The sequence below is a fragment of the Macaca mulatta genome, chromosome 13, assembly GCF_049350105.2.
Source record: "Macaca mulatta isolate MMU2019108-1 chromosome 13, T2T-MMU8v2.0, whole genome shotgun sequence".
Taxonomy (NCBI): Eukaryota; Metazoa; Chordata; class Mammalia; order Primates; family Cercopithecidae; genus Macaca; species Macaca mulatta.
The window spans coordinates 63985721-64129899 of NC_133418.1; the positions used below are offsets into that span (position 1 = coordinate 63985721).

At 43.0% G+C, this 144179-nt stretch overlaps 1 protein-coding gene, 1 non-coding gene and 4 pseudogenes across 4 annotated transcripts; 2 read left to right on the forward strand and 4 right to left on the reverse strand.

Moving 5' to 3' along the window:
* Positions 1 to 232: 232 nt before the first annotated feature.
* Positions 233 to 42929, reverse strand: PAPOLG (poly(A) polymerase gamma). Of its 2 annotated transcripts, XM_077959534.1 has the most exons (23): positions 42702 to 42929; positions 38600 to 38761; positions 36819 to 36885; positions 31018 to 31130; positions 30074 to 30155; positions 29733 to 29842; positions 28185 to 28238; positions 27057 to 27168; positions 23340 to 23429; positions 18850 to 18988; positions 17829 to 17901; positions 16595 to 16715; positions 15825 to 15909; positions 15386 to 15439; positions 11536 to 11655; positions 10984 to 11093; positions 7052 to 7173; positions 6628 to 6788; positions 5206 to 5294; positions 4727 to 4947; positions 4158 to 4223; positions 3615 to 3671; positions 233 to 1647 (listed from the first exon to the last, which is right to left on the reverse strand). In XM_077959534.1, the coding sequence occupies exons 4-23, from the start codon at positions 31126 to 31128 to the stop codon at positions 1549 to 1551; spliced, it is 2076 nt and encodes a 691-aa protein (XP_077815660.1). In that variant the 5' UTR covers positions 31129 to 31130; positions 36819 to 36885; positions 38600 to 38761; positions 42702 to 42929; the 3' UTR covers positions 233 to 1548. The 2 variants fall into 2 exon arrangements, with proteins under 2 accessions (XP_077815660.1, XP_001115228.2); XM_001115228.5 differs by lacking the exon at positions 31018 to 31130.
* A 19076-nt stretch (positions 42930 to 62005) lies between these two features.
* Positions 62006 to 62289, forward strand: LOC717763 (small ribosomal subunit protein eS28 pseudogene; annotated as a pseudogene). Its single transcript, XR_003722161.2, has one exon. The product of XR_003722161.2 is annotated as a small ribosomal subunit protein eS28 pseudogene (transcript).
* Positions 62290 to 63050: 761 nt separating this feature from the next.
* On the forward strand, positions 63051 to 65067 carry LOC114669795 (sodium/potassium-transporting ATPase subunit beta-3 pseudogene; annotated as a pseudogene).
* Positions 65068 to 81576: 16509 nt separating this feature from the next.
* On the reverse strand, positions 81577 to 81679 carry LOC114671983 (U6 spliceosomal RNA). Its single transcript, XR_003722188.1, has one exon. It is a non-coding gene; the product is annotated as a U6 spliceosomal RNA (small nuclear RNA).
* Positions 81680 to 87996: 6317 nt separating this feature from the next.
* On the reverse strand, positions 87997 to 90995 carry LOC719438 (activated RNA polymerase II transcriptional coactivator p15 pseudogene; annotated as a pseudogene).
* Positions 90996 to 95864: 4869 nt separating this feature from the next.
* LOC717694 (large ribosomal subunit protein uL24 pseudogene) lies at positions 95865 to 96304 on the reverse strand (annotated as a pseudogene).
* Positions 96305 to 144179: the final 47875 nt, after the last annotated feature.

The following is a 144179-nucleotide window of genomic DNA, read 5'->3' on the forward strand; positions in this document are numbered from 1 at the left end:
TCCACTTGCTAGATGGCATCCCGTGAGTCCTATAACACACGAAGTATCTTCCCCACACTACTCAATGTACCATTTTGGGTTCTTCCTACTGGACCTACTAAATGCTGAGTGAAATCTGAAGGTGGTGGTAGATACTAGCATTCCTGGCTGTGTAATCTTACACATTTTCATTTTAAATATAATAATTCAAGCATAATCCATATTTAAAAAATTAGACTAAGGAGAGACAATAAAGGTTTTAAACGTTTCTCTTTGAAAAGATGGTATCTTACAGTACATACAAAAATACTCTGAAAATACATACGACTTCATTTACAAAACACTGAATCAACATATTACAAGAATTACATGGTTATGGATTTTAATAAACTGAGCATGCATTCATGAAACTTAAAAAATATTAAGAAATGCATTGAAAAAAGCAGCGTAAAAAAAGACAACTCATATAGTTAAATAAAAATTACAAAGGTCCTGAGCCAATTAATGGTTGGTAACAATGTCATTCAAAATGCCTTTAGGTTTCAATAAAATCCACTGCTTATTTCTGCATGCCTAGTCCGTGAAGAAACTATTTGAAGTTGTGGCATAAATAATGGTCAGGAATTATCATGCCAAGTTAATTTTACACCTCAAAAATACAAGTTTGCCATACTTAAAGGTATCTTATTGTTGATGCTGGAATGAGTTGCTCCTCAGTAAAAAATACCAGTCAACTAACAAGAATGGCATGAAACAGGATATGTAACAATTTTACCATTCATATACTGACTTTCAGTATCCTGGTTATATTTTGATTTTTAATAAAGATGCATTTCAAAGGCCTCCATGGGAGGCAATATATAAAGAATTTATGGTGCCCAACTCTTCTGTAATCACTGGACTAATCTTCCCTGCTAACTATGCAACATTTGGATAGAAAGGCACACAAAAAAGTTTAAATATTTCATGTGCCAATCTGGAAAAAAATAATTTAAATCAACAGAACAGACAGTACATCTACACAAATGAGGAAAGCAGAAAAGATACCTCACATTCATTTATCTCAGGTTTCACAAAGTGGCTTCAATGCTAAAGTAAATGTATTAACATTTGGAAAATACAAGATAATTTTTTTGTTTGTTTTCAATTTTTTTAGCTCTATACAATGATCACAACATAAGACAAAAAAAACAAAAAAAAACCAAAAAAACAAAAAACAAAAAAAGGAGTTCAGGACTTGTTATCAGTGTCCAAGTGGCTAAGAACTGGTTCCCATAACAAGCATTGAAAGTTAAGGCAGTAAAACCCCCAAATGCAAAGCTGTAATACTGTAGATGGCAATTTGACAGCAGGTGATCCTCAGAGAAGTGTATGTAGCAATCAGTGAGAGAATGCTACAGCATCTGCAGGTCAAAGTGTGATAGTTCAAAAACCACTTCAAGGTTATTAGGCTGAAGGCTGTAACGTTCACCTTATTTCACGTATGACAGCCACTTCTATTTGAAAACAAGTGGCTGCATCTATGCCACTAAATGACTGCTTGTTCACTTAAGTGAGGAGGCACTGCTTTTACCGATTAAGGGTCAGTCGAATGGAATTTTTGATGACACGGATGTTATTTGCTGGAACTGGAGATGATGAATCTGGTAGTTCTTTACTGGGTAGTCTCTGTTAGAAAGAAAGAGGAAACAAAAAAGGAAAAGCACATCATATATATTATAAAGGCCCAGCTAGAAAGTCAGTCACAAACTTTTTCTCCCAATCCCTCTAGCTCTTAAACACTCAAGTATGCAATGAATATTTCCTTCCAGTGTTCATAGGGAACTCTTGCTTTCAGAACTACTACTTCTTTTTACAGTCAGGGGTGAAAAGCAGAGGGATAAGAGAAAGGGCAGAAGTGGCAGGAGTGTGAATATGTACAGGAAAAGAGGAACTGCCATGCCTGGATCGAGAAATGCATAAAGAATACAGTCCTTAAGGTCAAGCAAAGAAAAAAAAAAAGGAAGTGTATGGTGACTAAACAGGAAGCTCTTGGGGTGTGAAGTGAAAAATGAGTGTGTGTAGTACAGAAAAATTTAATATCTGAGAGTAGAGTTCCTCAATTTGTTTCTGTAATACATTCATGGAGAAGAACAGACTCAATCTCTGAGATACTTAAGTTCTCAGGAAAACCAAACTTTGTACTTAGGCTAGATAACTTTGATGGTTATGAAATTCAGGGACATCAGTTTGAGGGACTCTGAGGACACTAAAGATTATTACATAAAGAAGGCAAAATCTAGGACCATGGTGGTTTCACGCCTGTAATCCCAGCACTTTGGGAGGCCGAGGCGGGAGACTCACTTGAGGTCAGGAGTTCGAAAGCACTCCACTACAAATACAAAAATTAGCCACTACAAATACAAAAAGATCGCGCCACCGCACTCCAACCTGGGCAACAACAGTGAGACTCTAATGTCAAAAAAAAAAAAAAAAAAAAAAAAAAAAAAAAAAGGAAGGCAAAATCTAGACTTGTGTAATGAGGATAGTTTCTTGTCAAGAGATGACTGTTTAATTCTCCTGTTTTACCTTGGCTAAGCCAGTATCTGTATCGGATCCATATGCATTAAAACAATTATGAACAATTTCAGATATACAAAGAAGTAGAGAACAGGGCAATAAGGACTTAAATGCCAAAACCAAGTCTCAGACATTATTAAAATTTTGTTGCAATTGTTTGGTGTACCCACTTTCCCTTTAGACTTGATATATTAAAAAGTCCAGATATGTCATTTCACTCTTTTGTACTTTAATATCCATCTCAAAATTTGTTCTTCCACCATCACACATAATTATATATTCATGTTTTTTGTAATTTAATCTTATGTTAAAGGCTCAAATTCTACAAATAATAGCCTGTGAGTATACTATTTTGCTTTAGAATAGTTAATACATCCTGGAGAACCGGGCAGGGTAACAGTTGATGATGAGAAGCACTTTACCATTTAATGGCGGGGGTGGGGGTGGTAAGAGGGGGGTGAAAATAAGCCATTCTGTTCACTATAAACTCTCAGAGAAGGGCTTTCTCTAGTTACACAAGGCTGGTTTTTGAGTACTTGCTTTTTAGCATACCACACTTAATACTACATATTGTTAGCTATAAAAGTAATTCTTCAAATAATAAACATTTAAATTACAATTCAGGGGCGTTTAGCTCATGTTTTAAAGGTACTTACTATATATACCACTACATTTGGTTCCTCTAAAATATTAACACATATGGTTCCTAATTATCAAATCTATCTTTTGACAGTAAGCAATAGTACACAACAGAGATATACCTCCAGGTGCTTGGTAAGAAATTAATGTGCTGAGCATCCAACTGCTTCTTTAAAGATAAAAAACAAAGGGTGAACATAATCTAAATAGATAATAAAGTTGTCTTAAACTACTGACTCTTTTTTAGACTTCTGAGGTACCTACATTCACAACGATATACTTTGCTATATCCAACCCCAACTATACTGCTAGTCCTTGAGGACAGGGACAAAATCTTACTTTTTCCCAGTGCTAGGCTCTTGATAAGCCTTTTGTACTTGTAGATTACCTATGAGTTTTTACCTATGTACTGTACTTATGAACAAGACTATTGTTACCTTTTTGCGTGATGTATCAATAGTTGGAATAGGCATAGATTCTCCTCCAATGGCATCCTAAAAACAGAAGAATCAACACAAGTGAAAACTAACTTTCCTATATGCAAACACTTATTTCTAATTAAAATAAAACCTAACTAAAATCTGACAGTAGATCTAATCTGACCTACTTTCTAACATGGCACTTTTTCTTTTTTTTTTTTTTTTTTGGAGACGGAGTCTCGCTCTGTCCCCCAGGCTGGAGTGCAGGGGCCGGATCTCAGCTCACTGCAAGTTCCGCCTCCCGGATTCACGCCATTCTCCTGCCTCAGCCTCCCGAGTAGCTGGGACTACAGGCGCCTGCCACCACGCCCGGCTAATTTTTTGTATTTTTAGTAGAGACGGGGTTTCACCGTGTTAGCCAGGATGGTCTCGATCTCCTGACCTCGTGATCCACCCGCCTTGGCCTCCCAAAGTGCTGGGATTACAGGCTTGAGCCACCGCGCCCGGCGATACATGGCACTTTACAGTAAATATTCTGAAGCACACTATTAATATATTTACCACTGATTTTCTTTTTCTTTCTTCAGCAGCACGGGGGTCCTTAAATGTTGATTCAAGTCGAATAAACTAAAATATAAACATTGAAATAAATTGCTATTATGTACCTACAAAAAACCATACAAATCTATATAAACTGGAAGACTAATTATCAGTTACGCTATTATAAAAATTACTATAAATATGGGTTGGTAAGAGAAGATAATTTAAATTAGATTGAATTCAACTGCCACCGTTAATTTCTACAGTTTGGGTCATCTTTTTGGTTAAATCAATTCAGATTCTAACAAATACAGTTTTACTACCACCTACTGGAAGTAGGGCATATCAACACACAAGAAATGAGATTTTGTTATCAGTAATGACTTCTGTAAGTCAAGGAACTCAGACCAATCATTCAAATTTTCAGACACATTAGTAATTTCAATTTAGGATGAGCAATTAATATTGTTCCTTTAATATTTGGGTAAATATTCTTTTCAGCCAACTCCTAACAGAACACCAACAGCTATGGAAAATTGTTTCTTTAGTATTAACTATAAGAAATATCAACACGAAAGTTGTAACTTTACCTTTTCTATGTCTTTCAACCTCTTAGGAGTTCCATCTATGGATGGGGAATGGGCTCTCTTGGGTGTAACAGTCTTAGTTATATTTGACATTCCATTCAGATGCGGTTGTCCCTGGGCAGGGTTGTGAGGTGTTGTGATTCTAGGAATGACATTTCGTCCTACTACAGTAGGAATGGTACACACAGCGGGGGGTGATACAGCTTTTACTGTAGAGTCAACTTCTGAAAATGAAAAAAAGGATTTTAATAATTAAACATTTATGTAATTTTTTTTTTCTTCTTGAGACAGGATCTCTCATTCCCATCACCCAGGCTGCACTGCAGTGGCTTGATCACGGCTCACTGCAGCCTCGACTTACTAGGCTCAGGTGATCCTCCCACCTTAGCCTCCCAAGTAGCTAGGACTACAGGCGTGTGCCACCATGCCTGGCTAATTTTTTGTATACAGAATTATTAATATATACAAGTTTAGATACCTACTTGCACCAATGACCGGAATGGAAAGTCCTTGGGCTGGTGGTACACTCAGTGGCTTCTCCACAATTACAGCAGCAGGCTCAGCACTATTCCTAATGAAAGTGTTAAATTATCATCAATAAATGATTTAAATATTACTTTTTTTCTCCTTTTTTGAGGAAAGGCCTCACTCTACTGCCCAAGTTGGAGTGCAGTGGCACAATCACAGCTCACTGCAGCCTCAACCTCCTGGACTCAAGTAACTCTGCCACCTCAGCCTCCCAGGTAGCTAGCAATATAGGTGTGTGCCATCATGTCTGGCTAATTTTTTAAATTTTCATTTTTGTGGAGACAGGATCTCACTATGTTGCCCAGGCTGGTCTTGAACTCCTGAGGCTCAAGCAATCCTCCTGCCTCAACCTCCCAAAGTGCTGAAATTATAGATGTGACCCACCATGCCTGGCCCCATTAGTTATTTAAAACACTCTTTTTTGCAACATTTACCACTGCCGTCTTTTTTTTTTTTTAGACATGGTATTGTTCTGTCGCCTAGGCTGGAGTGCAGTGGCATGAACACATGGCTCAATGCAGCCTCAACCTTCCGGGCTCAAGCAATTCTCCCACCTTGGCCTCCCGAGTAGCTGGGACTACAGGTGTGTACTACCACGCCAAGCTAATTGTTTGTTTTTGTTTTGTTTGAGACGGAGTCTCGCTCTTGTTGCCCAGGCTGGAGTGCAATGGCACGATCTCGGCTCACTGCAACATCCACCTCTTGGGCTCAAGCGATTCTCCTGCCTCAGCCTCCCAAGTAGCTGGGATTACAGGCACATGCCACCACACCCTGCTAATTTTTGTATTTTTAGTAGAGATGTGGTTCTGCCATGTTGGCCAGGCTGGTCTCAAACTCCTGACCTTAGGTGATCTGCCCGCCTCAGCCTCCCAAAGTGTTGGGATTACAGGCGTGAGCCACTGTGCCTGGCCAATTAATTTTTGTATTTTTTTGTATAGACAGGGTTTCGCCATGGTGTCCCGGCTGGTCTTGGAACTCCTGGGCTCCAGCAATCCGCCTGCCTTAACCTCTCAAAGTGCTAGGATTACAGGCCTGAGCCAGCATGCCTGATCACAACTGTTGGCTCAGGCCTGTACTTTAACATTTCATTGAAATAAAAGGGGGGAAAAAGGCAGAGGAGCCAGTAAGAAGAAAAAAATTTAAGCAAAAAATGTGTACGTTTCTGTGTAGCTATCTAGTCCCATATGCTCATAAGCCTATACCATCTCCCACAGGATTACCGCGAGTTATTTTTAAACAAGAAATTGACCAGCAGCCTGTAAAATAAAATATTCTAACAATTTAAAAAGGCAGTAGCAGGGGTATAGAAAAGTTCAGATTACCTTCAAATAAACTGAACAGAAAACCAAAAGGACACATTTGAAATAAAGACAGACCTTTCTGTTTCTCCTACAGACGGGCTATCAGACTTGGACGCTGGAGAATTAAAAGGTGTTCCATTATCAGTGTCTCTGGAGCTATCCAGACAACTGCTATCCAGAGATGATCTTTTGGACTGAAGTCCGCTCGAGCTTCGACTGACATCAGAGAGACTTTGCTGAAAGAAGGGAATGATTTTAGGATTTCAAAATGCAAATGAGAATATAAAGACTGGTTTCAATTCTGACGGTCACTTAAGCAAATTATCTCTTGTGATTAATGAAAATGAGATTTTAGTCCTAGATTAAACTGCCTATATCTTCCTTATTTTTCTCAATAGGTTTGGGAGCGGTTAAGAATGCAAATTTGGTCCTAGATCATTTGTCTGAGTAAAGTCATACTAGAGGGTTAAGATTACAAACTCAAACTACTCAAACTCACCTTTTTCTTCTTTTGAAGAATTTCTGCAGGAAGGTAGTGGTGAAGTTGTTTTTTCTTTACATGAGTTGCTTCAATTTTCATTCCCTCCTTTAGCATATTTATATTGTTTGCCTGTCTGTATACTGTAACAATGTTAATATGTTAAATGGGAAACTTCTTTCTGAACCAAGAGTTCTGCCTAATTTTTCTGAAATGCATATACCTTTACCCTGCTATCACCACCAGCCACCCATGCACAACCCTCTCACAAAACAAGTATTTTTAATACATTTCCATCACATCACAATCCTATTCATGAATCCACTAGTTTTTCTTTTTTTGAGATGGAGTTTTGCTCTTGTTGCCTGGGCTGGAGTGCAATGGCGCAATCTCGGCTCACCACAACCTCTGCCTCCTGGGTTCAAGTGATTGTCCTGCCTCAGCCTCCCGAGTAGCTGGGATTACAGGCATACGCCACCACGCCCAGCTAACTTTTTGGATTTTTCATAGAGACAGGGTTTCTCCATGTTGGTCAGGCTGGTCTAGAACTCCCGACTTCAGGTGATCCGCCCACCTCGGCCTCCAAAAGTGCTGGGATTACAGGCGTAAGCCACTGTACCTAGCCGTGAATCCATTAGTTTTTTCATGTCTACCTTCTAAGACTTTCTCATAATCAAACCTTATTAACAGAATAAGTATATTTAAAAAAAGGTATTTTCCAGATTTTATTTTCTGATATTTTCCCAAAAGGCAATCTCTCCTTATAATTACTTGCCCAAGTCTAAGCTAATTCTTTTTTTATTTTTTGACACAGAGTCTCACTCTGTCACCCAGGCTTGAGTGTAGTAGCACAATCTTAACTCACTGCATCCTCTGCCTCCTGGGTTCAAGTTATTCTCCTGCCTCAGCCTCCCCAGTAGCTAGGACTAGAGGTGCATGCCACCACACCCAGCTACTTTTTGGATTTTTTGTAGAGACAGGGTTTCACTATGTTGGCCAGGCTGGTCTCAAACTCCTGACCTCAAGTGATCCACCCGCTTTGGCCTCCCAAAGCGCTGGGATTACAGGTGTGAGCCACCGCACCTGGCCTTCTAAGCTAATTCTTAGGCCAAATATCCAAGATGCAATTCAAGCTGTCCTCCTCCTCCATGAGAATTTACTACTGCAGCTACCACACCAACCACAGAATGACAGACTTCAGGAACCATCTTACAAATACATCCTTATTGTACAGTTGAGAAAAGGAGGCTAAACAGCCCTGAAAGCCTTGCCAGGATCAGAATCCACACAGCCCTAGATTCCCATTCTAGTGCTTTTCACACCTTTTAAGAAAATGGGTTTTATTAACACACAAATTTCTTAAAATGTTTTAATTGTAAATATACCCAAAGGGAAAACAGGTTTTATTAACTACCACACAAATTTCTTAGTATGTTTTAATTGTAAATATACTCAGTGAGACACTGAAGACAGGGATGGGAGGCTTGTTTTACACAGCAAGTACTGTGAGATGTGGTAAATTATTTAATCTCTTGGGGCCTCAAGTTTCTTCATCTGAAAAATAGTATCTTATAAATTTATAATAAACTATGTCCCAATCTTCTTTTTAAAAAATGTAAGCCCAAATTAGAATGGAAAAATTTATGGCGAATGTTTTTATTCCAGATTGCTTATAAAAGAGTTACCAAGAACACTTGTTCAAGTTGTAGATTCTCTGGCTGACCCTCCCCAGAGTATGATTTAGTGGTTCTAAGGTGAAACACAGGAATCTGCATTTTCTTTTTTCTGAGATGGAGTCTCGCTCTTGTTGCCCAGGCTGGAGTGCAATGGTGAGATCTCAGCTGACTGCAACCTCTGCTTCCCAGGTTCAAGTGATTCTTCTGCCTTAGCCTCTGGAATAGCTGGGATTACAGGCGCCCACCACCACACCTGGCTTATTTTTGTATATTTAGTACAGATGGGGTTTCACCATGTTGGCCAGGCTGGTCTCGAACTCCTGACCTCAGGTGATCCGCCTGCCTTGGCCTCCCAAAGTGCTGGGATTACAGGCGTCAGCCCCTGCGCCCAGCCAGGAATCTGCATTTTCATGATAAATATGAGGGCTCTTTCAAAAGAATTCAGAAAACCCAGATGAGCCAAACCAATACTTTTAATTGTATGAATGTATTCCAGATTCTTCAAGATAAATAACCCCAAATTTATAACAGATACATTAAGATATTCCAGAGTTGTGACGAGAGGGCTGGATGTGAAAGACATACTTTTCACTGATCCTGAAATATATTCAGCAATTCTGTACTTACTGATATTTATATCATATCAAAAACATAAAAGTCTGGCCAGGTGCAGTGGCTGACATCTGTAATCCCAGCACTTGAAGAGGCCAAGATGGGCAAATTGCTTGAGCCTAGGAGTTTGAGACCAGCCTGGGCAACATGGCAAAATCCTGCCTCTATTTAAAACAAACAAACAAAAAACCCATAAAAATCAAGTTTTTATTTTTTGAGACAGGGTCTCACTTTGTCACCCAGGCTGGAGAGCAATGGCGCAATCTCAGCTCACTGCAGCCTTGACCTTCTGGGTTCAAGCAATTCTCCCACCTCAGCCTCCCAGATAGCTGGGACCATAGGCACAATACCTGACAAACTTTTTTTTGTATCTTTTGTCGAGATGGGGTTTCACCATGTTGCCCAGATTGGTCTCGAACTCTTGAGTTCAAGAGATTCACCAATCCCAGTCTCCCAAAGTATTAAGATTACAGGCGCTTGTGAGCCACCGCGCCTGGCAAAAATCAAGTCATCTTTATTAAAAATTTATGGCAAATGTTTTTATTCCAGATTGCTTATAAAAGAGTTTATTATTGTGATCACAAACCCTGGTTGTACATACAAAGAGCTTTCCTTTCTTTGTGTTTTAAAACAGATAACATTCAGCCAGGCGAGGTGGCTCACGCCTATAATCCCAGCACTTTTGGGAGGCTGAGGCAGGTGGATCAGTTGAGGTCAGGTGTTCGAGACGAGCCTGGCCAACATGGTGAAACTCTGTCTCTACTAAAAATACAAAATTAGCCAGGCCTAGTAGTACGTACCCGTTAAGTCCAGCTACTCGGGAGGCTGGGGCATGAGAATTACTTGAACCCCAGAGGCGGAGGTTGCAGTGAGCTGAGATCGCACCACTGCAGTCCGGCCTGGGTGACAGAGTGAGACTCTGTCTCAAAAAATAAAGACTTGATTTTTATGGGTTGATTTTTATTTTATTTCATAAATAACATTCACAAGCTACAAAACTCAAAGCGTTGAAGAGTATTCAGTGATGTCTCCTTATCCTGCACCCTGACCTAGAAGCAACCAGTCTTGCCATTTTTTTTAAACTAAGTATCCTTCCAGAGATATTCTATGCATTTGTAAGCAAATGTGTATTTATCTTTTCTTTTTATATAAATAGCACAGTGTACACAGTGTTCTGTAATTTTACCCCCCACTTAATATACCTTGGAAATTGCTTCATAATGCTTTTTTTTTTTTTTTTTTTTTTGAGACAGTCTCACTCTGTGGGCCAGGCTGGAGTGCAGTGGGGAGATCTCAGCTCACTGCAACCTCCTCCTCCCAGGTTCACGCAATTTTCCTGCCTCAGCCTCCCAAGCAGCTGGCATCCACCACCACACCCCACTAACTTTGTATATTTAGTAGAGACAGGGTTTCACCATATTAGCCAGGCTGGTCTCGAACTCCTGACCTCAGGTAATCTGCCCACCTCCGCCTCCCAAAGTGCTGGGATTACAGGCGTGAGCCACTGCACCCGGCTCCTTTCCTGTTTTAACAGCAGTATGGATATGCCATGTTCGCTTAACCAATTGTGGAACTTTAATAAGTACAGCCAGCCAGATCGTAGGCAGATGACACTGAGTAACAGCCAGGTTTGAGAATCACAGCTCTATGATGATGAAGTCTTACCTGTATCAGTAAATGACTGTATATCATATGTCAAGTCTATGTTGACACTTTCTGCATTTTCTACTCTCCGAAAAATTATCCCAAGGAACCACATTGATACGTAATTGTTGCTATAAAGTAAAATTTAAGAATTTCCATTAATTATTATTATTTTACAATTTTACAGATGCTATTTCATAATTAAAACTTGGTCTCTATGTCTCTATCTCACAAATACAGATTTCAGTGGTCTGGCCAGATTCTTAAAAGTGACATCCAGAACTGGTAAGTTATCCCCTGTTGTTCTAAGAAGGATTAAGTGGCTATGAAAATGACTTACTAAATATATTCTTAAAGATGCTCCAAATATTGTGATGGTGTTTTGCTGGGGTTTGTGGGCTACCAAAGTAGTTGCGTACTTATTTTTAATGCCTAGACACTCAAACTCAAATATATAATGTGTCATACTCCCATCAATGCCTGTTAAACAAAAATCTCATAATTACTCTGAAATGATGCATATGCCAAATAACATTATTTAAGAAACATAGTATTAAAAAACAATTAACTTACTCTTTATGATGTTCCTTATTCCCTGGGAATGACTGGGGATTCACATGGGCAAGAGTAATAAATTCATTCCGTTCTAAGTTTCCAACAAGTACACGGATTTTAGATTCTACTAATCCAACCCTAAAATAAACAACACAATTTATCTTACATCCACTTTAAATTTGAAAGTTACACTCAAGTAAACCAAACAGTATATTAACTATGAAGCTTTACATGTTCATTAAAAAATTCCAGGCTGGGTGCTGTGGCTCACATCTGTAATCCCAGCACTTTGGGAGGCAAGAGCGGGCAGATAGCCTGAGGTCAGGAGTTTAAAACCAGTTTTGGCCAACATGGCAAAAACCCATCTCCACTAAAAATACAAAAAAATTAGCTGGGCCGTGGTGGTGGGTGCCTGTAATCCCAGCCACTTGGGAGGCTGAGGCAGGAGAATCACTTGAACCTGGGAGGTGGAGGCTGCAGTGAGCTGAGATCACGCCATTGCACTCCAGCTGGGGCAACAGAGCAAGACTCCATTTCAAAAAAAAAAAAATCAGGCCAGGTGCAGTGGCTCATGCTTGTAATCCCAGCACTTTGGAAGGCTGAGGTAGGTGGATCACCTGAGGTCAGGAGTTCGAGACCAGCCTGGCCAACATGGTAAAACCTTGTTTTACTAAAAATACAAAAAAAAAAAAAAAATTAGCTGAGTATGGTGGCGCACACCTACATTCCCAGCTACTCCGGAGGCTGAGGCAGGAGAACTGCTTGAAGCTGGGAGGTGGAGGTTGCAGTGAGCTAAGATCACCCCACTGCACTCCAGCCTGGGTGACAGAGTGAGGTTCCATCTCTAAATAAATAAATAAATAAATAAATAAATTAAATAAAAATTTCAGCTCAATATATTAGGAACCCCATTTTAAATGCCATTGTAAACACTATGTCAACTTTAAATATGAAAGCTATACTCAAGTAAACCAAACAGCATATTAGCTATGAATCTTTACAAGTTCATTTAAAAATTTCAGCCTAATATATCAGGAACCCCATTTAAAATGCCATTGTAGTAAATGACAAGTTAGTAGATTTCTGTGTGTTCTTTTTTTTAATAGAAGAACTAATCTATTTAATGCATTACTGAATCTAAAATACCTTGCTTTAGTTAAGACTATAAAACAGTCATGGCTTAGGGCATGAACAAAAACTACTGGTTAATCTAGTCCTGAATCTTTTTCTACCTTCAAATCTTATGTCTCAAACCTAAGGCTAGGCTAGGCCCATGCTTGTTAATCCCAGCACTTTGGGAAGCTGAGGCAGGAGGATCACATGAAGCTAGGAGTTCGAGATCACCTGGGGCAACAAAGTGAGACTCCATCCATATAAGATTAAAAAAAAAAAAAAAATCAGCCAGGCATGGTGGCATGGGCCTGCAGGCCCCAGCTACTTGGGGAGCTGAGGCAGGAGGCATTGCTTGAACCCAGGAGTTTGAGGCTGCAGTATGATCACACCACTATACTCCAGACTAGGTGACACTGAGACTCATCTCTAAAAAAAAAATAAATAAATCCTCAGACTAAGATAAGTTTAAACAATGAAACTAATATTGTCACATAATATGTGAAACAATCAGCTAGACTTTGCATTTAAAACAGAATTCACGGGCTGGGTGCGGTGGCCAACGCCTGTAATCCCAGCACTTTGGGAGGCCGAGGCGGGTGGATCACGAGGTCAGGAGATCGAGACCATCCTGGCTAACACGGTGAAACCCCGTCTCTACCAGAAATACAAAAAATTAGCCGGGCAAGGTGGCGGGCACCTGTAGTCTCAGCTACTCAGGAGGCTGAGGCAGGAGAATAGCATGAACCCGGGAGGCGGAGCTTGCAGCGAGCTGAGATCGCGCCACTGCACTCCAGTCTGGGCGACAGAGCAAGACTCCATCTCAAAGAAAAAAAAAAAAAAAGAATTCACTAAATTTGTATCAGATACTATCAAAATACAGTAAGTTACATCAGATTTCTGCAATTGCATTTCTATCTCACTTAAGAAATGTGACCAATGGCAGCTTACTTATTAATGACTTATGAATTAGAATAATTACAAGAACATTTTAAGTTTTTTAAAAACATCAGCAAAAGCTTATACATTATAATTGTGTGTGTTTTAACAGTGAATCTACAAAAATCTGTGTTATTCCAGTGTCATCTAAACGACAGGTTGGCAAACTTTTTCTGTAAAGGAGTAAATAGTAAATTTTAGGGTTTCTGGGCCATACAGTCTTTGTTACACCTATTCAACTTTGCTGTCAAGCACAGAAGCAACCATAGGTAATACGTAAATGAAGAAACATGGCTGTGTTCCAATAAAACTTTATAAACATAGGTGGCAGACTGAATTTGGCCTAGACCCTATTTTCTGACTCCTGATCTATACAAACAAAATACTGTTTCAGTGTCAGGACTATTTTCAGAGTCCCTTTAATTATCAATGAAATAAGGATTAAACTCTTGAAGCAAAAATAAAACAGTATTGCTGTTTTGCTTTTCCAGAAGTCAGACCCAAGGAAAGTACAACCATCTCTGGTGGTCTAATAGCTTCCGTCTGATAGAGCCAAGGATGTGAATATACGGGAGGCAGAAGGGATAAATTTAGATGCACTAGAAAGAACACACTACTTCTTGGCCACAAACATCTCCTACCTATTGACAGAAGCTTAATCTGAACGATTTAAGCCATTATCTCCTAAATTAAAAGGATATACAAAATGTCTTTTCTATTGAGTTTTGTTGGAGGTAAACATGATGGCAAAAATGAAAAACTTAGGCCAGGTGTGGTAGCTCACGCCTGTAATCTCAGCACTTTAAGAGGCTGAGGTGGGTGGATCATGAGGTCAGGAGTTCAAGAACAGCCTGGCCAAGATGGTGAAACCCCATCTCTACTAAAAATAGCCGGGTGTGGTGGTGGGTGCTTGTAATCCCAGCTACTCTGGAGGCTGAGGCAGAGAATTGCTTGAACCCAGGAGGTAGAGGCTGCAGTAAGCCAAGATCGCGCCACTGCATTCCAGCTTGAGTGACACAGCGAGACTCTGTCTCAAAAAAAAAAAAAAAAAGAAAAGAAAGAGAAAAGAAAAACTTAGACGGTGCTATCAGAATCATCCAAACTAGCTCAAAATTTTGCTTAAATCTGACTCCGAGAAGCAACAAGAAGCAAAATCTATACATGTATCTTTCGCTCATGTCCCTCCTGATTCTGAAACATTAATTTGATGGCATATTTTAAACACTGAAGCTCCACGGTTATGCACAACAATCACCAGTAAGATATAATAATTTTACAGATCACTTGAGGTCAGGAGTTCGAGACCAGCCTGGCCAACACGGTGAAACCCCGTCTCTACTAAAAATACAAAATTAGGCACAGGGCATGGTAGTGCGCACCTGCAGTCCCAGCTACTCAGGAGGCTAAGGCAGGAGAATCACTTGAACCCAGGAGGCGGACGTTGCAGTGAGCCGAGATTATGCCACTACACTCCAGTCTGGGTGACAGAGGGAGACTCCTTCTCAAAAAAAAAAAAAAAAGAAAAAAAGAAAAAAAAAGGCCCGGAGAGGTGGCTAAGGCCTATAATCCCAGCACTTTGGGAGGCTGAGGTGGGCAGATCACCTGAGGTCAGGAGCTCGAGACCAGCCTGACTAACATGGCAAAACTGAGATCGCGACACTGCACTCCAGCCTGGACAACCGAGACTCTGTCTCAGAAAAAAAAAAGATATAATAATTTTGAAAATCAAGCAAGTAAGTACTTTATAAATGGTAAAGCACCATATAAATAAGTTACTATCACCACACAGTAGGTAGAAAACTTGAAATAGAAGTCTTACCACTCTAGATGGTTTTCTTCTGTTGATGCGCTGGCAGTCAATACTATATAATGTCTGAAGAATTTTCAGCAACAATCAGAAAAAAAAGCCAGAAAAATTGTTACGGCCTGCTTTTTAATCATCCCCTTTTCTCCCTCCCTCTCATTGAACAAATGAGCTAATAAAGGCACACAGTTTATGAAAATTAAATGTGCTCTGATTTTCACAAAATTAATTCTAGGTCCCACAAGTAAAAAACAATTCACTTTAAAAAGTCACTAATACTGGATTAGATACTACTAGAATAAAGAAACACTCTTATCTCTTAGGATTTTTGTTCATCTATTCTGTCTTGCTTAAGAAATAAAAGAGCTGTCACCTACCATATATTAACTATGTTTAACATTCTTCTTAAAAAAAAAAAAAATCACATACACACAAAATACAAAATTTCACATACCTATACTTTTGAAAGAAATTTGGTGGCTCAAGTAGTTTGGACCAATCTGATTTGCCTTGGAGAATTTCATCTGTGACTGCAAGACCTAAATTAAAAAAAAAAAAAAAAAAAGAAGGATTTTGAAAAGGGACCAGCTCTTAAATCACCCTACTACTGCAAAATCTCAAACTCCACCACACCAAATTATTATTATTTTTTTTCTTTTTTTGAGACAGAGTCTCACTCTGTCACCCAGGCTAGAGTGTGGTGGCTCTATCTTGGCTCACTGCAACCTCTACCTCCCAGGTTCAAGCGATTCTCCTGCCTCAGCCTCCTGAGTAGCTGGAATTACAGGTGCCCACCACCATGTCGGCTAATTTTCGTATTTTTAGTAGAGACAGGGTTTCACCATGTTGGCCAGGCTGGTCTTAAACTCCTGACCTTGGGTGATCTGCTCTCCTCAGCCTCCCAAAGTGCTGGGATTATAGGCGTGAGCCACCACGCCCGGCCCACCCAATTCTTAACAAAATATAAACATATATTATGTTGTTTCTTAGAACACAAAAAATTAGGTTCAACCAGATTGGGCTGGCTCCATTTTTGGCCTTAATATTATCATATACTTTTGAAAACTCATTACTAAAACACAAAATAACCATACTTGAAAGAGTTTCTAATTTAGAAAGAATAGGTACAACTCTAACTGTCAATCCATAGCTGCAACAGAGAATAAAAACTGTCAACCTAAAACTTGTGGGAATATGTAAAGGGCAACAGGGCCACATGTTTACCTTGTTTAAATTCTTCTACCATTACTGTTCGAGTTGATGTGGACACATTATACGTAGAATTCTGTTGTGGGTAGGCAGGGGTGATTATGGGCATGAGATGATACCTATCTGATGGATTTACCTGTGAAATTAGAAGCAGAATAACTGATCTATTCTCCTATTTCAGTTGTCCTCACTTCATTTCCCCAAAAGTCTGAAGAATATGAAATATAAATTTAATACTACATTTCCTCAAGTTTAAGAAGTACATTTTCCCTCCCCAACTACATTTATTTTTGAAGTTGGATATGTCTGATAGTCAAAGTCAAAGGAAATACTGCAGAAGTGTATTTTTCCTCAGAAAAGCTGTTAAATTGATGTGCATCTTATAAACAATGATCTCTTATAATCAAGGAAGTACAGTATTATAACTACAAAAGCATTATCTGGTTTCATGGTTCTCAATCCTTTTTCACCACCCACTCAATGGATGACTTCCCCTTGGTTACCTAGAGGAATGAGCACTCACTCTAAAAGCAAATTAAAATGCAAGATATGTGAGAATTATGCTATCTTGGAACAATGAATCTGCTTTAAATTGTATCTCAAAGTAAATCTTTTATTATACTTTAGTACTTTATTATTAGTAACCAATTACTTTTTTTTCTGAGACGAAGTCTTAACTCACCCAGGCTGGAGTGCAGTGGCACAATCTTGGCTCACTGCAACCTCTGCCTCTGGGGTTCAGGCGATTCTCGTGCCTCAGCCTCCAGAGTAGCTGGGACTACAGGTGTGCACCACCATGCCCGGCTAATATTTTGTATTTTCAGTAGAGAGGGGGTTTCACCACGTTGGCCAGGTTGGTCTCGAACTCCTGATCTCAGGTGACCCACCCACCTGGGCCTCCCAAAATGCTGGGATTACAGGCGTGAACCATTGCGCCCAGCCAAGTAACCAATTATTTTTGAGACAGTTTTTCCACAATGGATTATGACACTGCCCTTGAGACACCCACTCATCTTACATGGGCGATTTTTAATGACATAACATTTGGATCAGCATCAGTGATCCAAATCATCTGCACAAAAAACAAAAAACAAAACAAAACAAAAACCACAGCAGAAGGAGCAAGAGGACAATAGTCATACAGAAGATAAGAACAGAGACAAGAGGAACTATCTTTAACTAGACTGTAATTTAGAGAAATGTCCTTTTCCTTAAAAGGTTTACAGAAACTCCATAATAAATCACATACCCGAGGATCCCAGACAGGCAAATTCAAATTGCTTTCTTCTGGTTGCTTCAGCAGCACAGGATTTGGCCATTCCCTGACATGAATAAGGCAAATTAACTTACACATGATCTCACTTCAGGTACCACATGAAACCTCATAATTATTAGATTGTTCTAACCTTCTAGAGCGAATGTTCTGGGTATTTGGTATTAAGGGGGAAAAAAAGGCCGAGCGTGGTGGCTCACACCTGTAATCCCAGCACTGTGGGAAGCTGAGGTGGGCAGATCACTTGAGCTCAGGAGTTTGAGACCACCCTGGGCATCATGGAGAAACCCTGTCTCTACTAAAAATCCAAAAATTAGCCATGCCTACCGGCGCATGCTTATAGTCCCAGCTTCTCACGAGGCTGAGGTGGGAGGATCACTTGAGCCCAGGAGGCAGAGGCTGCAGTGAGCTGAGATGCATGCACTCTAGCCTGGGCAACAGAGTGAGACCCTGTCTCAATTAAAAAAAAAAAAAAAGAAGAAGAAATGGGCTAAGGAAGAAGGTAAGAAGGTATACAAAGGAAAGGCTGCTCATTTTAATGCAGTGTTCTCTGAAAGGGTAAACATTACTTTTCATTAACTGTAACTAATTTGCACCTGAATCTTTCACTTCCTTCTCATTTGCTTTCATGGATTTAATTCTGATAATTCAGTAACAGCAACGGCTAACATTTACTGAAAATACTAATAAATCAATGTGATTATCATCTCTGTTTTACAAATGAGGAAAGCTTAAACAACTTCTACATAACTAGTAATCTGCAAAGCCAAACTTATTTTAACTGCTCTCCCTAGTTAAGGGCCCACATTTACAAATCCCTGAAGAAGGTGACAACTGGATGTCCCATCATTGCCTCAAATTTGATGTTTTATATTTTTGCCTTTACAAAGGAATGTAAAACAACAGAAAAGGTCTATGTATAGTTCTTATATGTCCAAACAAACTTACATATAGGTAGAGGTTAGTAAACAGTCAAAGAACACATATAAATACTTACCACTTGGAAAAAACTAAAAAGAACTTATGAACTAAAGTAGATGCTGCTGCATTTGGATACAATTGGCAAGTTCTTGCAACTAGCATTGCCCAGGAGACACCACCAAGGAATCCTAGCATGTTGGAATAAATACCACGTCCTAGAAAATCAACATATTTGCTAATTACTATTAGGACCTACTATCTGTGACATTCTTTTTATTTTTTCTGCTCTTTACAAGGTGAATGAATATCCGTGACATTCAACAAGGTAACTGTATTCATAAGACGGTTGGTTGGAAATTTTCCCCTATAAACAAAACATTAAAACTGATAAGCAGACCTTCACATAAGGCCTATAGTCTAATTAGTAAACCGTAAGTTGCTAATCTTACCCTCCTTACTTTCCCTTCTAATATAGACACCTCCGTTCTTTGCCTCAGTTCCAACTGCTCAACTGGGCTCCACTGGTATTACATTGAAATTCCCCATTTTTCAGTATTTATGATTGAGAGAAAAATGAAAGGAAGGAGACATGTGAAGAGACAATGGGGAAGAATGACTATTTAATTAATAATCACATTCATGGGTATTTTAAAATCAAGTGTAAAGCTGAAGACTTCAGTATTTCACAGAATTTGGATACCTCTCCATAAAGTAGAATACACCACTGATATTACTCATTTCTATGATTTTTTTTTCTTAAGAGATGGCCTCTCACTCTGTCACCCAGACTGAACTGGCACAATCATAACTCACTGTAGCCTCAAACTCCCGGGCTCAACTGATCCTCCACCTCAGCCTCTCGAGCAGCTATAACTACAGGGGTGCACCACCATGGCTGTCATGACCGATTCTCATATAGCTATCTGTATTACGTCCCGCCAAGCGAGCAAAAGAAGAACACCTACAAAATACCAATTTCAGACATGGTAAACATGAAAAATATGCATCTAATGGACAAAACATGGCATTTAATCTTTAAGGAAGGGCAAATTGTTCATGTTATCCCATCAGTGCAAATTTTAACTATACAAGACACTTGAGCCCAAGGACAAATTCTACTTGCTTAATATCTTGTTAGACCTGCACTGTCCAATATGGTAGCCACAAGCCATGTGTTGCTATTTTTTAACTTGTAACAGCTTTATTGAGATGTAATTCACATAACATAAGATTCGTCCATTTAAAGTACACAATTCAATGGTTTTTAGTATAGAGTTGTGCAATCATCAACATGATCAATTCTAGAATGTCTTCAGCACCCCAAAAAGAAACTTTTAACTGTCATACTCAGCCAGGCACTGTGGCTCACACCTGTAATCCCATTACTTTGGGAGGCCAAGGCAGGACTGGTTGAGCTCAGGAGCTTGAGACTAGCCTAGGTAACATAGCAACACCTCGTCTCTGCTTAAAAAAAAAAAAAAATTAGCCAGGCGTGGTAGCTCACGCCTGTAATCCCAGCACTTCGGGAGGCCAAGGTGGGCGGATCACGAGGTCAGGAGATTGAGACCATCCTGGCTAACACAGTGAAACCCGTCTCTACTAAAAATACAAAAAATTAGCCGGGCATGGTGGCGGGCGCCTGTAGTCCTAGCTACTCGGGAGGCTGAGGCAGGAGAATGGCGTGAACCCGGGAGGTGGAGCTTGCAGTGAGCCAAGATCGTGCCACTGCACTCCAGCCTGGGCAACAGAGCAGGACTCTGTCTCAAAAAAAAAAAACAAAAACAAAAATAAAAGCAAACAAACAAAAAAATTCGCCGGGCATGGTGGCATATGCCTGTAGTCCCAGCTACTCAGGAGGCTACAGTGGAAGTATTGCTTGGGCCCAGCAGGTCGAGGCTGTGGTAAGCTATGATTACACCACTGCATTCTGGCCTATGAGACAGAGCAAGTCCCTGTCTAAAAAAATAAAATGAAATAAAACAAATATAAAGGCATACCTCGTTTTATTGTGTTTTGCTTTATTACACTTCACAGATACTGAGTTTTTTACAAATTGAAGGGTTGCGGCAACCCTGAGTTGAGCAAATCTGTAAGCAACATTTTTCTAACAGCATAAGCTCTCACTTCATGTCTCTGTGTCACATTTTAGTAATTCTCACAATATTTCAAACTTTTTCATTATTATTATATCTGTTATGGTGACTTGTGAGCAGTGATCGTTGATGTTACTATTGTAATTGTTTTGGGGCACCACAGACTGAGCCCATATAAGACGGTGAACTTAGTTGGTTAATGTGTATGTTCTGAATGCTCCACCAACTGGTCATTACCCATCTCTCTCCCTCTCCTCAGGTCTCCCTATTCCTTGAGACACAATACTTAAATTAGGCCAATTAAGAACCCTTAACGGCCTCTAAGTGTTCAAGGAAGAGTCACATGTCTCTCACTTTAAATCAAAAGCTAGAAAAGATTAAGCTCAATGAAAAACACATTTTGAAAGCTATGATAGTCTGAAAGTTATGCTCCTTGTGCCAATCAGTTAACCAAGTTGTGAATGCCAAGGAAAAGTTACTGACAGAAATTACAAGTGCTACTCTCCAGTGAATACAGGAACGACAAAAAAGTAAAACTGCCTTATTGCTGATAGAAAAAATTTTTTTGTTGTTGAGACGGAGTCTTGCTGTCGCCCAGGCTGGAGTGCAGTGGTGCGATCTCAGCTCACCACAACCTCCACCTCCCAGGTTCAAGTGATTCTCCTGCCTCAGCTTCCTGAGTAGCTGGGATTACAGGCGCACGCCACCACGCCCAGCTAAATTTTGTATTTTTAGTAGAGATGGGGTTTCACTATGTTGGTCAGGCTGATCTCGAACTCCTGACCTCATGATCCGCTTGCTCTGGCCTCCCAAAGTGCTGGGATTACAGGTGTGAGCCACTCCACCCGGCTGCTAATAGAAAATTTTAATAGTCTGGATGAAAGATAAACAAGACACAAAGTTTCCTTACGCCAAAGTCTAATCCAGAGCAAAGTCCTAACCTCTCTTCAATTGTATGAAGGCTGAGAGAGGTGAGGAAGGTGCACAAGAAAAGTCTGAAGCTAGTAAAGATTGGTTCATAAGGTTTAAGGAAAGAAGCCATCTCCACAACATAAAAGTGCAACAAGTGCTGAGGCAGAAGCTGCGGGAAGTTATTCAGAAGATCTAGCTAAAATCATTGATGAAGGTGGCTACACTAAACAACAAATTATCAATGTAGATGAAACAGCCTTATACTGGAAGAAGATGCAATCTAGGACTTTCACAGCTAGAGAGGAGAAGCTTGGTTTCAAAGCTTCAAAGGGTAGGTGATTCTCTTGTTAGATGACAGCACAGCTGTTTACATCATGGTTTAATGAGTATTTTAAAGCCCATTGGTGAGATCTACTGCTCAGAAAAAAAAAAGATTCCTTTCTAAGTAAGACTGCTCTTTGACAATGCACCTAGTCACGCAAGAGCTCTAGTGGACATATACTAGGAGATTAAAGTTATTTTCATATCTGCTAATACAGCATCTATTCTGTAGCCCATGGATCAAGGAGTTATCTTCTTGTTTTACCATTTAAGAAACACATTTTGGAGCCGGGCTTGATGGCTCACGCCTGTAATCCCAGCACTTTGGGAGGCCGAGGCCAGCGGATCACAAGGTCAGGAGTTCCAGCCCAGCCTGACAAACATGGTGACATCCCACCTCTACTAAAAATACAAAAAATTACCGAGGTATGGTGGTGCGTGCCTGTAGTCCCAGCTACTTGGGAGGCTGAGGCAGAAGAATCACTTGAACCCAGGAGGTGGAGGTTGCTGTGAGCTGAGATTGCACCACTGCACTTCAGCCTGGGCGACAGAGCGAGACTCTGTCTCAAAAAAAAAAAAAAAAAAGACTACAGTATAATGTAAATGTAACTTTTATATGCACTGGGAAACAAAACAAAAAAATTGTAATTTGCTTTACTGCAGTTGTCTGGAACCAAACCTACAATATCTCAGAGGTGTGCTTAAATAATAATACAGAATGTGCTATGCTAGCTCAGTGGTAAGCAAAGGGATTTTTATGAACCTAAATATATGAACTATATATATACACACACATATATAAAAACTAGTAACAGTTCCAGGCTTTATTAGAAAAGTGTTATAAGGTAAAAACAAGTGAAAGTTATCACTGTGGGCTCTTCACTTAATGAACACCTACTACAGTGAAAACCAGACTCTGCGGGTGGGAATACAAAGATATATAAGGTGGTGCTACCCACAGGGAGGGTGTCAGTCTTCAACTTCTGAATTATTCTGACTGCCTGACTGAACTAAGACGAAAAATCAGGGGCTTTTAGTTTTTACCCAAGTTAGGAAGAGGTACACTACTTTTCAAAACACCATAACCATTGTACCCGAAAAACAAATAGCTACTCCAGAGTTTATTGGCCCTCAACCTCCAACAATATCATTAGATTCAAAGTTTCTATATGTGCTTCTATCACTGGCAAGAGAAAATTAGAATTTTATAATGCAAACATAGAAGACTAGGGATACTTACGTTTTGCCCATAATTTGACAGCTCTTAGGGTGAGTCTAAAAGTTTCTTTATTTGGCACTAAATGCAAAATTTCATCAGTAACTCTACATCCTGAAAAAGACAAAGCATTCATTTTCAATATGCAGCAAATAGTTAATTCAAATGCCCTCCTAACTTCCAGACTCTCGAATACTAAAAATATGAAAGATAATAAAACATCAGGGTTTATTTTATGTATATGAAATTTAGCACTTAGGAGAAATCAGTTTGTTTTAGAATAATTAAAAAATACATGGGTAATGCAATCCAAAATGTGATGTGTCTGAGTATTTTTTAGTTTTCTTCCATATTTGACTGTTAATCAAATACCTCCCAATTACAACACTGTAATTACTTCAATGTAAACCTTTTCCACAAATACTGTAATTTACTGTTACAATCTGGAAATACACCAAAGTCCAATAGTGATTTGGTTAAACAAAAGACACTATAAAACAGTGGTTCTCAATCCCAGCCCTTTGGGAGGCCGAGGTGGGTGGATCACCTGAGGTCAGGAGCTCGACACCAGTCTGGCCAAAATGGTGAAACCCTGTATGTTTCACCAAAATGGTGAAACATACAAAAATTAGCTGGGTGTGGTGGTGGGCATCTATAATCCCAGCTACTCAAAGGGCTGAGGCAGGAGAATCGCTTAGAACCCAGGAGGCGGTGGTTGTAGTGAGCCGAGATTGCGCCACTGCACTCCAGCCTTGGCAACAGAGTGAGACTCCGTCTCAAAAAAAAAAAACAAAAAAAACCGAAAAACAATGGTTCTCAAAGTATGGTCTGGGTACCCCTGGGAATCTGTGAGGTCAAACTTTTTTTATAATAATACTAAGGCTTTCTTTGCTTTTTTCACCGTGTTAACATTTGCACTGATGGTGCAAAAGAAACGGTGGATAAAACTGCAGGTACCTTTGCAGTCAATCAAGATGGGGCAACAAACTGTACTAGCAGAAAAAAATATCTTCACTACCAAACATTTGCAGTTAAAAATAAAGGTGGGGAAAGAACACGTGAGACTGTGTGAGTTGTAAGCTGAACCACCTGCTTTTTTCAAGGAACACCAGTTTTACCTGAAAAAGTAACTGGCAGATGAACTATAGTTATTCAGTGAGGTATTTCTTTTAAAATGAACAAAAGGAACCCCTCCATTCAAGTAAAATGACAAAATTTGTTGCCAACAATAAAATTTAACCTTTCAAGTCAAACATGAATTTTAGACAACTTTTATCTGTTACTATGAACTTGACACCTTTCCATACTTTTCTGTTGAGACTGGTGGTGATATTAATGAATGCTAGTTTTTTTTTTTCACATTTTATAGTGAAATGTGTATTAACATTTGGAAGATCCAAGTAACTTTGTGACCCAATATTTTCCAAATGACCAAGGCATGATAGTACAGAATCATGCATGAATAAAGGGACCACTCAAAGAACAAGACAGATCAGTGGATTGTTATGTAACAGAATACAAAAAGTCTGATATGATGTTAGACTCCATACTCTAACCTTTAAGAAACTATCATTTTTATTCAGCAACAAAACAGAATATGGATGAACCTCACAAACATGCCAAATGAAAGAACCCTTATGCAAAAGACCACATAGGATTCTTTTTATATGAAATGTCTTTAAGAGGCAAATCTACAAAGAAAGCAAGCACATTAGTGGTTGCCTGGGACTGGGGACTGGAAGGGGAAATGACTGCAAATGTGTACAAAGCATCTTTCGAGAGTGATAAAATATTCTAACATTGGATTGTAGTGTACTAAAGACCAGTGAAGGCCAGGTGAGGTGGTTCACATCTGTAATCCCAGCACTTTGGGAGGCCAAGGTGGGCGGATCACCTGATATCAAGAGTCGGAGGCCAGTGTGACCTACATGGAGAAACCCTGTCTCTAATAAAAATACAAAAAAATCAGCCGGGCGTGGTGGCACATGGCTGTAATCTCAGCTACTCAGGAGGCTGAGGCAGGAGAGTCGCTTGAACCCAGGAGGCGGAGGTTGCAGTGAGCTGAGATCGCGCCATCGCACTTCAGCCTGGGCAACAGTGTGAGACTCCGTCTCCAAAAAAAAAAACGAAAGAAAAGAAAAAGACCAGTGAGGTGCACACCTGAAAAGGATAAATTTAACGGTATGTAATTATACCTCAATAAAACTGTTAAAAAGAAAAAAAAGTCACTGGTCAAGAAGAACATCTATAATTATCTGAAAAGGCTATGAAAACACTCCTCCCTTTTCCAATTAATTTTTTTTTTTTTTGAGGTGGAGTCTTCACTCTGTCGCCCAGGCTGGAGTGCAGTGGCACGATCTCGGCTCACTGCAAGCTCCGCCTCCCGGGTCCGCGCCATTCTCCTGCCTCAGCCTCCCAAGTAGCTGGGACTACAGGCGCCCGCCACCACGCCCGGCTAATTTTTTGTATTTTAGTAGAGACGGGGTTTCACCGTGTTAGCCAGGATGGTCTCGATCTCCTGACCTCGTGATCCACCCGCCTCGACCTCCCAAAGTGCAGGGATTACAGGCGTGAGCCACCGCGCCCGGCCCCTTTTCCAATTAAGAGGACAGATTTTTTTTCTTTCTTTTTTGAGATGGAGACTCGCTCTGTCACCCTGGCTGGAGTGTGGTGGCATGATCTTAGCTCACTGTAACCTCTGCCTTCTGGGTTCAAGCGATATTCCTGCCTCTGTCTCCCGAGTAGCTGGGATTGCAGGCAAGCACCACCTCGCTTGGCTAATTTTTTATTTTTAATAGAAACGGGGTTTGCCATGTTGTACAGGCTGGTCTCAAACTCCTGACCTCAGGTGATCCACCTGCCTCGGCCTCCCAAAGTGCTGGCATTAGACGCATAAGCCACCGCACCCGGCCTCTTTTTTTTTTTTTTTTCTAGACAGGGTCTCGCTCTGTCACCTAGGCTAGAGTGCAGTGGTGCAATCACGGCTCACTGCAGCCTCCACCTCCTGAGCTCAGGTGATCCTCCCACCTCAGCCTCCTGAGTAGCTGGAACTACAGGCGAGTGCCACTACATCCAACTAAATTTTTTGTATTTTTTATAGGGATGGGGTTTCAACATGTTATCCCAGCTGGTCTGGAACTCCCAGGCTCAAGTAATCCATTCACCTTGGCCTCCCAAAGTGCTGGTATTATAGGCGTGAGCCACCACGCCCAGCCAGATTTTCTTCTTATATGTTAACCAAAACAAAATATTACAATTGACTGTAGACACAAATAAGAATCTAGCTGTCTTCTATCAGGTCAAATATTAAAGAGATTTGCAAAATGCAAAAAAAAAAAAAAAAAAGTCATTCTTCACACACAAGTTTATATTAATTTAAAATGGGTTTATTATTTATAAATGACTAAGTATTTTTTTAATTTCTCAGTTTTTATTTCTAACATGGTAAATATTGAAAGATATAACCCACATAAACAAAAGCTTTTTGGGGTCCTCCATAAATCTTAAGAGTGTAAAGAAGTCTTGAGACCAGTAAGTTTGAGAACCACTACTATATATATACACAGTCTTTCAAATAAATTCGTGGTTTTTAGGATTCTTAAATGTGGTCACATTATCTGTATAAACAAAATTACATTTTAAACTGAGTCCAATCTCCAAAATTGAATTATTAGTCAATTCTGCCAAAATGTATCTAATTGTTTTGAAGCAGGTATCTGAGATTTCTTTTTAGAAGCTTACCATTTAAGCTGCGAATACACCTTATATCAAGGCTTCTCAGGCGAGAGTCGTCTCTTAGATCTAAATTATCTGATATGGTTTGTATTGCCAGTCTTGCAAAGACTAGATCAATCTTTGGAAAGATGCGAAAAAAGAGAAAAAAATTACATTTTCTCCTTTCAATCCATCCTCTCCCATCCCACCATAAAAATGTGAAAACCTCTGATTATTAGTTTGGGAAGTTCTACCAAAGCTTCAATAGGCCTATATAGGCAATCTCACATGGGAAAATAACTGTAAAGTTTTGTTAAGGTAATTAAACTTTCGAATTAATGAAAGCATTTAAATTTTAGCATATATGCCAAGCATAAAAAAAAAAAAAAAAAAATCAAAGCCTTATGAGCAAATTTCTAGATAAAGATAGAAGATCCAACACACATTTACATTCGCTCCCTCTTGAAACCTCACTAAAATACCAGGAAAATTTAATTTAGTTTTTTTGTTTAGTATTATTTTTATTTTAAATGCAAAATTCACTAGGACAAAGAACAGAAAGTGACAACAGCAAAAGCTATGAAAGCTGGAAAGCAGATGGACAAGTGGTAACAGACCCAGTAGACCTAAGAAAGCAGGTAAAAATGTTGTATCTAGGAAATAAGGTCAGGAGGCTGTAAATAAATACAGACATAAATAAAAAGGCACATTTAAAGAATAAAATAGTATTCTTAGAAATTAAAAATATGGGCTGGGCGCAGTGGCTCACACCTGTAATCCCACCATTTTGGGAGGCTGAGGTGGGTGGATCACGAGGTCAGGAGATCCTGGCTAACATGGTGAAACCCCATTTCTACTAAAAATACAAAAAATTAAGCCAGGTGTGGTGGTGTGTGCCTGGAATCCCAGCCACTCAGGAGGCTGAGGTGGAAGGATCACTTGAACTCAGGTGCTCAAAGGTGCAGTGAGTTATGATTGTGTCACTATACTCCAGCCTGGGCCACAGAGTTAGACCCCATCTCTTTATATAAAAAAAAAAAAAAAAAAAGAGATCTGATTTTTTAAAATATGCACTTATGTTAAGCCTGTTTTCAGAAAACAAACTTATGAGTTAAACAGTTCAATTGTAAAGTCACAAAAATATTAAACACTTACTTCAATACCATCAAATTCAAATTTTATAACAGGTACAAAGGCATCTTCTACAGCCTACAAAAAAGGAAAACAATTTTAACATATAGGTGTAATCCCTTCTTTATCCTTCCTAATATCTCCAATAATGTGAATATCTTTGCTCCCAATTTGTATTTTAACTCAACAGACAAAGTGAAAATGCTTTTGGTCTTACATTCCAGGTATTTCTACTTTGTGACCTGTATTATGTAAGAAACACAAGATGCTTATAATGGTATCTAATTTATTATCCCTCTAAAAATATTCCTCAGAACTGGAAAGCAAAACTGCTATCGTCTGCAGCCATAAAAAAGAATGAGTTCATGTCCTTTGTAGGGACATGGATGAAACTGGAAGCCATCATTCTCAGCAAACATAGGAACAGAAAACCAAACACTGCATGTTCTCACTTATAAGTGAGAGTTGAACAATGAGAACACATGGACATAGGGAGAGGAACGTCACACATTGGGGCCTGTCTGGGGGTGGGGAACAAGGGGAGGGAGAACATTAGGACAAATACCTAATGCATGCAGGGCTTAAAATCTAGATGACAGGTTGATGGGTACAGCAAACCACCGTGGCACAAGTATACCTATGTAACAAACCTGCACCTTCTGCACATGTATCTTAGAACTTAAAGTAAAATTAAAAAACAAACAAACAAACAAAAAAACAAAAAGCTGCTATTATCTGGGTACTTATAATTTCTTGAGTCTAAACTGAAAACTGATTATTTAGAAAGGCTACTAGGGTTAGAAATTTTAAAATAATGAGAGCTCATGATTTATATATTAAAAATTTAATTAATACAGTTGAGATTAGTAGAAATAATGGTTTTCTGAGTCTTCCTTAACTCCCCAACCTAATAAATTCTTAACTTCCTTGTCTAAAAACATTCCCAGATTCCCCAAATATCACAGATTCTTTGACCTTCACCTTATTCTAGTACTTCAGAATGCATTAACACTGTTTTGTTTATTTAGTTCACATAACCCCCTCTTCAACAAACAATGTCAGGTTTACTACTGTATCTGTAAGACTAATGACAGCATCTAACAAATTACTGGTGCTGAAATTTTATTTGCTGAATGAATGGCTAGATATACACATATAAAGAGTTACTAACTGAACTTTACACATAATAGCACTCATCATTTGATATGTATCAATCATTATTGGCTATTACAGTAAATGGTTTATGTAAATATCTCATCAATACTCAAAAACCTTATAAAAAAGTTACTACCACATTTCCATTTTACAGATTGGGAAACAGGCTCAGAGGATTAGGTTACCTGACCAAGATCTAGGAGCTATTATGTAGTAGATTCTAGATGCCAACCCAAGTCTGTATAACTCTAAGGCCCATGTTCTTAATCATAATTTAATCATCACGTATTAAAGTTACTCTTATTAAATATCTCCTAATAGTAACTTAGGAGGTATTTCAATAGTCTTAAGCCCTAGCTTTTATAGATATTTGTTACTAATCTAAATTCAAAATATTAAATGCCAGAGGATACTTACTCTTAAGTTTCTAATGCCATCTTGATGTTTCAATTTTTCAAAAAAAGACTGAAAAAAATCAGATCTCTCCACGTGTCTTGGAGCTACACAAAGTGCATCAATGTCAGCTCCTGTAAATTAAAGTAGTTCTTAAGAAGAATATATTATGTGTTATATTTTTTGTTAAAGTACACTCAAACATATGCACAGAAGAAAGTATGGAAGCTAGGTACAAGAAAATGTTAACAATGATTAGCTGTAAGTAGTGGAATAATGGGAACTTTGTTCTCCTGTATTTTCTAATTATGAACAAGAGTTTGTCATTGAATGTTCTTAGCACTAGAACACAGAAAAGCAGTTACCTTTGGTGTGTACTCCAAGCCTATAGGATCCAAATGTGAAAATTTTACCACCAACAGTAGCCACAACAGAAGGTGGGAGGTTCTAAAATAAAATTAAGCAGAAGATATTCAATTATTCAAATTATTTAGCACAAAAGTCACCTCAACATTGGCTGCGCGTGGTGGCTTACACCTGTAATCCCAGCACTTTGGGAGGTTGAGGCCAGCAGATCACCTGAGGTCAGGAGTTTGAGACCAGCCTGGCCAACATGGCAAAACCCCTTCTCTACTAGAAATACAAAAGTTAGCTGGGCCTGGTGGTGGGTGCCTGTAATTCTAGCTACTTGGTAGGCTGAGGCAGGAGAATCACTTGAACCTGGGAAGTGGAGGTTGCAGTGAGCCGAGATCGTGCCATTGTACTCCAGCCTGGGGAACAAGAGCGAAACTCCACCTCAAAAATTAAAAAAAAAAAAAAATCACCATAATGTCTACTGGCCTTTATTGAGCAAATGATCAGACTTGTCAACTTTGTCAAGATTAGACTTGTAAAAGTACTTCACAGATCCTCTGACTGTGATTTGAAGTAGTAAGGGTATTACCAGAGGGAAGACAAAACAAATTCACCCCCACTACACATGCATACATCTCTATCTAAAGAAAAGCTTTTCTTTTTAATCACTTGACCATACATGTCCCCTCCAATTGCCTGTCTTTTGCTTCATCACTCTTTTGGTAGTCACCAAGGAACTCTCACCAAACTAATGTGCTTTCAGCTCTCTAAAACATAATACTCTTGGCCAATCCATATCCCCTTTAGTTTTTGTGACAGGTATGTTTAATTTCTTGATTCTAGCTGTACAACCTTTCTGTAAGAACGGGGTCATTCCTGACATGATCTCCTTATGAGAGCTATTCCAACAAGCTTAATTAACATTTCTTGGTTTATAACATAATTAAAATGCTACCTTTTGGCTGGGCATGGTCATGTCTGCAATCCCAGCACTTTGGGAGACTGAGGCAAGAGGACCACTTGTGTCCAGTTCAAGACCAGCCTGGGCAACACAATGAGACTCCATCTCTACAAAAAATAAAAAATTAGCTGGGCATGGTGGTGTGTGCCTCTAGTCCAGCTACTCGGGAGGTTGTGATGGGAGGACTGCTTGAGCCCAGGAGGTTGAGCCTCAGCAAGAGTGAAATCCTACCTCAAAAAAAAAAAAGAAAAGAAAAGAAAAAAAGCTAATTTTCGCCTCTCTTCAGAGCCAATTCCAAAAGCCCATCAGATATTCACTCAAGTAACCTGATCCACTTCAATATCCAGCCTCAAGCAAGCAAAAAAAATTATTCCAATGCTAACAGATATTGCTTCTGAGTTCTCTATTTTTGTTCCTCATTTTCCTCACTGCCCAAACCTTTTCCTTCTTCTTGGCTTACAAATTCTTAGCTTATATCCCTCAAATTTGTGGCCTCCTTTCTATTCAACGAATACTCCCCTAATTCTAGGCTATTTAATGGCATCCTAAACTACCCTCTAATTAATCTTCCTTTTCTCTTTCACTATCTTGTATAAAATTCACTGGCTGATGTTCTTAAATTACTCTATTAAATATAGCTGTTCTACTCAAAAGTTGCCAATGCCTTTTTCTCTAACTACTGAGGTAAGGATCCTTGGGCCTGTTGTTGAAAATCTCCACATGTTCCTAGGGATCCTTCTTGCCTTCTTATCTTCCTTTCTGAAGCTCCAACTACCAACCAACCAACCAACCAACCAACCAACCAACATGGTTACAGAATCCAGCCTCCTTTCCACTGCATTTGCCATTGTCCCTGCCTCAAGTGCTTGCCCATCCTCTCTGGGCATCTTTTGTTTTTTGGGTTTTTTTTTTTTTAAAAAACAGATGGAGATGGGGTCTCACTGTGTTGCCTAGGCTGAAGTAAGCACAGCAGTGTGATCTTAGCTCACCGCAGCCTCAAACTACTGAGCACAAAATATTCCTCCTGCCTTGGCTTCCAGAGTATCTGAGACTACAGGCATGTACCACCACGCCTGGATAATTTTAAAATAATTTTTGTAAAGATGGGGTCTTGCTTTGTTGCCCAGGCTGGTCTCAAGTTCCTGTTTTTAAGCAATCCCCCTGTGTCGGCCTCCCAAAGTGTTGAGATCACGGGCATGAGCCACAATGTCCAGCTTCTGGCTATCAGTATCATCCACTTTTGGAAGTTCACTTCAAGTTCCACCTCTTCCATGAAGCCTTCCCTGGTTATCCTTACTCCCTAACAAGCTTTTTTTTCCTCTGTGCTCTCTGCCCTTAAAATTCTTAAATTCTTTTTTGCTATATTTACTGACTTTTTTGGTATGTAAAATCATATTTAATCTTTAATATTTAAATTTCTCAAAGTTAAGAACTTTGTCTACTACTTCTCTGTATTTTCTCACAATGCCCAGTACAAGTTCTGAAGAATATGTGCTGATTAACTTCACCTTGAATAAAAGTATCTATATAATAGGATATTATGCTTAACGCCTCTGTGTAATGAATATTAATGTTCAGAGTATCACAAATAATTTTATAGCTAAAAAGAAGTCAGTAAATTTATTAATCAGATTTTTTAAAGAGACAGAGTCTCGTTATGCTGCCAGGCTGGCCTTGAACTCTTGGGCTCAAGATCTTCCTGCTTCAGCCTCCTGAGTAGCTGGGACTACAGGCATGCACCACTATGCCCAGGAATCTATAAATTTATTCATAATTAACATGAATGAAATGGATAGAGAAGCCAGGACCTTAAAAAAATCTTTTAGTTCACATTTCTACTTTGAGAAGTCTGATTCTTGGATGATTTATGAGAAAGTGATACACTAAATCACAGTTTGCCACGGCCATAGTATCTAACTAAAATTATTTGATCTGGGGTTCTATACTATTTAAAGTTTAAATATCCCAATTGTGTATGGAGTCAAATCATCTTTGATTGAACCCAAATCCTTCAGTTACTTTCCAAAGTAAAACATACATAAAGAGAATTATAGGCTGTGAGTGGTGGCTCTTGCCTGCAATCCCAACACTGCGGGAGGCTGAGGTGGAAGGTTCACTTGAGCTCAAGAGTTCAAGATCAGCCTGGACAACACAGTGAGACCTCATGACTTTTTTTTTTAATTTGAAAAAAAAGAGAGAATTATAGGTTGGGCATGGTTGCGACTCACGCCTGTAATCTCAACACTTTGGGAAGCCAAGGCAGGAGGATCACTTGAGTACAAGAGTTTGAGGCCAACCTGGGCGACATGGCAAGACCCTATCTCTACAAAAAAAAAAAAAAAGTAGCTGGGCATCAGGATGTGTACCTGCAGTCTCTGCTACTTGGGGGGCTTGGGTGGGAGGATTGCTTGAGCCCAGGAGTTTGAGGCTGTAGTGAGCCATGATTATGCATGCCACTGCACTACAGCTTGGGAGACAGAGATCCTTCCCGCATTCCCCCACATGAAAGAGACAATTATAATTCACATAGAAAAATGACCTCATCTACTCAATGGAAGATGTTAACTTTTTTTTTTTTTTAATTACTTGTGACTAGAATTTCACCTGCTCAGAATTTGACTCATCCAATAACTTTAACTATTGATAACCCTGTTGAGTTCAGAAATGAGACAGACGGCCTTTTGGCAACAAAAGTAAACAGCATAAAGACCATGTTAAACTCAATGACTATAGTCCTTAGGAGACTCAACTTTATTCTGAGCCCACTGTTTAAAGCTGTAAAAGAAAAATTCTAGACCAGGTGTGGTGGCTCACGCTTATAATCCTAGCACTTTGGGAGGCCAAGGCGGGTGGATTGCTTGAACTCAGGAGTTTGAGATCAGCCTGGCCAACATGGCAAAACCCTGTCTCTAACAAAAATACAAAAATTATCCAGGCATGGTGGCGCATGCCTGTGGTCCCAACTATGTCGGAGGACTGCTGGAGCCTGGGAGGCGGAGGTTGCAGTGAGCTGAGATCGCGCCACTGTATTCCAGCCTGGGTGACGGAATGAGACTCTCATCTCCAAAACAAAAAAAAAAAAAAAAATTCTGCAGGTGTTTACCTAATTTCCAAATCCGTGCAGATTAAGGGACAGAAAGGGACTTTACAGGTAGACACACTGACAACTGTGAGACGTTACCTTTCAACTGACTGCTGTTAGGGCAAAGATGGGAAAACTATGAAAATCAAAAACCTTAAAATGTAACAGTATTGTCTACCTAGTGATGAGGCAAATGGTATCACCCAGTTGAACATTCTCTCCCTCATTCTGGTACAGCCAGTAAAATAATCTTCACAGTGGTGATTCTCAGACAACAATAAAAATTCAATTGTGAGGCTGGGCACGGTGGCTCATGCCTGTAAGTCAAGAGCTGAGGTGAGATCGTGCCACTGCACTACAGCCTGGGTGACACAGCGAGACTCTGCTTCCAAAAAAAAAAATAATAATAAATAAAATTTAGGCTGGGCACGGTGGCTCACACCTGTAATCCCAGCACTGTGGGAAGCCGAGGCAGGCGGATCACTTTGGGAGGCCGAAGAGAACGGATCACTTGAGGTCAGGAGTTCGAGACCAGCCTGGCCAACATGGTGAAACCCCATCTCTACTAAAAATACAAAAATTAGCTGATGGCATGGTGGCATGCACCTGTAATCCCAGCTACTCGGGAGGCTGAGGCAAGTGAACTGTTTGAACCCAGGGGCAGAGGCTGCAGTGAGCCAAGATTATGCCACTGCACTGCAGCCTGGGCAACAGAGACAGACCATGTCTCAAACAAAAACAAAACCAAGGCCAGGTGTGCTGGCTCACACCTGTAATCCCAGCACTTTGGGAGGCTGAGATGGATAGATCACCTGAGGTCAGGAGTTCGAGACCAGCCTGACCATTACAGTGAAACCCCGTCTCTACTAAAACTACAAAAATTAGCCGGGTATGGTGGGAAGTATCCCAGCTACTTGGGAGGCTAAGACAGGAGAATCGCTTGAACCTGGGAGGTAGAGATTGCTGTGAGCTGAGATCTCACCACTGCACTCCAGCCAGGGCAACAGAGCAAGATTATGTCTCAAAACAAAAACAAAAACAAAAACAATTATATTCAAAATATAGTTGGCCTTCCATATCTGCAGATTCAACCAATCGTGCACGGATAAAAAATATTGGGGGGGAAAAAGCCATAAAAAATAAAGCAAATTTTAGGCAAGGCGCAGTGGCTCATGCCTGTAATTCCAGCACTTTGGAAGGCTGAGGTCAGAGGACTGCTGGAAACCAGGAGTTTGAGACCAGCCTGGGTAATATAGTGAGACTCTTGTCTCTACAAAAAATAATGAAGAAAATAAGCCAAGCACAATTGTGCATTCCTACAGTTACAGCTATTCACGAGGCTAAGGTGGGAGGATCACTTGAGCCCAGGAGTTTGAGACTGCAGTGAGCTATATAACTGTGCCACTGTACTGCAGCCTGGGTGACAGAGGGAGAGTCTATCTATAAAAAAAAATAAAATAAAATTTATGGCCAGGCATGGTGGCTCACGCCTGTAATGCCAGCACTTGGGGAGGCTGAGGTGAGATCGTGCCACTGCACTACAGCCTGGGCGACAGAGCGAGACTCTGTCTCCAAAAAAAATAATAATAATAAATAAAATTTAGGCTGAGCGTGGTGGCGCACGCCTGTAATCGCAGCACTGTGGGAGGCTGAAGCAGGTAGATCACCTGAGATCAGGAGTTCGAGACCAGCCTGGTCAACATGATGAAACCACGTCTCTATTAAAAATACAAAAATTAGTCCAGAGTGGTGGTACACGCCTGTAGTCCCAGCTACTCAGGAGGCTGAGGCAAGATAATCGCTTGAACTGGGAGGAGTAGGTTGCAGTGAGCCAAGATTGCGCCACTGTACTCCAGCCTGGGTGAAAGAGTGAGATTCCGTCTCAAAAAAAAAAAAAAAAATTAAACATGCTAATAAAAAAAAATTACAGTGACAACTATTTACATAGCATTAACATTGTATTAGATATTTTAAGTAATCTAGAAATGATTGAAAGTATGCAAAAGGATATGAAAGGGTAACATGCAAATATGTACTATATTACTTTATATAAGGAACCTGAGCATCCACAGATTTTAGTATCTTTGGAGGTCACAGAACCAATCCCCCGGAGGATACCAAGGGAGGACTGCACTACACAAAGCAGGAAAATGTAATCAATTTCAGGGGAAAAATAGTTAAGCTACAGGAGGGGAAAAGAGCTCTGTAGTTATAAATTAGTTTGCAAATTCCTATGTCTTAGGAACCAAGCAGGTAGGCAAATAAGGGAATCCCACATGAGAAACATAGTAACTGCTCAACTAATCACCTTGCAAAGAAAACAAGGAGTGGTGGGGGCCATGAGGCAATGGAAGATAGGAGCCCAATCCCCTTCAAGCCTCTTCCTGCTGTGCACAAAGGCAGGCCCAGCATTGCCAGATCTAACACTTTATAAAAACAGTTGAAATGTGATTTTTAAGTAAAATCTGATATTTGGCCTACTACATACGAGTCAAACAAGACAATTATGTGGACTCACAGCTATATATTGGCTACTTCTGGGTAAATCCTCATCTACTTAGAAATTCAACCGTCTAGACCAGTTCATTCCTATGTATACCAGAGAGCCAAGCTTTGATGTATTTCAGCTACTTCTCAACACCTGCATCTCATTGCCAGGATGAATGACCAAGATATAATAAAAACAAGAATTCCACATAGTTTAAAGTCTTACCTTACTCTCACTGACATCAGAAATCCATTCTTTTACTAAATTGTTCAATTTACCAAGAACCACTAGCCTATTAAAAAAAAAAAAAAGCTTCAGATTAAAATGAACAAACAGTATTTTTAAAAACCCATATAGGCAATACCCTTTGTGTTGATGTTAGGGTAAAACCAAAACATACATGCAATAATGCTATCACATCTATTGACACAGGGCCATCTCTTTGGCATTCTTAGATCCTTAATAGTGTCAAAGAGGTGATAAATCTGATTACAATATTTTAGTTTTTGAGCTATGTTCAAAATTCAAAAAGCCTAATAAAAACCATAAAATTGCCTTCAATGAGGCTCTAAAGGCCTAGTGAATTGTCAACTTTCTTGGCTTTACTATGGAATTCAATTCAATGTGGTAATAGAAGCTAGAATTGCTAGTAATAGGTCTTTGACTAATTAAAATGGGCAAACTAATTACTGGCTAATTTCTGTCTAATAGTATTAAAGAAGTTTAGTATTATTAAAACAAACTTATAACCAATGGCATAAATGAATCCACATTTAGAAGAGAAAAGCAGGGTTTAAGACATCCCAAAGAAGGCCAGGTGTGGTGGCTCACGCCTTTAATCCCAGCACTTTGGGAGGCTGAGGTGGGCAGATCATGAGGTCAGGAGATCGAGACCTGGCTAACACGGTGAAATCCCATCTCTACTAAAAATACAAAAAAAATTAGCTGGCCATGGCGGCATGCGCCTGTAGTCTCAGCTGCTGGGGAGGCTGAGGCAGCAGAATGGTGTGAATCTGGGAGGCGGAGCTTGCAGTGAGCCAAGATCATGCCACTGCACTTCAGCCTGGGTGACACAGCAAGACTCTGTCTACAAAAAAAAAAAAAAAAAAAAAAAAAAAGACATCCCAAAGATAACATGCAAAACTGAACTTCTGTCCAAACTTACTCCTTCAAGGTGCCGAGACCAAAAATCTTGGCCATCATCCTTGACCTCTCTCTCACACACATTCCAGTCATTAAACTCTAAGAACCCTACCTTTAAAATATATCCAGATTTCTACTTTTTATTACCTCTATGACCATCCTCCAGGTTCTAGCCAGCATTATTTCCTCCTGGGGCTATTATAATTGCTAGATAACTGGTTTCTCTGCTCTGCCCTTGCACTTCTCTTAAGATTACTCTAATACAGCAGCCAGAGTGACTGTTAAAACTTTTTTAAGTCCAGTCATGTCAATCTTCTTCTCAAAACTCTAATAGCTTCTCACTTCACTCAGAATAAACCAAACCTTGACAACACCTTACAAGGTCCTAAGAGCTCTTGCCCTCCAAGCTCCTTCCCACCTTGCTTTCTGCAAGCCTATATCTTCCTGCTTCCTCACTGCTGATACCCAGGGTATCTTGCTAAGTACTCTTCAAATACACCACTTCAAGAGTTCTGCCTAGAACACTTTTCCTTCAGATAGACACATGGCTCCCTCTTTCATCTTTAAATATTCCCTTAAATGTGACTTTTTCAAAGAGGCTTTCCCTGAAACCTCTACCCCCTCAGCTTTTTCTCAGTAGCACTTATCATGTGTAATATTACTCACGAGTGTAATACTGATATTATTGATGACAAATCTCTTCCTCTAACCCCTACCTAAAATGTAAGCTCCAAGAGGGCCAAGACTTTTCTTTTTGTCATTTCTGCACCTGTATGTAGAGACATAGTAGGTATTCAATATGTTCGTAGAATTAATGATTAAACAGTACACTGTCAAATATTTTATGGTTTTCAATGACACACCTGTGGTTCAATTCTTCCTCATCTTCAAACACTCCAAATGGTTTCATGGCGTCAATTAATTTCTGTGTGTAAATATGATCAATTTCTTTAGGACACGCCAAACTAATCGGAGAGGTAATTCCATAATGCTTTTGTTGACACTGGCTGTCCAGCATGGTGTTTCTGTTCAAGAAAATAAGAAAAATGAAACAACAGAAAAAATTTAAAATATATATCATACTGATACATTGAATCTCTCAATCTACTCATGTTAATTCAGTTACCTTAAAAGTTTACTTAGTACTAACAGTGGGGGCAGATACTTTCTTTTAAAGGAAAAATGAGTATTTTATGTTTATGTTTATGAAGGGGCTATTCATACTGCCTGCAGCTTTCATGGTTAGGATGTCTTTTCAAGCCAAACGCAGCATGTGTTGGCATCAAGACAATTGTACCAACACCACTCAGCTCAAACCCAGAGTTTGATTGGGATCTGCGCCAGGGCCACCTCCACTACCCTGCAGACTTAAGTCAAGTACCATCCAGATTCTAGAATCTTTGAAAAGCAGTCAACCACTTGAAAGAAAGCTTTTAGTAAAAACAATGGGTTTTTTTTTCCCCAGGAAAGAAATGAAAACATCCCATTAGAAGGTCCTTGTGAAATAATCTGGCTTTTATTTTTTATTTTATTTTATTTTATTTTTGAGAGAGTCTCGCTCTGCCGCCCAGGCTGGAGTGCAGTGGCGTGATCTTGGCTCACTGCAAGCTCCGCCTCCCGGGTTCACGCCATTCTCCTGCCTCAGCCTCCCGAGTAGCTGGGACTACAGGCGCCCGCCACCTCGCCCGGCTAGTTTTTTTTGTATTTTTTAGTAGAGACGGGGTTTCACTGTGTCAGCCAGGATGGTCTTGATCTCCTGACCTCGTGATCCGCCCGTCTCGGCCTCCCAAAGTGCTGGGATTGCAGGCTTGAGCCACCGCGCCCGGCCAAATCTGGCTTTTAAAAAGGAAATCACAATTAGATTTGTCCTTGGGAAACCTAGGTTAACATCCTCTGCTTGAATCAGAGTTTACAGTCCTAGTATTTTGCCACTCTAGCTAATTATTCTCTTCATTTTAGACTGGTACCCATACCATCTTCGCATTGAAATAAAATTCTTTACACTACTGGCAATCTTTTGGAAGATACATGAGCCACCCTCTAAAGATCTTAGCCATCAGGAAACTACGGTCTTGAATAAAGTACAACAGAAGTTCTGAGATTTTTTTTTTTTTTTTTTTTTGAGATGGAGTCTCTCTCTGTCTCCCAGGCTGAAGTGCACTAGGGAGATCTCAGCTCACTGCAACCTCCGCCTCTTGGGTTCAAGCAATTCTCCTGCCTCAGCCTCTCAAGTAGCTAGGATTACAGGAATGTGCCACCACATCTAGCTAATTTTTGTATTTTTAGTAGAGATGGAGTTTCGCCATGTTGGCCAGGCTGGTCTCGAACTCCTGACCTCAGGTGATCCACCAGTCTCGGCCTCCCACAGTGCTGGGATCAAGAGCCACTGCGCTCGGCCAATTGAAGTTCTGAGACTTTGAGTTTACACAAACTAATTAACTTCAAAATAAATTCTGGGACCGACAGGGGTTGGCAAAACTTTTAATTTTGCTATGAAAGTGAAAACATACACACTAAACAACCAACGCTACCATTTGTCTTCAACATGCTTCCACGAAGGGCCATTAACACCAAGAGTAAGAATGTAATCTCAAAATTATAATCAATCTTTCAAGTTGAATAAATTAGCCCTGTAAAAAATAACACATTATAGAGATCGTTTAATTGTTTTTGGATTTTAACTCGTCAAAACACTGTCTTACCCCTACTAAGTGCACAGAGTAAGACACGCTCTTTAGATAAAGATCTCATTAGAGGCCAGGCGTGGTGGCTCATGCCTGTAATCCCAGTACTCTGGGAGGCTGAGGTGGGTGGATTACCTGAAGTCAGAAGCTCAAGACCAACCTGGACAACATGGTGAAACCCCGTCTCTACTGAAAATACAAAAAATTAGCTGGGCATGGTGGCTGACGTCTGTAATCCTGGCTACTCGGGAGGCTGAGGCAGGAGATTCCGCTTGAACCTAGGAGGTGGAGGTTGCAGTGAACTGAGATCGCACCACTGCACTCCAGCCTGGGCAACAAGAGCGAAACTCCGTCTCAAAAAAAAGAAAAAAAAAAAAAAAAAGATCTCATTAGGTAGAGAGGGAGAAAGAATCAATGGAAGATAAAACAGCGTGTATACCTTCCAAAATGACTCAAAAAAAAAAAAAAACACAAAACCCAAAAAACAAAATACAGCTTAATTTCTCTTCTGTATTTATTTTGTTGTAGAACAAACAAAACTCCAATTAGTTATTTCAAGTTGTAATTTCTTTTTAAAGATTTGGCTTTTTACCTCTGAGAAAGCTAGAGCAGTGTTTTGGTATTATTTGTGTTATTTATATGTAAATATACATGGTAAATGAATAGGACAGAGTAATTATCTACATATGTATATAATATCACTCAATCACAATAATCCTAACAGGTATTGAATAAGTGCCATTTTACAGATAAGTATCTGAAAGTTAAGAGAGGACAAGCCAGAATCTGACCTCCAAAACCTCTTTCCACTACTCCATTCTCTCCTCCATAACTACTTCAGCTCTGACACTATGATGACGGCCTCACTTTCTTACCTGTATGCTGACAAAGTTAGCCAACTAGCCTACTGGCCCTAAAATTCCAAATCTAGAGTTCTGAACTTCCCCCATCTAGAGGGGAGGGAAAAGTAAACAACAGAATCCCACATTTCCTTTAAACCATCAATTTCACTTGTAGGCAAACACCCTAGAGAAATTTTGGTTACAAACGCACAAAGAGACTGTAAAAGAATGTTCGCTGTCACACTGTAACACTAAAAACTTAGAAATAACCTAAAATAGTCACTAACAAGAAAAGAATTAAATTAGGATGCATTCCTACAGTAGAATACAATACAATATTAATTACAACTAAAATACTAACGTGAACAAAGCTCAGAGACACTATGTTGTGCTAAAGAAGTTACAGAATTCCAAGTGTGATACCAGCTATATAGTTTAAAAACAACTAGAACTACGCCAGTTATTATGAACACATGTGTATGCAGTAATAGCATTAAAAAACATGCAGCTCCCATGATTCGAGGGCGAAAAAAAAATGTAAAATAAAAAACACGCAGCAACAATACACATCAAATTCAAGACTGTGGAGACATCTGGAGCAAGAGATGATTGGGACCAGAGAAGGAGGTAGGAGAGTCCTTCAGATGTATCTGGAATGCTTGATTTCTTTAAAATAAATACATAGATATGTATATACACACTGTGTGTGTGTGTGTGTGTGTGTACAGTTATGTTTTGGGAGAAATGGGTGGTGGCTCCACAAATGATGCTTATGTTATTCTCTGCATTTTTCTGCATGTTTAAATTGTTTCCTAATAGGCCAAAATGGAAGAAGCTACAACAAAATCTTGCCAAGTCTGGGAACTGTTTCTGACTTATCAAAGTGTGAACAAGAGGTACAGACCGGTAGATGTTGTGGGTAGGTGGGGAGGCAGGGGGTGAGGGAGAGGGTGGGGACAGGGATGAAAAGACTTTACCCTCATATGAAAGAGAAACCCCTGGGCTGCGATAGGTCTTTCACTCCTGAAGACCTGGAGACAGCCGGTCGGGAAGGGAGGAGGGGGAGGCAGGGGGATGGTATTTGCGCCAATGCAGACAGGAGCAGACGGGCTCAGACAGTGCTGGGGACAGGCGAGTGACCGACAATTTCTCCCTACGGACACAGGCACCTCTTTCCCTCCTCATCCTTTTCTGAGGGCGTTCTCAGAGGCGGGACAGCTGGGGACTCCCAGAGTCCCCAAGTCCGTGCAGGGGTGGCCAGGTAAGCCGCCGGGTTTAGGGGAGGTGCCCTTGCGGACCGGCCGGGAGCCGGGAAGGAGACCACCCCCGGCGAGCTGCGTGCAGGGCGCAAGGGACAGGGAACGGAAACGAGGACACAGACGGACCACCCCAGCTCACCCCAACCCGCCTCACCCCAACCGCCGCCCCCCACCACTTACGCAGACATCTCTTTCATCGCTTCCTGCGTCTCCCTCTCCAGCAAGTGTTTATCGCTCTGGAGTCCTGTTCTTGCTGTTCCCTTCTCCCCCTGTTCACTTTCCTCCGGTCGCTTGTAGCTCGCTTGCTCCCTCACTTTCCCACTTACTATGGCTGAGGCATCCAACCGAGTAGTGAAAACACCACAAAACCGGCTCTATTTATGACAATACAGCGCGGCCGACGCCAATATGGCGCCGCTTCCCAGCCTGCCTCTCGCCGGCCGCGGCCCCGCCCCTGGAGGTCTGGACCACCCTCAGCCACGCCCCCTCTGTCTTTGAGCCCCGGGAGGCTCCGGGGCCCCGCCCACAGGCTCAGGGCTTTCGGTGTAAAAGGAGCATTTGGTACCCTCCTTTGTCCGCGGTACTGTCAATCCCGGTAGACTGCTTGGAAGGAAATTTGGAAATGTTTTCCTTGCTTCTCGAATGGCAGCATATATTATACATTTTTTAAAAAGATCACACCCTTGCCTAGCAAATACTATTTCAACGCTTCCATTATCCTACATCTTTGATTTAATTATAGTAATATGTAATTAACTCACCAGTTGAAATTTTTGTCTCGAAAGTGTCACACCCAGGAACGTGCGACTTTAACGCAAGTATCCCAGGGAAAAACAAGCTTGTAAATTGGAGGCTTAAGTGTTCACTTCACCCCTAAGTACCACCTTTGATTAGTGACATTCTGGCATTTAGCCGGGAAAGGTTGAAAATTATAGCTAGCAGTTTGCAATAGGATAAATCCCAGGCTGAAACAAAAATCTTACACTTTTAAATAGTGGAGATCATGTTCTATGTGAGTGTGGGGATGAAAATGGGAAAATAATGACCAATTTAAAAATGCTGATGGGTAGAAGTAATTTCAAGCACTAAATCATTACAAAGAAAAGGGAAGTCAAGAACTGCTTGCCCTTGAACATAACTCAGAGTCACAGTAAATAGAGAAGATTACTTGCTGATTAATTCATTCAAAAATATTTATTGAGACAGGACACAGTGCCTCACACCTGTAATTCCAGCACTTTGGGAGGCCAAGGTGGGAGAATTGCTTGAGGCCAGGAGTTCAAGAACAGCCTGGGCAACATAGTGAGACCCTGTCTCTACAAAAAGTTAAAAAAAAAAATTAGCTGGGCGTGATGGCCCGTGCCTGTAGTCCCAGCTACTCCGGAGGCTGGGATGGGAGGATCTCTTGAGTCTGGGAGGTGGAGGCTGTAGTGAACCAGGACAGCACCACTGCACTCTAGCAGAGTGATAGAAGGAGACCCTGTCTCAAGAAAAAAAAAAGACTACAAAAAAATATTTTTGAAAACCTGGGCAAGGTGCAGTGGCTCTTGCCTGTAATCCCAGCACTTTGGGATGCCAAGGCTGGTGGATCACTTGAGGCCATGAGTTCTATCAAGACCAGCCTGGCCAACATGGTAAAAAACCATCTTTGCTTAAAAAGCAACAACAGAAACCTGATGTGGGCTGGCGCGGTGGCTCACGCCTGTAATCCCAGCACTTTGGGAGGCTGAGGCAGGTGGATCACTTGAGGTCAGGAGTTCGAGACCAGCCTGGCCACCATGGCGAGACCCCATCTCTACTAAAAATAGAAAAATTAGCTGGGTGCATGGCGCGCCTGTGATCCCAGCTACTCAGGAGGCTGAGGCAGGAGAATTGCTTGAACCTGAGAGGCGGAGGTTGCAGTGAGCCGAGATTATGCCATTTGCACTGCAGCCTAGGCGACAGAGCAACAGTCTGTTTCAAAAAAACAAAAATCCTGATCTATGTCAAGCTGTGTGTTAGGCTGCAATGATTTCATGGTGCATAAAACCAGATATATTCTTTGATCCTATAAAGTTCATTCACAGGTTAGGGAGGAAATAGTCATATAGAAATATAAGTGATATTCTTCTGTTGTAGAACGAAACCACCTACTATGTGTCAAGCACTTCAATAGTATCTCCAGATACTTAATTCCTGCCCTTAAGAGTTTACTATGTAATGGAGAACCTATACATAGATCATTAAAATACAGTATGGTCTGTGATACAGATGGTGTCAAAGTATTAAGGGAGGCCTAAAGAGGGCCATTTAAACATGGTGGTGGGGGCCCTCAATCGTGCCTTTTTAGAAGAGGGGATTCGGTCTAAGCAGGCAAGATTTGAGAGGAGGGATTGAGTGCAGGTGGTGGAGAGAAGTCAAAACCTATTCCAGATGGCATAGAGTAGTAGCTGGCATGGGCTTCAGTGCAAGGTAGACCCAAATTTGAGTTCTAGTTTTGCACTTTCTAGTTTTGTCACTTCAGAACAATGAACTTAAAAACATCTTTTTTTTTTCGCCCAGGCACGGTGGCTCACGCCTGTAATCCCAGCACTTTGGGAGGCCGAGGCGGGTGGATCACCTGAGGTCGACAGTTTGAGACCAGCCTGGCCAACGTGGTGAAACCCCGTCTCTACTAAAAATACAAAAATTAGCTGGGCCTGGTGGTGCATGCCTGTAATCCCAGCTACTCGGGAGGCTGAGGCAGGAGAATCGCTTGAACCCGGGAGACTCTGTCTCAAACAAACAAACAAACAAAAGACAAAAAACCTTTTTTTCCTTATATGTAACGTGAAAATAATAGGGTTGCAAAAGAATGAAATGAGAAGAGTATATATAGACAATATGAATCTCAGCTCAAAAATTCAGACATGCAAGAAATAACACCGTATTTTTCTTTCTGTTTCTTTTTCTTTTTTTTCTTTTTTTTTTTTTTTGAGTTGGAGTCTCGCTCTGTGGCCCAGGCTGGAGTGCAGTGGCACAATTTCGACTCACTGCAAGCTATGCCTCCCAGGTTCACGCCATTCTCCTGCCTCAGCCTCCCAAGTAGCTGGGGTTACAGGTGCCCGCCACTACACCCAGCTAATTTTTGTGTTTTTAGTAGAGACAGCATTTCGCCATGTTGGCGGGGCTAGTCTTGAACTCCTAACCTCCGGTGATCCGCCTGCCTCAGCCTCCCAAAGTGCTGAGATTACAGGCGTGGGCCACCGTGGCTGGCCTTTATTTTATTTTTGAGACAGACTCTCCCTCTGTTGCCCAAGCTGGAGTGCAGTGGTGTGATCTTGGCTCACAGCCTCCCTAGTGGCTGGGATTACAGGTGCACGCTACCATGCCTGGCTAATTTTTGTATTTTTAGTAGAGATGGAGTTTCACCATGTTGGCCAGGTTGGTCTCAAACTCCTGACCTCAAGTGATGTGTCCGCCTAGGTCTCCTAAAGTACCGGGATTACAGGCGCGAGCTACCTTGCCCTGCCGATATGTATATTGTAAAATAAAATGTATATATTCGAAATTGTCCTCTTAGAAGTTTATACCAGTATATACTCCAATATGTATGTGATGGTCTGTTTTCTCAAACACTCACAAATGCTGGATATTATTATTTATTTTGAGACAGAGTTTCGCTCTTGTTGCCCAGGCTGGAGTGCAATGGCATCACTGCAACCTCCATCCCTGAGTTCAAGCAATTCTCCTGCCTTAGCCTCCCAACTAGCTGGGATTACAGGTGCCTACTGCCATGCTGGGCTAATTTTTTGTATTTTTAGTAGAGACAGAGTTTTGCCATGTTGGCGAGGCTGGTCTCAAACTGCTGACCTCAGGTGATCCACCCTCCTTGGCCTCCCAAAGTGCTAGGATTACAAGCATGAGAGACTGTGCCCCGCCAAATATCTGGGTTTTTTTGTTTGTTTGTTTTTTGTTTTTTTTTTTTATGGCTGGGCGTGGTGGCTCTGGCCTGTAATCCCAGCATTTTGAGAGGCTGAGGCACGTGGATCACTTGAGGCCAGGAGCTCGAGACCATCCTGGCCAACAGGGTGAAAACTCCGTCTCTACTAAAAATATAAAAATTAGCTGATCGTCGTGGTGCACGTCTGTAATCCCAGCCCCTTGGGAGGCTGAGGCACGAGAATCACTTGAACCTGGGATGTGGAGGTTGCAGTGAGCCACTACACTCCAGCCTGGGTGACAGAGGGAGACTCTGTCTCAAAAAAAAAAAAAAAAAAACCAACCAGAAAAACAATTTTTGGCCAGGCACGATGGCTCACACCTGTAATCCCAGCACTTTGGGAGGCCCAGGTGGGTTTATCACCTGAGTTCAGGGGTTCGACACCAGCCTGGCCAACATGGTGAAACCCTGTCTCTACTAAAAATACAAAAAAATTAGCTGGGTGTGGTGGCGGGTGACTGTAATCTCAGCTACTATAGAAACCGAGGCTGGAGAATCGCTTGAACCCAGGAGATGGAGGTTGCAGTGAGCCGAGATCTCACCATTGCACTCCAGCCTGGGCAACAAGAGTGAAACTCCATCTTGAAAACAAACAAACAAAAAACAAAAAACAACTTTTTAATTTGGCTAGGTGTGGTGGCTTATGGTTGCAATCCTAGTACTTTAGAGACTGAGGCAGGAGGATCCCTTAAGCTCAGGAGTTGAGACCAGCCTGGGCAACAACGAAACCCCAACTCTATTTTAAAAAAATGTTTTCATGCTTATAAAAAAGAACTATAAATGTACAGAAAAAGTAGAGAGAATAATATAATAAACACCATATACCTATCACGTAGAATTTTTTTTAGCATTTTGTCATGTTTCACACATTTTTCATTGAAATCTTTTTAAGTAAATGCATAAAATTTTACTCCTAAATATTTTGATACACATATCTAATGATAATACTTTCCTGTACAACCATAATAATATTAACACACTCAAGTTTTGTTGCCCAAATATCTTTTGCACCAAATTTGTTTATAGTGTGATCCAAGCAAGAAGTATGATGGCATTTAGTTGTTGGGTCTCTGAAATGGCTTTTTTTTTTCCTTAAAAGTCTTTATTTTTTAATTAGCTGGGCATGGTGGCGGGTGCCTGTAATCCCAGCTACTTAGGAGGCTTCGGCAGGAGAATTGCTTGAACTTGAGCGATTCTTGAGGGGAGGTTGCAGTGAGCCAAGATTGCATCACTGTACCACTGCACTCCAGCCTGGGCAACAGAGTGAAACTCTGTCTCAAAAAAAAAAAAAAAAAGGCTTTATTTTTTAAGAGCAGTTTTAGGTTCATGGCAAAATTGAAAAAAAAAAAAATACAAAGATTCCCCGTGTGCTGCCTCCCCCAAGATATGCATAGTCTCCTCCATTATCAACATCCTGAAATATATTTTGATCTAGAACAGACTTTCTCCCTAGCTTTTCATTTTTCCTGTTACATTGATTTGTAGAGAGTAGACTAGTATTTCCTTAGAATGTTTCAACTTCTAGATGTTTCTGGTTGTTTCCTTGTGGTGTCATTTAACAATAACCTCAGTATTTTCTATTAATGGAAGTTGGATTTAAAGGCTTGATGAGATTCAGGCTGAATACTGCATCATACCAGAAGGTACATAGTGAAGCTCTGTTTATCCCATTATTAATGATATTAAGATTGATCACTGGGTCTATGTGGTGACAGTCATCTTAGAACTCATTAGTAAGCTGCAGGGTGATAACTTTAGCACCAGATGAATATGCAGCTTCCCAGCCTTTCACCTAATTGTTTCAGCATCCATTGATAATTCGTGGCTTAATAAATTATTTCCCTAGGGATTGCAAATTCTGTTTTTTTGTTTGTTTGTTTGTTTTCAATTCTGTCTACATTGATAGCTAGCCTTTTTCAGAAAGAAGGGCTCTTGCTCATCAGCTGGGACTATTAGGTTACTCTGCAATAGGTTACTGCAAATAACCTAATTCTTTGCCCTTTCAGATAAGAACTTGGTGGAATGGCCACCTGTAGAAAAGTTTTTGTTTATTTGCTCACTTCTTTTATTCCTCCTCCTCTTTTTTTTTTTTTTTTAAAGTATTCTATGGATGCAGGGATATTTATTTATTTATTTGAGATGGAGTCTAGCTCTGTTACCCAGGCTGGAGTACAGTGGTGCAATATCGGCTCACTGCAACCTCCGTCTCCCAGGTTCAAGCTATTCTCCCGCCTCAGTCTCCTGAGTAGCTGGGATTACTGGCATGTGTCAACATGCCTGGCTAAGTTTTGTATTTTTAGTAGAGATAGGTTTTTGCCATGTTGGCCAGGCTGGTCTCAAACTCCAGACCTCAAGTGATCTGCCCAACCTGCCTCCCAAAGTCCTGGGATTACAGGTGGGAATCATCATGCCCGGCCTGACTCATGGATTTTTATATAGTCAATGTGTTTCAATTTGTTACAGGCATTGTTCTTTTGATGCTAAAATTGTCCCAACTTTGGCCAATAAATGCCTCTGTCAAGCTGCTGGTTCTGTAAATTTTATTCTATTTTTTTTTAATTTTTATTTTTTTAGGTAGAGTCTCGCTCTGTCACCCAGGCTGGAGTGTAGTGGCATGATACTGGCTCACTGCAACCTCCACCTTCCAGGTTCAAGTGATTCTCCCACTTCAGCCTCCCAAGTAGCTGGGATTATAGGCACCAGCCACCATGTCCAGCTAATTTTTGTGTTTTTAGTAGAGATTCGGTTTCTCCATGTTGGCCAGGCTGTTCTCAAACTCCTGACCTCAGGTGATCCTCCTGCCTCGGCCTCCCAAAGTGTTGGGATTACAGGCATGAGCCACCGAGCCTGGCCAGTATTTTTTAGAAATTTAAAAAATCAATCTGGTAGGTTGGAAAGTGCTACTTCTTTGTGATTTTAACTTGCAGATCCCTCATCAGTGGTGAAAGGTGAGCATCTTTCATATTTTACCAGTGGTGAATATCTTTCATATTTTATCAGCCATTTATATTTCTTACTCTGTGGATTGCCTATTCATATCTTTTGTCCATTGTCCTATTGATATAACTGTGTATATGTATATGTAACTAATTATCAACACTCATCTCTACAGATGAACTGTTTTCAGTGCTTACTGCCAGTCTTTTCCAGCTACAACTTCCCTATGCTTGAATTTTTTATTTTGATGATTCCCTGCTCTAGAATGTCAGCTTATTCAGAAAAGGGATACATTTTCTTCTGGTTTATTTGAAAATACCCTTCTACTGCATGATAACATTTTCTTCAGAGCTTGATAGATGTTTTATTATTAGCTGTTGTATCTTAGACATTGTAAAGATTCTTCTTTTTTTGAGACAGGATCTTGCTCTGCTGACCAGGCTGGAGTGCAGTGGCATGATCATGGCCCACTGCAGCCTTAACCACTTGGACTTAAGCGATCCTCTTGCCTCAGATTCTCCTGCCTCAGCCTCCAGAGTAGCTAAGACTATAGGTGCACACCACCATGCCTGGTTAATTTTTTTTTTTTCATTTTTAGTAGGGACCAGTCTTGCCATGTTGCCCAGGCTGGTTTCGAATTCCTGACCTCAAGTGATTCTCCCATCTCAGTCTCCTGAAATGCTGGGGTTACAGGCATTAGCCACTGTGCCCAGTGAAATTCTTATTTTTGAAGTTTAAAAATTCCTCCAAGTTAGGCCTTTTTCCTAAAAATGTATATAGAACAAGTTAAACATTATTTTTTCTGAGTATTTTTTAAAAGATTAGATACATTCTTTTTTTGTTGTTCTGCTATAAAAAGTATTATTGCTTCTATTCCATTCATTGGCTCTATTATTTTTTTAAAATTTCATTCAGATAAACAGAATTGCAACTTGGAAGAATGTTAAAATGTTAGTACAAGTAATTCATGGGGAAAAAATCTTTAAAAATGATTATCTTGGCCAGGTGTGGTGGCTCATGCCTGTAATCCCAGCACTTTGGGAGGCCAAGGTGGGGGAATCACCTGGGGACAGAAGTTCGAGACCAGCCTGATCAACATGGTAAAACCTCATCTCTACTAAAAATATAAAATTATCCGGGCATGGTGGCACATGCCTGTAATCCCAGCTACTTGGGAGGCTGAGGCAGGAGAATTGCTTGAACCCGGGAGGTAGAGGTTGCAGTGAGTTGAGATCGTGCCATTGCATTCCAGTCCAGGCAACAAGAGTGAAACTCCGTCTCAATAAAATAAAATATTATTTTAACTTTTGTAAATATCTACTACTGGGTTATTTACTTGACTGTAGGACAGGGACCATCTCAGTCTTGTACACTGGGTCATCCTCAAAACTTAGCACAAGTGCTCAATAGTCATTGAAAAATTCATTTCAACTATTATTTTCTTATATCTGCGTTTATCTCATCATTTCTCCATCTTTTGCCCCAATTGACAGACTATGTCAACCTTGCCTTCTCCCTCACTAACTTAATAAATATTGTGATGTGTCTGAATGTTATACAATTACTCCATTGAAACTTTTCATCTCTGGACTCTTTCATTGACTTGGAGAATTTCTTTTTTTTCTGGCAGATTATTGTAGCATGGTATTGCTTGCACTGGTCATCAGCCGGTCAATATTGTGGGCTGTGAGCACTTTTTAAAGAATGAATAGAAAAGTATGGTGATCCTACCTGACAATAGTATCCTCCAAAAACAATCTTGGGAGCTAGTGCTAGGGTTGCCTGCATGTTGTGCCAGGTGGGGCTAAGGTCTCCCCTTCTAAAAACAGGAGGGAGCCTGCACTTAGCTTCTCCCACGATGGCTTTTTGCTGAGTTGCTGGCTTTCCCAGACAACTCCTAAAGCTGGCACCTAAACTCAGCCACCCTGGCTCTAAATAGTCTCTGTGTCCACATTCTGACACATTTTAAGAGGGTGTCATCTCAGGGGGCACACGTCCTTCCGTTGGAACACAGATAGCACATAGCTTTAGCATCCCTCTGGGATGATGGGAGACTGTGACGATGTCATCTCTTGGTGACCCTTGGCTTGTATGTTTTTCCATTAAAGCCTGTTCCTTAACTCAAGCTGAATGACCATGTGAAATTCATCCCAAGCCCTATTGCACAAAGGGTGGCAACCATGAAGGGAATCCCCACTCACTTTGAACAACCCAAATGAAATGAAAAAGACATATTGTTGAATGGGCTCCAAGAGGATTCATGTCTGGTCTTACTTGGTTGATTTTGAACAAACAGGAGCTGAGTTGGATGTTGTCAGAAATTGATGTGGATCCCCAACCAATTTTTATTTTTTGAGACAAGGTCTTCCTGGAGTGCAGTGGTTTGATTATGGCTCACTGCAACCTCTGCCTCCATGGCTCAAGTAATCCTCTCACCTCAGCCTCCAAGGGTAGCTGGAACCACACACCTGCAACCATGCAAGGCTAATTTTTTTTTTTTTTTCAGTTTTTGTAGATATGGGGTCGCCCTATGTTGTCCATACAGGTCTCTAACTCCTGGGCTCAAGTGATCCACCCACCTCAGCCTCCCAAAGTGCTGGGATTATAGCCATGAGCCACTGCACCTGGGCTTCCAATCGAAATTTTAATGGTAGGACATCAGATCCAGATACCATAAAAAAAGAATAAAGCTGGCAGTAGTGACATTTCAGAAATATAGCAGATTTCTTATAAAATTGTGAGGGAGGAGCAGAGTCGAATGGGGAAAGTAGAGTGACAACTGAAGCCATATTTCTAATGTGAGTAGGATTGCTAAGAAAAGGACTCTCCCCTTTAAGGTTTTATACTTAAATGGCGAATTTGTGCCTCGTTGAGACCTCAGACACCACTAAGGATGTCAGAAGAGGAAAGGACATCCAAGTGTTGCAATTCCTAAAAGGACTGTCAACAAACTTTTCTTTTAGCCCCCTGTGACAGGGGAGTGGAGTGTAAGGTACATGAATGTGTTTGCAGGTCCCCTGCAAGTGTGGAGAAGGCGCTGAAGCACCCAGCACTGAGAAGAAGCATGCCTTTACCAGCAGAGTCAGATGGGCATTTGTGACTGTGCTGCAGGAAGTGCGCGCCCAGTCCCTGTGCGATGCAGCACAGGAAGGAGGAAGAACCTCCGTGGCAGGCTAACCTAGTGGTCTGCCAGGAACTACTGCATGAGCAGCTGTTAGGCCCCAAGACTGGGCCCAGAGACACACCCCACTACCATGGTGAAGCACATTTCCTGTGGTGCCTGTGCCCCTGCTGAGTTGTGGGAGTTAGGCAAGTAATGTCGGCAGTCGTATACAGATTTAGAGCAAATCATTCAGAAGGACATTGCTTCTCCCTGATGTGCAAGCCGGTCCTGCCTGAGCGTTCCAATTTAGAGAGTACCTGCTGGAGTGAGGCAGAAGTGTAAAGCCTTTTCTGTTTGATAAGAGACTGACCAAGATACCTGACTGAGGGGTTACCAGACAACTGGAGCCACATGTGGACTTGGCAATCCACTGGTCCCTGAACCTGGGTAAGTTTCTGGGCAGAGCTGCATTTATTGATGGCTATGAAGAGTGGTCAGTGAAAGTGAAACCTGTATCTCTACATCTTGGCATCAGCCGCTTGGCTCTCTGCTTATGCACTGTGTATGTCTGTTCTGTACCTGAAGACATTCTGGGAGTGGATGTTTTGCACAGGTTAGCAGCTGTGCCGTCTGTCGCGGACTTGATGGACCATTTGACAATGGAACTGGGACAGTCCACCGAGAGCCAGGAACAGTTTCTGGAACATTTGCCTTCATGGGAGGGCAACAGTGGACTTTTACAGTGTTGCCACATGGATATATGTACAACCCCACCATGTGTCATGATTTTATTAATAATGTTATGCCAATCTCTGATTTTCTTGCAGGTTTAGAAGCAGTAGCACCCTTCTTGCCTGAGATTGGGATAATGAGGCTGAGACAGCTTTTCTGGGTAGTAAACCAAGGGTGCCCATTCATGTAACCACATTCATGTAGATGTACATGTAACCACAGATAGTTTTGGATAGGGCCTATAGCAATGCACGGAGCTCTTGGAAGCGCCAATGGGCTGTTAGTCCCAACTGCCGAAGGGAGCTGAGCTCCGGCGTTCATTAATAAAGAAGCAGTTAGTGACTGCATATGCTGCCCTTCAGGCTCATAAGAACATGGCAGGATGGGTTACAGTTGTTGTGCAGATGACTTACCTGGTAGCAGGATGGGTGTGTTCATAGGTAATGATCTTCTGGATTGGGACAACACAGACATCTACTTTAGTGAAGTGGGATGCCTACTTAGAACAGCAGAGTATGCTGAGTGCAAGTCCCTTAGCAGCAGAGATACAAGAAGCCTTAGGACCTGTAGTCCTAATGCAAGATAAGGCCATGCGCCTAAGGCCATGGTGCCTGAGGCACCCCTAGACCCTGAGCCTTCACCGTTAGGAAGGGCATCCTTCCATTCCTAATAGGGCATGGTACACAGCTAGGTCTAGCTGGGGTGCTATTGCTGCCTGGACTGCTGGTGCATATATGTATACATGGATGTCAGAGGGCACCTCATAGCGTCTTTGGTTTACACTTATAATTTGCTGTCTCTGAGGAAAGATTGCCTTGCGTGGTTTGGTTTTTATTTTGCTACCCAGTTCATTTAGCATTTAATTTTAGCATAAATTCCTGGGGTTTTTTTTTGTTTTGTTTTGTTTTTTTTTGGAGATGGAGTCTCACTCTGTCCCCAGGCTGGAGTGCAGTGGTGCTATCTCGGCTCACTGCAACCTCTGCTTTCCAGGTTCAAGCAATTCTCCTGCCTCAGCCTCCCAAGTAGTTGGGACTACAGGTGCGTATCACCATGCCCAGCTAATTTTTGTATTTTTAGTAGAGACAGGGTTTCACCATGTTGGCCTGGATGGTCTCGATCTCCTGACCTCATGATCCGCCTGCCTTGGCCTCCCAGAGAGCTGGGATTACAGGCGTGAGCCACCGCGCCCAGCTTCCTGTGTTTCTAATATGAAGTTTCCGTGGCTGGTGCAGATATTTGTATAACTTGTAGCCTTTTTTTTCCTTAAAAATAGTTTGGTGCAAAGTCAGGTATCTATTCATTTTCCCGTACCTAGAACAATAAAGTCCTGGACATGCTTTAAGCAATTCAAGAATCCATTAATTAGATGAGTTTGCCCTCAGAAAAACTTCCCAATTCCAAGTCTTTGGATTTTCATGATTTATGTTTGTAAGGTGAGGCTCCCTCTTTTCTTGCATTAAAAAACCCGCTAACTTCATTGGAAGAGCCTTTGATCTGTGAGCTTAGATGCGTCAAACCAAACAAGGCAGTGATCCACAGCTTTCCTAGGAGGCATCTTAACTGCTGAAGTTAAGGAACTCAGCCATCCTTCCCAAACGTTTGTTCTCCACACATTAGGAAGGGCAGAAAAAGTCTTTATTCCAATGTTAAAACTTTCCCCCAGAACTCAGGGGATTAATGTATAAACTCAGTGGACAGGGAGGTAGGTTTTCTGCTTCCCTCCAAATCGAAGCCAAGATTAATTACGGTATTCACCTGTTTCTGAAACATGCTGGTTAATGGATCCTAGCTGTGCGCTCCCCGAAGCAGCACTGGTCCCACAGTTCTTAGCCGACTCACTTGCTTTGATCAACTCATTCTCTCTCAGCAGGCCAAAACGCTAGCCACAGGACACAAGTGCTTAGTTTACAATCATGTTAATTTTGCTTTTTGTTTGTCTTCAGCAGTTGGAGATTAATGAGTAAAAAGGGTGTTTAAATTTTCAACCAACCTTCTTCTAATCACTTGGCTGCATTGTCACTGGCAGTTTTATTACTTTGATTTCCTGAATCAATCAGGTGTACAGTTTCTATGTCCAATGTAGGTTATGGTGCAGGAAAAGACAGTCCTACCAGGAATTACTGCTGTTGCTCTGGATTCCAGGAAGGCCTATTGTGAAAATTCTTAAGCACTGTTGTAGGACTTCTGTTTTTTCTTTTGAGACAAAGTCTCGCTTTATTGCCCAGGCTGGAGGGCAGTGGTGTGATCTCGACTCACTGCAACCTCCACCTCCCAGGTTCAAGTGATTCTCCTGCCTCAGCCTCCTGAGTAGCTGGGATTACAGGTGTGCACCACCACACCCAGCTAATTTTTGTATTTTTAGTAGAGACAGGATTCCACCATGTTGACCAGGCTGGTCTCAAACTCCTGACCTCAAGTGATCCACACACTTTGGCCTCCCAAAGTGCTGGGATTACAGATTTGAGCAATGTGCAGGGCCTAGATTTATATTATTTGGAGAAAAGGTCTTACTATGTTGCCCAGGTGGGAATGCAGTAGCTATTCACAGGCATGATCATAGCTCACTGCAGCCTCGAATTCCTGGCCTCAAATTGAAAGATTCTCTCCAGGGCATGAAAGTTTAAGGGAATGAATAACTCCTCCCTCTTCAGGCCCAGTCCCAAGGTGCAAGGCCACTTGCGCCAGCAGTGTGCGTCAGCAAGATAGCAGAAGCAGGAAGAGAGCTGGCTGGAAGACACGTATCCCCTGAAGACGGAGAGAGAGGCTATCCGGTACTGTGTAGCAGTTACATCAGACTGAGACACTTCCTGTTTACAGGAGACTATAAAATCCCTGCCCCATCCTCTTTTGGTGCTGATGCCATATTAGGCCTCAGCCCGACTGCATCCAGGCGCTCATTAAAACAGCGTGTTGCTCCACACCGCCTTGTGTTTGTTGGTGCCCTTTCAGGGTTTGAACCGATGCAAGAGCCTTGCACCAAATGATCCTCCTTTATCAGCCTCCAGGATAGGTGGGATTACAGGCAAGTGCCACCTGGACTGGATTATTCCTTGCATTTTTAAGAAATCAGACATTTTCTAAACATTTAACAAAGGATGTTGCTATGGACATTTCTCATAGCTAGGGAATCAAATTAGCTTGTCCGTTGGAATGGTGAAAGTTAATTAAGAATTTGAAGTAGGCCGGGCGTGGTGGCTCACGCCTGTAATCCCAGCACTTTGGGAGGCTGAGGCTGGTGGATCACCTGATGTCAGGAGTTCGAGACCAGCCTGGCCAACATGGAGAAACCCCATCTTTACCAAAAATACAAAAAATTAGCCAGGCGTGGTGGCACATGCCTGTAATCCCGGCTACTCGGAAGGCTGAGGCAGGAGAATCACTTGAACTCAGGAGGCAGAGGTTGCAGTGAGCCGAGATCACGCCATTGCACTCCAGCCTGGGCAACAAGAGTGAAACTCCGTCTCAAAAAAAAAAAAAAAAAAAAAAGAAAGAAAAGAATTTGAAGTAAATTCATTATAAGATGAGTTTGTTGCTACTCCAACTCCTCATCCTGTTTTCCTAATTGAGGAAAACGAACTCCATTCTGTTGCAGGTTTTCTTCAGTGTATGCTTCCTGGTATATACAGAAACAAACCTAGCCTGGATGATTCTCAAAGAGGTCTCATATCAGATAAATCCCCTTCAGGTCTAATACATTGTAATGGAGATTTTGTACACAAATTGCAACTGACTATGCCTTGTTCCTGGCAGTAAAGGACACGAATAGTTTTGCTTTCACATAGTGAGGTACAAACCCGATCATAATACTTCTTGCCTTCACGTTTTTAAATGTTCCCTGCGACCTCTGGATGATACTCCCATGAATTTATACATGCCTCTCTCCACTGTGAGTTCCTTCTGGAGCAGTGGCTTCTTTATCATTGTGCTGCCAGCTCCTAAAACAGTCCTGGGGACAGGAGGCCCTCACTGAACAAATGTTTAAGGCATTGAGGAAAGAACTTCATCCTGATGCCTTGGCATGAAGATGCATTTAGGGGTCCCAGGGGTGTAATTACATTTCTCAGGACCTCTATCTAGCCTGGGTGATGTGTGACACTCATTTCTTAAGCCCACAGGAGCTCTCCCTTACCCTTCAAAATCCCATGGAGAGTATCTGAGAGAAGCTTAAGAACCTCTCTTAGGCCAGGTGCGGTGGCTCAGGCTTATAATCTCAGTACTTCGGGCGGCTGAGGCAGGAGGATCGCTTGAGGCCAGGAATTTGAGACCAGCCTGGACAACATAGTGAGTCCTTGTCTCTACTGAAAATAAACTATTAGCCAGATGTGGTGGTATGTGCCTGTAGTCCCAGCTACTCAGGAGGCTGAGGCAGGAGGACAGCCTGAGCCGGGGGAGGTCAAAGCTACAGCAAGCAGTGATTGCACCACTGCATTCCAGCCTGGGTGACAGAGTGAGGCCATGTCTTAAAAAAGAAAAAAAAAAAAAAAAAAAAAAAGCCGGGTAAGGGGTCTGTTGCCTGTAATACCAGCGTTTGGGAGGCTGAGTGGGGAGGATTGCTTGAGTTCAGGAGTTGGAGACCAGCCTGGGCAATGTGGAGTCCTATCTAGGGAAAAGGAGTCAGGCTGGCAAGACCAAGAGAAAGCAAAAGCATATAACCTGTGGGTCTGCCTTTCTTCATGGTCCAGGATATGTGGCTCTCCTGCACCCAATTTATCACAAGACACCTGCAGATTAATTAGCTCATTGCAACCTTGGTGTTATCAGCACTGCTGTAAGCCCTTGTCAGCACACAGTACCATCCTATAAAATCCCCAGCAAACCTTTTTCTCCTTGCAGTCTGCCCCTTTCTCACTGACCTGCCCCTTGCATCCTTGCAATGTATTTTCATACTTTCTCTCTCTCTTTTTTTTTTTGAGATGGAGTCTGGCTCTTGTCACCCAGGCTGAAGTGCAATGGAGGGATCTCGGCTCACCGCAACCTCAACCTCCCACGCTCAAGTGATTCTCCTATCTCAGCCTCCTGAGTAGCTGGGATTACAGGCATGGGCCACCACACCCGGCTAAATTTTGTATTTTTAGTAGAGATGGGGTTTCACCATCTTGGCCAGGCTGGTCTCTAACTCCTGACCTCGTGATCTGCCTACCTCAGCCTCCCTAAGTGCTGGGATTACAGGTGTGAGCCACCGCGCCCAGCTTTTTTCATACTTTCTGTAATAAATCTGCCTTTTTTTACCAACAACTGTCTTGGTAAATTCCTTTACCGCCTGCATGATAGCAATCTTAGATAGTTGCCACTCACCTGCAACAGGCAACATGGCGAAACCCCATCTCTACAAAAAATACAAAAATCAGCTGGGTGTGGTGGCACATGCCTGTGCTCCCAGCTACTTGGCAGGGCTGAGGTGGGAGGATCACTTGAGTCCAAGAGGTTGAGTCTGCAGTGAGCCGTGTTTGCACCACTGCCCTCCAGCCAAAGAAACAAGAAACAAACAAGAAAAGACCTTGCCTTTAAGCACAAGGACTATGGGACTCCAGAGTGTGGCTGTGCATGAAAGACAATGAAGTGGGCACTATGCTGCTGGGGGCAGAGAAAAAAAGGGACATATGTGACCTAACACAAAAGCTAGAACTGGGTCTGATGGCAAAGATGACCATCAGGCTGCTTGTGGGACTTGTGGGATGCTGCTATGGCAAGCTGCATTTTCTAAGACTGCCCTGGCAGTACGTATCTGATTCTACATGTTCTCCTTACAATGTGACTGGATATTCCTCCTTTGAGAGATAGGTCTATGTTCCCTACCCTTAAACCTGAGTAACCTTTTGTGTCTACCTCAACCAAAAAAAATCTGGTGGAATGATGCCATGTGACTTCTAAGATTAGGTCATAAAACAGCTTCTCCCTGCCTATTAGGGCACCTACCTTGGGAACCCCTGAGCTGTTATGTAAATCTAACTACCTTCAAGCTGCCTTGCAGGAGACACCACACAGAGTTAAAAGGGATGTCTGAGGAGCCCCAGGTGTTCCAGTACCTAGCTGTTGGAGTCTCCTCAGCATAAGCACCAGGCATGTAAATGAAGAAACCTTTGAGATAAGCTAACCCCAGCCAGTCAGGCTGCAATCTCATGAGAGAACTTGAGCAGAACTGCCCTTGAGCTGCTCTAGAATTCTTGACACATAGAAACCATGAGAAGTAAAAATGATTGTTGTTCAAAACAATTAATTTTATGGGCGATTTGTTATATGGTCATAGTGTTTGGGAAAGGAAACTAGACACATTTACCAAAATTGACCATAACCTGGGCCAAATTGTAGTTAGGATTAAAAAAACCATTTGGGGTAACTGCAATTTAGTTTTATTTATTTATTTATTTATTTTGAGATGGAGTTTCACCGTTGTTTGCCCAGGCTGGAGTGCAGTGGCTCAGTCTAGGCTCAGTGCAACCTCTGCCTCCCAGGTTCAAGCGATTCTCCTCCCTCAGCCTACCCAGTAGCTGGGATTACAGGCATGCACCACCACGCCTGGCTAATTTTTGTATTTTAGTAGAGATTGGGTTTCATCACGTTGCCCAGGCTGGTCTCGAATTTCTTTTTTTTTTTTTTTTTTTGAGACAGAGTCTCACTCTGTCACCCAGGCTGCAGTGCAGTGGCTGGATCTCAGCTCACTACAAGCTCTGCCTCCCAGGTTTACGCCATTCTCCTGCCTCAGCCTCCCAAATAGCTGGGACTACAGGCGCCCGCCACCTCGCCCGGCTAGTTTTTTGTATTTTTAGTAGAGACGGGGTTTCACCGTGTTAGCCAGGCTGGTCTCGGTCTCCTGACCTCGTGATCCGCCCGCCTCGGCCTCCCAAAGTGCTGGGATTACAGGCTTGAGCCACCGTGCCCGGCCTCGAATTTCTTATCTCAGGTGATCCACCCTCCTCGGCCTCCCAAAGTGCTGGGATTATAGGCGGGAGCCACTGTGCGCGGCCGCAATTTACTCTTAAAAATAAGAACCTAGGGGCCGGGCGCAGTGGCTCATGCCTATAATCCCAGCACTTCAGGAGGCCAAGGGGGGTGGATTGCCTGAGGTCAGGAGTTTGAGACCAGCCTCATGGCGAAACCCCATTTCTACTAAAATTCAAAGATTAGCCAGGTGTAGTGGCAGGCACCTGTAATTCCAGCTACTTGGGAGGCTGATGCAGGAGAATCGCTTGAACCCGGGAGGCAGAGGTTGCAGTGAGCCGAGACTGAGCCACTGCACTCCAGCCTGGGCAACAGAGCCAGACTCCATCTCAAAAAAAAAAAAAAAAAAAGAAAGAACCTAGACTGACTGCCGTGGCTCAGGCCGTGGCTCATCCTGGCATTTTGGGAGGCTGAGGCAGGCAAATCACTTGAGGCAGGGAGTTTGAGACCATGGCAATACCCCCTCTCTACTAAAAAATACAAAAACAAGCCAGATGTGGTGGCACACGCCTGTAATCCCAGCACTTTGGGAGGCTGAGGAGGGTGGATCACTTGAGGCCAGGAGTTTGAGACCAGCCTGGCCAACATGGCGAAACTCCATCTTTACAAAAAATAGAAAAAGCATCCAGGTGTGGTGGCACATGCCTGTAATCCTAGCTACTCAGGTGACTGAGGCACGAGAATCCCTTGAACCTGAGAGGTGGAGGCTGTAGTGAGCTGAGATTGCTCCACTGCACTGCAGCCTGGGCAACAGAGCAATACTCCATCTCAAACAAAACAAAACAACAAAAAAGAAGAAAAGGCCGGGCGCACGGGCACAGTGGCTCATGCCTGTAATCCCAGCACTTTGGGAGGCCGAGGCAGGTGGATCACCTGAGGTCAGGAGTTTGAGACCAGCCTGACCAAAATGGCAAAACCCTGTCTCTACTAAAAACACAAAATTAGCTGGGTGTGGCGGTGCATGTCTGTAGTCCTAGTTACTCAGGAGGCTGAGGAAGGAGAATCACTTGAACCTGGGAGGCAGAGGTTGCAGTGAGCCGAGGCTGTGCCACTGCACTCCAGCCTGGGAGATGGAGCAAGACTTTCTCTCCAAAAAAAAAAAAAAATTCTAATGTCAATGGATAGAAAAGATCTTCCCTAATCTGATAAGTGACTCAATGAAAAACTGTAGCAAATATCATATTAAATAGTAAAATAGTAGTAAAATATCAAAGTTTTTCCTCTTGAAGTTGGGAGCAAGACAATGATATCCACTACCTCTACATTGTCCTAGCAAATACAGAAGGCAAGAAAAAATAAAACATATAAGGCTCAAAACAGAAGGAAAAAACTGTCATTATGTAGCAGGACAAGCCGCAGACAAAACCTCTCAGACACCGAGTTGTAGAAGGAAGGGCTTTATCCAGCTGGGAGCATCGGCAAGCTACTGCCTTAAAATCCAAGCTTCCCGAGTGCACAATTTCTGTCCCTTTTAAGGGCTCACAACACTAAAGATTTCACATGAAAGCGTCGTGATTGATTTGAGCAAGCAGGGGGTACGTGACAGGGGCTGCATGCACCAGTGGTCAGAGAGAAACAAAACAGGGCCGGGAGTTTCACTACGTTCTTTTATACAATGCCTGGAATCTATGAATAATATCGGTTTCTAAGTTATTAGTTGATTTTTAACTACTGGGTTTAGGACAGGCAGGCCCAGGCCTGGTTTTGGGCCTGGCACCGGGCTGCCTGTCTTTGGTTTTACTTCCTTGTTTTTTTCTTAAAACAGGTACTGAATATAAAACAATATGACTCTCTCCGCCAGACCGCCGCTGCGCCGCCATCATGGACACCAGCCGTGTGCAGCCTATCAAGCTCGCCAGGGTCACTAAGGTCCTGGGCAGGACCGGCTCTCAGGGACAGTGCACGCAGGTGCGCGTGGAATTCATGGAAGACACGAGCCACTCTATCATCCGCAATGTAAAAGGCCCCGTGCGCGAGGGCGACATGCTCACCCTGTTGGAGTCAGAGCGAGAAGCCCGGAGGTTGCGCTGAGCTTGCCTGCTCGCTGGGTCTTGGATGTTGGGTTCGACCACTTGGCCGATGGGATTGGTGTGTCACAATCTGCTCCTTTATTTTTTGCCCGCCACGCGGAATTGAGATGCTCCTTTAAATAAAGCGTTTGTGTTTCAAGTTAAAAAAAAAAAAATATGAGAGGGTCTCTCTCTCTCTCTCCCCCCCCTCAATTATATGGAATTGACATACTTGCATGTCAAGAAAATTCAAAATAATCTACAGAAAAATTATTAGAATAAAAAGAATTTTAAAAGAATTAAAACATTAAGGGTCAGGTACGGTGGCTGACACCTGTTATCTCAGCAGTTTGGGAGGCCAAGGCTGGCGGATCACCTGAGGTTGGGGGTTCAAGACCTGACCAACATGGGGAAACCCCGTCTCTACTAAAAATACAAAATTAGCTAGGCGTGGTGGTGTACACCTGTAATCCTAGCTACTGGGGAGGCTGAGGCAGGAGAACCGCTTGAACCCTGGAGGTGGAGGTTGTCGTGAGCCGAGATTGCGCCACTACACTCCAGCCTGGGCAACAACAGTGAAACTCCATCTCAAAAAAAAAATTCTTTTTAAGTAAATAAAAATGAAAGAAAGAAAAAGACAGACTGAGAAACTATTCTAGAGTAAAGAAGACTAAAGAGACATGATGTGGTATAAAATGTATTTGGTTAGTTTCTGCCCCAGAACTCTTAAAATCCTAGAAATATCCTGAGTGCTAGGAGGAGTTTTGTGATTCATAATTAATTCCTTTGATAAATCCTGAGTTTATGCTAATGAACCTGCTTAGGGCGGGCCCGTAGATAGCTTCAGGATGGGGCTGGTCACCAGAAAGTCCAGGTGATTAGAGGATTAGAGGGTTGGAACTTAAGCCCCACCCACCAACATCTGGAAGGGCTGAGGGTGCAAGAAATTTAGCTCTATTAAAAATGTAAACACTGGGCCGGGCGCGGTGGCTCAAGCCTGTAATCCCAGCACTTTGGGAGGCCGAGACGGGTGGATCACGAGGTCAGGAGATCAAGACCATCCTGGCTAACACAGTGAAACCCCGTCTCTACTAAAAAATACAAAAAACTAGCCGGGCGAGGTGGCGGGCGCCTGTAGTCCCAGCTACTCGGGAGGCTGAGGCAGGAGAATGGCGTAAACCCGGGAGGCGGAGCTTGCAGTGAGCTGAGATCCGGCCACTGCACTCCAGCCTGGGCGACAGAGTGAGACTCCGTATCAAAAAAAAAAAAAAAAAAAAAAAAAAAATGTAAACACTGTAGTCGGCTCGAGTACTCCTAATAACGAGGAGGTGTTCCCGGGCGTCCCACCCTCCTCTGCAGTCGCCGGGCTGCGCCGCCGGAGCCCGGACGCGCCCCTGCTGCCCTCGCCGGCTCCATCCCCGCTGCCCTCGCCGCCTCCATCCCCGCTGCCCTCGCCGCCTCCAACCCCGCTGCCCTCGCCGCCTCCAACCCCGCGGCCTCCGCTCCCCTCGCCGTCCGCGCGCACACCGTGACGAAGAACGAGAAGTCCCTCAACCAGAGCCTCGCCCAGTGGAAGCTCTTCATATGCAACCTGACCACCGGAGAGTTCCTGGGGCGCACCGCCAACAGCTGGGGTTTGATCTTGCTGTTCTACCTAGTTTTTTATGGGTTCCTGGCTGCACTCTTCTCATTCACGATGTGGGTTATGCTTGAGACTCTCAACCAAATACCGTGTTCCAAAATACCGTGACCAGATTCCTAGCCCAGGACTTACGGTTTTTCCAAAACCAGTGACTGCATTGGAATATACATTCAGTAGGTCTGATCCAACTTCGTATGCAGGGTACATTGAAGACCTTAAGAAGTTTCTAAAACCATATACTTTAGAAGAACAGAAGAACCTCACAATCTGTCCTGATGGAGCACTTTCCGAACAGAAGGGTCCAGTTTATGTTGCATGTCAGTTTCCTATTTCGTTACTTCAAGCATGCAGTGGTATGAATGATCCTGATTTTGGCTATTCTCAAGGAAACCCTTGTATTCTTGTGAAAATGAACAGAATAATTGGATTAAAGCCTGAAGGAGTGCCAAGGATAAAGTGTGTTTCAAAGAACGAAAATATACCAAATGTAGCATTTTATCCTCATAATGGAATTATAGACTTAAAATATTTCCCATATTATGGTAAAAAACTTCATGTGGGGTATCTACAGCCATTGGTTACTGTTCAGGTCAGCTTTGCTCCTAACAATACTGGGAAAGAAGTAACAGTTGAGGGCAAGATTGATGGATGAGCCAACCTAAAAAGTCAGGATGATGGTGACAAGTTTTTGGGATGAGCTATGTTCAAAATCACAGCAAGTGCATAGTATAAGTAGGATATCTCCACAGAGTAAATGTTGTGTTGTCTGTCTTCATTTTGTATCAGCTGGACCTTCCTTTCTAGAATTATGAGACCACCTTGGAGAAAGATGTGTGGTACATGACTCTGGGTTACATCATAACGTGCTTCCAGATCGTAGTGTTCAATGTCCTCTGAAGTAACTGCCTGTTGCCTCTGCTGCCCTTTGAACCAGTGTACAGTCGCCAGATAGGGACCGGTGAACACCTGATTCCAAACATGTAGGATGGGGGTCTTGTCTTTTTTTTATGTGATTTAATTGTTAAGTGTCTAAAGCTTAATATGCTGTGCTATGTAAATATTTTATGGATATAACACTGTCATGTTTTGATGTCAACAGAATTTTAGAGATAAAATGGTATCCGGCCAACATCAAGTGACTTTATAGCTGCAAGAAATGTGGTATGTGGAGAAGTTCTGTATGTGAGGAAGGAAAAAAAGAAAATTAAAGTGCATTTGAAAAATATTTTTAAACAATCTAAACACTAAGATTTGATGAATTTCCTTTCTGCTGAACACCAGAAGGTGCTGGGAGGGTGGCACACCCAGAGGTCATGGCAGCACCACAACCCTCCCTCTCTACTTTGCCATATCCATCTCTTCATTTGGTTGTTCATCTGTATCTTTTTATGATTTTTTTTTTTTTTTTTGAGACAATCTCACTCTGTCGCCCAGGCTGGTTTGCAGAGGCATGATCATGGCTCCCTGCAACCTCTGCCTCCCAAGTAGCTGGGATTACAGGCATATACCACCAGGCCCGTCTAATTTTTGTATTTTTTAGTACAGATGGGGTTTTACCATGATGGCTAGGCTGTTCTTGAACTCTTGACCTCATGTAATCCACCTGCCTTGGCCTCCCAAAGTGCTGGGATTACAGACATATACCACCAGGCCCGTCTAATTTTTGTATTTTTTAGTACAGACGGGGTTTTACCATGATGGCTAGGCTGTTCTTGAACTCCTGACCTCATGTAATCCACCTGCCTTGGCCTCCCAAAGTGCTGGGATTACAGGCCTGAGCCACCGTGACCGGACAAGACCCTGCTTTTTTTTTTTTGAGTCTTACTCTGTCGTCCTGGCTGGAGTGCAGTGGCGCGATCGCAGCTCACTGCAACCTCTGCCTTGCAGGTTCAAGCGATTCTCCTGCCTCAGCCTCATGAGTAGCTGGGATTACAGGTGCCTGCCACCACGCCCAGCTAATTTTTGTATTTTTAGTAGAGATGAGGTTTCACCGCATTGACCAGCTACTTGGGAGGCTGAGATGGGAGAATCACTTGAACCTGGGATGTGGGGGTTGCAGTGAGCCAAGATCATGCCACTGCACTCCAGCCTAGGCAACAGAGCAAGACAGCAGGACTCTTTTTTTTTTTTTTTTTTTTTGAGATGGAGTTTCACTCTTGTTGCCCAGGCTGGAGTGCAATGGTGCGATCTCGGCTCGCTGCAACCTCTACCTTCCTGGTTCAAGCCTTCCAAAGTGCTGGGATTACAGGAGTGAGCCACCGCGCCCATTTCATGGCAGGCGTACACAAAACTTTTGTATTTTTAGTAGCCACTACGTTGGCCAGGCTGGTCTCGAACTCCTGGCCTCAAGTAATCCTCCTGCCTTGGCCTCCCAAAGTGCTAGGATTAGGCAGGAGAATAGGACCTGGAGGCAGGGAACCTAAGGACTTCCGAAAACTAAATCAAATGGAAACATCTCAGCTATGACAGGAAATATCCTTTTCATTTACCTAGGCTGTACAGTGAGTAAATGATTTTGTAACTTTACTTCATCCTCTTCATTTACATAGGGTGTACGTCGAGTAACTAATGGAAACCTCTGGAGGGTATTTAAACCCCAGAAAGTTCTGTAACGGGGCTCTTGATCCCCTATGCTCAGGCCTACTTTCAACCTCTGGAGTGTACTTTTGTTTTCGAGAAATCTCTGCTTTTGTTGCTTCATTCTGTCCTTGCTTTGTTTGTGCATTTTGTCCAATTCTTTGTTCAAGATGCCAAGAACCTGGACACCCTCAACCGGTAACAGGATTACAGGCCTGAGCCACCATGCCCGGCCTATGATATCTTTTATAATAAACTGGCAATGTGTTTGCCTGAGTTCTGTGAGCTGTCCTAGCAAAGTAGTCAAACCCAAGGAGAGGTTGCAGGAACCCTGATTTCTAGCCAGTCAGAAGTACCAGTGGCCTAAGGATCGTGTCAGAGTTTTCATTCACTCATTCATTCATTTACTTATCATTCTTGTAAGTACATAGTAGGTGTATGTATTTCTGGAGTACATGAGATATTTTGGTACAGGCATGCAATGTGTGGCATCAGAATTGAACTGAATTATGGGACACCCCGATGGAGAACCCACTGAAGCATTGCTTAGTGGGATAAAAATCCCCACACATTTTGGTGGCCAAGGGTCTCAGAAGTCTTCTCTGTTGGTTGTGAGATTAAAGGCCAAAAAAAAAAAAGGTTTTTCTTTTTTGTAGAAATGTGGTCTCCACCTGTTGTCCAGGCTGGTCTTGAATTCCTGGCCTCAAGCAATCCTCCCACCTCACATCACTGCACCCAGCCTGGTTTTTCTTTTTACGCGTGACAACTAAGTGTAATACGTGATGCTGGACTGAATTCTGGACCAAGGTTTTAAAAAACTCATTATTTTGCTACAGGGGACATTAGTGAGATAACTGATGAAACTTAAATAAGGTACACCAATTATAGTACTGTATCAGTGTTAATTTCATGATTTTCATAACTGTATTGTGATTATGTAAGAGAATATCATTGTTTTTGCAAAGTTATTTAGTGGTAAAGTGGCATCGTGTCTGCAGTTTACTCAAATGTATAAACAGAGGGGCCAGGTTGGGTAGCCCACGCCTGTAATCCCAGCAGGTTGGGAGGCCAAGGCAGCCGGACACTTGAGGTCAGAAGTATAAGACCAGCCTGACCAACATGATGAAACCTAATCTGTACTAAAAATACAAAAATTAGCTGGGTGCAGTGGTGCATGCCTGTAATCCCAGCTACTTGGGAGGCTGAAGCACAAGAATTATTTGAATCCCAGAGGCCAAAGTTGCAGTGAGCTGAGATTCCAGCTGAGGTGCGCAGACTGCTTGAACCTAGGAGGTTAAAGTTGCAGTAAGCGATGATCATGCCACTGCACTCCAGCCTGGGTGACAGAGCGAGACCCCATCTGTAAAAATAAATAAATAAATAAATTGGTATGATCACTCTGGAAAGCTGTTAGTATACTCAATTGAACACACACATACCCTAAGACCCAGCAATTTTACTACTAAATATGTGTCCTGCAGAAAAGACAGATGCACCAAAAGACATATACAGGAATATTATTCATATCAGCTCCAAACTGGATACAACCCCAAAATAGAATAGATAAGTAAAATGTGGCATATTTATACAACTGAACACTATGGGCAATAAAAATGAATGAACTGCAACTATATACAACCACGCGGATGAATTTCTCAAACCTAATGTTGAGCAAGACACAAAAGAACACACGCAGTATGAGTCCATTTACACATAGTTCAAAAACAGGCAAAATTCATTCTTAAAACATTTTTACGGCCGGGCGCGGTGGCTCACGCCTGTAATCCCCGCACTTTGGGAGGCTGAGGTGGGTGGATCACAAGGTCAGGAGATCGAGACCACGGTGAAACCCCGTCTCTACTAAACATACAAAAAATTAACCAGGCGCTGTGGCGGGCACCTGTAGTCCCAGCTAGTCCGGACGCTGAGGCAGGAGAATGGCGTGAACCCGGGAGACAGAGCTTGCAGTGAGCCGAGATCGCGCCACTGCACTCCAGCCTGGGGGACAGAGCGAGACTCCGTCTCAAAAAAAAAACCACAAAACATTTTTACTTTTTAATTGAATTATAACCAGAGAAAATGTACAAATCTTAAATGTATAGCATTATAGCATTTTGACATATGGAAAACATTCATAATGTTAAATACCTAGATTCAGATATGGACTATTTCATCCCCCAGTAGCTGTGTCCCCCTCCCAGATGATAACTCCAAACTTCAACTACTATTCTGATCTATTTGTACCTTGAATTAGATTTTCCATAGACTACTCTTTTTTTCCTTCTTTTTTTTAAAGACAGAGTCTGAACTCTATCATCCATTAAATAATAATGAGCATTGCCCCTTCCCACTAACCCCTAGCAATCAGTTTCACTTTTTGTCTTTATGATTTTGTATTATTTATTTAGAAACAAGGTCTCGCTTCGTTGCCCAGGCTGGAGTGCAATGGCATGAACACAGCTTACTGCAGCCTCTAGTTCCTCGGTTCAAGTGAGTCTCCTGCCACAGCCTCCTGAGTAGCTGAGACTACAGACACATGCCACCATGACCAGCTAATAGTTTTAAATTTATGTTTTATAGGGATGGGGTCTCACTCTGTTGCCCCTGGTGGCCTCAAACTCCTGAGCTCAAGCAATCCTCCCACCTCAGCCTCCCAGTGTTGAGATTACAGGCATAAACCACCATGCCTGATTTTTTTAAAAAAAATCTTTTGTAGATATGGGTCTCCCTGTGTTGCCCAGGCTGGCCTTGAAATCCTGGGCTCAAGTAATCATCCTGCTTTGGCCTGATTACTATTTCTACTATTTCTTGACCTGACTGTTGTTTCCATAGATGTAGTCACCTTTTTATTATTTATTGATCTCTATATTTAGGATTTGTATACTTTTCTGTATATATGTTACACTCCAATAAATTTTTTCTCAAAAAAATCTAAAGATTTTATTAGCTATTCCTCCTCAACTCAGTACAGTGACTGTAGAATTTTATCTAGGTATGTTCTAAGCATTAGCTTCTGTCATTTCTGTGACTACAGGCATATTTAATGATTTTATGATTATTATCATTTTATGAGTCTGCCTATTTAAACTAAAGACTTATATTAAAATAGGAAGGGGGATAACATTTGAAAAATTAGTATATTATAAAAGTCATTGTTTGTGAGGAGACGTGATGAATACATGAATTGTTTTTTCTCTCTCAGCTTCTAGTTACTGAAGAACAATCTGAGATCTGAGAGACATTCTGAAGAGGTGGGGAAAGGGGCTTACCAATGAGCAATAAGAGCAACTTGTTTGGACACAGTGTCTACCTGGACACCATTTCCCAGTCAGTCCCATTTAGATTAAAATATGTCTCTGTCTGGGTGCAGTAGCTCATGCCTGTAATCCCAGCACTTTGGGCCAGGTGGGTGGATCACCTGAGGTCAGGAGTTCGAGATTAACCTGGCCAACATAGTGAAACCCCATCTCTACTAAACATACAAAAATTACTTGGGCATGGTGGTGTGCAACTGTAGTCCCAGCTATTTGGGTGGCTGAGGCAGGAGCATCGCTTGAACCCTGGGGGATGGAGGTTGCAGTGAGCCAAGATGGCGCCACTGCACTCCAGCCTGGGTAACAGAGTAAGACTCCATCTCTAAATAAAATAAATTAATAAATAAATAAAAGTATAGCTCCAAGTCTTGTCTTCAATGTTAAAGTCTGACACTAACATCCCAAGGCAGAATCTTGTTATTTCCAGTGGTATTCGTTGTCATGAATTCATTAGTTTAATGCTGGGACTATATATAATTCTTTTTTTATTTTTTATTTTGCAGAGCATAGTAGAGGTGTGAGACTATGTATAATTATATAATTATCTTGGCTGTTTTCTGATAAAACTTACAGAGGAATGGATACCAATAATTTCTTTTTTTTAGACGGAGTCTCAATCTGTCACCCAGGCTGGAGTGCAGTGGTGTGATCTTGGCTCACTGCAACCTCTGCCTCCTGGGTTCAAGCGATTCTCCTGCCTCAGCCTCCTGAGTAGCTGGGATTACAGGCATGCGCCACCATACCTGGCTGGTCTCAAAGCCCTGACCTCAGGTGATCCGCCCACCTTGGCCTCCCAAAGTGCTAGGATTACAGGCATGAGCCACCTGTACCAATAATTATCGAAACTAGAGTTTTATGTAAGAATTGACATTTCTTTTTGTTGTTTATATTTCTCCCCACTTCCACGATGTACAGCCTTCCTAATATGAGAATGTTGAGCTGTTGTGATGACTAATGTTAAATGATATTATATTTATCTGAATTAGTTTCAACTTAATCACCATTTCATGAAGTCACCTCAAAATGAATTGATGACTCTAAGAAAATAATCACTTTTAGGAAACAATTAGTTTGGACACTGTGTTTCTACGTGAAAACCAAATAGAATTTTATGTTTGAAAAATTAGAAGCAGTTAATTGCACTCAAATCATGACTCTCTCCTGAGGAAAGTACTTTGCAGATTATAATTATCAGTAATACTTTGTAAATGAAAAAGCAAGCATTGAAGAAATTAAGCATTTTGTGGTTCTCTGTGAAATTAGAGCCAGGAATGAGACTCTGTATTTCTGGTTCTTGTTCTTTTTTTTTTTTTTTTTTTTTTTTTTTTTTTGAGACGGAGTCTGTCTCGCTCTGTCACCCAGGCTGGAGTGCAGTGGCCGGATCTCAGCTCACTGCAAGCTCCGCCTCCCGGGTTCACGCCATTCTCCTGCCTCAGCCTCCCGAGTAGCTGGGACTACAGGCGCCCGCCACCTCGCCCGGCTAGTTTTTTGTAGTTTTAGTAGAGACGGGGTTTCACTGTGTTCACCAGGATGGTCTCGATCTCCTGACCTCGTGATCCACCCGTCTCGGCCTCCCAAAGTGCTGGGATTACAGGCTTGAGCCACCGCGCCCGGCCGGTTCTTGTTCTTGTACCAAACCATCTGACTATAGATAGGCAACTTTTAGAATTTAGCCAAGAATAAAGGAAATTGTCAAGATAACCTTAATAAATTTATGCAATATTAATATGCAATCCTCTTTCACATTAAATTTATGAAATCATATTTAATGCCAGGCCTGGTGGCTCACACCTGTAATCCCAGCACTTTGGGAGGCCCAGGTGGGCAGATCACTTGAGGTCAGGAGTTTGAGACCAGCCTGGCCAACATGGTGAATCCCTGTCTCTACTAAAAGTACAAAAATTAGCCAGGCGTGGTGGTGTGCACCTTTAGTTGCAGCTACTCCGGAGGCTGAGGCAGGAGAATCGCTTGAACCTAGGAGGCGGAGTTTGCAGTGAGCCAAGATCGCTTTTCCAGCCTGGGCAACACACTGAGACTCTGCCTCAAAAAAAAAAAAAAAGAAAAGAAAAAGAAAAAAAAGAAATCATATTTAATGTATGCTCTAAGATATGAAATTTTATATTCTCACGTTCAGTGACTAGATCCCTAGTCACTTAAGAGAGTCATTCTTTTTCTTCAAAACAGAGTCTGTCTCTTATCACCCAGGCTGGAGTGCAGTGGCTGGATCTCAGCTCACTGCGGCCTTGACCTCCCAGGCTAAAGAGATTCTCCCACCTCAGCCTCCTAAATGGCTGGGAATACAGGTGCACGTCACCACACCTGACTTTTTGGAGAGACAAGGTTTCGCCATGTTGTCTAGGTTGGTCTTGAACTCCTGGGCTCAAGCAATCCTCCCGCCTGGACCTCCCAAAGTATTGGGATTATAGGTGTGACCCATTGCACATGACCCTGCAAGTCATTCTTGACTCCTCCTGTTACCAGAAAGGGGTCCCAATCTAGACCCCAGATTTCAAGAGAAGGTTCTTGATTCTTGGGCAAGAAAGAACTGGGGTGAGTCCACAGTGCAAAATGGAAGCAAGTTTATTAGAGAAGTAAATAAACAAAAGAATGGCTACTCCATAGGCAGAGGAGCCCCGAGGCCTGCTTGTTGACTATTTTTATGGTTATTTCTTGATCACGTGCTAAACAAGGGGTGGATTATTCATGAGTGTTCAAGGAGTGGGTGGGTAATTCCTGGAACTGAGGGTTCCTCCCCTTTTAGATCATATAGACTAACTTCATGATGTTGCCAAGGCATTTGTAAACTGTCATGGCGCTGGTGGGAGTCTTTTAGCATGCTAATGCATTATAATTATAATTAAATATAATGAGCAGTGAGGACCACCAGGGGTCACTTTCATCGCCATCTTGGCTTTGGTGGGATTTGGCCGGCTTCTTTACTGCATCCTGTTATCAGCAAGGTCTTTGTGACTTGTGTCTTATGCTGACCTCTTATCTCATCCTGTGACTGTGAACCACCTGGGAATGCAGTCCAGCAGGTCTCAACCTTATTTATTTATTTTTTTTCAAGACAAAGTCTTGCTCTGTCACCTAGGCTGGAGTGCAATGGTGCAATCTCGGCTCACTGCAACCTCTGCCTCCCGGGTTCAAGGGATTCTCCTGCCTCAGCCTCCCGAGTAGTTGGGATTACAGCTGCCCACCACCACGCCCGGCTGATTTTTGTATTTTTAGCAGAGATGGAGTTTTGCCATTTTGGTCAGGCTGGTCTCAAACTCCTGGCCTCAGCTGCCTGCCTTGGCCTTGCACAGTGCTGGGATTACAGGCATGAGCCACCGTGCCCGGCCAACTCAGCCTTATTTTACCTAGACACAATTCAAGATGGAGTTGCTCTGGTTCAAATGCCTCTGACACTGCCTGTCTCAAGTTCAAACTTTTAAGCTCTGCTCTTACTTTTTTCTTTTTCCTTTTTTTGGAATTAATTTCAAGCTTATAAGACAAGTTGCAAGAGTAGTGAAAAGAATAGTTTTTCCTCAAACCATTAACTTTAACTTTATTTTTTTTTTTTGGGACAGAGTCTTGCTGTGTCACCCAGGCTGGAGTGCAGTGGCAGGATCTCAGCTCACTGCAGCCTCCACCTCCTGGGACAAGTGATTGTCCTATCTCAGCCTCCCAAGTAGCTGGGATTACAGATGTGTACTACCATGCCTAGATAATTTTTTATATTTCTAGTAGAGACAGGGTTTCACCATGTTGGCCTGGCTGGTCTCAAACTCCTGGCCTCAAGTAATCCACCCACCTCAGCCTCTCAAAGTGCTTGGATTACAGGCATGAGCCACTGCGCCGGGCCTAATTTTTTCTTTTTCATTTCTTTATTTTATTTTATTTTTTAAAACAGGGTCTCACTCTTATTGCCCAGGATGGAGTGCAGTGGTGCAATCATAGCTCACTGTAGACTCAACCTTCAGGGCTCAAAGCAATTCTCCCACCTCAGGCTACCACATAGCCGAGACTACAGGCACGGGCCATGACCCCCAGCTAATTTTTGTATTTTTTGTAGAGACGGGGTTTTGCCATGATGCCCAGGCCGGTCTCGAACTCGTGGACTCAAGTCATCCTCTTGTCTCAGCCTCCCAAGTAGCTAGGATTACAGGCGCCCACCACCATGCCCAGCTAATTTTTGTATTTTTGGTAGAGGCGGGGTTTCACCATGTTGGCCAGGCTGGTCTCAAACTCCTGACCTCAAGTGATCTGGCTGCCTCAGTCTCCCAAAGTGCTGTCCTTTTGTTTTTTTGAGACAGGGTCTTGGTCTGGTTGCCAGGCTGGAGTGCAGTGGGACGATCACAGTTTACTGCAGCCTTGACCTCCTGGGCTCAAGTAATCTTTCCTGCCTCAGCCAGGCATACACCACCACGCCGGGCTAATTGTTTGTGTTTTTTGTAGAGACAAGATTTCACCATATTGTCTAGGGTGATCTTAAATTCCTGAGTTCAATCCCGCCGCCTCCCGCCTCGGCCTCCCAAAGTGCTAGGATTATAGGCATAAGCCACCTCGCCAGAACATTTGTTTTCTTTTCTTTGGGATAAAAGTTCAGGAGGGGCCAGCGTGGTGGTTCACACCTGTAATCCCAGCACTTTGGGAGGCAGAGGTGGGCGGATCACTTGAGGTCAGGAGTTCAAGACCAGCCTGACCAACATGGTGAAATCCTGTCTCTACTGAAAATACAAAAATTAGCCAGGCGTGGTGGTGCATGTCTATAATTCCAGCTACTTGAGAGGCTGAGGCACTAAAATCGCTTGAAACCAGGAGGCGGAGATTGCAGTGAGCTGAGATCGTGCCACTGGACTTGAGCCTAGGAAGTCGCTCCAAACTCCATCTCAAAAAAAAAAAAAAAAAATCCAGGAGGGCAGTTAGTTGCTGGGTCAAATAGTAATTGCATGTTGTTATAGAAAAAATTGTTTGTCACAGGCTGACAAGAAATTGCATGGTGGCACACGCAGGTTATTCCAGCTACTTGGGAGGCTGAGACAGGAGAATTGCTTGACCCAGGGAGGCAGAGGTTGCAGTGAGCCAAGAACCCTCCACTTCCCTCCAGCCTGGGCAATAGAGGGAGACTTAATCTCAAGAAAAAAAAAAAACGACTTGTTTCGTGTGGTGGCTCACGCCTGTAATCCTGGCATTTTTTTTTTTTTTTTTTTTAAGACAGAGTCTTGCTCTGTCACGCAGGCTGGAGTGTGAGTGGCATGATCTCAGCTCACTGCAACCTCTGACTCCTGGGTTCAAGCAATTCTCCTGCCTCAGCCTCCCGAGTAGCTGGGACTACAGGTGCGTGCCACCACACCCAGCTAATTTATTGTATTTTTAGTAGAGACGGGGTTTCAACATGTTGTCCAGGCTGGTCTTGATCTCCTGACCTCATGATCCAACCGCCTTGGCCTCCCAAAGTGCTGGGATTACAGGTGTGAGCCACTGCTCCTAGCCGAATCCTGGCATTTTGGGAGGCCAAGATGGGAGGATTGCTTGAGGTCAGGAATTGAAGACCAGCCTGGTCAAGATAGTGAGACCCCCATCTCTAATTAAAAAAAATTTTTTTCAGACTTTTTTCTAGAGTAGTTGTATTATTTTACATACCCACCAGCAGTGTATGAATGATCTAGTTTCTCAAAATCCTTACCAGCATTTGGCAATGTCACTATATTTTATTTTGGCCACTCTAATAGATGTGTAGTGGTATTCCACTGTGGTTTTAATTTGCATACGGTTAATGGCCAGTGGTGTTGGACATCTATTCATGCGCCTTTGTGCTTTCTGAATATTCTCTTTGATGAAATGTCTGTTTATATCTTGTGCCCATGTAAGTGGTTTGTATTTTTACTGTTGAGTTTTGAGGGCTATTTTTTATATGTTTTAGATATTAGTCCTTTGTCTGATGTAAACTTTGCCAATATTTCCCCCTACAGTCTGTAGCTTTTACTTATATATTCTCTTAACAGCATCTTTTATGAAGCAATAAATATTTTAATTTTGATGAGGGCCAAGTTGTCAATTTTTCCATCATGCTTTTGATGTTAAGTGTAAGAATCCCTTGTCTAGCCTGAGATTCCAAAGACTTTCTCTTATTTTTTTCTAAAAGTTTTATAGTTTTACATTTTACGTTTAAGTCTATGATTTATTTTTGTTAAATTTTGTAGAAGGTATGAAGTTTAGGTTGAAGTTCATTTTTTTTGCCTATGCATGTTCAATGCTCCAGCATCATTTGTTAAAAAGGCTATCTTTCCTCCATTGAATTGCTTTCATACCATTGTCAAAAATCAATTTGCCACATTTGTGTGGGTCTATTTCTGGGTTCTCTATTCCTTCACCAATATCACTCATTTGATTACTGCAACTAAATAGTAAGACTTAATATTTGGTAGAGTGATTCTTTTCTGTTTCTTCTTTTTCAAGATTGTTTGAGCTATTCTAGGACCTGTGCCTTTCCATATAAATGTTAGAATAAGCTTCTCTATGTCTGCAAGAAACCTTTCTAGGATTCTTATAGGAATTGCATAAAACCTGTAGATAAATTTTGGAGGGAATTAACATCTTTGTTATTTTGAGTCTTCCAATCCATGAACATGGTATGTCTCTCCATTTATTTAGGTCTTTCAGAATTTCTTTCATCAGCATTTTGTAATCTGTAGGATACAAATCCTGTACTGTTTTATTTTATCTATGTATATACTTTTTTGGGACAGAGTCTCACTCTGTTGCCCAGGCTGGAGTTCAGTGGCACGATCTTGGCTCACGGCAGCTACTCTGCTTCCTGGGTTCAAGTGATTCTTCTGCTTCAGCCACCCAAGTAGCTGGGAATACGGCATGTGCCACCACTCCCAGCTTATTTTTAGTAGAGATGGAGTTTTACCATGGCCAGACTGGTCTTGAACTCATGATCTCAAGTGATCCACACGTCTTGGCCTCCAAAAGAGCTGAGATTACAGGCATGAGCCACTGAGCCCAGCCCTGTACATGTTTTATAAGTTTATACCTAAGTATTTAATTTTCTTTGGAGTGATTGTACATAGTATTGTGTTTTTAATTTCAGTTTCCACATGTTCATTATTAACATATAGAAATGCAATTGATTTTTCTGTGTTGGTTTTGTGTCTGTGACCTTGCTGTACCCATTTATTGGTTCTAGGAATTTCTTTGGCAGATTCCTTGGAATTTTCTAGATAGAGAATCATATCATCTGCAAATTGGGACAGTTTTATCTCCTTCCTTCCTTGCCTCCTCTTTTTCTCTTTTCTTTCTCTTTCTTTCTTTCTTTCTTTCTTTCTCTTTCTTTCTTTCTTTCTTTCTTTCTTTCTTTCTTTCTTTCTTTCTTTCTTTCTTTCTTTCTTTCCTTCCTTCCTTCCTTCCTTCTTTCTCTCCTTCTTTCTCTTTCTTTCTCTCTCTCTCTCTTTCTTTCTTTCTCTCTCTTTTCTTTTTTTTCTTATTAAACTTTCAGTACTATGTTGAATGAGAGTCGTGAGAGGACATCCTATTTTAGTGGAAAAACATTCAGTCTTTCACCATTAAAAGTATGATGTTAGCTGTAAGTTTTTTTTTGTAAGCCTACATTCATTTTGGAAACAAATCTACCATGTTGTCTTTTGATTAATCCATGTTCTGGAAAGGCCTCTATGAATTCCAGTTTATATACTGTTCCTTTCGTAAGAGCAGGTACTTACCACAAATTCTGCCCTTAGGTCATACACATCCCTTCTGAACTACCCCTCCCATATGATATAAAAGCCCTCAGTCAGCCAGGCGTGATGGCTCACCCTGTAATCTTAGCACTTTGGGAGGCCAAGGCTGGCAGATCACCTGAGGTCAGGGGTTTGAGACCAGCCTGGCCAAAATGGTGAAACCCCGTTTCTACTAAAAATCCAAAAATTGCCAGGTGTGGTGGTTCACGTCTGTAATCCCAGCACTTTGGGAGGCCGAGGCAGGTGGATCACCTGAGGTCGGGAGTTTGAGACCAGCTTGACCAATGTGGAGAAACCCCATCTCTACTAAAAATACAAAAAAATTAGCTGGGTGTGGTGGCGCATGCCTGTAATCCCAGCTACTCAGAAGGCTGAGGCAGGAGAATCGCTTGAACCCGGCAGGCGGAGGTTGCGGTGAGCTGAGATCACCCCATTGCACTTCAGCCTGGGCAACAAGAGCGAACTTCGTCTCAAAAAAAAAACAAAGAAAAAAAGAAAATTAGCCAGGTGTGGTGGTGCATGCCTATGATCCCAGCTACTCAGGAGGCTGAGGCAGGAGAATTGCTTGAACCTGGGAGGCAGAAGTTGCAGTGAGCTGAGATCGTGCCACTGCACTCCAGCCTGGGTGACAGAGTGAGACTCCGTCTCAGGAAAAAAAAAAAAAAAGAAAAATGCCCTGAGTCTTGTGAGTAAGGGTACAGCATCCAACATCTTGTCATCGCTGCTACCTGAGACACAGACATAACTTCTGTGAGTAAGTCTTTATTAATGTTTTTTTTCTAAGAAGCTGGATTTATCCACCTCTTTCTTCAGCCTCTCAGCTTCCTCAGACTTTGGGGCAGATTTACATAGATCTGTGGGCCATGGAACAATGCTCTTTCTCAAGTTGGGAAATTCCTTTCATTCCTGGTGTGCTGAGACTTTTTTATTTTATTTTATCTTATTTTATTTTGAGACAGGGTCTTTTTACTCTGTCACCCAGGCTGGAGTGCAGTGGTGTGATCATAGCTCACTGAACCTTCAATTTCCTAGGCTCAAGCAGTCCTCCTGCCTTAGCCTCTGGGGTAGCTGGAACATTTTGCTAAATCTTTTTTTCAATTGATATGGTTATGTGATTTTTCTTTAGCTTATTGATGTGGTGGATTATACCGATTATTTTTTGAAATATTGAACCAGCCTTGCATATATAGAATAAATCCTACTTGGTTATGGTTATTTATACCATAAACAAACCATTACCATTTTCATACATTGATTAGATTTGCTAACATTTTGTTGAGGCTTTTTGTGCCTAAGTGATCTGTTATAATATATTGGTCTTTAATTTTTTTCTCTTGCCGTCTTGGTACTTTGGCTCAAGCCTGTAATCCCAGCACTTTGGGAGGCTGAAGTGAGCGGATCATTTGAGGTCAGGAGTTCCTGACCAGCCTGGCCAACGTGGTGCAACCCCGTCTCTAGTACAACCACAAATATCAGCTGGGAGTGGTGTCAGGCGCCTGTAGTCGCAGCTACTTGGGAGGCTGAGGCAGGAGAATTGCTTGAATCCTGGAATGGGAGTTTGCAGTGAGCTGAGATCATACTGCTGCATTCCAGCCTGGGCTATGGAGCAAGACTCCATCTCAAATGAACAAATAAAAAACACAGAAAGAACATTTACTCCAAATTACGTTGAAGAATATTCACCATTTTGGAAAACAAATATTTGAATACTAATAATGAGACCAAATCACACGCCTACTTTATATAGTTGTTCCTGTTACATGATTAGATAGTAAGCCACGGCTGGGTTGAGGTGGTTCACGCCTATAATCCCAGCACTTTTGGAAGGCTGAGGCAGGTGGATCACTTGAAGTCACGAGTTCGAGACCAGCCTGGCCAACATGGAGAAACCCCTTCTCCACTAAAAATGCAAAAAATTAGCCTGTGTGGTGGCTCACGCCTGTAATCCCAGCTGCTCGGAAGGCTGAGGCAGGAGAATCGGCTGAACCCGGGAGACGGAGGCTGCAGTGAGCCGAGGTCGTGCCACTGCACTTTAGCCTGGGCGACAGAGTGAGAATCTGTCTCAAAAAAAGGAAAAAAAAAAAAAAAAAAGATAGTAAGCTACTCTTTCATAGAATTACCCAGATTCAGGGACATCAGAAATGATGTTTATAGCAAGTTCTTGGTCAAAACCAAAGTCAATTGGCTGATTCTGGCTTAACTCATTTTAGTATATGCCTAATGTATTTGTTTATTATGTAATATAAAATAATATACTGTAGTAATACCCTAATGCAGTAATATATTATGTTTCTGCAGTAGGGTATTATTAATATATTATCTTAGTCTGTTTTATGTTGCTTATAACAGAATACCTGAAGGTGGGTAATTTATAAAGAAAGTGATTTTTTTTTTTTTTTTTTGAGACAGGATCTCACTCTGTCACCCAGGCTGGAGTGCAGTGGCACAATCTCGGTTCACTGCAACCTTCACCTCCCAGGCTCAAGTGATCCTCCCACCTCAGCCTCCCAAGTAGCTTGGATTACAGGCGTGTACCACCATGCCCGGCTAATTTTTGTATTTTTAGTAGAGACGAGGTTTTGTCGTGTTGACCAGGCTGGTCTTGAACTCCTGACCTCAGGTGATCCACCCACCTCGGCCCCCAAAGTGCTAGCATTACAGGCGTGAGCCATCAAGCCCAGTAAGTCATCGCCTTTTAAAGGTCCATCTCTTAATATTGCCACACTGGGGATTAAATTTCTTCTTTTTCTTTTTATTATTTTTTCTAAGATGGAGTCTCACTATGTTGCCCAGGCTATTCTTAAACTCTTAGGCTCAAGCAGTCCTCCTGCCTTGGCTTCCCAAAATGCTGGGATAACAGGCCTAAGCTGCCATCTCCGGCAGGGATTAACTCCTAACACAAGTTTTGGAGGGGACAAACACCTTACAAAACATACATAAAATTTTTTAAAGTTAAAGCACAAGATAGAAGCTGTAACATTTTCTTCCTGTATTCTAGTGAACTTTCTTCTGTACATGGGGTGTGTGTACCCCTCCTTATAGACCACTGACCTATAACACAGAGTTCAAAGTCCTTCCCCTGTTATAAACAGAGTCCTTGCCTCTCACCTTTCCCTGCCTTGAACCTTATACTCCCACAACATTGATTTTTTTTTTTTTTTTTGAGTTGGAGTCTCACTCTGTTGCCTAGGCTGGAGTTCAGTGGTGTGATCTCGGCTCACTGCAACCTCTGCCTCCTGGGTTCAAGTGATTCTTGTGTCTCAGCCTCCTGAGGAGCTGGGATTATAGGTGCGCACCACCACACCTGGCTAACTTTTGTATTTTTAGTGGAGATGGAGTGTCGCCATGTTGGCCAGGCTGGTCTCGAACTCCTGACCTCAAGTAATCCTCCCACTTCGGCCTCCCAAAGTGCTGGGATTACAGGCGTGAGCCACCATGCCAAGCCTGAATTTATTTATTTATTTATTTGTTTATTATTTATTTTTATTTTTTGAGAAATGTCTCGTTCTGTCTCCCAGACTGGAGTTCAGTGGCACGATCTTGGCCCACTGCAACCTCTGCCTCCTGGGTTCAAGCAATTCTCCCTGCCTCATTCTCCCGAGTAGCTGGGATTACAGGTATGTGCCATCATGCCTGGCTAATTTTTGTACTTTTTAGTAGAGGTGGGGTTTCACCATGTTGGCCAGGCTGCTGTTGAACTCCTGGCCTCAAGTGATCCACCTGCCTTGGCCTCCCAAAGTGCTGGGAATACAGGTGTGAGCCACCGCTCCCGGCTCTGAATTTATTTTATTTTATTATTTATTTATTTTTGAGACGGAGTTTCACTCTTGTTGCCCAGGCTGGAGTGCAGTGGCGCGATCTCAGCTCACTGCAACAACCTCTCCCTCCCAGGTTCAAGCCGTTCTCCTGCCTCAGCCTCTGGAGTAGCTGAGATTACAGGCATGTGCCGCCACGCCCCACTAATTTTGTATTTTTAGTAGAGATGGGGTTTCTCCATGTTGGTCAGGCTGGTCTCAAACTCCCGACCTCAGGTGATCCGCCCATCTCAGCCTCCCTAAGTGTTGGGATTACAGGTGTGAGTCACCGCACCTGGCCTGAATTAATTTATTATTTATTTGCTTTGGAATGCTTCACGAATTTACATGTCATCTTAGTGTAGGGGCCATGCTAATTTTCTCTGTATTGTTCCAATTTTAAGTCTCCTACACGTTGTGCTATTTCTTGCCTCTGTGACTTTGCTCAGGCTGTTCCCTGCGCTAGCATATCATTTCCTTTCAAGTCTGGCTAACTTGATTCATTGTTTTGTCTCATCTCAAACACATCACACTCTCTGGGAAGTTCCCTGACATTTCTTTTTTTTCTCCCTTGAGGTTAGGTTAGGTGTCCCTCCTCTTGGTTCCTAAGTTCCCAGTGTGTCATTCTATTCTTATGCCTATTAATTGTATTTAATTAAATTAATTAATTAATTTATTTATTTATTTTGAGACAGAGTTTCACTCTTGTTGCCCAGGCTGGAGTGCAATGGCACGATCTCGGCTCACCGCAACCTCTGCCTCCCGGGTTCAAGTGATTCTCCTGCCTCAGTCTCCCAAGTAGCTGGGATTACAGGCATGTGCCACCATGCCCAGCTTATTTTTAGTAGAGACAGGGTTTCTCCATGTGGGTCAGGCTGGTCTCGAATTCCTGACCTCAGGTGATCCGCCTGCCTCGGCCTCCCAAAGTGCTGGGATTACAGGCGTGAGCCACCGTGTCTGGCTATTAATTGTATTTTAATTGTTAGGGGGCAACCTGTGCTGATTTAACTTACGTTTCTATCACCCTGGAGGATTGGGGCTGAAAGAGAAATTAAGTCGGAGTATAAAAAAGTAGAAACAGTTGGGCCAGGTGCGGTGGGTCAGGCCTGTAATTCCAGCACTTTGGGAGGCCGAAGCGGGCGGTTTGCCTTAGCTCAGGAGTTCAAGATCAGCCAGGGCAACATGATGAAACCCCATTTTTACTAAAATACAAAAAGATTAGCCAGGCAAGGCGGCATGCACCTATAGTCCCAGCTTCTCGGGAGGCTGAGGCAGGATAATTGTTTGAACCTGGGAGGCAGAGGTTGCAGTGAGCCAAGATGCCAAGATTGTACCTCTGCATTCCAGCCTGGGCAACAGAGCGAGACTCCGTCTCAAAAAAAAAAAAAAAAGGAAAAGAAAAGTAGAAAAAGTTGTATTTTTTGCACACTTGAGAGTTTTCAGACTGATGTTTGAAACTACTATTCTTATTGACCTTGGCTCTTGGTACAGAGAGTTGTACTTTACCCAGGTACTAGGTTCAAAAGGGAGTTACGTGAAAAGCACATATACATTCATCAGGTAGAGTGCTAGGAAATAGATGGCATTGCCAAATGAAGATATTTAAGGAGAGTTTAAAAGGGGACTCTACGAAGCTATCGCTGTGAGGTTTACCTCCACAATGGATTGGGCAACACTCAAGACTTGTCATAGCAGGTTCTGTTTCCATTCCTAGGCCTGCAGAGGCCATGAGAGGAACTGGTTACAGGAACGCAGAGTCAGGGAAAGCTGTGTGGGCAAGGTCACCTGACTGAGTATAGATGTTTGAAGTGACCCTGATAGGAAACAAGCACCCTGATCTTGTTCTCTTGTTCTTCCATCTCCCACCAGCGGCCCCCACCTTTAACTGAACCCAACTCGAAGGCAGAGAGCAAGTCAGCCTGTTGCTGATGTAGTCCCGGGCACAGGGCATGGTGGGTAAGGTGGAGAGAACATCAAGTGGGCACACCAAAGACACCAGCACAACAGATAACCCTAAGCGTCACAGTAGGTATCGAATCAGACGTGAGCAGGGTAGGAGAGTCCCCCTCCTCAAACCACCACTAGGAATGTCAGGCAGCCATCAGGTGATGGTCAGGTGGTTATTAAATGGTGTCTCTAAAATAATAATTGGTCACAGCCAGAGCCAGGGAAAGGCAGTCTCTCAATAGATAAAAGCACCTGAAACTGGTGATCAGCAGCTTCCCAGTCAGATCTCAGGAGTTGGGCAAGTGGGCTCAAGCATGCTCATTAAGAGACAAAATGGGCCGGACACGGTAGCTCAAGCCTGTAATCCCAGCACTTTCAGAGGCCGAGGTGGGCGGATCACAAGGTCAGGGGTTCAAGACCAGCCTGGCCAATATGGTGAAACCCTGTCTCTACTAAAAATACAAAAAAACATTAGCTGGGTGTGGTGGCGCATCTACTGTAGTGTAATCCCAGCTACCCAGGACGCTGAGGCAGGAGAATTGCTTGAACCCAGGAGGTGGAGGTTGCAGTGAGCCGAGATTGTGCCACTGTACTCCAGCCTGGGCAACAAAGCAAGACACTGTCTCAAAAAATAAATAAATAAATAAATAACAAATACATACAAATAAATACATAAGAGAGACAAAGTGGTGGAGTTTAACTGGTATATGACCTTCTATATGACCTTCCTCTAGAAATGGTAGACTGGTAAGGGAAGTATGTTAGCGGTGGAAAGCGTCCGAGTCACACAGCACGAAAATATGTTACCAGTGGCAAATCCGTACAGGTCTGCAGCAACCTCAGTTCTTGCTCCTTAGAAGAAAGAATGTAACTGAAGGGTAAGAGGCAGAAGGAGAGACAGACAAGTTTTAGAGCAGGAGTGAACGTTTATTAAAAAGCTTTAGAGCAGGAAGGAAAGGAAGAAAAGTACACTTGGAAGAGGGCAGACAACTTGAAAGGCAAGTGTGTGGTTTGACCTGTTGACTTGGGGTTTTATATGCTGGCAGACTTCTGGGGGCTTGCATCCCTTCTCCCCTGATTCTTCCCTTGGGGTGGGCTGTGCTTATGCGCAGCGGCCTGCTAGCACTTGGGAGGTGAGCACGCACGATGTGTTTTCTGGAGTCGTGCCCATGCTCACTTGAGGTGTCCTTCCCTTACCAGTCAAATGTCCCTAGAGGGTGGCCACGTATGTTAAACTCCGTCATTTTGCCTCTTAATGCTTGTGCTTGAGCCCACTTGCCCAACTCCTAAGATCTTATCGGGAAGCTGCTGATCACCAGTTTCAGGTGTTTTTATCTATTGGAAGACTGCCTGTCCCTGGTACTGGCTGTGAACAATTTTAGAGAGACTGTTTAACAACCACCTGACCAGCACCTGATGGTTGCCTGACATTCCCGGTGTGTGTGTGTGTCTGTGTGGGGGGCTCTCTTACCCTGCTCATGTCTGACTCGCTGTCTACTCTAACAAAAGTATCTATGAAAACCCCTAAAATCCACTCCCAGCCCCCTGTCCACTTAGCTTTGAGGTTTCACATATGAAACCTTTAAATAAGTGACTTATCATACAGTGATGGAAAATGCTAAAGTCTTTTCTTTATTCCTTTATGTCTGACAGGATTGCTCTCTCTCAGCCATTAAACCATTACTCTCTGGCTGAAGTGGTGGAGAATTCCATAATGAAGATGATTAGCAAAATATCATATGTCACAAACTCAAATGCCTCAGGGGGCCAGGCAGGTCATGGAAATCAGAGCAAATGATACATGGATGGATGCAGTTGCAGGCCAGTGGGTGATCTCCGGCTCACTTTCTTTCCGATACCCCTTGATACGGTTTGGCTGTGTCTCCACCCATATCTCATTTTGAATTGTAGTTCCCGCAATCTCCGTGAGTCGTGGGAGGGACCCATTGGGAGGTAATTGAATCATGGGGGTGGTTTCTCCCATCCTGTTCTTGCCATAGTGAGTTAGTTCTCACAAAATCTGGTGTTTTCATAAGGGGCTTCTCCCTTTGCTGGGCATTTGTTTTCTCTCCTGCCGCCATGTGAAGAAAGACATATTTGCTTCCCCTTCCACCATAATTGTAAGTTTCCTGAGGCCTTGCCAGCCATGCTGAACTGTGAGTCAGTTAATATTATTTATTTCTTTTTGAAACAGAGTCTTGCTCTGTCACCCAGGCTGGAGTGCAGTGGCGCCATCTCGGCTCACTGCAACTCCCCCTCCCCGGTTCAAGTGATTCTCCTGCCTCAGCCTCCCGAGTAGCTGGGATTACAGGCATGCGCCACCACACCCGGCTAATTTTTGTATTTTTTAGTAGAGACGGGGTTTCACCATGTTGGCCAGGCTGGTCTCGAACTCCTGACCTTGTGATCGCCCACCTCGGCCTCCCAAAGTACTGGGATTACAGGTGTGAGCCACAGCGCCCGGCCTATTATTATTATTTTTGAGATGGAGTCTTGCTCTGTCACCCAGGCTGGAGTGTAGTGGTGCCATCTCTGCTACTGCAACCTCCGCCTCCCAGGTTCAATCAATTTTCCTGTCCCAGCTTCCTGAGTAGCTAGGACTACATGTGCCTGCTACCATGCCTGGCTAATTTTTGTGTTTTTAATAGAGACGGGGTTTCACTGTATTATTCACGCTGGTCTTGAACTTCTGACCTCAGGTGATCCACCTGCCTTGGCCTCCCAAAGTGTTGGGATTACAGGCATGAGCCTCTGCACCCAGCCTTAACTGCTAGTCAATTAAGCCTCTTTCCTTTATACATTACCCAGTCTCAGGTATGTCTTTATTAGCAGCACGAGAACAGACTAATACACCCCCTTTCATCAGTCTTTGATAGTGAGGAGCAAACACTCTATTGGCAAATTGTTTCTGGTTTCGGGGTGGGATTGGTAGAAAGCCTTCTCTTTCATGCCCTGCTGAAAGGCTGATCTCCCTAATAACTGCAAGTCACAGGCTAGGGCACTTCTGAAGGCCTACTATGTGCAAACACTGTTCTAAGTGCTTCCACCCCAATTGGCTTTTTTTTTTTTTTTTTTTTTGAGATGGAGTCTTGTTTTGTCACCCAGACTGGAGTGCAGTGGTGCGCTCTCAGCTCACTATAACCTCCGCCTCCTGGGTGCAAGCGATTCTCCTGCCTCAGCCAACTGACTAGCTGGGATTACAGGCACCTGCCACAATGCCTGGTGCCTGGCAAATTTTTGTCTTTTTTTTTTTTTTTTTTAAGTAGAGACAGGGTTTCACCATGTTGGCCAGCTGGTCTCGAACTCCTGACTTCAAGCGATCTGCCCACCTCAGCCTCTCAAAGTGCTGGGATTACAGGCATGAGCCACTGTGCCTGCCCCCCCTTATTAGCTTCTTTAATCCTCTGCATCACCACAAGATAGGTACTACTATGATCCTATTTTACAGGTGAGCAAATGAAGCACAGAGAGGTTAAGGAGGAACAGGGTTATCTGTTACAACTCTTCAGCAGGGCATTCTGGGAAGTACTGTCTAATTTGTGAGAGGCAAGGGAACTATTTGTTAATTATTTTTTATTATTATTATCATTTTGAGTAGAGCCTTGCTCTGTCACCCAGGTTGGAGTGCAGTGATACAATCTTGTCTCATTGCAACCTCTGCCTCCTAGGTTCAAGTGATTCTCATGCCTCAACCTCCTGAGTAGCTGGGATTACAGGCATGCACCACCATGCCTGGCTGAATTTTGTATTTTTTAGGAGAGACAGGGTTTCACCACATTGGCCAGAATGGTCTTGAACCCTTGATCTGTATTAGTCCGTTTTCACGCTGCTGATAAAGACATACCTGAGACTGGGCAATTTACAAAAGAAAGAGGTTTAATGGACTTATAGTTCCACACGACTGGAGAAGCCTCACAATCATGGCAGAAGGCAAGGAGGAGCAAGTCACATCTTACTTGGAAGGCAGCAGGCAAAGAGAAACAGCCTGTGCAGCGAAACTCCCATTTTTAAAACCATCAGATCTCGTGAGACTTATTCAGTATCACGAGAACAGCATAAGAAAGACCCGCCCCCGTGATTCAATTATCTCCCACCAGGTCCCTGCCACAACACCTGGGAATTATGGGAGCTATGGGTGTGAGAGAGAGCCAAACCATATCTTTCTGCCCCTGGGCCCTCTCAAATCTCATGCCTTCACATTTCAAAACCAATCATGCCTTCCCAACAGTCCCCTAAAGTCTTTTTTTTTTTTTGAGACAGAGTCTCGCTCTGTCTCCCAGGCTGGAGTGCAGTGGCGTGGTCTCTGCTCACTGCAAGCTCCACCTCCTGGGTTCATGCCATTCTCCTGCCTCAGCCTCCCGAGTAGCTGGGACTATAGGCACCCGCCACCACGCCTGGTTCATTTTTTGTATTTTTAGTAGAGACGGGGTTCCACCATGTTAGCCAGGATGATCTCGATCTCCTGACTTCGTGATCCACCACCTCAGCCTCTCAAAGTGCTGGGATTACAGACTTGAGCCACTGCACCCAGCCGTCCCTAAAGTCTTATTTCAGCATTAACTCAAAAGTCCACAGTACAAAATCTCATCTGACACAAGGCAAGTCCCTTCCACCTATGAGGCTGTAAAATCAAAAGCAAGTTAGTTACTTCCTAGATACAATGGGGGTACATGAATTGGGTAAATATAGCCATTCTGAATGGACTAAATTAGCCAAAACAGAGGCGCTACAGGCCCATGCAAGACTGAAATCCAGCAGGGCAGGCAAATCTTTTTTTTTTTTTTTTTTTTTTAAGAACAGTACAGGTTTTATTTATAGGGCTCGAATTTTAGTTTTCTTACTGCATCATCAATGTCAGAAATCTGTTCCTTCAGCTGGCTCCATTGTTCTGGATTTAAAGAAATACCTTTTCTTCCTGGTTTCATTTCACCTTCAGGATCCATCCAGTATTCTCTAATATCAATTAGCACTTTGCTTTTAAAATCTCAAACGCTAACGTACCTCATTTTCCCAATCTGAAACATGTTATCATCTCTGCTGCTGCTACTCTGTTTAGAAGATGACAGAGCTCTTGAAGTTTCACCTGTCTTTTGCTTTTTTACAGGTTTTTCTGGAGCAACTTGCTTTTTCCTCTTTAACTTTTTGTCAACTTCACTGTCAGAATCATTGCCAGAAGAGCTTGAAGAAACAAGTTCCTTTGATTTAGGCACCGCTTCGCTTGGCTCTAGCAGTCGAACACCCTCTTGCTTGTTCTCTCGCGACTGGCAGGCAAATCTTAAAATTCCCAAATGATCTCCTTTGACTCCATGTCTCCTATCCAGGTCACACTGATGCAAGAGGTGGGCTCCCACGGCCTTGGACAGCTCCGCCCCTGTGGCTTTGCAGGTATAGCCCCTCTCCTGGCTGCTTTCACAGGCTGGCATTGTCTGCGGCTTTTCCAGGTGCACGGTGCAAGCCGTTAGTGGATCTACCATTCTGGGGTCTGAAGGATGGTGGCCCTCTTCTCACAGCTCCACTAGGTGGTGCCCCCAGTAGGGACTCTGTGTGGGGGCTCTGACCCCACATTTCCCTTTAGCACTACCCCAGCAGAGGTTCTCCATGAGGGCCCTGCCCCTGCAGCAAACTTCTGCCTAAGCACCCAGGCGTTCTTATACATCCTCTGACATCTAGGCAAAGGTTAAAAAAAAAAAAAGGCCAGGCATGGTGGCTCACGCCTGTAATCCCAGCACTTTGGGAGGCCAAGGCGGGTGGATTACCTGAGGTCGGGAGTTTGAGACCAGCCTGACCAACATGGAGAAACCCCGTCTCTACTAAAAATATAAAATTAGCCGGGCATGGTGGCACATGCCTGTAATCCCAGCTACTCGGGAGGCTGAGGCAGGAGAATCACTTGAACCTGGGAGGCAGAGGTTGTGGTGAGCCGAAATCAAGTCATTGCACTCCATCCAGCCTGGGCAACAAGAGGGAAACTCCATCTCAAAAAAAAAAAATACACACACACACACACACACACACACACACACACCTCAAGGTGAAGTTTCCCAAACCTTAATTCTTGACTTCTGTGCACCCACAGGCTCAACACCACATGGAATCTGCCAAGGCTTGGGGCTTCCATTGTCGGAAGCAACAGCCTGAGCTGTACCTTGGCTCCTTTTAGTCATGGCTGGAGTGGCTGGGACGCAGGACACCAAGTCCCTAGGCTGCACACAGCACAGGGACCCTGGGCCCAGCCCAGGAAACCATTTTCTCCCAGGCCTCTGGGCCTGTGATAGGAGGGCCTGCAGTGAAGACCTCTGATATGCCCTGGAGACATTTTCCCCATTGTCTTGGTGATTAACATTTGGCTCCTCGTTACTTAGGCAAATTTCTGCAGCCAGCTTGAATTTCTCCTCAGAAAATGTTTTTTCTTTTTTATCTCATTGTCAGACTGCAAATTTTCCAAACTTTTATGCTATTTCCCTTTTAAAACTGAATGCTTTTAAGAGCACCCAAGTCATCTCTTGAATGCTTTGCTGCTTAGAAATTTATTTTTCCAGATACCCTAAATCATCTCTCTCAAGTTCAAAGTTTCACAAATCTCTAGGGCAGGGGAAAATGCTGCCAGTCTCTTTGCTAAAACATAACTAGAGTCACCTTTGCTCCAGTTTCCATCCTCATCTTCATCTGAGACCACCTCAGCCTGGACCTTATTGTTCATATCACTATCAGCATTTTTGCCAAAGCCAGTCAACAAATCTCTAGGAAGTTCCAAACTTTCCAACATTTTCCTGTCTTCTTCTGAGCCCTCCAAACTGTTCCAACCCCTGCTTGTTACCTAGTTCCAAAGTTGCTTCCACATTTTGGGGTATCTTTTTTTTTTTTTTTTTTTTTTGAGATGAAGTTTGGCTCTTGTTGCCCAGGCTGGAGTGCAATGGCATGATCTCGGCTCACCACAACCTCTGCCTCCTGGGTTCAAGTGACTCTCTTGTCTCAGCCTCCCAAGTAGCTGGGATTACAGGCATATGCCACCACGCCTGGCTAAGTTTGTATTTGTAGTAGAGATGGTGTTTCTCCATGTTGGTCAGGCTGGTCTTGAACTCCCAACCTCAGGTGATCTGCCCGCCTTGGCTTCCCAAAGTGCTGGGATTACAGGTGTGAGCCACTATGTCTAGCCAATTTTGGGATATCTTTTCAGCAATGCCCCATTCCTGGCACCAATTTATTGTATTTGTCTGTTTTCATGCCACTGATAAAGGCATACCTGAGACTGGGAAATTTACAAAAGAAAGAGGTTTAATGGCCTTACAGTTCTGTATGTCTGGTGAGGCCTCACAATCATGGTGGAAGGCAAGGAGGAGCAAGTCCACATCTTACATGGATGGCAGCAGGCAAAGAGAGAGTTTGTGCAGGGAAACTCCCATTTTTGAAACCATCAGATCTCATGAGAGTTATTCACTATCAGGAGAACAGCACTGGAAAGACCCACCCCCATGGTTCAATTATGTCCCACTGGGTCCCTCCCACAACGTGGTAATTATGGGAGCTACGAGATGACCTCAAGTGATCTGACCACCTTGGCCTCCTGAAGTGCTGGGATTACAGGCGGGAGCCACTGCACCTGGCCTATTTGTTAATTTTTGAAATTTATTTAAATATAATCTGATTTTAAAAATGATTTGAGGTATCTAGAATGTTTCATCTTTGAAATAGATTACATATTATATCATTAAGGAAATAATAAATCTGGAAAGTAATAGCACTTACCTTTAAGGGGCTGGATATGAGTATATCCATATATGGCCACAATCATGGCTACAATAACCCCATGGGGCAGGAAGTCATTTCAGCTCTGCTTCCATTAGTCTGAACATCAGCCTGGGGCTCTTGGAGCCTGTGGGTTTCCAGGTGCTACAGGTGCACCCTGCATTCCAGGCAAATTCCCTTAAAACAGACAAATGGTGGGAGATGTGGGCTCTCTGGAAGGTTCTCCCTCCATGGGCTCCCTAAATGCACCACATGCAGTTCCTCTGTATTGGACAATTTCCAAGTGTTCTATCTTAACTATGGCCATCCAATCACATCCAAGATACATCAACGTAAGACCACCATTAATTGAAAACCTCTAGCACTGTGCTGAATAAGAGTAGCGAGAAAGGACATCTTGCTTTGTTCTTGCTCTTAGGGGGAAAGCATTCATTCTTTCACCATGAAGAATAATGCGACTATAGGTCTGCAGATGCTCATTATAAAGTTGGGAAAATCTTCCTTTATTCCTATTTTTATCATAAATGAATGTTTAATTTTGTCTAATGATTTTTCTGCATCAATTAATTTGATCATATAATGTTTCTTCTTTAGCTTATTGATATGGTGGATTATACTGTGTCCAAAATGTTGAACCAGCCTTGCTTACCTGAAATAAATCCCACTTGATGATAGTGTATATACTTTTCTTATACATTGCTGGAATAGGTTTGTTAATGTTTTGTTGAGAATTTTCACATCGAAGTTCTTGAGAGATAATGGTCTGTAGTTTTCTTTTTCATACTACCTTTGTCTAGTTTTTGTATCAGGATAACACTAACTCCATAAAATGAATTAGGAAACGTTTTCTTCTATTTTATAGAAGAGATTACGTAGGGCCAGGCGTGGTGGCTCATGCCTGTAATTCCAACACTTTGGGAGGCCAAGGCAGGCAGATCACTTGAAGTCAGGAGTTTGAGACCAGCCTGGCCAACATGGGGAAACCCTGTCTCTACTAAAAATACAAAAATTAGCCACGCATGGTGGCGGGTGCCTGTAATCTCAGCTATTTGGGAGACTGAGGCAGGAAAATTGCTTGAGCCCAGGAAGTGGAGCTTGCAGTGAGCCAAGATGGCGCCACTGCACTCTAGCCTGGGCAACAGAGCGAGATTCCATCTCAAAAACAAAAAAGAAGAAAAGTGTATTATTGATATACTTTTATTGATATACTTTTGGATTGATTCCATTGTGGTTGAAAACACACTGTATGATTTCAATTCTTTTAAATTTGTTGAGGTTTGTTTTACGGCACATTTATGGTGTGTCTTGATATATGTTCTATGGACACCTAAATAGAATGTGTATTCTGCTGTTGTTGGGTGGAGTGTTCTATATATGTCGACAGCTCCCGTTGGTTAATGATAGTGTTGCATTCCTCTCTACCCTTCCTTATTTTCTGTCTAATATTCTCTCTATCAGTTTTTCTTCACATATTTTGCAGTTCTGTTGGTTGCTGTGTACACATTTAGAATGGCTATGTCACCTAGAATTGCCCCCCCCAACCTTTTTTTTGGAAGATGGAGTTTCACTCTTGTTGCCCAGGCTGGAGATTCCGTCTCAAAAAAACAAAAACAAAAACAAAACAATCTTATGTTCATTTCTGTAAATTTGACGTCTTTTAAAGCATAATGACTTTTCTGATGAGATTGGTGGGGATATTAAAAAGTGTGGTTAAAAAATGTATAATGAAATGTGTGAACATTCAAAAGGTCTACATAATTCAGTGAACCAATATTTCCCAAGTGACCAATGAATGATGTTCAAAATTATGCCTGGACAAATGATCCAAAGTGCAAAATAGACTGATTTTTTGTTTGCTTGTTTGCTTGTTTTTTGTATTTTTAGTAGAGATGGGGTTTCATCATGTTGGCCAGGCTGGTCTCAAACTCCTGACCTCAAGTGATCCACCTGCCTTGGCCTCCCAGAGTGCTGGGATTATAGGTGTGAGCCACTGTGCCTGGCCTAGACTCATGAATTTTAATGTAATAGAGTATGGAATGTTTACTGATGTGGTTTCAGATTCCACATTGCAAGTAACCTTTAAGAAATCATCCCTTGTTGGCTGGGCGCGGTGGCTCATGCCTGTAATCCCAGCACTTTGGGAGGCTGAGGCGGGTGGATCACAAGGTCAAGAGATAGAAACCATCCTGGCTAACATGGTGAAACCCTGTCTTCACTAAAAATAGAAAAATTAGCTGGGCATGGTGGTGCATGCCTGTATTCCCAGCTACTTGGGAGGCTGAGGCAGGAGAATCACTTAAACCCAGGAGGTGGAGGTTGCAGTGAGCCGAGGTTGCAACACTGTACTATAGCCTGGGCAACAGAGCGAGACCCCGTCTCAAGAAAACAACAACAACAAAAAAGAAAAATCATAACTTGTTGAATTTTGGCATAGTATCAGAGAAAAACGTCCACAATAACCTTTTTGTTGTTGTTGCTGTTTGTTTTTTTTAAGACGAAGTTTCACTCTTGTTGCCCAGGCTGCAGTACAATGATGCGATCTCAGCTCACTGCAACCTCCACCTCCCAGGTTCAAGCAATTCTTCTGCCTCAGCCTCTCAAGTAGCTGGGATTACAGGCATGCACCTCCACCCCTGGCTAATTTTTGTATTTTTGTATTTTTTTTTTTTTTTTTGAGACGGAGTCTTGCTCTGTAGCCCGGGCTGGAGTGCAGTGGCCGGATCTCAGCTCACTGCAAGCTCTGCCTCCCGGGTTTACGCCATTCTCCTGCCTCAGCCTCCGGAGTAGCTGGGATTACAGGCGCCCGCCACCTCGCCCGGCTAGTTTTTTGTATTTTTAGTAGAGACGGGGTTTCACCGTGTTAGCCAGGATGGTCTCGATCTCCTGACCTCGTGATCCACCCGTCTCGGCCTCCCAAAGTGCTGGGATTACAGGCTTGAGCCACCGCGCCCGGCCTAATTTTTGTATTTTTAATAGAGGCAGGGTTTCACCATGTTGGCCATGATCTCGAACTCCTGATCTCAGGTGATCCACCCACCTCAGCCTCCAAAGGACTGGGATTATAGACGTGAACCACTGCTCCTGGCCCACTTCTTCCTTTTCTTTTTTTTTTTTTTTTTTCGAGACGGAGTCTCGCTCTGTCGCCCAGGCTGGAGTGCAGTGGCCGGATCTCAGCTCACTGCAAGCTCCGCCTCCTGGGTTCACGCCATTCTCCTGCCTCAGCCTCCCAAGTAGCTGGGACTACAGGCGCCCGCCACCTCGCCCAGCTAATTTTTTTGTATTTTTAGTAGAGACGGGGTTTCACCGTGTTAGCCAGCATGGTCTCGATCTCCTGACCTCGTGATCCGCCCGTCTCGGCCTCCCAAAGTGCTGGGATTACAGGCTTGAGCCACCGCGCCCGGCCTAATTTTTGTATTTTTAATAGAGGCAGGGTTTCACCATGTTGGCCATGATCTCGAACTCCTGATCTCAGGTGATCCACCCACCTCAGCCTCCAAAGGACTGGGATTATAGACGTGAACCACTGCTCCTGGCCCACTCCTTCCTTTTCTAACTGTGCCAGGCGTGCACCACCACACCCGGCCTCCCAAAGTGCTGGGATTACAGGTGTGAGCCACTGCGCCTGACCACTCTTTCCTCCCTTCCATGTGTCAATGCCTAATGCCTTCCAGACAAAGACCACGGGGAACACAGCTGTAATTGGAAAAGATGGATTTGTTAATCATTGCAGTGAGGGAGAACATACATAATAGGGAACTGTTGGGCACCTTAGTAAGATAGTTTTAGAAAATAATTGTAGATTTGGGCTTGTGTTAGGTGATTTTGGGGACAGTTTAAGAAAATGGGATTTTGCTTTGGATTGGATTGTTAGGAAATGGGATAATTCTATAATTGGGTATCGTAATCTTTTTTTCTTTTTTTTTTTTTTTTTTTTTTTTTTTTTTTTTTTTTTTTTTTTTTGAGACGGAGTCTCGCTCTGTCACCCAGGCTGGAGTGCAGTGGCCGGATCTCAGCTCACTGCAAGCTCTGCCTCCCGGGTTCACGCCATTCTCCTGCCTCAGCCTCCCGAGTAGCTGGGACTACAGGCGCCTGCCACCTCGCCCGGCTAAGTTTTTGTATTTTTAGTAGAGACGGGGTTTCACTGTGTTACCCAGGATGGTCTCGATCTCCTGACCTCGTGATCCGCCCATCTCGGCCTCCCAAAGTGCTGGGATTACAGGCTTGAGCCACCGCGCCCGGCCTCGTAATCTTTTTTTCACTTCAAGTTTTTTCTTTTTTTTTTTTCTGAGACAGAGTCTTGCTCTGCTGCCCAGGCTGGAGAGCAGTGGCGTGATCTCAGCTCACTGCAACCTCTGCCTCCCGGGTTCAAGCAATTCTCCTGCCTCAGCCTCCTGAGTAGCTGGGATTACAGGCGTGCACCACCACGTCTGGCTAATTTTTTTTTTTGAAAATTTTTTTTTTTTTTTTGAGACGGAGTCTGGCTCTGTCGCCCAGGCTGGAGTGCAGTGGCCGGATCTCAGCTCACTGCAAGCTCTGCCTCCCGGGTTTAGGCCATTCTCCTGCCTCAGCCTCCTGAGTAGCTGAGACTACAGGCGCCTGCCACCTTGCCCGGCTAGTTTTTTGTATTTTTTAGTAGAGATGGGGCTTCACCGTGTTAGCCAGGATGGTCTCGATTTCCTGACCTCATGATCCGCCCGTCTCGGCCCCACAAAGTGCTGGGATTACAGGCTTGAGCCACCGCGCCCGGCCTTTTTTTTGTATTTTTATTAGAGACAGGGTTTCACCATGTTGGCCAGGTTGGTCTGGAACTCCTGACCTTGTGATCCCACTGCCTCAGCTTCTCAAAGTGCTGAGATTACAAATGTCAGCCACCGTGCCTGGCCGCACTTCAAGTTTTAATAAAAGCTTAATAAGATTATTTTATTCCTGCATCTTCTATTGTTTCTTTCTTGTATTTGCCATTTTCCTTTCCTACTTGGCGAGATGTGATTTTCCATTCAAGGATCTTTTTGTGGTCTTTGTCCAGTTTCAGCCTAGTGATAACCACCTTGCTGGGTGAATGCCCACAGGCACACCTGTGCTGTTAGCCTTTTCCCACTGCACCCATTCAATGTAGATGACATATTTCTTCCTGTAAACCTGGATTATTTGGCCAATTTGCTGACCCTTATAGTGTCCTCGCACAACCTGAACTTCATCATCCTTTTGGATGGTCTTGGATTGAACATTGTACTTTTGTCTCAGCTCTTTGGAAAGAGGGGAAGACATAATCTTTCTGCGAGTGTGGGAAGGTGCATTGAAATGCCTTTTGCAATTCTTGCTTTGATCAGAAGTCACGAAGGGATTGAACTTCATTTTGGACGCTCCACCTTTGGTGATGGCTGCAAAGGTTTAAAAAATCTTATTTATGGGAAGGTATAGTGGGTTGAATGGTGGCCCCCCAAAAAGTATGTCTACATCCCAACCCCCAGAACCTGTAAATGTGAGGTTATTTGGAAAAGGATCTTTGTAGATGTGATTAAGGTTCTCAAGATGAGATCATTCTGGATTATCTGGATTACCTAGAGGAAGAGAAAATCGAGATTTGAGACAGGTACAGAGAAAGACCATGGGAAGGTGGAGGCAGAGATTGAAGTTGTCCAACCAAGGAATGCTTGGAGCCACCGGAAGCTGGAAGCAGCAGGGAAGGATTCTCCCTGGAGCCTTCAGAGGGAGCACAGCCCCACCTATCCCTTCACTTCGGACTTCTAGAGTTTAGGACTGAGAGAGGCTATATTCTGTTTGAATCCATCAGGTCTGTGGTACTCCACCACAGCAGCTGCAGGAAAGAAGAGAAGGGCTCAGTGGAGCCACGCTGTAGCTGTCAGCAGTGACTCAGATTGACTGGAAAAGGAGGATGTTTGGTCATTTCAGACAAGTTCCTGGTTCTGTTTTTGTTTTGGTTCATCACAGTCACAGGGTGGCCTTGTCTGATGTGGATGTTCTGTGACATGATGTTCAGCAGGAGACTACGAAGGCCAGCTATGTGCCAGGCCAGCTCCTGGAAGAACCAAGGCCTGGTTGGGCATCGGGGGCTACTTTTCTTTCTCTCATATGTGAGACTGGGTGTTCTTTATGGACTTCAACCAAAACAACACATCCCAACAGATGGAATCCAGCTCTTTTCTATTCAGCCAGATGTTAAAAAGATTTGCCAAAATGTGAAACAATGCCATTTTCTCCTCCTCCCCCACCCTTTTTTTAAAAGGGCATTTTTTTTTCCCACAAAAATGTTATTTATGAGAACATGCAATGGATTTTTAATTATTGTTATTTTATTTTATATTTTTTATTTTTTGTAGAGACAGCATCTTGCTACGTTCCCAGGCTGGTCTTGAACTTCTGGCTTCAAATGATCCTCCCAAAGTGTTGGGATTATAGACATGAGCCATCTGGCCTATTGTTATTTTAAAATTTATTTAACATGTTCATAGATAAAACATCTTTCAATTTTAATTTCTAATATAATAAATCTTGGTAAATATAACCCGAATAAACACAGCTCATTGAGTCCTCAGTAATTTTAAGTGTGTAAATACAACTTATAAATATAATATTTGTTAAGGGGTTCAGAGACCAGAAATTTTGAGTACTACTTACCTAGTTCATTGTCAATCTTTGTAAATGCGTGTGTGCTTGTCTACTTATTGGAGATGGTATTCTATATTTGTCCACTAGATCGAGCTTGCTAAGTGTGTTCTCATCATTTATGTCTTTTTTTTTTTTTTTTTTTTTGAGATGGAGTCTTGCTCTGTTGCCCAGGCTCACTGCAGCCTTCACCTCCTGGGTTCAAGTGACTCTCCTGCCTCAGCCTTCCGAGTAGCTGGGATTACAGGTGCATGCTACCATGTCTGGCTAATTTTTGAATTTTCAGTAGTGATGGGGTTTTGCCATGTTGGCCAGGCTGGTCTTGAACTCCTGGCCTCAAGTGATCTGCCCACTTTGGCCTCCCAAAGTTCTGGAATTACAGGTGTGGGCCACCGTGCCTTTACATGTTTTAAATACATTTGATTAAGCCAGATTGTGTGGCTTACTCCCTGTGTAACCTAGGGCGATTTACTAATTCCCTCACGACCTTGTTTTTCTCATTCATCATCTACTGATAATAACAGTGCTTTTTCATGAAGTAACTATCAATAAATATTTGCTATTGTTATCTTCACTAGCAGTGTTTAGTGTAGGAGCAACAAAAAGGAACAATCCAACAACGGTTGGATTTATACAGTTGGGGTTTTGACACTGGGTAATGGGGAAGAAAGATAAGTGGATAAGGATATTAAGGAGGACAGAAAAATAGTAGTGGGAGTGTAGGTTGGATAGGAAAAGAAGTGGAAGCTGAGCTGTGAGGAGCAAATGTAGTGGAAGCTTAGTGAGAGGCAGGAGATAGTATGGGGAGTGGGGACTGAGTAAACTGGAGACACAATTACTAGGGCCCATGTAAAGGCCAATGTGAGATCCCAGGTGTGGGCTCAATGAAGGAGTGAGGGGAATGGACAAGTTATCCGCACAGAACAGGGTAGTACTGGATCGACATGAGAACCCAAAGTCTTCTATGCTGGCTTGACCAGTAGATAAACAAGGGGCGGTGGAGCAGCAGAATGACACAAATCTCCCAGCAGAAGTGATGCCTTGAGAGCAGTGCTGGCAGCTGGGCAAATGCCAATCCTGCTTACGATACTGGGGCCTTGGGAGAACCTGCCACCTTTCCCAGAGACAAAGGCAGGGGAGCCAGACCTTCTTGAGGACAGCCAGCTTTCAGTCATGGCAAGAAATGAAGCATTTTCCTGTGGGAGGGGTGCTGACAATGTTGGGGGTAGGCTTACTGTGTGAGCAGTGGGCCAGTGGGTCAATGGAGAGAAAACACAGGGTCCTTCCATCTGGAGCAGTGGCTGAGGATGGGAAGGGTGGGAGGCGTGCTAGCATAGACTGGCCAAGACTCCAAATGATATTCTAGACAATATGGCTCAGCCTAGAGCCCAAAGTAGTGTTGGTTTATTTTCTTTTTTCTCTTCTTTTCTTTTTCTTTTTCTGATACGAAGTCTCATTCTATCCCCCAGGTTGGAGTGCAGTGGTGCAATCTTGGCTCACTACAACCACCGCCTCCCAGGTTCAAGCGATTCTCCTGCCTCAACCTCCTGTGTAGCTGGAATTACAGGCGCCTGGGAATTTGTGTATTTTAGTAGAGACGGGGTTTCACCACGTTGGCCAGGCTGGTCTTGAACTCCTGGCCTCAAGTGATCTGCCCGCCTCAGTCTTCCAAAGTGTTGAGATTACAGGTGTGAGCCACCGTGCCTGGCTTTTCCCCCCTCATTTTAAGATCTGCTTCTAAGTGTTGATTTCTTTTATTTTTATATTTGAGACAGTCTCCCTCTGTCCCACAGGCTGGAGTGCAGTGACGAGATCTTGGCTCACTGCAACCTCCATCTCCCAGGCTGAAGCGATTCTTGTGCCTCAGCCTCCCAAGTAGCTGCGGCCATAGGCTCGGGCCAACACACCTGGCTAATTTTTTTTTTTGTATTTTTAGTAGAGATGGGGTTTTGCCATGTTGGCCAGGCTGGGCTCCAACTCCTGGCCTCCAGTGATCCACCCACCTTGGCCTCCCAAAGTGCTGGGACTACAGGCATGAGCCATTGCTCCTGGCCTGGTGTTGGCGTCTTAATGGTTTTGAACAAGGCAGTTACAGATAGGTCAAGGACAAAGAGGACTTTCTAAGTAATGGTGCTGCCCTGCTGAAGAATAGTCTGTCCCACGAGGTAGTGACTTCATCATATATTGCTTGTTTTTAAAGAAGTGGGATGGACATCTGTCAGGGAAGCTGGAAGTAGGGTTGGGCTGCAGAACTTCAAAAAATTCTCTCTGAAAAAGCTTAAATTTCAGAGTATAGTATTTGGCCATGGCCCCCTCTAGTGGCCATTGTGCAGAATTAACCATAATACAACTATTTCAGAACTGAACTCAAAATTTCAAACCTTAAGACTAGCTAGGGTTTGTGGCTTTTAGGGAATATCCTAAATTCTGTGATGTGGATAATTCTGCATGAAATCCATTGAAGTGTCTTGGCTTTACTGTTTAAATCATATTAATGACTTTTTTCTAAATCGGAGGCAGCTGTATCAGGAAGATGTCGTTGGCTGGTAGACTTCTGCACCAGGCACATAAAGTCTAGGAGAGCAAAACAAATCAGATTCCTGTCTTCATGGTGTTTGCATTCTCGTGTGGGGAACAGATAATAACTAACAAGTCAATAAGAAAGTAAGGCTCTGATTAATGTTATGGCAGGAAATAGGCAGAGTGTGGTGACAGGGACTGAGGAGGCTGACCTACTTGCATAGGGCGCTCGGGGAAGGTTTCTTAAAAGAGGTGACCTTTAAATGAGAAGAGGCAGAAGAATATTCCAGGCAGGGAAAACAATAAATGCAAAGGACCTGTGGTAGGAACAGCTCATCTAGGAGCTGAGGGAAGGCTGACATACCTGGAAAACGAAATTAGCAAATCGCATAAGGCCTGGATTGTGGCTGGAAGACACCCCAAGGGCCAGATCACACCAGTTTTTGAAGGCCATAGGAAACCTCAAAAGCCATGGGAAGTTCAGTTATGATAACTTTCATCCCATCTTAACAGACTGTGTTTATTTATTTGAGATGGAGTCTTAGACTCTGTCACCCAGGTTGGAGTGCAATGGCACGATCTCTGCTCACTGAAACCTCTGCCTCCCAGGCTCAACTGATTGATTCTCCTGCCTCGGTCTCCTGAGTAGCTGGGACTACCGGCACACACCACCACACACGGCTTATTTTTGTATTTTTAGTAGTGATGGGGTTTCGCCATGTTGGCAGTGGCTGGTCTTGAACTCCTGGCCTCAAATGATCCACCTGCCTCGGCTTGCCGAAGTGCTGGGATTACAGGCATGAGCCACCGCGCCCAGCCTGTATTCACTTAAAAATTAATTTTGTTGAAATTATCTGTACACATACTTTGCTTCTAAATGGAAGAAATATTTTTTAAAAACTTGAATTTGATTTCATATTAACTGATTTGATTTGTTGGTTTCTAAGACCATAGATTTCTTTTGTACTAAACATTCTTTCTGTACCAGCATTTGGCAGTGAATTTAGACAGGTTATTGAATTGGAAGCAGCAGGTTCTTTGTTGGAAAACATAGGACATTGTTCTCTTGAAGAGAACATCATCAAGGCACTGACCTCTTTCTAAGGAGGAACTGGAGAGAGTTTTCTCTTTTCATGAAGACAGCTTCTGTGCTTGAACTACTTCATCCAAAAAGAGACTTACTAGAATTAGCCAAGCCCCAAAGTATGAGAGTTTTTCTGCAATGGGAAAAACTTAACATTGTTTTACTTTGTCAGGGAATTTCAGAAGTGAGTTAAAAATTTAAAGCTCAATGTAGATTAGTCAGCCTCTTTTTATCTAAATGTTTCTTAATTTAGAAGCACTGTGAGAAATGAGGATGATGAATGCTAGACAGAGCCAACACTATTAAGTTTATAAAAGAAAAACATTCAGCATGACTTCAAGGTTGGTGGATGGCACGCATACAGCCAGTGGGCCCATTGTGCTATGTGTAGGCAAACTGTGTGGTCGTGCCAAGAGGATCGCCTTACCTACCTGTGCTGTGTGTCAGCACCTGAGTGGTCTGACAGACTGATAGTAAAGCTCACTTTATTAGACAATGCAAGATATGTGGATATGTTAATTTCTCAGTCAGAAAGTATAGTACTGTCCTATGGCACAAAATGGGCAATTTTAAGAATGTTAACTGTTGAGAAGGAGGAAGGGAAGAGGGAGAGAAGAGGCATCAGTGGGATTGACTCTGGTATTGAACGTGACATGGCATGAGGAAAAGAACATTAGAATTGCCTACTGCCACTGCCACCCAACTGGAGGTAAAGATTCTGTCTGCCAGTATATATGCACTTAACGAGGCCAAGACTCAGCCAGCTACTCAGTCATCTACAGGGAGTGGGAGGAATAATTCTACAACTGGGTATCTTCAAATTCTAGCCAAGATTAAATTTTTTTTGGTTGCAAATTAAATATTCTAAAAAAAGAAACTATTTAGCAGGTTGTGGTGGCATGCACTTGTAGTCCCAGCTACTCGGGTGGCTGAGGTGAGAGGATTGTTTGAGCCCAAGAGTTCAAGGCTGCAGTTGAGCTATGATAATGCCACTGCACTCCAACCTGGGTGAGAGCAAGACCCTGCCTCAAAACAAAACAAAACAAACCCCCAAAAATCAACATTAGTACAGTTTGGAGCATCCAAATCATCCATATAATACCTTTGTGAGCACTGCCATGTGATTTTAATTCCCAAGTTTGCACTTTTATATATAATCAAGATCATGCTAAGTGATGATATTTAACTGTTTTGTTTATACATATAGAATTATTTTATTGGTTTCCATAAAGTACATATTTGGCACTAAAAATAAAATTTAAGCCAGGTGTGGTGGTATTGCCCCTATAGTCCCAGCTACTTGGTGGGCTGAGGTGGAGGGTCATTTGAGCCCAAGAGTTCCAGACTAGCCTGGGCAACATCATGGGACCTATCTGTTAAAAACAAAACAAAACAAAACAACAAGAACAACAACAAAACAAATGGTGCTAGAACACATGGACATTTATAGGTTAATAAAAAAAGGAACAATAATAAGTAAATATAAAAATTTGCCTTTTGTTGTTCACTCCAGCTAAAACCATGCAGTCTTGCTCAGTCAGCTCATGCTGTGTTTATCTCTGGGATACAATATGGTGGAATTGGCCTAATAGAGGTAGAGATTCTGTCGGTTAGTGTATGCTCATTTAATGAGACCAAGACCCAGTCAGCTACTCAGAGGGTCTGTGGATCACATTACTCACAACTCTGAACCTAGGTGATAAGTGCGTGGATAGAGCACCAGAAGCCTCTAGCTTTGGTCAACGTGCTGGCGAATCAAGCTGTGCTTATAGGTCACGTTGAAAGTAAATGCTGGTAAAGGAGCAGACAGTCCTAAAGGTATCCTCTCTGCCAGGAGTACTCCAGACCTGCCGGTTCCCATGGCTTCTACTTTCTCTACTTCAATGTCACATTCTCAAAAGGAAAAATTCAAGGATACTATCCATATAAGAAAAACAAATGGAAATAAAAATACAGTTCTTGAAAGAGAAGTCAATAGCTGAGACAAATTCCGGATCAGAAAGGATTAGAATATTAGTAGATTGGAAAGGAGAACTGAGGAAATTTAAATATTTTAAAATTCTAGGATTGAAACAAAATCTAGAATTAAATAATATGCATCCTGAAATGAAAGTGCATCCCAAATACCAAGCAGAATATATGAAAATAAGTCCACACACTGGCCACATTGTGACACTACATCAGAAATAAATAGAAAAGTTGGCCCGGAGCGGTGGCTCACGCCTATAATCCCAGCACTTTGGGAAGCCAAGGCAGGCAGATCACCTGAGGTCAGGAGTTTGAGACCAGCCTGGCTAACATGGCAAAACCCCATCTCTGTTAAAAATACAAAAAAAATTAGCCAGGTGTAGTGACACGTGCCTGTAATCCCAGCTACTTGGGAGGCTGAGGCAGGAGAATCTCTTGAACCCGGGAGGTGGAGGTTGCAGTGAGCTGAGATCACTCCATTGCACTCTAGCCTGGGCAACAAGAGTGAAGCTCCGTCTCAGAAAAAAGAAAAAGAAAAAGAAAAAGAAAAATCTTAGAAGTGACCAGAAGGAGGAAGAAGACCAATTATCTACAAAGGAATGACAACTACATTGACAGCTGGCTTCTCATCAACAATGATAGATGCCAGAAGACAAAGATGTAAAATTATGACAGTGTTTGTTGAGGAAAAAAAACAACCATCAACCTAGAATTGTATGCCCCATTCAACTGTCACTCAAAAATAAAAGTAAAACTTGTCACAGGCTCTCATTGAAGAGATGGTTAAGAATCTCCTCAAGAAGAAAAGTGCACCCAGAGGGAAAGCATGGCATACAAATGTAAGTAAGCGACTGACCGAAAGAGTAGGCACAGGTGCAGATGAACTATATCAGGATATGTATTTATGTGGCTGAACAGTCCCCCATAAAACACATTTTTGTATGTTTTTATAAAACAATAAAAACAATAACTCCCCTCCATAAAAAGATTATGGCTGATTGTGGTGACTCATGCCTATAATCCTAATACTCTAGGAGGCTGAGTGGGGAGGATTGCTTGAGGCCAGGAGTGCCAGGTTACAGTGAACTATGATTGTGTTGGTGTGCTCCAGCCTGGTCGACAGAGAGACCCAGTCTCTCAAAAGACAACAAAAAAGGGCCAGGCGCAGTGGCTCACACCTGTAATCCCAGCACTTTGGGAGGCCAGGGCGGGTGGATCACATGGTCAGGAGTTCGAGACCATCCTGAACAACATGGTGAAACCTCGTCTCTACCAAAAATATAAAAATTAGCTGGGCATGGTGCCGTGTGCCTGTAGTCCCAGCTACTCAGGAGGCTGAGGCAGAAGAATCGCTTGAACTCGGGAGGTGGATGTTGCAGTGAGTCAAGATCATGCCACTGCACTCCAGCTTGGGCAACAGAGGGAGACTCCGTCTCAAAAACAAAACAAAACAAAAGATTGTGTGTGTGTTCAATGGATAGTTTATTCTAAGTCCTTTAAAATACTGTAGTCATTACCCCGCTTTAGCAATAATTAACATTTTGCCAACTTTTTTTTTTGTTTTGAGACAGAGTTTCACTCTTGTCACCCAGGCTGGGGTGTAGTGGTGTGATTTTGGCTCACTGTAACTTGTGCCTCCCAGGTTCAAGTGATTCTCCTGCCTCAGCCTTCCGTCTAGCTGAGACTACAAGCACCTGCCAGCATGCTCGGCAAATTTTGTATTTTTAGTAGAGGTGGGGTTTCATCATGTTGGTCAGGGTGGTCTTGAACTCCTGACCTCAGGTTACTCATCTGCCTCAGCCTCCTAAAGTGCTAGGATTACAGGTGTGAACCAGTGTGCCCGGACTTTATGTGCTTTTTATAATCAGGAAGAGGATACAAATAGAAAGTAATTTTAGATGTTATTGAAAACTTATGGTGAAGAATATATGCTAAATATTTGGCCAGGTGACGTGGCTCACACCTATAATCCCAGCACTGTGGGAGGCCAAGGCAGGAGGGTCACTTGAGCCCAGGAGTTCAAGACCAACCTGGGCAAAATGGAAGAATTCCATCTCTATAAAAAGATACAAAAATTAGCCGGGCATGGTGGTGAGGGCCTGTGATCCCTTGTACTTGGGAGGCTGAGGTAGGCTGATTGCTTGAGCCCCTGGAGGTGGAGATTACACTGCACTCCAGCCCAGGCAACAGAGTGAGACTCTGTTTCAAAAAAAAAAAAAAAAGAATGAAAGAAAACAAAGAATATATGCTAAATATTTAAGAGCCTAAACGTAGAAATATAATGGACAGATTTTGAAAGTGAAGTGACATTGTAAAAATTTATCAGTCCAACAGAAAACAAGGAAGAAAAGAGAAAAAACTGACAAAAAGAATTGCAAATAGTAAAGAAAACAACCATGGTGGTAGAAATAAATCTATATAGATCACTGAAACAACAAATATAAGTAAATGAAAGTCATACATCGAAAGACAAGTGGCTACCAGATTTGATTATGCTTCTTACAATAGGTACATCTATAACAGAATGACATAGGAAGGTTTAAACTAAAGGAAGGTAATAATACTCAAGAAAAGCATAACCTGGGCCAGGCACGGTGGCTCATGCTTGTAATCTAGATCTTTCTTTCAATTTTGCTGTGAGCCAAAAACTGCTTAAAAATATAGTATTAAGGCTGCCTGTGGTGGCTTACACCTGTAATCCCAGCACCTTGGGAGGCTGAGGCAGGCAGATCACTTGAGGTCAGGAGTTCAAGACCAGCTTGGCCAATATGGAGGAACCCCATCTCTAGTAAAAATACAAAAATTAGCCGGGCATGGTGGCGTGTGCCTGTAATCCTGGCTCCTCAGGAGGCTGAGGCAGGAGAATCACTTGAATTCAGGAGGCGGACATTGCAGTGAGCCGAGATTGCTCCACTGCACTCTAGCCTGGGCAATAGAGCGAGACTGTCTCAAAAAAAAAAAAGTATATATATATATATATATACACACACACACACATACACATATATATATAGTATTAAGAATTTTTACTTGCAAGTGCTATTTAGTGTAATCTGAAAAATTTGGTAGTGCCAAACTACATTACAATGTGTAGGATAAGAATCATCCACCGAAACTGCTTCAATTGCTCAACAGTACTTTTTTATTAAATACACTGAATTTGATCATAACATATATGGAATTGTTTTTGAATTTTCTACAACATTTATTTATTTTTGTTTGCTTTTAGAGGTGGAAAGGACAAAGTGATCCTCCCACATCAGCCTCTTGAGTATTTCAGACTCCAAGTGCACACCAGTGTGCCCAGCTAATTGTTATTAAAATTTACTTTTTGGCTGGGCATGGTGGCTCACTCCTGTAATCCCAGCACTTTGGGAGGCTGAGGCGGGCGGATCATGAGGTCAAGAGATTGAGACCACTCTGCCTAACATGGTGAAACCCCATCTCAACTAAAAATACAAAAAATTAGCCAGGTCAGGCTGAGGCAGGAGAATTGCTTGAACCTGGGAGGTGGAGGTTGCAGAGAGCCGAGATGGGGCCACTGCAGTCCAGCCTGGGCCACAGAGCAAGAGTCTGTCTCAAAAAAAAAAAAAAAGCCTCGTTATTTTAGCTACATGTTATACTGCATTATTATAAATTGCGCAAGGAGAAACAGCATATAGATAGATCTACTCATGTTTTTTAATATATATCCACATATATATATATATATGCCTTTCTTTTTATTTATTTATTTTTTGAGACAGAGTTTCGCTCTTGTTGCCCAGGCTGGAGTGCAATGGCGGGATCTCCACTCACTGCAACCTTCATCTCCTGGGTTCAAGCCATTCTTCTGCCTCAGCCTCCCAAGTAGCTGGGATTACAGGCATGCACCACCACACCTGGATACTTTTTGTATTTTTAGTAGAGATGGGGTTTCTCCATATTGGTCAGGCTGGTCTTGAACTCCCAACATCAGGTGATCCACCCGCCTCGACCTCCCAAAGTGCTGGGATTATAGGTGTGAGCCACCACACCCGGCCTATATATATGTATATATATGTGTATATATATATCTTTCTATCATCATCTGTCTTTCATTGTTTTTGTTGAGAAGTCAACTGTGAGTATTATTGTTATGAGATCGACAGTAATATTTCTTTTCTCTCTGGGTGCTTTGGGTTAGAAATTATCCTTTTTGTTTAGCTTTTTTTTTTTTTTTTTTTTTTTTTTTTTTGTTGAGACGGAGTCTCGCTTGTCGCCCAGGCTGGAGTGCAGTGGCGCGATCTCCACTCACTGCAAGCTCCGCCTTCCAGGTTCAAGCCATTCTCCTGCCTCAGCCTCCGGTATAGCTGGGACTACAGGCGCCCGCCACCGCGCCCGGCTAATTTTTGTATTTTTTTAGTAGAGACGGGGTTTCACCGTGTTAGCCAGGATGGTCTCCATCTCCTGACCTCGTGATCCACCCATCTTGGCCTCCCAAAGTGCTGGGATTGCAGGCGTGAGCCACCGCGCCCGGCCCCTTTTTGTTTAGTTTTAAGAAATTCTGTTCCAATATGTCTGTTTTAATATTTTTATTTATTTATTTACTTATTTACTTATTTAGTTTTTTTGAGACAGAGTTTCACTCTTGTTGCCCAGGCTGGAGTGCAATGGTGCAATCTCAGCTCACCACAACCTCCATCTCCTGGGTTCCAGCAATTCTGCCTCAGCCTCCCAAGTAGCTGGGATTACAGGTGTGCACCACCATGCCCGGCTATTTTGTATTTATAGTAGAGACGGGGTTTCTCCATGTTGGTCAGACTGGTCTCAAACACCCAACCTCAGGTGATCTGTCCACCTCGGCCTCCCAAAGTGCTGGGATTACAGGTGTGAGCCACTGCACCTGGCCATTAATATTTATTTTATTTGGCCCATGTAGGGGTTCAATTTTATTATTTATTTAATTTTTAAATTTTGTTATGATGAGTCTTGCCATGTTGCCCAGGCTGATGTTGAACCCCTGGGCTCAAGTGACTCTTCCTCCTTGGCCTCAAGTGTTGGGGTTATAGGCGTGAACCATTGTGCACAGTCTGTAGTGGTTCTTGAATCTTGAAATTGATGCTTTCATTAGTTTTAGAAAAATTGTGGGAAGGAGTAGGCACTCAAGTGTTCAGAAATATTGTTCTATGTGCTTTAATATTCATATCAAATATTTAAAAAAAGTTTTAAAAAGGAAACTGACAGGTCTTGCCTCAGTTATTGACGTAGAACTCTACTCCCATTTCATTGTTTAGAGATTGCTCCTTACTCTTGAATTCCTGGCTTGCCATTTTGATTCCCTAATTTACTTCCTTAATAGCAATGTTTTCTAGTGTTCTGACTGTGAACAAATCTGAGATTTACTGCCTAAAATTCAGAAGCTTGAAATGTATTTTAGAAGCTAACACGAATGCAGAAGTAGCACAAAGAGGGGCGCTGAAAAGAAAGCAATCCTTGCCAAAGATGATAAGATCGAGAGATAAGAAGGAGAGAAGATGCTGCTATGAGAGCTTAGTCTAAGGGACATCAGTGGGAGCAGGGAACTACATGATAATCAGACTCAGGGATATTGCAAGAGGAGTCTGAGAACTTCTCTGCCAACCTGAAGGCTCATCAAGATACCTAGGAAATAAACTACATATGTCCAGGACAAAACAAAACAAAACAAAAACAATATGCCCAGTTAGTCGCTCCTTAGGAGTAAGTTATAAGTTTAGAGAGCCCACTAAGGTACTAACCTCTTCAAGTAGTTATGCCTTAAGTAGCCTAAAAACATTAATACACCTCCTTAACCATTTCATTCACTTCCCAGGGAGAGACCTAAGCACAAGAGCGTATAAGGACAAATATATTTTATTTTATTCATTGTGCTTATAATGCCTACTACTCTCTAGGCACACATAAATATTGTATAAAAATCTGATTTGTATAAAGTCAGCTTTGATCAAGAGAGGGTTTGTTGATAGGTTTTAAAACCCGCTTATACTTTTTTTATTAATATGAAGCTCCTATTTGGAAGCCTCCACTGCACAATTATGAGCTAGAAAGGGCTTGTCCTTCAGCAAGTGAAATGATTTTAAAGGTCCAGTATAAGTCCTTGATTTGAATTGAATGAAATTCTCCAAATCCCGCCAATGTGCTGCTTTGCATATCAGGAGGTTTCTTGCTGGGCTGGAAAGGTGGATCTGCATTTGAGTATTTGGTGCCAGTAAAAAATGTCACAAAGTAAGCAGAGACTAACTGGGCATATTACCCTCTAAATTACATAAAAAGCTTCATCTAGTGCTAAAGGTACAAGGGAAGTATTATTCTAGATATTCTAGGAATACAGTCAGCACGAAGTAACTTTTAGCCTACCTGGAAAACAATGCTGCAGAAACTGCAGTGGGCCATGTTTCCCAAAGTAAGAAATGGGAGGTAAGGTACGTGGAATAAGTAAATGTTCTTATTTTCTCACACAGGAAGAATTATTTAATAGCTCAGCTAAGGGTGGGACTCCCCTGCTCTGTCAAATCTTATATAAATAAATGTATCTTCCTAGATCAGTACTTGGTGTCATTGTTATATTTGGGTTTTTCTTATATTCTGAAAATATTTACACTGTTGCCATCCGGTTGTGTTTTAAAATGCAGGTGTTATGGTTTCAGTAAAAACAAACAAACAAACAAAAAAAAACAAAAAGGCTGGACATGGTGGCTCACGCCTATAACCTTAGCACTTTGGGAGGCTGAGGCGGGAGGATCCCTTGAGCTCAGGAGTTTGAAATCAGCCTGGACAACATAGTGAGAACTTCACACACACACACACACACACACACACACACACACACACACACACGAGCTACTGAAGATCAAAACAGCTTATAGATTTTGCTTCCAGCTACTCATGGAAAAATTTATCAATCCTCTGCAAGTAATACATATCAAACAAGAATGCATTTATATATACTTATAACAAGCAGCTGGGGTTAAGTAAACCAGAGTGTGAGATATAAAGTCAGACATTCTTATTGATTTCTACTTTGTCATAGCTACATGGCTTTGGCAAGTCATATTCTTTCTGGGGCCTTACTTTTTGTGAAATGAGTATGATAAAAAAATCAACCCTACCACCTTCACAGGACTATAGTGAGAAAGAGTACTGTAAACTAGTGAAGAGCATGGACTCAGGCGCGTCGGGGCTCGTCTTTTTTTTTTTTTTTTTTTTGAGACAGGGTTTGCCTTTTGTTGCCCAGGCTAGAGTACAATGGCGTGATTTTGGCTCACTGCAACCTCCATCTCCCAGGTTCAAGTGATTCTCCTGTCTCAGCCTCCCAAGTAGCTGGGATTACAGGCATGTGCCACCAAGCATAGCTAATTTTTTTTTTTTTGTATTTTAGGTAGAGATGGGGTTTCACCATGTTGGTCAGGCTGGTCTCGAACTCCTGATTTCAAGTGATCCACCCGCCTTGGCCTCCCAAAATGCTGGGATTACAGGTGTTAGCCACTATGCCCAGCTAGGCTCGAGTCTTAATCGTGATACTTACTTGAATATATTGGGTAAGTCTCAATGTCTTTAAACCTCAATATCTTCATTTGTAGAATGGGATTAATGATGGTCCCTCAGGAGTGACTAGAGTATGTTGAAATTTTTGCACAATGAGGATATACAGCAATTAATATTTTCTATTAATATATAAATCAGAAATGAGACAATGTATATATAAGTACTTTGAAAATTGTAAAGTGTTATACAGTTATTAATGATGATCATCTTTACCACAAGTCTTATTTTGGTTCTTGAAAGTGATTGTATTATTTCCAAAGTCCCGAACCCTCAAGGAACTCTGATTATATGCAGGATGCTTGATCTCAGTTGGACTGAACAAACCATTGAGAGATGAGCTACCTTTGATAGGGTCTACTTGATGCTGATTACACAGCTGGTTATGTATGCTGATTACATAAAGGCCTTAAGAGGGACTCATTCTATTAGGGCATCCCAATGCCTTTTAGTACTATACATCTTAAGTGTCCCAACAAATGAGGTACTTTGACAGAGAGTGGTAGAAAGAGCAAAGGACAAAGGACACATGAGAACCAGTGTATGAGCTCTGTTCTCTTTTATATTTGCCTAGGCTGATTATAGACAGAGAAACCCTAAGTATTAGTTAGGGTTCTTCAGAAAAACAGAACCAATAAGATCGATCGATTGATCTATCTATCTATCTATCTATCTATCTATCTATCTACTTACCTACCTACCTACCAATCATCAATCTATCTCTATCTGTATATTTATAAAACTCAGACTGGGGCTTACACTATTGGCCTCTGCTTCTCAGGCTTTGGAGCTTGGACTGAAACTACACCACCAACTTTCCCGGGCCCTCCAGCTTGCAGACTGCGGATCAAGGGACTGCTCCATACTCAAGTGAGCCAATCCCTCATATAAAACCTCTATCTGGCCGGGGGCGGTGGCTCACTCCTGTAATCCCATCACTTTGGGAGGCTGAGGCGGGCGGATCACTTGAGGTCAGGAGTTCAAGACCAGCCTAGCCAACATGGTGAAACCCCACCTCTACTAAAAATACAAAATTAAACCGGGCATGGTGGTGGGCACTGGTAATCCCAGCTACTCGGGAGGCTGAGGCAGGAGAATTGCTTGAACCTGGGAGGTGGAGGTTGTAGTGAGCCGAGATTGTGCCACTGCACTCCAGCCTGGGTGACAGAGCGAGACTGCATCTCAAAAACAAAAAACAAAACAAAACAAAACAAAAAAACAAAGCACACATCTGAGCCCGGAGTTGGAGACGCTTGCTGAAGAAGAATCCAGGGGAAGGTGAAGTGGTTGAAGGCCAGCTGATGCTCTCCATGCCAAAGAGATGAGCCAACAGATGCACAACATTGTGTGTGAACTACAAAAGTGCCTGCTTCCACCTTTTCTGCAAAAAATTAAAATGGCTTTGTTTCACTTCTGCTTCTGAAACCTCATGCAGAAGTGTCTCCTGAGGCCCACTTTAACTGGAAACAAATTGGGAAAGGAATTCTGGGAAATGTAGTTTAGGCTAGTCAAGTTGACGCATTACAGAGGCACTACATACATGCCATTTTTGTCTCTTACACAAATGCTACCATACTGTATACATTCTTTTGCACCTTGCTTAGAGGTCCTACCAAATTCTTTTTTCTTTTTCTTTTTCTTTTCTTTTGTTTTTTGAGACCGAGTTTTGCTCTTGCTGCCCAGGCTGGAGTGCAATGGAGCAATCTCAGCTTACTGCAACTTGTGCCTCCTGGGTTCAAGCAGTTCTCCTGCCTCAGCCTCTGGAGTAGCTGGGATTACAGGCGCGTGCCACCACGCCTGGCTAATTTTGTATTTTTAGTAGAGACAGGGTTTTGCCACATCGGTCAGGCTGGTCTTGAACTCCTGACCTCAGGTGATCCACCTGCCTTGGCCTCCCAAAGTGTTGGGGTTACAGACGTGAGCCACCACGCCCGGCCCAAATTTTTATATATAGATTTATGCTTTTTTTTTTTTTTTAGTGGTGGCACAGTATTCCATTGTGCTTGGGTTGTTCCAATCCTTTGCTATTTCAAACAGTGCTTCAATGAATAGCTTTGTGCATACGCCATTTTGCATGTGTGCAAGCATATCTGTATATTAAGTTCCTGGAAGTTCAATTTCTCAGCCAAATGGTTTCTGCATTTAAAATACTTATCTATTGTCTAATTGTTCTTTATAGAGGTTATATCAATTTCCTCTCCTGTTAAGTAAAATATAACAGTGCCTGGTTTCCCATACTTGTAACACAGTATATGACCAAATCTGTTTATCTTTGTACATTTTATAGATAAAAATATATATTTCACATTGCAGTGTGATTGTAATTTGCATTTTTCTTTTTATGAATGGGTTTGATCTCTAGGGGATATTTCTGGGTAGGGAAAGTAAGGTAAAGAATAAGTTTAGAAATTTCAATTTGAGTTAGATTCAATGTCCCTTTGAAAAGTTATCTTTAAAATACTGGCCCCTCTTCTTTCAAAACACATTTGATATTCAAGAACTTCTCACTAGTAACAAATGATAATACTGATGAGAAGTAGTACAATTTTACTATACAGCTCTATCATTTTAGTGAAAAGCAAAGAGTAAAGTTCAAACTAAAGTGGTTAAACCTGCTTTTATCCCAGTTTACAGTAGAAATATCATATACATATTTGGATTGAATGAGGAAAATTTCGTATAAATCTCTAGTTTACTGCAATTAAGCATCTTTAGAACAATCTTGGATTGTATTAGTCTGAAAAACAAGGCATGATACTAGAAAACAATTTCTAGACTATCTCTGGATGATCATTAATAACAAAATATGAAATATATTCTACATCCCAGGTGTCCAGTGTAGATCAAAGTTATCTAACACAAGTTTGGAGTTAAGTATCATAATCTGTTACTGTTAGAGATGGCCAGATTCTCTCATGTTTTTAGTTTTTTCATTCTTAGAAAAAGATTTACAGTTTGAATGGAAAGTAACTGATAATCAAAATATGTCATTAGGTATAGCTGGCAAAATATTGATGGTTCACTTTATAACTGAGGTATCTGCATATGACTTTTGTATATTTTATTGTTTCCTAGTTGAAGATTACTTGATTTAGTAGAAATTTTTAAACATTTTTCAGCTTTCATTCTCTAAACTCTGTCTTCTTCCTGGAAGAACTCTGTTCTATTCAATGAGAACAAAACAGCGCCCTCCTGGGAAAGCTCTATTCAAAAGTAAGTGCGTGCATAGCCTGGCCACACAGTTGGTGTTTATAGTGGTGTTACATTTGCTAAAGACATTCAGGCCTGGTGCAGTGGCTCATGCCTGTAATCCTAGCACTTTGGGAGGCTGACGCAGGCAGATTTCACCAGCCTGGCCAACAAGATGAAACCCTATCTCTACCAAAAATACAAAAATTAGCTGGGTGTTGTGGTGCACACCTGTAATCCCAGCTACTCAGGAGGCTGAGGCAGGAGAATCGCTTGAATCTGGGAGGCAGAGGTTGCAGTGAGCAGAGATCATGCCACTGAACTCCAGCCTGGGCAACAGAGCAAGACTTTGTCTCAAAATAAACAAATAAATAAATAAAAATAAAAATAAAAGCAAGTAAATAAATAAATAAATAAATAAATAAATAAAGGAGAGAGCCCTGAATTTCTAACTTGACTTCTCAGGGAAGCTTCAAATGTCCCTACATCTTCTTGGATTTTTAAGTGATATCCAAGTAGGTGAGACAAAGATTCTCTGGGATCTAATATAGCAATGAAGGCAGATATTTTAATGAAGGTGAGAAATTGTGGGTTTGGACGCAGGTGGCACTTTTTGATACTCACTGATGAGCTTAAGAATCTCAAAGATACTCAGGAAGTTTAAAAGACCTTGTAGAAAAAAGGGGTTTTCAGGGACAGAATTATGGTTTCCATAAGAAAACACATCACATACACCAACCCCCTGAAATAGCTAACCTTTGCCTAAGGATGCAAAACAGACTTTCTCGGATTTCTCAGTAACTCCCTGAGGTAATAGGGTACGCTGAACACAGTGAATATTTAAAGAAAGGATCTCTTTGGAGCTTCTGCCAATAAAATATTCTCTAAGTCAAAGAGTAGCCTCACCTCTCAGCTTCTTAATAATGAAAGTGCTGGTCAGAGTAGCAGATTTTGGGCATCTTCAGTGTTAGGAAAAGACTGACCAGTGTTTGTGTATCCTCTAGGAAAGTGTTCTTTTCTCATGCTTTAAAAAATTAATTTCCCCCAGTTTTGATCAGGGGACTATAATTTTTAAAAATTCTACACTTCACTTTAGAACTGCTTACTCTGCCAGTCTCGATGAAAATGGTGACTGTCTCCTACTGAAGAATGGAAGGCTTCTTACACCTGTGTTAAGAACAGGAAAGGATTCTTCTTTTACTTTGTTCTTTTGCAATAAATTGGAAACAAATGGTTAACAGTAAGATGTAAAAATATTAGAGAAAATATTAAAAGGAGAAAATATGCCACTCATAATCATATTGCCTGAGCATAGTGGTTACTCTTTTTGTTTTTGAATGTTGCCTGTTGGTCCTTACTTAAATATGTACGTAGTTTGGGCATAGTTGCAACCGATGTTTTTGGCAAGTATCAAGTCACTTTATGTATATTTCATGCTAGGTCTTTAAGGAATGGGTTTTTTCTTTTAAAAGTCATAATATGCTGCTAACATGTTTTAAAAGCCGTGCCTTAATTTATCTCAACTATCATCTCACTTCATTATAGGGAATACATTTTCTTCTGGTCATAGACATTTAGACCAATTGCTCTTTGGGGTCATTCCTAGTTTAGATACAGAAGCCACATTATCATCCCCTCTTTATCTAGTGTGACATATAGACATGCATTCAGGTAACCTAAAAGTCATATCCATCTATTAAAGTATAGCTTAAACAGAAAAGGGGCTAAAATAATAGCCCCATTTCCTGCTCCTTGAGATTGTGATCTATCATAAGTTAATGTTTGCTCCAAACATTATCAAAAGGTATCAAAACACTTCTCAAAAGCGTTGATAGCTGAGGAGCCTGTGCTTGGTTAAATCTTCTGGACCTTAGCTGATACCTCTCTATGGGAGTAATCAGTGAAAGCATCAAACTGTCATATTACTTGTGGTTTTTCTTTTTTTTTTTTGAGATGGAGTCTTGCTCTCTCACCCAGGTTGGAGTGCAGTGGCCAGATCTCAGCTCACTGCAAGCTCCGCCTCCCAGGTTCACGCCATTCTCCTGCCTCAGCCTCCCGAGTAGCTGGGACTACAGGCACCCGCCACCTCGCCCGGCTAGTTTTTTGTATGTTTTAGTAGAGATGGGGTTTCACCGTGTTAGCCAGGATGGTCTCGATCTCCTGACCTCGTGATCCACCCGTCTCGGCCTCCCAAAGTGCTGGGATTACAGGCTTGAGCCACCGCGCCCGACCACTTGTGGTTTTCATTTTCATTTTATTTATTTATTTGTTTAGAGACAGGGTCTCACTCTGTCAGTCATGTTGGAGTACAGTGGCATGATCACAGCTCACTGCAGCCTTGACTTCCCAGGCTCAAGTGATCCTCCCACCTCAGCCTCCCGAGCAGCTGGAACTACAGGCGGGTAATTTTTGTATTTTTTTTAGATGCGGGGTTTCACCATGTTCCCAGGCTGGTCTGGAACTCCTGGACTCAGGCAATCTGCCCCCTTTGCAAAGTGCTGACATTATAGAAGTGAGCCACCAAGCCCAGCCATACTTGTGGTTTTTTAATCTGTAAGGTTAAAAAAGGGATAAAGGGCCAGGCACCATGGCTCATGCCTGCAATCCCAGCACTTTGGGAGGCCGAGGCAGGCAGATAACTTGAGGTCAGGAGTTCTAGACCAGCCTGCTCTACATGGTGAAACCCCGTCTCTACTAAAAATACAAAAATTAGCTGGGTGTGGTGGTGCACACCAGTAATCCTAGCTACTAGGGAAGCTGAGGCAGGAGAATCACTTGAACCCGTGAGGCAGAGGTTGCAGTGAGCCGAGATCATGCCACTGCACTCCAACTTGGGTAACAGAGTGAGACCCTAACACAAAAAACAAAACAAAATAAAATAAAATAAAATAGGCGTAAGGGTATTAATGATAGATGCATTCAAGGGGAGTTTTAGGCAAAGTCTTCACTTGTTGGTGGTCCATTTTACCTACCCAAGACACTTTTCAGTGACTTGAGTCTCTGGCTCAGGAGAGCTCTGAAAACATTACCTAGGCAAACGCATTGTTGGATGGGAAGGCTATCATGGAAGACTGCCATTTGTATTCACCCAAAACCTGTTTTCTCATTTCCTGGCATGCACAACTGGTTGAGATTTGCCAGCTTGCTTTCTTTTATTTTTTAGAAGGAGTCTTGCTCTGTTGCCTAGGCTGGAGTGCAGTGGCGCGATCTCAGCTCATTGCAACCTCCGCCTCCCAAGTTTAAGCAATTCTCCTGCCTCAGCCTCCCAAGTAGCTGGGATTATAGGTGCCCACCACCATGCTTGGCTAATTTTTTGTAGTTTTAGTAGAGACGGGGTTTCACCATGTTGGCCAGGCTGGTTTCGAACTCCTGACCTCAGGTGATCTGCCCGCCTCGGCCTTCCAAAGTGCTGGGATTACAGGCGTGAGCCACTGTACCCTGCCAATTTTTGTATTTTTTAGTAGAGATGGGTTTTCACCATGTTGCCCAGCCTGGTCTTGAGCTCTTGACCTCAAGTATATCTGCCTGCCTCCGCATCTCAAAGTGCTGGAATTACAGGTATGAGCCACCGCAACCGGCTGAGATTTGCCAGCTTTCTTTGCAGCTAGGTATGGCCATGTTACTGAGTTCTGGCAAATGGGATGTGAACTCATGTGATGAGTGCCTCTTCCAGGCCTGGATCATAATAACCTTCTACAGATACGCCTCCATGTTCTTTCTCTTTCCTGCTTGATGCAGAAGAGCATGATGTCCTTAGAATCTCTGACTTTCCTAGAAGGGGACGCCATAAGTTGGAAGCCTGTGTCAGGAGAGACTCATCCTCTGATTAGGAACACCTATTTTGCACTTTAGCAAGAATTAGTCTTTCATTGTGTTAGGCAAATGAAAACTTTGGGGTTGTAACCATAACAGCTGCTAATGTTACCATAATTAATATAATTATGAAATAGAAAGTTATTTGATTTGTATAATCACACACACACACACAGACATTATTTTTGTTTCTCTGTAAACCTATGACGATGGCAGAGAGGATACTAGCTAAAAATATTTTGAAGTTAAAACACAGCTGGAAACTGAGATACTACTCAGAGAAGAAAATTATCTGTAAGATAACAAGAAGCAGCACAAAGTAATGCTTAAGCAAGAGGGAACTGGGGTCAGACTGGGTTTGAATCCTGGCTCTGCCACTTGTAATCTGCAACCTTGGACAGATGAACTTTTTTGCTCCCATTTCCTCATTTATAAAATGGAAATAATAATAATGATAATATCTACCTTATAAGAATCTTGTAAGATTCAAATGAGGTAATATGTGTTAAATGCTTATAGCAGTGCCTGGCAAAGGAAGCACTCCATAAATATTAGTTAATTATTATTACCAAGTAAAAAACTTGTGTCAAGCAGGGGTCCAGAGTCCAGAGAAGGTGAGGGTAGGGTGGGGTGGGGAGGAGAAGCTGCTTCTACTCCTGGCTAGCACCACATGTCATCAACGTGATTCCCAACTAGGCAGGTTAAATCTTGTGGTAGGACACCTCCAAATGGAGGAGCATCTTAAACTTCTGGAAAGAATATCCCTCCTTTCTGATCATCTGGCACAGGCATCTCCTGCCTCCTGTGGGTGCTCCGGCCTTGGTCAGCACCAAATGGAAGGTTGCACATATTTCCTCCTCTTTCTCTCCAGATCCCTTCTATTCTCCATGTCTTCAAGATGGGGAAGCAAAGCAGATATTTAGGGAGCCACAGACCTCTGTATTTATTTATTTATTTGAGATGGAGTTTAACTCTTGTGCCCAGGCTGGAGTGGATGGCGCGATCTTGGCTCACTGCAACATCTGCTTCCTGGGTTCAAGTGATTCTCCTGCCTCAGCCTCATGAGTAGCTGGGATTACAGGTGCCCGCCATCACGCCCGGCTATTTTTTTTTTTTGTATGTTTAGTAGAGACGGGGTTTCACCACGTTGGTCAGGATGATCTTGAACTCCTGACCTCAAGTGATCCACCTGCCTTGGCCTTCCAAAGTGCTGGGATTACAGGCGTGAGCCACTGCGCCTGGCCTGTCATTATTTATTATTGGTTTTACTTCTAGTTAGCCTCAGGTAAAATGAACTGCCTTCAAAACACCTTCAGTAGTAAGCTAGAATCCTATTTAAAGTCAGTAACATATGGAATCTTTATACAAAATATAGGATTGAGAGACCCAGACTAACAATTTGTTAGGTAGAAAATAAGCATAAGGATTTAAAAATTTGTATTTTTTTGTAGTAAAACATACATAATAAAACATTTACTGCTGTAACCGTTTTGAGTGTACGATTGAGTGGCGTTATACACATTCACAATGTTGTGCAGCCACCAGCACTGTCTATTCCAGAACTGGTTCATCATTGCAAACAGAAGCTCCATACTCATTCAACAACTTCCCATTCCTCCTTCCTGCCTGTCCCTGGTAACCTCTATTCTACTTTCTGTCTCTATGTATTTGCTTATTCTTGGTGCCTTGTATAATTGGAATAATGCAGTATTTGTCCTGTGTCGGGCTTATTTCACTTAGCATAATTGTTTTTAAAGTTTATCCCTATTGTAGCATGTAGCAGAATTTCTTTCCTGTTTATGGTTAAATAATATTCCATCACAGGGTGTATACCACGTTTTGTTTATCCACTCATCTACACGGGGTGTTTCCACCTTTTGGCTATCAGGAGTAATGCTGCAATTAATATTGGTGAACAAGGATTTGTTTGAGTCCCTGCTTTCAATTTTTTTTGGAATATACCTGGGAGTGGAAATTCCAGTAATTCGTGTTTTTATTCTTTTGAGATGGAGTCTCACTCTGTGGCCCCAGCTGAAGTGCAGTGGTGCAGTCTTGGCTCACTGCAACCTCCATCTCCCACGTTCAAGTGAGTCTCCTGCCTCAGCCTTTCGAGTAGCTGGAATTACAAGTGTGTGCCACCACGCCCGGCTAATTTTTGTATTTTTGGTAGAGACAAGGTTTCACCATATTGGCCAGGTTGGTCTTGAACTTCTGTCCTCAAGTGATCTGCCCACCTCGGCCTCCCAAAGTTCTGGGAGTAGAGGGGTGAGCCCCCACACCAGGCTAGTTTATGTTTTTAAGTAGGGGATTTGTACATGTGTCTCACTGACAGGAACTGTGTCACATGGTGTGTCCTTACTGCAAGGGAATGGGGTGGGGCTGAGAAAATGAGGTTTTAATTTTTTTCTGCAGTCTTTTAAATTTTTTTTCTTTGAGATGGAGTCTTGCTCTGTTGCCCAGGCTAGAGTGCAATGGCGTGGTCTCCACTCACTGCAACCCATCTCCCAGGTTCAAGCAATTCTCTTGCCTCAGCCTCCCAAGTAGCTGGGACTACAGGTGCCTGCCACCACACCTGGCTAATTATTGTATTTTCAGTAGAGATGGAGTTTCGCTATGTTGGCCAGGCTGGTCTTGAACCCCTGACCTCGTGACCTATCCGCCTCAGCCTTCCAAAGTGTTGGGATTACAGGTATGAGCCAACGTGCCTGGCCTCTCCAGTACAGTAGATAAAGGCAAGATAATGTGGGCTGGGAAAAGGTGGTGAATGAGTCCGCATACAGTACCTGCCACAATTTACATCCTGGAGGATGAATTTAGAACTAAGATTCTATATTCCCCTAGCAGGGAATATGAATAGGCATTGATTCCCGATGGTACCTATAATGTTGTTGGTATTCTATAAATTCAAATTCAATGCTGGCCTTTTTTCCTGGATCTAATTTTGAATGATTTTATGACTTAAGGGAACTGCTTCATCTAGTTTCAGTGGGAATTTAGATAAATCTGCTTTTGATAGGTAATTACCCATGGTTTGGTTTGTATAAAATAAGCTTTCCAACAGAAGGGGGGCACTCAACTGTAGATGAAGATAATTAAATGATAATTAAAATGGGGGTGGTTTAGCAATAACAATACAAACAGGGAAAGGGCGAGATGGCATACTGTAAAGGAAACCATTTCTATTGGAATACTCAGAATTAAATACAACTAGTTCTGTTTAAAGATTACTATTCAAAAAATGTTGTTCAATTACTCCAGTATTTGCTATCTAACTTACTCAAAGACATCAAAGACATTCATTTATCACCATAAGCTTGGGAATAGGATCTAGCCATTGCAACTGTAGACTGCAGAAATTCAGAAAGAAAATTCAGCCTTATCTTTGATATAATTTTTTTTTTTTTTTTGGAGACAGAGTCTTGTTCTGTCACCCAGGCTGGAGTGCATTGGCGAGATCTTGGCTCACTGCACCTCCACCCTCCAGGTTCAAGTGATTCTCCTGCCTCAGCCTCCCGAGTAGCTGGGATCACAGGCATCCACCACTATGCCCAGCTAATTTTTGTATTTTTAATAAAGATGGGGTTTCACTATATTGGCCAGGCTGGTCTCGAACTCCTGACCTCAGGTGATCTGCCTGTCTTGGTCACCCAAAGTGTTGGGATTACAGGTGTGAGCCACCGTGCTCAGCCTGATATAAATCTTAAATGCTCTATTATTAAGAAGAAAATCACCAAGGTAACAATCTTATTAATGATGGAGTCAAGAATGGAATGAAGGATGGAAAGAGGAAAGCATGCATTAGGCATTTTGTACGTGTCTGTCACCTATATAGCTAAAGAAAGAGAAGGATGAAGGTATTAGTTAGGATACAATCTCAGGTGATGGTAACAGAGCCCCAAAGTAACAGTGTGCTGAACAAGATGGAAGCTTATTTCTGTCTTGTGAAGATGGTCCAGGGCAGGTATAGTGGCTCTGATCCACAAGATCATGCAGAGACCTTGGCTCCTTCTGCCCTGTTTCTTTGCCATTCCAAGCAGAGAGGTAGAGGCAAGAAAAAGGGGAAGGGAAGACCCATCCTTACTTTTAAGGATATGACTAGAAATCACACCCCATTGTGCTCAGGATTCAGATTTATGACCACACCTAGCTACAAATGAGTCTGGTTTTTATTTTGGATACCCATGTGTCCAGCTAAAAATTAGGAGTGCTATTATTTAAAAAGAAGAGAATAAATTTTGAAATGTTATCTTAGCTGTTTGTGTTGCTATAACAACATACCTGAGACTGGGTAATTTATAAAGAACAGAAATTTATTTCTCACAGTTTTCATAGTTGGGAAGTTGAAGATCAAGGTACCAACAGGTTTGGTTGTCTGGTGAAGGTTGCTCTTTGATTCCAAGATGGCGCCTTGTTGCTGTATGCTATGGAGGGGAGGAATGCTGTGTGTGGCTTCCTTTCTAAGAGCCTTAATCCCATTCATGAGGAAGAAGCCCACACGGCCTACCCACCTCTTAAAGGCCCAGCTCTTAATACTATCAATTGGCCATTGTATTAGTCCATTCTCACACTGCTATAAAGAACTACCTGAGCCAGGCCGGGCGCGGTGGCTCAAGCCTGTAATCCCAGCACTTTGGGAGGCCGAGGCGGGCGGATCACAAGGTCAGGAGATCGAGACCACAGTGAAACCCCGTCTCTACTAAAAATACAAAAAATTAGCCGGGCGCGGTGGCGGGCGCCTGTAGTCCCAGCTACTCAGGAGGCTGAGGCAGGAGAATGGCGTGAACCCAGGAGGCGGAGCTTGCAGTGAGCCGAGATCGCGCCACTGCACTCCAGCCTGGGCAACAGCGTGAGACTCCGTCCCAAAAAAAAAAAAAAAAAAAAAAAAAAAAAAAAAAAAAAAAAAAAAAGAACTACCTGAGCCTAGGTAATTTATAAAGAAAAGAGGTTTAATTGGTTCACAGTTCCACAGGCTGTACAGGCAGCATGGCTGGGGAGGCCTCAGGAAACTTACAATCATTGTGGAAGGGCAAAGGGGAAGCAAGCACCTCTTTAGATGGCAACAGGAGAGAGAGAGTGGTGGTGGGGGGGATGTGCAACACACTTTTAAACTACCAAATCTCATGAGAACTCACTTACTATCATGAGAACAGCAAGGGGAAAATTCTCCCCCATGATTCAATCACCTCCCACCAGGTCCCTCTCCAACATGGGGAATTACAATTTGACATGAGATTTGGGTGGGGACACAGAGCCAAACCATATTAGCCATTAAGTTTCAACAGCTACATTTTGGAGGGGACACAGTCAAACCATAGCAGACACAATGAACCATCTTTGCTACAATAAAATTGTTGCTATTATAGAAAACAGAACAATTATTTTAAAGCAAATTTGGAAAACTTCAAGCCAGGGGGATCTCGGGTGTGTGCAGAAACAAATCTCTCACATCCTCTTGCCATATTAATAACCCATGATTCCTTATGAGTTTTGGGACATCCAAATGGACACCCAGAGCCAGTTATTGTTGGCTATTGCCCTGCATTAGCCCCTTGCCAAGCAAGCCAGGCCCTGGGGAATTCTACTACCATAGGAGATACACAGAGACTATGCTCTCTCTCTCTGACTACATGAGGTATTACAGAGTGGATTAATTCTGGAGTCTGGCTCTGTTGCCCATGCTGGAGTGCAGTGGCACGATGTCGGCTCACTGCAAACTCTGCCTCCCAGATTCACGCCATTCTCCTGCCTCAGCTTCCTGAGAAGCTGGGACTACAGGCAGCCGCCACCACACCTGGGTAATTTTTGTATTTTCTTTTAGTAGAGACAGGGTTTCACCGTGTTAGCCAAGATGGTCTTGATCTCCTGACCTTGTGATCTGCCCGCCTCGGCCTCCCAAAGTGTTTGGATTACAGGCGTGAGCCACCGCGCCTGGCTGCAGCCTGGATTAATTCTTTACAACTGCCAGTTATTTCCTGTAAAGAGGATGGTGGTCACACCCTTCCCCTGTAAACTTTATCTGCAACCACTTCTTGTTCTAATCTGATGAACAAAAATTTGAAAGGAAGTCAAAAGAAAAACTAGGACACAACCGTGGTGGTGTGGGAGGCACCACAAGGAGAGGAGTCAATGGGTTGGTTGGAGAGAGAAAGTTTCTACGAGGCCTCTGGGTGGCCCATGGAGACGGAGGTGGATGTTAGGAAGAAAAAGAACCAAGAGACGGGAAGAAAATGGATAATGAGTCTGGGCACGGTGGCTCACTCCTGTAATCCTAGCACTTTGGGAGGTTGAGGTGGATGGATCACCCGAGGTCAGGAGTTCAAGGCCAGCCTGGCCAACGTGGTGAAACTCCGTCTCTACTAAAAATACAAAAATTAGCCAGGTGTGATGGTGCACGCCTGTAGTCCCACTACTTGGGAGGCTGAGACAGGAGAATCACTTGAACCCGGGAGGTGGAGGTTGCAGTGAGCCGAGATCGCATCATTGCACTCTAGCCTGGGAGACAGAGTAAGACTCCATCTTAAAAAACAACAACAACAACAAAAACAACAAAACAAAGAAAATGGATAATGAGGAAAGAAAATAGGTTTCCTCCCTAATGAAAGTGAGGTAGGTCTGGGGAAGCTATGAATCTCACATATTAGAGAGGTTGAGGTAGGCATACATCTGAGGTATCAGAGGCTACTAACCTAACATAAAGGGGGCCCACAGAAAGATCGTTAAGTGAGGCAGTGCTAGGGAATTACAGCAAGAACAGTGGGAACAAGTGTGTCATGGTGTGGAGGAAATCCCAGGAAAACCACCAAATGTTCAGTCTCTTGACATGCTCCAGCATTCTTCCCACTGGGACCCCAGTCCACTGACCTCCCCTCAATTACCCACTTTCATATGACCTCCTTGCCTACCTACTTCCCACCTTGATCAGTTTGGATTCCATGGTTCATCCCTGACATCACACCCTGATACGACATTCAATATACCTGCCTCTCTCTTCATCCACACTTCCCTAGCAAAACCCCAACTCTGATGAACTTAGCACCCTTCATCCTCCATTCCCTGCCTGAGCAGCTGGCTGTGGCTGGAGAGAAGCCCACAAAGGATGGTGAATGTCAGGAGCCCACAGCCTCGTCCAGTTGTCCAGCTTATTGCCATGGTCAAGTTGCTCTCCTCCTTTGAAATGACTACATTATAGCTTTTCCTCTGTCATCAAACTTTCAATATCACCTCTCTCTTTCTCAGTCTTCGCTGTTGGCCTGGCTCCTTTTGTCTCTTTTTATTTTCATTTTATTTATTTATTTTTTATTTTTCATCTTTATTGTTTTATTTTTTGAGACAGAGTCTTGGCAGGGCACATTGGCTCACACCTGTAATCCCAGCACTTTGGGAGGCCAAGGTGAGTGGATCACTTGAGGTCAGGAGTTCAAGACGGAGTCTTGCTCTGTCACTCAGGCTGGAGTGCAATGGCATGATCTTGGCTCACTGCAATCTCCACCTCCCGGGTTCAAGCAATTCTCTGTCTCAGCCTCCTGAGTAGCTGGGGTTATAGACATGCGCCACCACACCCAGCTGATTTTTGTATTTTTAGTAGAGATGAGGTTTTACCATGTTGGCTAGGCTGGTCTTGAACTCCTGACCTCAAGTGATCCACCCACCTCTGCCTCCCAAAGTTCTGGGATTACAGGCATGATTTTTTATTTTTATTTTTCGAGATGGAGTCTCGCTGTGTTGCCTAGGCTGGAGTGCAGTGGTGTGATCATAGCTCACTGTAACCTGGAACTCCTGGGTTCAAGACATCCTTCTGCCTCAGCTTCCCAAATAGCTGAGACTACAGATGTGTGCCACTACACTTGGTTTGTGTCTCCTTTTTTCACTAAAGAAATGAAAACAATCAGCAGAGAATGATTCAGAATCTTCAAATGTACCTTCATTGGTAGCCACCTATGCTCTGCCTTCTGGAGAGCTGCGATAACTGTCCCATCCTTGCTCCTATTGCTGGCACTGTGCACTCCCTGGTCCATGCCTTCTTGCCTGCTCAAGGACTTGCTGTTGCAATCATCCCCTTTCTCTGTGTCATTATCTGCTCTCCACTACTAGGTTATTCTGATCAGTGTACAAACATGTGGCAATACTTCCCAGTTAAGAAAATACCTCCCCGGGCCCAGCATGGTGGCTCATGCTTGTAATCCCAGCCCTTTGGGATTGGGAGGCCAAGACAGGAAAATCACTTAAGGCCGAGTTTGAGACCAGCTTGGGCAACATAGCGAGACTCCGTCTATACAAAAATAATGAAAAAAATTAGCTAGGTGTAGTGGTGCTCACCTGAGGCTGCAATGAGGTATGATTGTGCCACTATATTCCAGCCTAAAAAAAAAAAGAAGGGAAGGAAAAAAAGAAGGAAGAAATAAAAGGAAAGTAAGATAAAGAAATAAATAAAGGAAATGCCTCTCTGATTCCCATATCCTCCTCCAGCAATGGCTCCATTTCTCTGCTTCTCTCAAAGGCAACACTCCAAGAAATCCTGAAATACCATATTGGGTGGGACTTTCTCTGTGGTCCTGGAACTGATGAGGGCCAAAGATGGAGACAATTAAGTGTATTAAGAGATGGTTTAACTGTCTCTGTTTCCCCCAGCTGTCACTTCCCTTTTCCTATCAATCCTTAGTTTATATTAAAAAGAAACAAATAGAGGGATCACACCGGCTGTCAGCCTAGTGGGGAGAGCTGTGCCCTTCATTCTCCTCCTGTAAAGCAAGTGAGGAGTCCCAGCGATCCACCTGTGACCGCGAGTGGAGGGGACGATGTCCTTTCTCCAGCTGGGCATCTGTCTCCCTCTGCCCATCTGAATGCGGGACATGGGAGCTGGGGGATGGTCAGGCAGAGGGGAGGCTGCAGCAGGCAGCTTGTCCTCCCTGTTGGGAGTGTTAGTTTTTGTGATTCAAGGAAACCTAAGGATAGGTTTTGAGCTCACCAACCAGGACTGTCAGGGATGAAGTGGGAGGGGAAGCTTAGCAGGTGGAAGAGGTCTGAGCCAAGGTCAGGTATCCCACCTCAGGAAATTGGCAGCAGGAGTTGAAAAGAACAGACTCCTCCAGGTCCACACTCCAACTCCAAAAGCCAGTTGCCTTGTGGGAGTGGGTGGGAATGAGATTAAAATTATTGATGAGATTAGCACTTAAAATGCGATGGAGTTAGTAGTCAAAAGTCACCAGAAAGTTAGGAAATCTGCTCAATATTTCATTAAGTAACAGGAAAATGAAATTCAATTGGAAAGTGATTGAAAGCAACAATGGAAGAAAATTAAAGCTGTTTGCTGTCTACACTAAGTCCAGACTTTTCAATAGACCTGTTGCATCTTTACTTTTCTCTATCTCGTCTCATATTTTCTTTTGCTTTATTTTTTAGACATTAAAATGTATTTTATCAACGCTGCACATGTATTGTTTCAAAAAGTCATGTAAATAGTTTTAAATTGTAAGAAAATTAAAATCAAACAGTTTTAAAATGCTTAGAATAAAAAGGATTATCCAATGCCTTCCCCCCAGAAGCAACTTCTTTCCATTTTTAAACTGTTTCTTTAGGTTTTCTTTATCTCTTTTTTTCCCCCAGATAACATATGTACTGCTACTTCTTGATTTTTTAGTTTTATGTGTTATATATTGACTTCCTGTTGTGGGAGATAAGGAGTTGGTCTTTTTACCCTCTGTTTCTTCTTACCATCCTCCCAATATTTCTCCTTCCTTCCTTCCTTCCTTCCTTCCTTCCTTCCTTCCCTTCCTTCCCTCCCTCCCTCCCTCCCTCCTTCCTCCCTCCCTCCTTCCCTCCTTTCTTTCTTTCTTTCTTTCTTTCTTTCTTTCTTTCTTTCTTTCTTTCTTTCTTTCTTTCTCTCTTTCTCTCTTTCTCTCTTTCTCTCTTTCTCTCTTTCTCTCTTTCTCTCTTTCTTTCTTCTTCCTCTCTCTTTCAATGAGAAACTGGTCTTTTTACCCTGTTTTTTCTTATCATCCTCCCAGTCTTCCCCTCCCTCCCTCCCTCCTTCCTTCCTTTCTTTCTTTCTTTCTTTCTTTCTTTCTTTCTTTCTTTCTTTCTTTCTTTCTTTCTTTCTTTCTTTCTTTCTTCTTCCTCTCTCTTTCAGTGAGAAACTGGTCTTTTTACCCTGTTTTTTCTTATCATCCTCCCAATCTTCCCCTCCCTCCCTCGCTCCCTCCCTCCCTCCCTTCCTTCCTTCCTTCCTTCCTTCCTTCCTTCCTTCCTTCCTTCCTTCCTTCCTTCCTTCCTTCTTTCCTTCCTTCCTTCTTTCCTTCCTTCCTTCTTTTTGAGTCTCACTCTGTTGCCCAGGCTAGAATGCAGTGCCACAATTTCTGCTCCCTGCAACCTCTGCCTCCCAGGCTCAAGCTATTGTCCTGCCTCAGCCTCCTGAGTAGCTGGGATTACAGGAACACACCACCATGTGCAGCTATTTTTTTTTTTTCGTGTTTTAGTAGAAATGGGTTTCACCATGTTGGCCAGGCTGGTCTTGAACTCACAACCTCAAATGATCCACCTGCCTCAGCCTCCCAAAGTGCTGGGATTACAGGCATGAGCCACCCGGCCTGGCTGAGGTTCTAGTCTTTTGATTGGGTGGTAGAGGGGCAGTCACCCAGCTGTGTGGGCGTGAGGAGAGGAGCTAGGAGTCTTTTTCTTCCTATGAAGATTTTCACTCATTCCTGCTTTCATCTCCTTCTAGCAACTTCACCTTCCCGCAACCTCACCTTCCCAAGTACTTGGTACCTTCAACTCCTGAGGTTCTTTGGTATGAATTAGACCACTTCTTTTTTTTGTTTGTTTTTTTGAGATGGAGTCTCGCTTTGTCACCCAGGCTGGAGTGCAGTAGTGCAATCTTGGCTCACTGCAAGATCTGCCTCCTAGGTTCATGCCATTCTCCTGTCTCAGCCTCCCGAGTAGCTGGGACTACAGGTGCCCGCCACCACGCTTAAACCCGGCTAATTTTTTGTATTTTTTAGTAGAGACGGAGTTTCACCGTGTTAGCCAGGATGGTCTCGATCTCCTGAACTCGTGATCCGCCCACCTCGGCCTCCTAAAGTGCTGGGATTACAGGCGTGAGCCACCGCGCCTGGCCGAATTAGACCACTTCTTGCTCATCTAGACTACAGATCCTCAACTTTAAATTTTTTTCAGGCTTTTGAGTCACTTACAACTCATCCATCTATTTTCTTTTCTTTTCTCTTTTCTCTTCTTTTCTTTTCTTTTCTTTTCTTAGATGGAGTTTCTTAGATGGAGTCTGTTGCACCGACTGGAGTGCAGTGGCACAATCTTGGCTCACTGCAACCTCTGCCTCCCGGGTTCAAGTGAGTCTCCTGCCTTAGCCTCCTAAGTAGCTGGGACTACAGGCACACGCCACCACACCCAGCTAATTTTTTGTATTTTTAGTAGAGATGGGGTTTCACTATGTTGGCCAGGCTGGTCTTGAACTCCTGACCTCAGGCGATCACCCGCCTCAGTCTTCCAAAGTGCTGGGATTGCAGGCGTGAGCCACTGTGCCCGGCCTCATCCATCTACTTTCTAGATTCCAAAATTGTACTGACATCTCTCGTATTCTCCTATCACTGCTCTTGTTTTCTCTGTTCCATAGGTTTATGCATTTTAAACACTGTTGTCATTTTAGTGAGAATTCAAGAGGAAACAGAAATAAATGCAGCTGGAGAAGCATCCCACCATCCTGACCACAGCTGATCTTCCCTGGACACCATGAACCACGCTGTCCAGACCATCTTCACTTCCGCCAACACCAGCCACCCCTCAACTGCGAAATGCTCAAGGAGGAGCAGGAGGTAGCTGTGCTGAGGGTACCCCACAATCCTGCTCCCCCGACATCCACCGTGATCCACATCCACAGTGAGACCGCTGTGCCCGACCACGTCATCTGGTCCCTGTTCAACACCCTCTTCATGAACTGGTGCTACCTGGGCTTCATAGCATTCACCTACTCCGTGAAGTCTAGGGACAGGAAGATGGTTGGCGACCTGAGCGGGGCCCAGGCCTACGCCTCCACTGCCAAGTGCCTGAACGTTTGCATCCTCATCCTGGACATCCATGTGACCACAGCACTCATCATCCTTTTCACCAGTAGCTCTATGATAATATTCCAAGCAATTTCTCAAACGGTAAAGAATCTCCAAGGCCAGCAGTAGCGCCCAGTTACTCGCCGTCCACTGCAGGCCCTACACCCTGGGCCTGAGTTCTGTATCAGCCCTTTATTCTCACATACTTTTCTACAATGGCATTCAATAAAGTGCACATGTTCCTGGAAAAAAGAAAGAAAGAAAGAAATGCAGCTGTTCAGTCCTCCACATTCAGCACAGAGGTCTTTATTCTCTCAACCCACTTCAACCAGACTTTTATCCCTGCCTCTTTGCTGAAACTGTTCTTATCAAGGTCAAAACTTTGCCTAATCCACTGGACAATTCTCAAGCCTTATCTTACTTAAATTCTCAGTAGGATTTGATATGATTAATCCCTTCTCCTTGAAGCCCTCTCTGTCTTTCTTGCCATCTCTCGGCGTCCTTTTCTGGTATCTCCTTCTCACCTTTAACTGTTGTGTGCCCTCAGGCTCAGTCCTTTTTTCTTCTCTACTTACATTCTCTTGGGTGGCATGCGGTCATGTGAGTTTAAATACCATCTATTTGCCAATATCTATTGGCTCTCCATATCCGTGGGTTCTGTGTACATGGAGTCAACCAATTGTGGATCAGAAATATTCAGAAAAAAATGTTTGTACTGAACATGTACAGAATTTTCTTGTCATCATAGCAAGAATGACAATTAAACAATATAAAGTATAACAACTATTTATATAGCATTTGCATTGTATTAGGTATGATATCAGTAATTTAGCTATGATTTAAAGTACACAAGCCAGATGCAGTGGCTCACGCCTGTAATCCCAGCACTCTGGGAGGCTGAGGCAGGTGGATCACTTGAGGTCAGGAGTTCAAGACCAGCCTGGCCAACATGGCAAAACTCTGTCTCTACTAAAAATACAAAAGTTAGCCAGGTGTGATGACATACACCTGTAGTCTCAGCTACTCGGGAGGCTGAGGCAGGAGAATAGCTTGAACCTGGGAGGTGGAGGTTGCAGTGAGCTGAGATTGCACCACTACACTCCAGCCTGGGTGACAGAGTGAGACTTTTTCTCAAAAAAAAAAAAAAAAAAAAAAAGAAAAGAAAGAAAGAAAAAGAAATACACAGGAGAATATGCATTGGTTATATGCAAATACTACACCACTTTTTTTTTGTTTGTTTGTTTTTGAGACTGTCACCCAGGGTGGAGTACAGTGGTGCAATCATGGCTCACTGCAGCTTTGACCTTTCTGGCTCAAGCAATCCTCTTGTCTCAGCCTCCTGAGTAGCTGGAACTACAGGCGTGAGCCTCCACACTGGGCTAATTTTTGTATTTTTCATAGAGATGGAGTTCCGCCATATTGCCCAGTCTGGTCTCCAACTCCTGGGCTCAAGTGATCCTCCCACCTTGGCTTCCCAAAATGCTGGGATTACCAGGTGGGATGAGCCACTGCACCTGGCCTACTACACCATTTTGTATCAGGAACTTGAGCATCTGTGGATTTTGGTATCCCCAGGAGGTCCTGGAACCAATCCCCCTGCATACCACAGTCGACTGTATATATCTTCAGCTCCAACCTCTGCAACACACTGGAGCTTCATACTTGCGTATGTTTACCCATCTATCTGAGACTTCCCATTGGAAGTCCAATAAGTGTCTCAAATTGGACCTCTTCAAAATAGAACTTGCTTTTATCCTTCAAATCGCCTACCTCAGTCTTCTCCATTTCAGTATATACTACTAAGATTCACCTAGATTTTGCTTGGGTTGAACACCCAGGGGTCATCCTTGGTTAGGCTATTCCCCTGACACCTACATTAATCCAACTTCATGATCCAATTTCAACTCCAAAATATATCTTGGTTGGTGGGGCACAATGACTCATGTCCATAATCCCAGCACTTTGGGGTACTGAGGTGGGCAGATCATTTGAGCCCAGGAGTTCAAGATCAGCCTGGGCAACATAGTGAGACACTAAAAGTACTAAAAAACAAGAACAAAAACAAACAAACAAACAAAAAACACCAAAAAAAAAAAAAAACCCGCAAAAAGAAATCCAAAACAGATCTTGGTCAAACGACTTCTCACCATGTCCTCTGCTGCTCCCCTAGTCCAAGTCAGCCCTCTCTTACCTGGACACCTGTCATGGCTGCCAGGCTTATGGTTTTTCTGCCATCATTCTTGCTCCTTTCCCACACTGCAGTCTATTTTCTGCATAGCAGTGAGAGTGCTAGTTATTTATTTAGTTATTTAGTTATTTTAGAGACAGGGTCCCGCTCTGTTGCCCAGGCTGGAGTTCAGTGGTGTAATCAAAGCTCACTGCAGCCTCAAATTCCTGGGCTCAATCCTCCTGCCTCCTGAGTAGCTGGGACCACAGGCATAAGCCATCGTGCCTAGCTGAGAGTGCTGTTTGCAAAGAGCAAGTCAGCTAGGTCACCCCTACTCATAGCCATCCAATGGCATCCATCACACTCTGGATGAAACCACCTGCTTACCAAGGCCTACAACGCTTAACAAAGACAGGCCCCCACCTCCCTCTCAACCTCACTTTCACACTGTTCTGGTCACACCAGCCTTCGTGCTTTTCCTTCACATGCCCAGCTCAGCCCTGCCTCAGATCTTTATGTTTCTTCTTTTGCCTGATGCTTTCCTTGAAGATCTTTATGTCATTCACATATCTGCTTAAATGCCATCTCCTCAAAGAAGTCTTCTCTGGCTATCCTATCTAAAAGAAGCCCCCTTCCTCATCAGTCTCCATCTCCTTAGATAGCTGCCTGCTTCTGGCCGGGCGCAGTGGCTCATGCCTGTAATCCCAGCACTTTGGGAGGCTGAGGCAGATGGATCACTTGAGGTCAGGAGTTTGAGACCAGCCTGGCCAACATGGTGAAACCCCGTCTCTACTAGAAATACAAAAATTAGCCAAGCATGGTGGCGGGTGCCTGTAATGCCAGCTACTAGGGAGGCTGAGGCAGCAGAATCACTTGAACCCAGGAGACTCTGTCTCAAAAAAAAAAAAAAAAAAAAAAAAGAAAAGAAAAAGAAAAAAGAAAATAAAGAAACAAGCAAGATAGCTCCCTGCTTCCTTGAGGTCCTCATTCCCCTGGAGACAGCTCCTCCAAGTAATGACCACTGTGGCCATTGCCAGGGAGAGGGTGTCATCATGACACCTGTGCTGAATATCCCACCAGACAGGATGTGTGCCTAGAAAATCAATGTGGCATTGTTTTCATCCTGAGTCTACAAAGCAAAACTCACACCTGCTAAGAGAGCTCTGTGATCAGAGTACATGTCCTCCCTGTATTTTGTTGTATTTTTACCATTGTCTGATGTGAATTGGCCAGAGCGGGTAAGACAGAGGAAGAGTGACCTGCCTATATTGTAGATTTAGGGAGTGCAGAGGGACATTCTGTCAGGAAAATGTGTGTAGACTGGGAAGGACATGCCAATCAGGAAAGATCCCATAAAACTAACTTTTAAAAACATTTGTATAAGACCAGACCTTTTTTTTTTTTTTTTTTTTTTTGAGACGGAGTCTCGCGCTGTCACCCAGGCTGGAGTGCAGTGGCGGGATCTCAGCTCACTGCAAGCTCCGCCTCCCGGGTTCACGCCATTCTGCCTCCGCCTCCCGAGTAGCTGGGACTACAGGCGTCCGCCACCTCGGCCGGCTAGTTTTTTGTATTTTTTAGTAGAGACGGGGTTTCACCGTGTTAACCAGGATGGTCTCGATCTCCTGACCTCGTGATCCGCCCGTCTCGGCCTCCCAAAGTGCTGGGATTACCGGCTTGAGCCACCGCGCCCGGCCAAGACCAGACCTTAATGACTTCATCTTCTGGCTCTGCTAATTCCCTTCTTGGCTTCACACTGAGATTCAGATTAAGCAGCGGTTGACTCGAGCCAACTGCAGTCAGCACTGGGGGACTTGGACATCGGTTGAGTTCGGAAAGACACCAACTGCGGGAAGGAGGAATTTTTGCCACACTCCTATTTCGGGGGTGTACTTTGTGCTTGAGGAGCAGCCAGGATTTCTTTGGGATCTTTCCTTGAGAAAGGGCTGCAAGAACGCAGATCCCTAGCCATGACCTGGCCAATGAAGGCTGTCGGGAACGGGAGGATTCAGTCTATCAGCAAGCAGTCTCTCAGCCAAGATGGAGAGTAAAGGTATTGAGTGCAGACCGCGTGTCCTGCAGGTGCTACGTAATGTGCTCTACCTGTGTGATCACAGAAATCCTGGCACTGGTCCTAGGAAGGTCTATTTTGCTACATCACCCCAGTCATTTACTCATTCATGTAACAAACATTTACTATGTACATATATGTTCCAAGCATTCTTTTTCACTCCTGAAATTGTGGTTACAAGGGAGCAAAAGGCCAAGTCATTGCTCTTACAGGGCTTATAGCCAGGTGGTGGGGATGCCAAGTAGACAAATACACGAGACAAGGTGATAAAAGCAGAATCATGGCCGGGCGTGGTGGCTCACTCCTGTAATCCCAGCACTTTAGGAGGCCGAGGGGGGCGGAGCCCATGAGGTCAGCAGTTCAAGATCAGCCTGACCAACATGGAGAAACCCCATCTCTACTAAAAATACAAAAAATTAGCAGGGCGTGGTGGCGCATGCCTGCAATCCCAACTACTCCGGAGGCTGAGACAGGAGAATTGCTTGAATCCAGGAGGCGGAGGTTGTGGTGAGCCGAGATCGTGCCATTGCACTCCAGCCTGGGTGATAAGAGAAAAATTCCATCTCTAAAAAAAAAGGGCAGAATCATGAGACAGGTCAGGGATTGTCCAAGTATGGTCCACAGACCTCTGGGAGTTCCTAAGACCTTTTCAGGAGGTCCAGGAGGTTGAAACAACTGTATTTGCACAAAAATATTGATATGTTATTTGCCTTTGTCACTCTTGTGGCATAGCAGTTCTCAAATTGGCTCTCTGGGCAGGGGTCATGAATGTCACTCTAGGGAGGCACAGCCCCAGGCCTGAGAAGGACCCCAGGGACTTAGTGAATCTGTCCCTGGGGCATGTGTCCTTGTAAAGGGGCTATGAGCTGATGCCCAGGCTCTAAGGAGACAGTGTTGGCTGGTGTCACCTAACAGGAGGTTTCTTCCTACTCTTTGAATCCCAGGAAGACTCTCCTGGGGTTTCGCCTGTTACTCCCACTCTTACAATCATAGAACTCACATGAGGAGCCTGGGAAGTGAGAGCTGGGGCCACGTGTGACAGCAGCTATGAGAAGCGGAGAACTCTCAGGCCCCAGTCTGCAGCCCCTGTCCTCTCATGCCAGTGTTCAGGGCACTGAATTGTCCTGACTTGGTTTCTCCTGGCAGAATCGCGGGAGGCACAAGGCTGGAAGCTGGATCACTCCCCAAATGAGTTGTTGAGGCTCTGCGTGACATGATGACGTTTGCTGGGCCGCTCAGCAGATTGCTCCCCCAGTAGACCTGCCTCACGGCTTGACAGTCTGTCAGTTGCGTTTATTGGGAACCCGCTAGCAATGTGAATTGGTAGGCAATCCAAGCATTGCAGTAGCGGTTCCCAAGAGTTGTGGACTAAGTTATCTATCTATCAAATCCTGTCTGTCTGCTGACATCTGGGAAAACCAGGTGACACCCACACACCTGAGGCCTTGGCAGCAGCCCAATTAAAGGTTGCAGTTTTTCTTTAGTTACTTTCTGACCTTGGAGTTTGAGAATGCAGGTATTGGGCTTTGCTTCTGTTCAAACTGCATGAACATTTCAAAGTCTAAGCGTTTGAAAATTAACATAGTCAGAGGTACATACACAGGCATTACACGCGTTGCTGGGTCACTTTCAGTAGGAAATAGATTGATCCTTGGATAGTGACTGATCACTGAGTACTCACTTATTTCCACAGGCAGAAGAAACCTGTCCAGAAAAAAACCCTGAGCATACCACTGGAGAAAGGTTTAAATGGGCTTTCTGCCAGTGAACTGCATTTGATAGCTACGTGGGTGCAGCCTGTGGCAGGAATCCACACAGCTCACAGGAGATCTGTGGGGCCCTGGGATGTTGCAATGTCACTCTGTCTGGGTAAGTGACAGCCAGGATGTGGGATTTGGTGATTATTTTTGGTTTGGTTTGTTTCTAGCTCAGAAGAAAGACTATATATAACATTGAGAGAGGCATAACTTCCAGATTGTCAAGGTTGGTGCTAATAGTGAATGATATACTAATATATGTTACATGGAATCACAAGCTTGCAAGAGCAATGCTCATGTACAAGATGAAAGGATAAATCTTCTGTTGTGTAATGGGAAAAGAAAGCTGGCAATGTAAATGCAGTCTTAATATTTTTTTCCAGCATTGCATGTGTAATTAGGCATTCAGTGACTTTCTCATCTAAGGAAATTTGACTTTAATGGGAGCGATATAGCTAACTATCGAAGGAGTATTTTGAAAATTCAGGGGTGAGGATCGGAAGGTATTAACTGTAAAGATGTATTATATCCTTGGCCTTCAAACAAGACAAACGAAAACAAATAACTCCGTCAGCACCGATCTGCCATCATGTAAGCTGTGTAGATAGAAGTTAGACTCATATTCTGAGCTCTTGGAAATTAAGCCAGAAACAGAATGGTCAGATAATTTTTATACACTAGTGCGTATGTTACATTTTGATCATTTAAGATTTCCCCCCTAAAAGGGCTCTGTTTCATGAATGCAGTTTCATCGGTGCCTGGAAATCGCACAGTTTATGATGCAGTCTCATGACGTCTTGGGAAATTAAGGCATAACCTTGGGTAAATCCAAAGTTCATCTTTAAAAAGAGAAAGTTTCAAATGCAGAGTTTAACCAAAGGTGATACAATAGAGTCCCTTCCCATCCACTACCTTTCCCCGCAAACTTCCAGAGAATCACAGGGCACAGTTAGGAGCAGTGACAACCTAAGCCAGCATAACTATTCAATCTGACAGCAGTAAAAATGTTTGCTGGAAACCAGTGCAGGAAAGGGTTAGGAAATTAAAGACAGAAGCTTGAGTTTAAAGATTGGACACCACAGACAGGTCTCAAAAGCAACTGCTCACTTCCCAAGCCCCAGCTATCCCTGCGTGGTTCATCTTCAGGACAATCTTCAGAGGTTACCCTTTAGATAGTGGCGCTGAGTCACTCCCTATCATATTTGTAGTGTAAATGGCCAGGGTCTCTACATGGTTTCAACAGACAGGGCTACACAGTTTATTAGATAAATGAATTCTTTCTAACCAATAATGATTTAAAAGACTTTGTTTTGGGAGAAAATATATCTGCTATTCCTCTCCAGGCATTTTACAGAAAATATTTTGAGCTGTCAAAAGGGGGCATCCTTGCTTTTCCAGACAAAAGAAATCATTCGAGTTTGCTCTGTAGAGCAGCCTCGGCAGGAGTGGTGGGCAGCAAGAGTGCTTAATGATTCTAAATAGCACGGGTGTGCTTAGTTAAGGCTACAGCTAAGGGTGTGGACCTCACATAACTACAACCCTGCTACTCAAAGCGTGGCCCTAGGCAGCAGTACCAGCAGCAGCAGCAGCTGGAAGCCTGTTACAGGTGTGGGCTATCAGGCCTCAACTGGGACCTACTGGATCAGAATCAGGATTTAACAAGGTCCCACGTGGCCAGTTGAGCATCTCCACATTCAAGATGCACAGCTTCCTAGCTGTATTTCTCAAACTTCCTCCAGGGAGGGGAGACAAGAATCACCTGTGGAGCTTGTTAAACACAGATTCCTGGGCTTGCAACTGTTTACCTACTGACCCAGAATTTGCAGCAGAGAGGCCTGGTAATTTGTATATTTAACAAATGCCCCACAGGATACAAGTCATGAATGAAGTGTGAAGAACACTACAGGATACCTTTATGTTTTTGAAAGAAATATATAATGATCTAAAAAAGAAACTGCTTCTTCCAGATCATGTTTTCCTTTTGAAAAGATGCAGTCTCCCTTTTCTTTGCCACCTTATCTCTTAAAAACAGTGCTATCAAAAGGGAAGAGGGAAGCAGAGGAGAAGTGTGAGAACAGCTCCCAGGGTGCAGCAGGAGAGGCCAGTGCCTGGGGACTGTGGGAAGTGGGACGCGGCCAGCAGAGGGCAGCAAAGCACGTCCTACACGGGGACCTGCTGGGTGCACGGTGTGGCCCGGAGGCAAGATTGGAGTGTCCTTCTGCGACTAGCTTCTGGCGCTTTCTGGAGCTGTTTATGGACATCAGATCTGATCCTAGGTTTGTCAAGTCAGTGGGGGGCACAGTAGACTCTGCCGAGTCTGAATGGGAGCCAGGTAAGGTATGAGCTAGTATAGCCCAGTAGAAATACAATGCAAACTACAAAGGTTATTTAAACTTTTCTAGAGGATACATTTTTACTTATTTTGTTTATTATTATTTTTGTATAGAGAAGTAGTCTTGCTACGTTGCCCAGGCTGGTCTTGAACTCCTGGTCTCAAGTAATCCTCCTGTCTTGGCCTCCCAAAGTGCTGGGATTACAGGCATGAGCTACCATGCTGGCTGTATTTTTTTTTTTTTTTTTTTTTTTTTGAGATGATGTCTCACCCTGTTGTCCAGGCTGGAGTGCAGTGGCATGATCATGGCTCACTGCAGCCTCAACCTCCTGAACTCAAGCAATCCTCCTGCCTCAGCCTCCCTTGCAGCTGGGACCACAGGCATGCACCACCATACCCAGCTAATTTTTTTTTTTTTGTAGAGGCAACATCTTGCTTTGTTGCCAGGCTGGTCTCTAACTCCTGGGCTTAAGCAACCCTCCCTTCTTGGCCTCCCAAAGTGCTGGGATTATAGGCGTGAGCCCGAAGCTACATTTTTAAAAAGTAAAAGGAAATGGGTGAAATTAATTTTTATAATATATTTTATTTAACCCAATATATCCAAAATCATTTCAACATGTAGTTAGTATTAATATTGTTAATGAAACAGTTTATATTCCATTTTCCCTCCACTAACTTTTTGAGGGTCTGTGTATATTTCAGCACATCTCAATTCTGACTAGCCACAGTTCCAGTGCTCAATGGCCACACATGGCTGGTGGCCACCGTATTAGACAGTGCATGTCTAAGAGTATCTAAAGCTGGGGGAGAGGGGAAATTAGGACCAGAAATGGGGAAAGATTAACGTTTGGCCTGGGGACAGATTCTGGTGTTTTTTTTTTTTTTTTTTTTTTTTTTTGAGACAGATTCTCTCTCTGTCGCCCAGGCTGGAGTGCAGTGGCGCGATCTCGGCTCACTGCAATCTCTGCCTCCCAGGTTCACGCCATTCTTCTGCCTCAGCCTCCTGCGTAGCTGGGACTACAGGTGCCCGCCACCACGACTGGCTAATTTTTTGTGTTTTAGTAGAGATGGGGTTTCACCATGTTAGCCAGGATGGCCTTGATCTCCTGACCTTATGATCTGCCTGCCTCGGACTCCCAAAGTGCCGGGAGTACAGGCATGAGCCACCGCACTTGGCCGATTCTGGTGTTTTTGTACATAAATAAATATTCACCAAAGAGCTACATTTGTTTTTTTTTTGTTTTTTTGTGTTTTTTTTTGAGATAGGGTCTTGCTGTCACCCAGGCTGGAATGCAATGGTGTGATCACACCTCGAGGCAGCCTTGATCCTCCTGCCTCAGCCACCCAGGTAGCTGGAACTACAGGCACATGCCCCCATGCCTGGCTAATTTACATTTTTTTTTGTAGAGATGGGGTCTCCCTATGTTGCCCAAGCTGGTCTCAAGCTCCTGGGCTTAAGCCATCCTCCTGCCTCGGCCTCCCAAAGTTCTGGGATTACAGATGTGAGCCACTGTGCCCAGCCTTCAGTTCATTATTGAGCATCTACTATATGCTAGCAGTTGGGCCAGAGGCTGGAGATATATAAGCCACCACACACAGTCCCTGATCTGAGGACCTGGGTCCAGAGTAGTTGGGAGACAGCATGGAAACAGAACCTTTCAAATCCCTAAAACACCCACCACAGCAAGTCTATGGGCAGGCTCTGGTGTGGACCCTGGGAGAGATCGTTAGACCCACCCTGGAGGAGAGACTCTGAATGATAACTAAGTCAGAGGCTTTTGTTGGATTTTATTTTTCCTTTTTCATAATCATTTCCAGATTTACTTAGAAGTTGTCTGAAATACACATTTGTCTGGAGAAAGAAAATCTGGCTGAGGTGAGAATCCCTAAGCTGGCTCTAAGCTTCCCTGAAAGGCCAATGTATCATCAGCTAACTGTCACACAGGAATCCCTTCTGGGGCATCTCCTGGACCTTTTACCAAAGGTTGGACCCACCACATCCAAGGTCTCTTATTCCCTCATCAGTGCTGTTCTAGGTTAACGCTATTTTGGGAATGCAGTTCTTCATTTCAGTGTGAATTTCCTCATCTTTCTGCACAAATTGAGTGAAATCCTTGGTGCATTTTTTTTTCTTAGATGGATGGAAGCTAAAAGAGAATGGAAGGCCTCCAGCTGTTTGAGGCTCTGTCCTCAACGACAATCAAAATTCTCCATCTTTTCTTGTTCTTGGCACTTTCTGATTGAAATAAGATTCCAGCATTTATCTGCACCTGCAATTTTGACAAGAAAGGAAAATTTAAAAGACAAGTGAAAGAATTCTCTGAGGGAAGTCAATGAGTCGACAGTAGTCAGACGCCTCCAAATCTCTTTTTGCATTCCTCCGTCAATTAAGCTACAGTCACATATTGGAGAGCAGAACTTAAGTCTGTGAGTAGAAATGCAAAAATGTGTGTCGATCAGTAGCTGGAACCTTCCACTGGAGCGAGTATTACTTGGAGAGCAGCTGATGATCCATTTGGCATTGAAATGGAGAGGATTTTGAGTCAAAGAGGCCACTTTAAATTATAGATTTGAGTTTAGTTGAAGGTCACACTTATCTTGCATGAATAAAATCTTCAGAGATTTTGGAATATACTCAGAAAATGCAGGCAATCCTGAGCACATAAGCATTTCCTTCAGGGGATAAAAGCAGTTTAATATTATTGCCCTCTGCATAATTATTGATCATATTAGCATAGGAGATACTGAAAGGGAAGGCAGAGTAACCATCTGATGGACACCTTGATGCTCAGCAGCTAGGACCATGAACTTAGACAGGAAGTTGCCTGGAGACCTGGGAAGATTGTAAAGGGAATTTGGTAGTGGCCATTTCATTTTGACTCAACAGATGACAAAAATGACCCACTGAGAGGGGAAGGATTATTTAGCTAATCCTATATGACATAAATAATCTCCCACCTCTAGAAATTTGGGAATCACCCGCCAAATATTGATTTGATTATCTGGATGTGTGTTTAACCTGATTCAAAGCTTCCTGGCAGCCAAGATGAAGAGGGAAATGTGGTGAATTATAAACTCATCATTTGAAAGGGAGAAATGTACTCAACTTTCAAAGGAAACTAGGACATTAATAAAGAAAATTCCGGGCCAGGCACGGTGGCTCACGCCTGTGATCCCAGCACTTTGGGAGGCCGAGACGGGCGGATCACGAAGTCAGGAGATCGAGACCACGGTGAAACCCGATCTCCACTAAAAATACAAAAAAAATTAGCCGGGCTCAGTGGCGGGCGCCTGTAGTCCCAGCTACTCAGGAGGCTGAGGCAAGAGAATGGCGTGAACCCCGGAGGCGGAGCTTGCAGTGAACCGAGATCGCGCCACTGCACTCCAGCCTGGGCTAGAGAGCAAGACTCCGTCTCAAAAAAAGAAAAAAAAAAAAAAAAAAAAAAAAAAAAAAAATTCCAAACATTAAAAACATTTGATTTGGCGGGGTGCGGTGGCTCACGCCTGTAGTCCCAACACTTTGGGAGGCTGAGGCAAGCGGATTACCTGAGGTCGGGTGTTTGAGACCAGACTGGTCAACACGATGAAACCCCGTCTCTACTAAAAATACACAAAAAATTAGCCGCGCGTGGTGGCGGGAGCCTGTAATCCCAGCTACTCGGCAGGCTGAGGCAGGAGAGTCGCTTGAATCTGGGAGGCGGAGATTGCAGTGAGCAGAGATGGTGCCACTGCACTCCAGCCTGGGCAACAAGAGCAAACTCGGTCTCAAACAAAACAAAACAAAACAAAACAAAACAAAACAAAACACACGATTCATAGCTGTAATATTCTTTCCAAAAGCTACTGGTTCACAATGCAGATTAATGATTAGGATTTAGGAAATTATAAATGTACTTCAGAGGTTTTTGAACCTGTTAATATGAATTAACTTCTAGAATGTCCCAATTCCTCCCCACAACACTAATCTAAAGCCTATGTTTTTCCCCTGTTGCTTGCTGTGTTAATTGGATTACAGAGATAATTCCCCTCCCATAAAATGTAATCTCTGCAGGTTTTGGAATCTGCATTCTGCTGCATTTTGTAGGATTATCTCTTAAAGGTAACAGATTAGAAACCCTGGATGGTGCAAATTAACTGAAATTTGTGCTCTAATCCCTTTCAGTGAGGATGGGGATGGGGGAGCCTTCCAGGTTCTAATGAATGAGAGAATGCTAGATTCGCAGTCTGTGGTTTTTTTTTTTTGTTTTGTTTTTTTGAGACAGAGTCTCACTCTGTGGCCCAGGCTGGAGTGCAGTGGTGCGATCTCGGCTCATTGCAACCTCCACCTCCCAGGTTCAAGCAATTCTCGTGCCTCAGCCTCCTGAGTAGCTGGGCTTACAGGCGTGCCCCACCGCGCCTGGCAAATTTTTATATTTTTAGTAGAGATGGGGTTTTGCCATGTTGGCCAGGCTGGTCTTGAACTCCTGACCTCAGGTAATCTGCCTGCCTCGGCCTCCCAAAGTGCTGGGATTACAGGGGTGAGCCACCGTACTCGACCTATAGTCTATTTGTTCCCTCCCTCCCTTCCTTTCTTCCTTCCCTTGTTTCCTTTTTTTTTTTTTTTTTTTTGACAGAGTCTTACTTTGTTGCCCAGACTGGAGTGCAGTGGCTTGATCTGGGCTCACTGCAACCTCTGCCTCCCAGGCTCAAGCAAAACTCTTACTTCAGCCTCCCGAGTAGCTGGGACCACCATGTCTGGCTAGATTGGCAGTCTGAACACCTGAGTCCTAGTCTCTATATAGCCACCAATTAGTAGTATGATTTATGGCACTATTTCTCTGATAGCTCTCTGTGATTAGGATTTAGGAAACTTCTAGAATGTCCCAATTCAGTTTCCTCTGCAAAATGAGGAGGTAGTACTAGGTCAGCATTTCTCAAAATGCAGTCCAAGAAAAGCTAGTCTCTCTTTTTTTTTTTTTTTGAGATGGAGTGTCACTCTGTCATGCAGGCTAGAGTGCAATGGCACCATTTCGGCTCCCTACAACCTCTGCCTCCTGGGTTCAAGTGATTCTCCTCCCTCCTCCCCTCCTGAGTAGCTGGGACTACAGATGTGCGCCACCACACCCGACTAATTTTTTGTATTTTTAGTAGAGATGGGGTTTTACCATGTTTGCCAAGCTGGTCTTGAACTCCTGACCTCTGGTGATCTGCCCACCTCAGCCTCCCAAAGTGCTGGGATTACAGGCAGGAGCCACTGTGCCTGGCCATTAATGATTTTTTTTTTTTTTTTTTTTTTTTTTTGAGACGGAGTCTCGCTCTGTCACCAAGGCTGGCATGCAATGGCATGATCTCGGCTCACTGCAACCTCCGCCTCCTGGGCTCAAGCAATTCTCCTCCCTCAGCCTCCCGAGTAACTGGGACTACAGGCACCTGCCACCACGCCCGGCTAATTTTTTGTATTTTTAGTAGAGATGGGGTTTCACCGTGTTAGCCAGGATGGTCTCAATCTCCTGACCTCATGATCCCCCCACCTTGGCCTCCCAAAGTGCTGGTATTACAGGCAGAAGCCACTGCACCTGGTCCCCATTTATGATTTTATAACATTGTGTGTTCATCATTTGGAAAATATTAGTTCACAGAGTTAAGCAAATATTTGAATTGTGGACACATTCCATTATACAATATCATATATACAATACCAAATATACAACATTTAAAAATCACATTTGTTACTATCACCACAAACCTTATCCAGAAAGTTACTAAGTATTGGGAAGCTATTAAGCACATTATGGCAAGGACAAATTTTCCAGCTTCAAAATTTTATTTGAAAGCTTGAGTTTTATCATTGGCAACAAATACTGTCAATTGTTTTCCTTGAGCGAACAGATACACTTAGTTATTTTGGAGAAAATCTCTGCCTCATACCCTAGTCTGAAGAATGACTCTTTGTCAGTTGTTCTTTCACATAAAAATAAAGTTGCATGAAAAAAATGACTGGTTCGGCTTTCAACTAAACAATTGCACAAGTACTTTCACTCAGGATCTTTGTCCTGGAATGCGGCAGATGCTCTATTTATTCTCCCCATTTTGTCCCACTAAATATTAACTCAAGGGTTGAGATTTAATAC

Coding starts and splice junctions, on each gene's coding strand:
- PAPOLG (XM_001115228.5), bottom strand. Junction 28,239..29,732: donor ATGGCATTAGAAACTTAAGA/GTAAGTATCCTC, acceptor CCTTTTTTGTAG/GCTGTAGAAGATGCCTTTGT. Junction 18,989..23,339: donor TGTCAAATTATGGGCAAAAC/GTAAGTATCCCT, acceptor TTGATTTTCTAG/GACGTGGTATTTATTCCAAC.